General features: G+C 37.5%; 1 protein-coding gene and 1 pseudogene across 4 annotated transcripts; one reads left to right on the forward strand and one right to left on the reverse strand.

Annotated features, from left to right (window-relative positions):
* Positions 1–52,061: 52,061 nt before the first annotated feature.
* On the forward strand, positions 52,062–101,504 carry TMEM244 (transmembrane protein 244). Of its 4 annotated transcripts, XM_030928929.1 has the most exons (6): positions 52,062–52,250; positions 67,456–67,541; positions 69,678–69,751; positions 79,709–79,834; positions 81,929–81,973; positions 92,358–92,457. In XM_030928929.1, exons 1-6 carry the CDS (start codon positions 52,218–52,220, stop codon positions 92,378–92,380), a joined length of 387 nt encoding a protein of 128 aa, XP_030784789.1. In that variant the 5' UTR covers positions 52,062–52,217; the 3' UTR covers positions 92,381–92,457. The 4 variants fall into 4 exon arrangements, with proteins under 4 accessions (XP_030784789.1, XP_030784791.1, XP_030784788.1 ...); XM_030928931.1 differs by lacking the exons at positions 81,929–81,973; positions 92,358–92,457 and adding an exon at positions 101,415–101,504; XM_030928928.1 differs by lacking the exon at positions 92,358–92,457 and having other exon boundaries at positions 81,929–82,068.
* Positions 101,505–111,702: 10,198 nt separating this feature from the next.
* Positions 111,703–113,982, reverse strand: LOC104655293 (annotated as a pseudogene).
* Positions 113,983–144,179: the final 30,197 nt, after the last annotated feature.

Genomic DNA, 144,179 nt, shown 5'->3' on the forward strand with positions numbered 1-144,179 from the left:
ATAGATTGCTCCACCAGCTTCTGCAACTGCATCCCACCCAATCTCCACAATAAATCCCATATTCAGTTTTGCTTATTAGCAGTTCTGCTTCTCTGGTCAAACCCAAAAGCTTCCTAGATGTCCGGGCATTTGCTTTTAATCCAGAAACAATCTAGGATCATGCAGTATATTTAGTTTTCACATATTTTTCATCTCCTCAGACTAGAGCAGTTCTCCAGCCCCCTCCACAATCTTTTTGTTTCTTTCATGTCATTGACATTTTTTAAAAAACCTGGGCCATTGTTTTTGTAAATCTTCAACTTGAATATGTTATTGTTTTCTCATGATCCAATTTTGGTTAAGGGTTTTGGCAGGGGTTCTGTAAGAGAATTTATTTCCTGCTCAGTGCTCACCTCCAGATACTCTTAATTTCAGTTTGTTTCATTATTGCTAACGTTAAGTTTGATCTCTTTGTTAAGAGATCTGGTATCTGAAAGATTTCACCTTTGAGAATGTAACTTTTTTCTTTGAAATTAATGAGTAACTCACTGGGTGATATTATAAAATTATATGCACATCCTGCTCCCCAGTAATCTCTCACCTAGGGATTTGAGCATCCATTGATGATCAATTACTGCTACAGAGGTTGCAAAAGAGTGACTTAAGATGTTATCATCCCTTTAACATTTATTAGTTGGCATTCTTTTGTAGAGAACTTTCCATTCTCTCACCTTCCTTTTTAATGCTTTTGCTATCAGCGTGAGCTCATAAATTTTATTTTTTAATGCCATAATTTAATGCCATTATCTCATTTTTCATTCCGATGCTCAAATTGTCAAAACTTCAACCAGTGAGTGCTCCTTTAAACCAGCAAATATGTTCGGGACCGGGCGCCGAGGCTCACGCCTGTAATCCCAGCACTTCGGGAGGCCAAGACGGGCAGATCATGAGGTCAGGAGATCGAGACCATCCTGGCTAACACAGTGAAACCCCATTTCTACTGAAAATACAAAAAAAATTAGCCGGACGTGGTGGTGGGTGCCTGTAGTCCCAGCTACTCGGGAGGCTGAGGCAGGAGAATGGCGTGAACCTGGGAGGTGGAGCTTGCAGTGAGCCGAGATCGCGCCACCTGGGCGACAGAGCGAGACTCCATCTCAAAAAAAAAAACAAAAAACAAAAACCAGCAATTATATTCAATAATATTCTATAAAAGTTTCCTGCAGCTCTCTTAAACGTATTTTAATATATTCTAAATACCCATAATTTTGTTATTAAAATTACATCTTTTAATTTCACTTTAATATATTTATTGCTACATATAATTATATAACACAAAATTTTGTGTGCTTATTTTGTATTCATCAACCTTGCTATATTCTCTTATTAATTTTAATAATTTCTATTTAGATTACTTAAAAGTTTCTGTTTACTCAGTCATATCGCCAGCAATTATGGCAGTGGTGCTACTTTTTCCCCCAAAACTTATATGTTTCATTTTATTTTTGCCTAAATGTACTGGTTTAGATCGCCAATAAAAAAACTGAATATAAGTGGTGTTAACAGGCATTCTTATATTATTCCCAATATTAAATAGAAAGATATTAACATTTCACCATTAAGAATGTTTGCTGTAGGCTTTGACAGATAGCCTCTATGGGATTAACGGGTTTCACTTTTATTATTAGTTTTTAAAGAGGGTATTTTTAAAAAGTTATAGATAGATGCTGAATTTAAACACTTTTTTATTCTATTGAAATCATTGTGTAATTTTTATCCTTCAAATGGTTTTTTGTGGTAGACTATACAAATGTTGACTTGTTTGTGATCTGTTGTCCTTTTGAAGATTGCTGTAACTATATTCATCAGTGGAATTATCTTTAATTTTCCTTTCTGGTACTTGTCAGGTTTTTGTATGAGGTTAGGTTAACCTACTAAAATGATTTGAGGAATGCTGTCTTTTTCAAATGTAAAAAAAATATGGCCAGTATGGTTGCTCATGCTTGTAATCCCAGCACTTTGAGAGGCTGAGGTGGGAGGGTCCCTTGAGGCTAGGTGTTTGAGACATGACTGGGCAGCATAGTGAGACCCTATCTCTAAAACAACAACAACAACAACAACAACAACAACAAATTAGCCAGGCATAGCGGCACATGCTTGTACTTCCATCAGCTTAGGGGGCTGACATAAGAAGATTGCTGGAGCCCCGGAATTCAAGGCTGCAATGAGTTGTAATCACACCACTGCACTCCCGCCTGGACGACAGAGTGAGAGCCAGTCTCTTAAAAAAAAAAAGAAAAAAGAAAAAAGAAAAGAAAAAAGAAAAAATAACTGTAACAGTAGCATGATTTCTCTGCATTGAATAGAACTCAAAGTTGAAGTCAATTGGATGTGGAGATTTTTTTTTTACCTTATTGTGGAAAGGTCTTTACTAATTCAAACTATTTAAATGGTAAAGAATTACTTGTTTTCTTCTTCAATTTTAGGAAAATGCATTTTTTCCAGGAATTTGTCTAAAATTTCAAATATATTGGCATAAAATTGTTTATATTTTATTAACTTGTTATTGCTTCTAGTAATGTCTCTTCATTCCTGATAGTAGTAATTACTTCTTAGTTCTCATTCTACCTATACACATGTACACACACAGGTACAGACACACACACATTTAGTAGGACTAGAATTTTGTCAATTTAATTACACTTTTAGAGGAACCAAATTTTGGTTAAATTGTTCCTCTCTGTTGCATGTCTTCCATTTAATTATTTTCTGTTCTTATCTTTATTGTTTTCCTTCTTTTCTATAAATTCATTTTGCTGGTTTTTGTCTAACTTTTTGCAATGGATGCTTAGCTCACTAAATTTCAGCCCTTATATTTCTAATATACATATTGAAGATTATACATTTTCCTGTTAAAACTGCTTTACCTATCCCACAAGAGTTTGTTAGAAGTGACTCATGGGTTAGTTAGATGTACCCTTCTTAATTTATAAGTGTGGAACTATTTTACTTACATTTAAAAAAAAATAATATCTGGTTTAATTGGATGTGATAAGAAAATGTGTTTTATCTTACCCCAGCTTTTTGAAATGTGGTGAAATTTGCTATGGCTCATTTTATGGTCAATTTTTGAAGATGCTTTATCTGTGCTTAAAAAGACTGTGTATGCAGCAATGATTGAATTTGTACTTTACATCAATTGTATTAATTTTATTTTTCAAATACTATGCAGTCTTAGTAATTTCCAATCTTATATAATCTTATGAATATATTCTTACTTGTTTCTCTAGAAACTGCTGAGAAAACTATGTCAAAATTACCCACTGACGGCCGGGCACGGTGGCTCAAGCCTGTAATCCCAGCACTTTGGGAGGCCGAGACGGGCGGATCACGAGGTCAGGAGATCGAGACCATCCTGGCTAACATGGTGAAACCCCGTCTCTACTAAAAATACAAAAAACTAGCCGGGCGACCTGGCGGGCGCCTGTAGTCCCAGCTACTCGGGAGGCTGAGGCAGGAGAATGGCGTGAACCCGGGAGGCGGAGCTTGCAGTGAGCTGAGATCCAGCCACGGCACTCCAGCCTGGGCAGCAGAGCGACACTCCGTCTCAAAAAAAAAAAAAAAAATTACCCACTGTAATTGATTTTTTTTTCCCCCTGTAGAAACAGGGCCTCAAACTCCTGGCCTCAGGTGATCATTCTGCATCAACCTTTCAAAATGCTGAGATTACAGGTGTCAACTACGGCATCCAGCATACTTGATTTTTATTTATTTTTATTTTTGTTTCATTTAATTATTGTTTTGAATAATAGAGTTTGAAGCTGTAATATGTGAAGATAAATATAAAATTGTTATATTGTCCTGGTAAGTGACACCTCTTAATCAATATATAGAAATTCCCTTTTTTGTTGTTTTTTTTTTCAGTAATGCATCTTACCCAAGAATTTTTAGTGTAAGTATTTCCATGGTATTTCTTTTTGCATTCCCTCATATTTGATCTTTTGTATACACATATTTGAGTTATGTTTGTTACAAATATCATGCAGTTGTATTTTTTACCCCTTCTGACAATATTTGTTCTTTGGTTTATTTAGTCTATTTACATTTAATGTAACTTACTGCAGATAGATTTTGTGTCAATTTAGCAACATATCTGATATTTTCTATTTTTGCCAGCTATTCTACATACTGTTTCCTTTTCACTGGTTGATTGTGTATGTGTGTTATTGTTTTTAATTGCTTGTTTTAAAAATTTTATCTACTTTTTCCTCTTTTTTAGTGGTTACCCTAGACATTTTAAACTGTGTACTTAATATAAACAAAATTCCAAAATAATCACTACTTTCACTTTTTATAAGATCCTTAGAGCATTTTTAACTCAACTTACCCCCTCCTGATTCATATATTTTAGTTGTTATTTACTTTAGTTTTTAAAAAATTCCACTGTTATTATTACTATTTTATACTGTTTATGGTCATGTAGATATACTCACAATTTAACTTGTTCTGCACTCTTCATTCTTTTTGCCATCTAGTCCTATTTTTCTTCTGCCTGAAGTACATTCTTTGGGATTTTCTTTCGTGAATATCTACTGGTTGCAAGCTTACTCTGTAATTGTCTGAAAATGACCTTATCTTGGGTCTGTTTTAAAAATATGTTTTCACTAGGTTAGAAGTCACTTTCTCTCTCAGTATGTTGAAAGTAGCCTTCACTGTTTTTTAGCTTCTATTATCACTACTGAAAACCAGTCTGCTGCTGCTCTTCTGCTGGACCTGCATTGGGTTAATTGATGTTCCCCCAAAATTCATATCCATCCAGAACCTCAAAATGTGACCCTATTTGGAAATAGGGTCTTTTCAGATGTAGTTAATGTAAGATCTCAAGACAAAATCACCCTGGATTCAGAGTGAGTGCTAAACTAATGACTTTTGTCCTTATAAGAAGGGGAGAGGACAGACAGAGGCACCTGGGGTAGGATGCCATATAAAGCAGGAGGCAGAGATTTGAGAAATGCAATTTTAAGCGAGGGAATGCCCAGGATTGCCAGCAACCAATAGAAGCTAGGGAAGAGGCATGATGTAGAGCCTCCCTCATTGTCTCCAGAAAGAACAAACCCTGACAATACCATGATTTCAAACTTCAAGCCTTTAGAAATGTAAGAAAACATGCTTGTTATTTAAGTGGCACAGTTTGGGGCAATTTGTTACAGTAACCCTGGAAGCTAATACAGATTTTGTTACTGGGAAGCAAGGTACTGCTGTAACAGATACCTAAACATTTACTAAAATACTGTAAATAAGTACCTAAAAATGAAGAGTGGCTTTAGAATTGGCTAATGGGTGGAGACTGGAAGAATTTTAAGGTGCTTAATAGAAAAAAAAAGGTAGACTGCTTTGGAGAGGCCATTGGTAGAAATATGAATGTTAGAGATTCTTCTGATGAGGTCTTAGAAGGAAATGAGGATATGTTACTAGAAACTGGAGGAAAAGTAATGCTTGCTATAAAGTGCAGAAAATGTGGCTGAATTGTATTCTGTGGCTAGGTAGAAAACAGAACTTATAAGTGATGAATTTGGATATTTAGCTAAGGAGCTTTCCCAACAAAGTGTGGAAAGTGCAGCCTGAGTTTTTATTGTTGCTTACTGTAAAATGTGACATGAAAGAGGTAAATTGAAGAAAGAACTGTTAAGCAGAAAGGAACCAGAACATTGTGATTTGGAACATTCTCAGCCTATCCATATTTCAAAAAATCCCAAAGCATGTGCTAAATAGAACACCAAAGGTGTGGCTGGCAACCTTTTGCTGGAGAGATTAGGTTTATGACTCATAGATCCAGCCAACCATCTCAGCAGAAACCAGAAATAGAGATGAGGTTATCCAGGCAGAATCTGTGGAGAATACTCATGTCTCAAGGAGGTGTGGACCTCCTTGAGATATATAAGTGACCTATAAGGTTTTTGAAAATGGTATAGCAGCAAAAACAATGCCAGCTTAGACTGAGAAAGCCAGAAGACTCAATAAAATGAAGGAAAGCTGTTGGATTTCTGAGATTCTACACACAGAAAATAGGCTGATAGAACTGCTGAACTACAAACATCTGCTACCCTTTAAGAAAAGAGAATGACTCCAAAAGCAGAGCTGTGGATGCAGAGACAGAGACTAGAGAAGTGGACCCTGAGGCTTCTGCAGGCCCAGAGATTGGATTGATCCACACAGGTTCGCTCTCCGGGTTTGAAGACGAATGGAGTTTTCCCTGCTGGAAGCTTGCTCCAAACCAGTGACCCCATTTTTTTTTCACTTTCTCCCTTTTGGGATGGCAATGTTTACCCTACGCCTGTCTCATCATTGAATTTGGAAAGCAGATAATTTGTTTTCTAGTTTATAGATGCACAGATGGAGAGGAATTTTGTCCCAGGACGGATCATACCCAGCAGAACACCACGTGAAATCAAAGGCAGAGATTGGAAGGAGGTATCTACAACCTGTCTCTCTCCGATTTTTTTTTTTTTTTTTTTTTGATCTTAGACTTCCACCCTCCATAACTAAGAGAATAAGTTGCTGTTGTTTTGGGGCACCCAGTTTGTGGCCATTTGTTAGGGCAGCTCTAGGAAATGAAAACATTATCTTTTATTTTGCTGATTGCAAATTCTTTGTTTTTCATGTTCCACAGCTTCACTCTGATATATGTAACTGTGGACTTCTTTTGATTTACCTTGTTTAGAATTCATTTGGTTTCTTGGATCACTTGGGGTTCCTATTTTCTATTTGGTTTTGGCCTGGAAGTTCCTTATTCACTTTTGATTTTTCAATGCTTTAAATATATTTAAAAATTATTTTTCTAGAAGTTTTTATTGCTTTTAGTATGAGGACTGGTGTAATCAACCCAGGCTAACTTTATTAGAGAAAGAAGTCTCTGCCAGAGTTTCTTGTAATAACCAAATCAAATCATGGCAGTATTATGCTTAATACTCTCTATGGCTACTTATTATGCTTCTGATCAAATCCCAAATCATACACCTGACCCTGGTGATGATGCCTGGATAAAACCCTTCATTCACCTTCTCCTAAAGTATTGTCTCCCTGGAAGCTCCACTCCTTGCCATGTTCCTGCAATGTCTGCAGTGTTATTGCAGAGATTGTTCCCACTGTAGGGAACAATTTCTCTTCTCTCTGCTATATTTTCCCAGCTAAATCTTAGTCATATTTTATTTTTTAATATTAGGATTCTAAGAGATGCAAAAGACTCTATCAAATAAATTAAGAATGACTTTGAAAGTTAATATTTCAGGGCAAAAGAGTTTTCTAATTTTCACATCACACCCTGCAAATAGAATTGTTTCACTTCATTCTGTGGAGTTCATTTCTGTACATATTTATTGAGCACCTCTATGTATCAAGTATTGTGTAGGAGTTTTGAGGAGTGGGGGTTCAAAAATGAATATGACATGATCCTCTCACCTGAAGGACTTCATAGTGTAGTGAAAAAGACAGATAATAAGAAAATAATTTTAATGTATTCTTGTTAGATAAAGGTCTGCAGAGAGAATTATGGATGCCCAGAAGAGGGAAACTTTGCCAACCCTGAGATTTCATAAAATGCTTTCTCAGTACCTTTTCACCAGGTCCTGTACAGCTCAAAATCCCTAGAATCTAGAAAATAATTTTCTCTGATTAAACTGGGTACCAGGAAAGGTAATTTTAGAACTAAAGATGGTTCTGTCTTTTGGCAAGAACATCATCATTTGTATTAGTTAATTTAGCCAATAGCTTTCTTTTTACACACAATAACAAATGAAGAGTTGTCCTCCTGTCTTAAAAGAGTAACTTGTAAGATAATATTATTAGGTCTATTAACTGGGAAGTAGATTGTGATAAACTTGTAAAGCAAAACCCCCTTCACCCAGAAAAGAATTACTTTCCTGACAAGAGAGCTGTACCTTCAAATTGGGAGCACCAGGAACCCTTCCAAGGGCTACATAGGACCACAATTTTAAGGAAATCAACTTCCAGATCTTCACCTTTCACATGTGTACTCTCAGAAAACTACTAAAATTGTCTTCTGTGCTTTCCTAATTTCCACATCTCCATTTATAATCCCTCTTCTCAAACTTTATAAAAGAAAAGTGAACAACTCACTTTTTCCTGAATTGAATTTTACTTTATTGTATTCTCATTGTTTGAAAAAACTTCTGAGGCATCCATAAAAGGGCAGTGGGGGAAGGAGCAATTCCAAGTATTGGTAACTGTATTGAGAAAGTGAATAACACAAATGATTGGTTAGCAAATGTTTTTTGTTGAGAGTTTCTCTTTTCAATTATTTTCATCAAAATCCAATGAGGATCTAATAGATTATTAAAAACTAATTTTTGATGATAAATCACTATGGAATTTCTGTTATATGTCTCAAAAGGAGTTCAAAGAATTGAATAACAGAGCCACAACAAACTCCATCCAGTTCCCTGTACTTATTTAGGTCAGCTGTGTTTCTCAGGGCATACATTTGTAAAAACAAAAACCAGAAATGCCAGTTTTAATTTTAGTAATGAGTAATGATCATACACAGATACAACCCCATTTATTTCATTAAAAGATGCATTTCCAGTAAATTTATTTAACACATATTTATCAACTTTTTTTTTTTTTTGAGACGGAGTCTTGCCTTGTCACCCAGGCTGGAGTGCAGTGGCGAGATCTCGGCTCACTGCAAGCTCCGCCTCCCAGGTTCACGCCATTCTCCTTCCTCAGCCTCCCGAGTAGCTGGGACTACAGGGGCCTGCCACCTCGCCCGGCTAATTTTTTTTTTGCATTTTGTAATAGAGACGAGATTTCACTGTGTTAGCCAGGATGGTCCCAATCTCCTGACCTCGTGATCCACCTGTTTCAGCCTCCCAAAGTGCTGGGATTACATCAAAGTTTTAATAAATGTTTGGATCAATTGTGCACTAATAATAATGATAACTCAATCCAGATTGCATTTCTTTAATGCTTAGAGCCTTATGTTCACAAAATTTTATAATTTCAAATACTACACTGAAACTATTATAGGCTAATTAAAGACTTTTAAGCATAAAAATGTATCATGAATACATAGGTAAAATTCTCATGAAGGCATGGATTAGAAGTATGCGTAGAAAGAGTCAGAAAAGCTTGTTTATATATTTGCATTTCCATAAATAGATAAAACTATTATGGTAACAAAATGTTTGATTGGATATAATTTTAAAACTAAAGTTATTGCTTTATTTTTAAATGCTGGTGTTTTAAACATATGGATATGACATACTCTCCAGTTTTACTTTTAAATTTTATTTTATTTTATTTTTAGACAAGTCTTAGTCTGTCTCCCAGGCTAGAATCCATTGGTGTGAACACAGCTCACTGCAGCTTCAACCTCTTGGACTGAAGCAATCCTCTCTTCTCGTCCTCCCAAGTAGCTGGGTCCACAGGTGCACACCAACACATCCAGCTAGTTTTTAAGAAAATATTTTGTATAGATGGGGTGGGGGCATCTCCCTTTGTTGCCCAGGCTGATCTCAAACTCCCAGGCTCAAGTGATCCTCCAGCCTTGGCCTCCCAAACTGCTGGGATTATAGGCATGAGCCACCCACCATTGTCTGGCCAGAATTGAAGCACTTAAAACAATGCCCTATTTTTAACTGGGAGTAAGGAACTAAGGTTTATATCTTTTGATTCTATCCAAATTCCTCACCTGTGCTTACAGGCTGATCCCTAGAATCTCATAGTTGTCCAATTTTTTACGGAAAAAACATCTTTTATTTTCTCATACTGGAAATTAAGTTGTAATTTGATCTTATTTAGACCAGGTAGCCAATAAATATTTGAATGCTGTAACCAAGGCAACTAACAAACCAGCCAATTGACTAGTCAATCAATTATAGATGAATACAGATTTCCAGAAACATTTCAACTTTTATTTCTGTCATCAAAGTGCACACAATACAGCATGGCAACTGTACTTACAATTCAAAGAAGCGAGGTCTAAAAGTCATTATTTGAGTTTGAAATGCAGACAGCAATATTTACTACAATATACACTTTAACCAATAAGTATGCACAACATATATGTATATGTAATATATAAACATATGTATGTGTATGCATATATAACTGTGTGTATGTGTGTGTGTGTGTGTGTGTGTGTGTATGCGTGACCCTTGAACAACACAGGCTTAAACTACTAGGCAAGTCCGCTTATATGTGAATTTTTTCCTATAAAAGTTACATAAAGTGTGCCTGCCTCTCCTGCCTCCCCTTTCACCTCCTCCACCTCTTCTGCCTCTGCCAGTCCTGAGAAAGCAAGACCAACTCCTCCTTTTCCTTCTCCTTCTCAGCCTACTCAACATGAAGATGACAAAGATGAAGACCTTTATGATGATCCACTTCCAATTAATGAATAGTAAATGTATTTCCTCTTCCTTATGATTTTCTTAATAACTAATAACCTTTTCTTTTCTCTAGCTCACTTTGCTGTAAGAATACTGCATATAATACATATAATATGCAAAATATCTTTTAATAGACTTTATGTTGTTGCTAAGTCTTCTGGTCAAGAATAGGCTATTTGTAGTTAAATTTGTAGGGAAGTCAAAAGTTATCTCAGGGTTTTCAACTGCAGGGCATCAGTGTTCCTTGCCCCCAAGTTGTTCAGGGGTCAACTGTATGTTTTTATTAAGCCAATTATCTTCTCTAAGGCTGGCTTCAGGATATGGTTAGCCACTGGTCCTGCTAGACAGTATAGGTAGTAGAACAAATATAATTCACATCTCAGGTGATCTTCTTACAGGGTAACAACCTCCAATAGAGGAAGAACCTTACACAATGGAGGAGACCAGCATACAAATCTTTTTCTACCACTTGCTTGCTGAAACATTCAACGTGGAGCAGTTAACTCATCTCAGTCAGCAAATATAGAACAGTTTAGGTGTTCTTGAAATTACATGACGAGTTTTACATGGATTCATGCTACATGGACTCAAAGATGCCTACTAATTGTCTGCAGCAGAACTTTTACAACACAATGTCTTAAAGTTAGTTTGCCAATGATAACGCAGAAGTGTGAATCTAGAATTCATTTTCTTCATTAAGAAATAATTTGAACTTAACTGTAACTTTACAGAGTAAATTATTGAATTTGGCATCTGATAAAAATAGAAATTCTGAATATACAGCAGCATATGCTTCATTTTGGATAAAAAAATTAAAATGAATATCCTGAGATTGCTATAATTGCCTTAAAATCTTTTGTTTCATTTCCATTAACACAGCTTTGTGAGACTTGTTTTTCTACTATCAGTTGTTAAAATTAAAGTAGGCCTGGCATCGTGGCTCATGCCTGCAATTCCAGCACTTTGTGAAGTCAAGGATGGCGCATTATCTGAGGCCAGGAATTCAAGACCAGCTGAGGCAACAAAGTGAGACCCCTGTGTCTCCGAAAAAAAAAAAAAAAAGCCAGATATGGTGGCATACGCCTGTGATCCCAGCCATAAGAGACCAGAGGATAACTTGAGCCCAGGAGTTTGAGACAAACATGGGCAACATAGTGAGACCCCCGAGACCCTCATCTCTACAAAAAATAAAATATTAGTAGGGCGTGGTGGCACATGTCTGTAGTCCCAACTACCTGTGGGCTGAGGTGGGAGGATCACTTGAGCCCAGGAGGTCAAAGCTTCAGTGAGCCATGATCACATCATTGCACTCCAGTCTGGACAATAGAGTGAGACCCAGTCTCAAAAAAAAAAAAAAAAAAAGAAATTAAAGTAGATTAGATATGTTAACAAGTAAGAAGCAAGCTTACTTGTCACATTAAAAACTGTATGTGGGTAGTTTAATGTATGTAAATAGTGTTGCAGTTGGTAAGTTGCTTTTCATTCATATTTTTGTTTAGTTACAATTATGAAATGACAAAAAGTTATTGGCAAAACAGTGATTTTCTACATTAGTGGTCTACATACATATCTTCACTGAATAATGTGGACAGTTTTTGTAATTCTTTCATTTTTAACATTATATTTGTTCCAATGGCATTAATTAAAATGTAATTTTGTGTCTGGAATCTAATAATAAAAAATTGGAATTATATCTTGTATGTCTTTTAAAATTTGTTTATTCATTTTATAATAACTTAATTTTATTTGCATTTGCCAAAACTATTAGTTCATGACTGATCCAGAGCAAAAAACATACACAAAAAAACTGGAAGTTAGCCACACTGAACTAGGAACTGAAAGTCTCACTGAACTAGAAGACTTTCTGAGTCTCTGTTTTCTGCTCTATGAAACAAGTATGTCAATACTTTAGAAAGATACTGTATAATCAAATAAAATCATGAGTAACACATTCCTGGTCTCTATTAGTCATTCAATACATGTAATCTTTTATGGCATATGCATTTAGATTATTTCAATAATAATACCTAGCCTCCATAATGTTACGTACTATTCAACATTCTTCCTATGTATTAACTCATTCAATCCAAGTCCTGTGAGATGAATAATATTAGCTTCATTTGACAGGTTAATAAACTGAGGGCCATAGTCAGTTTTCACTAGGTAATGCTGTAATAAGAAACAACTTCAAAATTCTAATAGCTTATAACAATAAATACTTATTTCTCACATATATGATTTTGGTGGCTGTACCTCACTTTCCTTCGCTCTTCTCTTAGGTCTTCTCATTCCAGGCCCCAGGCTGAAGGAGTAGACAGTTCTTCTGAGGGACACATAATTTCCTTGGAAGAGGGTAAAAGCAAGAGAGATGGTAGAAACCCACTGCAGTTCTTGAAGCTGCTTGCTAGATACAGTATACATCATGATTACTCACATACCACTGGCCAGAGCATACTCATGGCCAAGCCCAAGGTCAATAGAACAAAGAAGTATCATCCCCTTACAAGAAGGAGAAATGATTATTTGGGAGCAATAATAGTCTGTCACAGTTACACTGTCTTTTTTGTCCCTTTTGTTCTGCTATAACAGAATACTTGAGATTAGGTAATCTCTACAGTACAGAGATTTATTTCTGAAAGTCCTGGAACTAGGAAGTTCAAGGTCAAAGGGCCCACATCTGGTGAGAATTGTCTTGCTGCGTCATCCTATGATGGAAGGCAGAAGGAAAAAAGGGCATGTGCATGAGAGAAAGTTGGAGAGTGGGGGAGAAGGGACTGAACTTATCATTTTATCAGGAACCTACTCCTGTAATAATGGTGTTAATCCATTCATAACTGCAGAGCCCTTGTGACATAATCACTTTATTTTGATTTATTTATGTATTTATTTTATTATTATTTTTTTTTTGAGACGGGGTCTTACTCTGTCACCCAGGTTGGAGTGCAGTGGCACAATATCGGCTCACTGCAACCTCCACCTCCCAACTTGAAGCGATTCTCCTGCCTCAGCCTTCTGAGTAGCTGGGATTACAAGTATACGCCACCATACCCGGCTAATTTTTTTATTTTTTTATTTTTAGTAGAGACAAGGTTTCACCATGTTGCTCAGGCTGGTCTCGAGCTCCTAACCTCAAGTGATCCACCTGCCTCAGCCTCTCAAAGTGCTGGGATTACAGGCATAAGCCACCACACCGAGCCCTAATCACTTTTTAAAGGCCCCACCTCTTAAGTCTGTTGCTTCCAACACATGAACTTTGGGGGACACATTTAAATCACAGCACACAACTTGTAAGAAATTATGCTAAGATTCCAACCTGGCAGTCTAGCACTGAAGTCTTTTCACATAGCATCATCTCTCCTATTCCCAAGAAGGTTGCATCAGATGGAGAAAGAAAAATCCCAGCAGTGCTTTCTCTCTCCTATATCCGACATGGTATAAAAATTGATGGCTATATAGAATCCATGAAGCCAGACAAGAAGCCCAAGGACAAGAAGTTCAAGGTCTCTCAGGGCTATAGAGTTTCATCATCAGTGTATTTTCAACCATAGAGAGATGCCTAACTTGGAGAGCACAGATAAGATAATTAATAAATGTCCATGTTCCAGTTCCAAATAATGACAAATGTTAGAATTTAAGGTCAATATCTGCTATTCTCATTCTGTTTTTTTTTTTTTTTTAAATCTTACTTAAGACAAAAGAAAGCTTAATTCCTCAAAAAAGTGCATTTGTCACTGTACTGTTAGGCTTGTTTCCAAGTAGTGATATTATTCACAATATGCAGAAGATACTGCATTAACCATCTATTTGCACTGTCTCATTTAATATGTATGTATGATATAGTGCATTTATAATTTTCTCTTTTGTTTAAGTCTATGTGTAGATTGTTTGCCACCTAGTGGCAGTTGTTTTCAACTCAAACATTAATATTCATGACCAATTCTAATTAGTTTGGCAATGTGCTTTTTTTTTTTAAGGAAAGATTCCAAAGTCATAAAATGTTTAAAAATGTTGACAATGACATTATTCTGCTCTAGCAAACTTTAAAAAATGTACCTTGCAAATTTGGTTCATATTTAATCCTTGACAATAACAAATGAGGCAGTGTATTCAGAAGTCATTTCCTGTTGCAAGAAGAATGTAGAGAATGATAAAATGAACATTTCAATTTTTAGCAAGTAACACTAGGATGTTCTTTGGATGTGGTGGTTTTCTGTTTTGCATTCACTATTGCTTGGCAAAATAGATACACATAGCTACTAAATTCGTTGACTTATCTCATGCAAATGTTGACCTATGTAACTTAAAAGAGTGAATCAGTTATTAGTGATGTTTTAATTGTTAACATTTTATTAAAAGTTATCCAGTCAGAATCTCGTAAGAGCCTGGACAGCAGGGCTGAAATAATTCCCACAAATAATATAAAAACAACATTCCACATTTTACAAAAACATGAAATCCCAAACTTCTGTATTTAATGTATTTGAATATATTAGAATGGTAGAGGAAAGAGACATGGAATCAGGAAGTGGATATAAAAAGGAACAAGTGAAGGAATGAATTGATGACTAAGCTAACAGAAAGGAGCTTAGAGACCGGGTGCTCACCTGTAATCCCAACACTTTGGGAGGCTGAGGTGGATGGCTTACCTGAGGTCAGGAGTTCAAAAAGGGGCTTAGAGGATAATGCGTCTTGAACTGAAAACTCAGTGATGATGAAGATCAACTCAATCTCTAAATGTGAGGTCCAAACAACAATGACGGTGGTTTTACATTTAGGAATCAAATTTAAAAATATTTTTTCAAAAACAAAATTTTGCCTTTTAAGCAAAGGAGGTATTTCTCACAAGTACAGGAGATACTTATTTTAGCTGCATGATTTGGGGTTTGGGATCATTGTAAACAGCCTGAGGTTATTTATATTTTGAGTCCACCAGGTCTTGAGATTTTGAATATATGGTTATTAAATGGACAACGTTTTGAACTGAAAGGCAACTGTCTGATACAAACACTTGGTAGAAATAGAATAAAAGAGAACAGAGATGTAACAACAAGAACAACAAAAACACCAGAGATATTTCAGGAGATAAATAGCTGGCCCACTTGGTTTGGGTCAGCATTTCTGAAACGTTGGCCGTTTCCCCTCTCATAAAAAAAAAAAAAAAAAAAAAGATGTCGGGTACTCCTCCATAGGAAAAGATGGTGTTGTAGGGACACCATCTACTCTCTCCATTTTGCAGACTCACAGAGAGCATGAGCACATTAAAGCCTCAGAGATGGCCTGCATTATATAAATAAACCTGCTTGACTTCACCAAACTTTGTATTTCTTAGACATATTTGACCAAATGATCTTTACTTCTGTAAAAGCCGTTAACATCCTGCATTTTGCAAACTCAGCCTTCCACGGTCGTTTTGCAAAACGCTAGTTTAGGCAGACTCCTCTCTTCTATCCTTTTGTTTTAACCTCCGTTTTTCATTTCACAGGAGTCTTTGTGATGCCTGTAACTTACATGAATTTCCTTGAAAATACTCACACACAATAGTAAAAATAGCGTATTCTTGAGGAACGGGACCAATAGGATATACCTTATGGAGAGAAAGAGACATATAGGAAGCAATTTATTATGAGAGGTTGGCTCACGTGATAATGGAGGCTGAGAAATCCCACAATCTGCGATCTGCAAGCCAGTGGTGTACTTCCAGTCCAAACCCAACAGCCCAAGAACCAGACAAGTGGAGCGAGTGTCCCAGTCTGAGTCTAGAACTGGGGTTGGGGTGCTGAGCAGGCAATGGTAGAAGTCCTGGACTGAGTCAGAGAATCAGGAGCACAGATGTTCCAAACATATATGCTTGTTGAAAAATTTTAGACCATAGAGACTTTTAAATAACACATTTTATTTGAGAAATGAGATCATAGCACATCTCCTAAGCTATACCTCCCCTTCTTCATTCAATAATACACCTTAGACACCCTCTTCGTCAGAATAGTCACATCATTTAATTTGTCCTTCCTTCCTTCCTTCTTTCTCTCTCTCTTTCTTTCTCTCTTTCTTTCTCTCTTTCTCTCTCTTTCTTTTTCTTTCTTTCTTTCTTTCTTTCTTTCTTTCTTTCTTTCTTTCTTTCTTTCTTTCTTTCTTTCTTTCTTTCTTTCTTTCTTTCTCTCTTTCTTCTTTCTTTCTTTTTCTCCTTCCTTCCTTCCTTCCTTCTTTCTTTCTTTCTTTCTTTCTTTCTTTCTTTCTTTCTTTCTTTCTTTCTTTCTTTCTTTCCTTCCTTCTTTCACCAGCCACAGAGTGTTCCAGAGTAGGGATGAACATGAGATCTGGGGGCAGGTTTAGAAGCAGGATTGAGGAACAGGACACACCCAGTCCACACAGACAGCCCATTGGAGTAGGGACCCAGGAGAATGTGGCAACAAGTGAAGGAGCCTGTGGCCCTGGGCAGTGTGAGGGAATCAAGAATCCATTTTAAACATGAGAGGAATGAGGCTAAGGCAGGAGACAAAATGAGCAACCATGTAAGTTAAGAATAGACGACACAAGGCTGGGCGCAGTGGTTCACACCTGTAATCCCAGAACTTTGGGAGACTGAGGTGGGCGGATCACCTGAGGTTGGGAGTTTGAGACCAGCCTGACCAACAGGGTGAAACCCCGTCTCCAATAAAAATACAAAATTAGCCAGGAGTGGTAGTGTTTGCCTATAATCCCAGCTACTCGGGAAGCTGAGGCAGGAGAATTGCTTGAATCCGGGAGGTAGAGGTTGCAGTAAGCTGAGATCATGCCATTACACTCCAATCTGGACAACAAGAGCAAAACTCATCTCAAAAAAAAAAAAAAAAAAAAAAAAAAAGAATAGACCAGGCAAGAAAATGAGATATGCATAAAGGAAAACAATATTATTCAGGACAATTTTTGAACATTTACTATATACCAGGCACTAGAATAAGTATTTTACTAAGTACTTTTTTAAAATTGTCACTAAAAAAAAAAAAAAAAATCTTGTGAGAGGGATATTATCATCTCCATTATACCTATGAGGAAATCAAGGATTAGGAAATTCAAGCACACTAGTAGAGATGAGAAGGCTAGCAAGCTTCAGGGCCATGTGTCTGACTTGAACAGTCAAGCCTCACTTATTACTGCAGCTCATGGTCTGGGGTACACATACACACTAGGTGGGAGAGGCTATGATGACTCATATGTAGGGACATGGTGTGACCACATGCCTCAGGACAAGCCTTTTACCCAAGATGACCAATATTTTTAGTAGCTTAGGAGGTAGGGAAGGTGTCAATGACAAGGTGGGAAAAATGCCACATGCCCTGTTCTTTTCCTGAATTTAGATGTTTTCTCATCTCTTTCCTTCTAAAGCCAGTTGAAGAATGTCCCCAAACCATGTGACTTGACATCTTTTAAACTTACATTCTCCTGGTGCCTTCGCTGCATTTTCTAACCAGCTTTCTCACACTTTGTCAAAAAGTCATCCCTGGCTCTCCCTGCTCACTCTGCATTTGGAGGAGGACTTTCCCTCCTCCAGCCTCCTCCATGTCCAAGTCAGCCTCACTGGCTCCACCACCCAAACTGAGCTTCTTCTAATTCAATTGTGAGCTCCTGGAGAGCAGAAATAGTGAATTCTTGTCTTTGTACATGCAGTGCCTTGTGTTGCTCTGCCTGGAACAGACACTGGCATGAGAACAGTTCGGACATGTTTATTGCACGGAGGGTGAGACATTTGGCCACAATTAAGGAAGAAGAGAAGACAGGTGTGTAAGATTCACTTTCTTGGTTTCCGTGGGAATGACATGAATGAGAAAGACAAAATAATGTGAGTGGACATGATGTTAAGATGATTCACCAAGAAAGTAGCTAGAAGGTGTGTGGCTCACTTTACAGAGGGAAAGAAAAGGAATTGAATTTACCTGTTTTTCAAATGTTTTACTCAATTTTCCCTGTCTATTGTTCAGGTATAAAGTAAGAGTCCAACCATATATTCTTTACATATACATATACACATATATATCTCCATCACATGTATATATATATATATATATATATACACACACACACACACACACATACACATATTTTTCTTATATGTGTGATATCTATATAAATATCTGTATACTTTATACACATGTAAGAAGCTTAGTCATCTGTACCTAAAAATCCAGCTATCATTGGGATATACACTTATAGGCATTGACATATCATGCTTTTATTTTATGAAACACTTCATCATAAATTAATTCCTTCCATATTGAGGAAAGATTTGCAGAACAAAAAGTTCTCACAATAGAGATGTTGGTGAGTCACTCCCACTTTGGTGACTCATGCCATTTTGGTTTTATAACCATTTAGTAATATGATAATAGTAATTCTTGAATTCCATGTGCCTCTACAGACCTCTAAAGATCACACAGGCAGTCTGAAGCAGCAGATAGAGGCCTTAGAATTTTAATTCTAGCTCCACTGCTTCTGAAGTGTGTGCATTGGGGTAAACTCTAAGCTTTCATCTCTCTCTGTGTAAACTATCTACCTTAGACAGCTACTTTGAGGATCAAAGGAGGTAAGCAACTGAAAAAGCTAACTCATATTATGTTCTCAAAAATGTTAAACGTATTTTTATCCTCCTGCTTCTTCTCCCAATGGCAATAAAAGTGTCAGGTAATAGGCACAACAGACATTAACATTCATTTAAGTTAAAGCATACATTTATATATTTTAGCCCATTTTTATCAATTAGCAAAGTGAGCTAAGATTAGTTGCCTGCCTAGATGGTAAGTGTTTAAGGCAAGACTTGCATTCATGTTTTTTGTCAAAGGTGTTGTGTTCTAACATTCAGCCTTTTCTGGGAAGAGAGGCAAGGGAAGGATGAAGGTAAGAAACATGAAATTGATTATTTTGAGCGTTCACTTCTCACAATCTTTCTAGGGTAGACCATATTGTGTAGTTGATAAAAGTGAAACACAGAAAAGTCGAGTAAACTTAACAAAGGTAATAGCAAAGCCAGAAACCGTGAGTGGGCAAAATTGGAAAGCTAGTATTTAATATTCCAGGGGTCTCTGTGGTCTCTTGTTACTATTGTGACTTGTTTGAGTGGCTATGGTTTGTATGCTGTAGCAATTTGCAACAATTAAAAAGATGACATATTGAAGGCCTATTTGTGCCAGCTTCCAAATATTTCAATTCAGCCAACATCTACCCAGTCTCATCTGCAAATGCTACGTTTAAATGTTTCTTCCATCCACAACGTTTCTCTTACTTGTCTTCCTAATAAGTGAAAATCTACCATTAAAAATTAAACTTCTGGATTAATGGTTTGCTTATTGTTAAAATGCAGAGTGTTTTCCCCCATAACAGTATCAGTATCAATCTTCCCCTATATCAGTAATTTGTATCTTAAAGTGAATTAGCTTGCCAGATCCTTGCCTTCTACATTTTTATAACAATGAGGAGGAATGCCATACAGCAGTAAAAGATGAAGACTGTGAATACATTGTGTAGGCTGACCTCACAGGACATGAACTTGATTCTCTGCTCCACTTGGCCCATTTAGTTCTGTTCAGAAAAGGCTGTAGTGTATGTACACAATAGAACATCATGCAGTTATTAAAATCATATTTTTGAAGAAAATGTAAGAAAATGGGAAACACCCCTAATGAATCATTAACTAAAAATAATAGAGCTGGGCATAGTGGCATGCACCTGTAATCCAGCTGCTTGAGAGGCTGAAACAGGCGATCACTTGATTCCATGAGTTCAAGGCCAGCCTGGGTGATATAATGAGACCCCATCTCAAATACTACTACTACTACTAATAGAAATAAAAGTTGTATTTACCACATGGTACTAACTTTTTAACATAGATATGTGTGTGTGAGAGACACACACACACATACACATGCACGCACACACACACAAACACAAAGAGACAGGAGACAGTATTTTGGTCAAATCAGAGACACGATGATGTGAGCCCAGGTGCTTGCAGCATGAAACCTACCATGCTGCAGAGGTCACCTGTGAGCTAAGGGTGAAACAGCCTCTCACCTGCCATGAAATCCAGGAGCTGTTGCTGCTGCTGCTGTGTCTCCTTCCACTTCCCCATGAAATAAAAATAAAAGAACTTCGAACGATACTGAAGGGTGAAAATAAAAGGGCTTTAAGATCACGTAACTCCTTGCCATATCCTAGAGGTAAACTCAACATTTCTTATTGTGGCTTCCAGAAATGTTTTATTCATATGGAAGTAGGTATCTCACCTCTATCATTTCTTTTCCATATATGGATATACTCTTCTGCCCCAGTTTACTTTCTACTTCACGTACTTTAAGTAACTTTCCATGTATTTATTATATTTCACAAAAACTTATATAGTGCTTTCTATGTGCCAGACCCTTTTCTAAGTGCCTTGCAAATACTGTATCATTTTATCTTCATAGCAACTAGTGAGTAGGTCCTATTCTTGTGTCCATTTCACAGACAAACAAAGTGAGACGTATGCGTATTACAATACTTGCTATAGATAACCTCAGCTATAAATGGTGGGGCCAAGTTTCAAACCCAGGTTTGATTCCAGAGTCTGCACTGAGCCTTCAGAATCTATTCAGTAAGCTGAGCTGCTGGTTTGCATACACAGTATATATAAATCTTGGTGGATAAATAGATATGCTTCTTAACAGCTGAGTGATATTCCCTTGTATGAATGGCCACAATCTATCAATCTAATCTATTTATAAAACAGATTGTTTTCAATTTTTTTATAATTACAAAAATTATTACTATAGACGTTATTTCATTTATCTGTCTCTGTGTAAATGCACAATACAGACTCAGGATAAATGCTTAGTAGTGGATCTGCAAAATAAAAATCACTTAAACATTTGATAAGTAATGCCAAATTATTTCACAAAAGTTTGCACCAATTTTTCTCTTATTAGCAGCCCATAAGAGTGCTTATTTATTTCACACCCAGAAACTTTTTGCTTGCCAATGTATCAACAGGGCAGGGAGGAAGCTCAGATTGGTCTCTCATTATTTCCATTTGCATTTTTTAAATTAAGAGTAAGATTGGGCATACATTTATGTGTTTATTGAACAATTATATTTTGTCTTCTAAGAGTTGCCTTTCATGCTTTTTATCCTTTGCCAATTTCTCTAGTAAGTTAAAAAAATTGATTACCAAGTGCTTTTCGTTTTTTAGGGATGTTAGCTTTCGTCTGTCATATGTCGTGCATATCTGTTTTCCCAGGTTGGAGGAAGTCTGTATCAGCCAAGTGAACATTGTGAGGCAGGATTTTCAGAAAAGGCAGCTCATGTAAGCATTTCCTTCCATCCTTCCTTCCTTCCTTCCTTCCTTCCTTCCTTCCTTCCTTCCTTCCTTCCTTCTTTGCTTCCCTCCTTCTTCCTTCCTTCCTTTTTTTCTTTTCTTTCTTTCTTGTGATGAAGTCTCTGTCACCCAGGCTGCTGCAATCATAGGTCACTACAACCCTGAACTCCTGGGCTCAAGCTGTCCTCCTATCTCAGCCTTCTGAGTAGCTGGGATTATGTGTGTATGCCACCAGGCCCACGAGGGCATTTCTTGAAAGTTCTCTCAGTGAAAAGCAAGGTAATAATAAAGCCCAGTTAAGAAAATTTCATGGGGCAACAAAACAACATGGCTCCAGTACGTAGCTTTTGGATCATCACACATGATTAGAATTAGAATATATAGTGAAATGGAGACATTGTTTTCCTTCAAAGAAACACTTTTTCATATATCTATATGCCTATATTTAGATAATGATCTACATTAAATCTAACATATAATAAAGATTTGTTTCATAGCAATGGAAAAAGAATGAACTATAAAATACATGCTATTTCTGGGGGGGAGGGGAGCGGGGGCGGAGCAAGATGGCCAAATAGGAACAGCTCCAGTCTCAAGCTCCTAGCGCCAGTGACACAGAAGATGGGTGATTTCTGCATTTTAAACTGAGGTACCGGGTTCATCACACTAGGGAGTGCCAGACAATTGGTGCTGGTCAGCTGCTGCACCCCGACCAGTGAGAGCTGAAGCAGGGTGAGGAATCGCCTCACCTGGGAAGCACAAGGGGAAGGGAATCCCTTTTCCTAGCCAGGGGAACTGAGACACACAACACCTGGAAAATCAGGTAACCCCCACCCCAATACTGCACTTTACCAAGGGTCTTAGCAAAGGGCACACCAGGAGATTATATCCCACACCTGGCTGGGAAGGTCCCACGCCCATGGAGCCTCCCTCATTGCTAGCACAGCAGTCTGCGATCTAACGGCAAGGCAGCAGCGAGGCTGGGGGAGGGGCGCCCGCCATTGCTGAGGCTTAAGTAGGTAAACAAAGCCACTGGGAAGCTGGAACTGGGTGGAGCCCACAGCAGCTCAAGGAGGCCTGCTTGTCTCTGTAGACTCCACCTCTGGGGACAGGGCACAGCTAAACAACAACAACAAAAAAAAAAGCAGCAGAAACCTCTGCAGATGCAAACGACCCTGTCTGACAGCTTTGAAGAGAGCAGTGGATCTCCCAACATGGAGGTTGAGATCTGAGAATGGACAGACTGCCTGCTCAAGTGGGTCCCTGACCCCTGAGTAGCCTAACTGGGAGACATCCCCCACTAGGGGCAGTCTGACACCCCACACCTCACAGGGTAGAGTACACCCCTGAGAGGAAGCTTCCAAAGTAAGAATCAGACAGGTACACTCACTGTTCAGCAATATTCTATCTTCTGCAGCCTCTGATGCTGATACCCAGGCAAACAGGGTCTGGAGTGGACCTCAAGCAATCTTCAACAGACCTACAGCTGAGGGTCCTGACTGTTAGAAGGAAAACTAACAAACAGGAAGGACACCCACACCAAAACCCCATCAGGACGTCACCATCATCAAAGACCAAAGGCAGATAAAACCACAAAGATGGGGAAAAAGCAGGGCAGAAAAGCAGGAAATTCAAAAAATAAGAGTGCATCTCCCCCTGCAAAGGAGCGCAGCTCATCGCCAGCAACGGATCCAAGCTGGACGGAGAATGACTTTGATGAGTTGAGAGAAGAAGGCTTCAGTCCATCAAAATTCTCAAAGCTAAAGGAGGAATTATGTACCCAGCACAAAGAAACTAAAAATCTTGAAAAAAGAATGGAAGAATGGATAACTAGAATAATCAATGCAGAGAAGGCCATAAACGAACTTACAGAGATAAAAACCATGACACGAGAAATACATGACAAAGGCAAAAGCTTCAGTAACCAACTCGATCAACTGGAAGGAAGAGTATCAGCGATTGAGGATCAAATGAATGAAATGAAGCGAGAAGAGAAACCAAAAGAAAAAAGAAGAAAAAGAAATGAACAAAGCCTGCAAGAAGTATGGGATTATGTAAAAAGACCAAATCTACGTCTGATTGGGGTGCCTGAAAGCGAGGGGGAAAACGGAATCAAGTTGGAAAACACTCTACAGGATATCATCCAGGAGAACTTCCCCAACCTAGTAAGGCAGGCCAACTTTCAAATTCAGGAAATACAAAGAACACCGCAAAGATACTCCTCGAGAAGAGCAACTCCAAGACACATAATTGCCAGATTCACCAAAGTTGAAATGAAGGAAAAAATCTTAAGGGCAGCCAGAGAGAAAGGTCAGGTTACCCACAAAGGAAGCACATCAGACTGACAGCAGATCTCTCGGCAGAAACTCTACAAGCCAGAAAAGAGTGGGGGCCAATATTCAACATTCTTAAAGAAAAGAATTTTCAACCCAGAATTTCTTATCCAGCCAAACTAAGTTTCATAAGTGAAGGAGAAATAAAATCCCTTACGGATACGCAAATGCTTAGAGATTTTGTCACCACCAGGCCTGCCTTACAAGAGACCCTGAAGGAAGCACTAAACATGGAAAGGAACAACCGGTACCAGCCATTGCAAAAACATGCCAAAATGTAAAGACCATTGATGCTAGGAAGAAACTGCATCAACTAACGAGCAAAATAACCAGTTAATATCATAATGACAGGATCAAGTTTACACATAACAATATTAACCTTAAATGTAAATGGACTAAATGGTCCAATTAAAAGACACAGACTGGCAAACTGGATAAAGAGTCAAGACCCATCAGTTTGCTGTATTTAGAAGACCCATCTCACATACAGAGACACATATAGGCTCAAAATAAAGGGATGGAGGAAGATCTATCAAGCAAATGGAGAACAAAAAAAAGCAGGGGTTGCAAAACTAGTCTCTGATAAAACAGACTTTAAACCATCAAAGATCAAAAAAGACAAAGAATGTCATTACATAATGGTAAAGGGATCAATTCAACAGGAAGAGCTAACTATCCTAAATATATATGCACCCAATACAGGAGCACCCAGATTCATAAAGCAAGTCCTTAGAGACTTACAAAGAGACTTAGACTCCCATACAATAATAATGGGAGACTTCAACACCCCACTGTCAACATTAGACAGATCAACGAGACAGAAAGTTAACAAGGATATCCAGGAATTGAACTCATCTCTGCACCAAGCGGACCTAATAGACATCTACAGAACTCTCCACCTCAAATCAACAGAATATACACTCTTCTCAGCACCACATCGCACTTATTCCAAAATTGACCACATAATTGCAAGTAAAGCAAATGTACAAGAACAGAAATTATAACAAACTGTCTGTCAGACCACAGTGCAATCAAACTAGAACTCAGTACTAAGAAACTCAACCAAAACCACTCAACTACATGGAAACTGAACAACCTGCTCCTGAATGACTACTGGGTACATAATGAAATGAAGGCAGAAATAAAGATGTTCTTTGAAACCAATGAGAACAAAGATACAACATACCAGAATCTCTGGGACACATTTAAAGCAATGTGTAGAGGGAAATTTATAGCACTAAATGCCCACAAGAGAGAGCTGGAAAGATCTAAAATTGACACTCTAACATCACAATTAAAAGAACTAGAGAAGCAAGAGCACACACATTCAAAAGCTAGCAGAAGGCAAGAAATAACTAAGATCAGAGCAGAATTGAAGGAGATAGAAACACAAAAAACCCTCCCAAAAATCAATAAATCCAGGAGTTGGTTTTTTGAAAAGATCAACAAAATTGATAGACCACTAGCAAGATTAATAAAGAAGAAAAGAGAGAAGAATCAAATAGATGCAATAAAAAGTGATAAAGGGGATATCACCACTGACCCCACAGAAATACAAACTACCATCAGAGAATACTATAAACACCTCTACGCAAATAAACTAGAAAATGTGGAAGAAATGGATAATTTCCTGGACACTTACACTCTCCCAAGACTAAACCAGGAAGAAGTTGAATCCCTGAATAGACCAATAGTAGGCTCTGAAATTGAGGCAATAATTAATTAATTAATAGCCCACCAACCAAAAAAAGTCCAGGACCAGATGGATTCACAGCTGAATTCTACCAAAGGTACAAGGAGGAGCTGGTATCATTCCTTCTGAAACAATAGAAAAAGAGGGAATCCTCCCTAACTCATTTTATGAGGCCAACATACCAAAGCCTGACAGAGACACAAGAAAAAAACAGAATTTTAGACCAATATTCCTGATGAACATCGATGCAAAAATCCTCAATAAAATACTGGCAAACCGAATCCAGCAGCACATCAAAAAGCTTATCACCATGATCAAATAGGCTTCATCCCTGGGATGCAAGGCTAGTTCAATATATGCAAATCAATAAATGTAATCCAGCATATAAACAGAACCAAAGACAAAAACCACATGATTATCTCAATAGATGCAGAAAAGGTGTTTGACAAAATTCAACAGCCTTTCAGGCTAAAAATTCTCAATAAATTCGGTATTGATGGAATGTATCTCAAAATAATAAGAGCTCTTTATGACAAACCCACAGCCAATATCATACCAAATGGGCAAAAACTGGAAGCATTTGCTTTGAAAACTGGCACAAGACAGAGATGCCCTCTGTCACCACTCCTATTCAACATAGTGTTGGAAGTTCTGGCTAGGGCAATCAGGCAAGAGAAAGAAATCAAGGGTATTCAGTTAGGAAAAGAAGAAGTCAAATTGTCCCTGTCTGCAATGACATGATTGTATATTTAGAAAATCCCATGATCTCAGCCCAACATCTCCTTAAGCTGATAAGCAATTTCAGCAAAGTCTCAGGATATAAAATTAATGTGCAAAAATCACAAGCATTCTTATACACCAGTAACAGACAAACAGAGAGCCAAATCATGAATGAACTTCCATTCACAATTGCTTCAAAGAGAATAAAATACCTAGGAATCCAACTTACAAGGGATGTCAAGGACCTCTTCAAGAAGAACTACAAACCACTGCTCAGTGAAATAAAAGAGGACACAAACAAATGGAAGAATGTACCATGCTCATGGATAGGAAGAATAAATATCATGAAAATGGCCATACTGCCCAATGTAATTTATAGATTCAATGCCATCCCCATCAAGCTACCAATGAGTTTCTTCACAGAATTGGAAAAAACTGCTTTAAAGTTCATATGGAACCAAAAGAAAGCCCACATAGCCAAGACAATCCTAAGTCAAAAGAACAAAGCTGGAGGCATCACGCTATCTGACTTCAAATAATACTACAAGGCTACAGTAACCAAAACAGCATGGTACTGGTACCAAAACAGAGATATAGACCAATGGAACAGAACAGAGTCCTCAGAAATAATACCACACATCTACAGCCATCTGATCTTTGACAAACCTGAGAAAAACAAGAAATGGGGAAAGGATTCCCTATTTAATAAATGGTGCTGGGAAAATTGGCTAGCCATAAGTAGAAAGCTGAAACTGGATCCTTTCCTTACTCCTTATATGAAAATTAATTCAAGATGGATTAGAGACTTAAATGTTAGACCTAATACCATAAAAACCCTAGAAGAAAACCTAGGTAATACCATTCAGGACATAGGCATGGGCAAGGACTTCATGTCTAAAGCATCAAAAGCAATGGCAACAAAAGCCAAAATTGACAAATGGGATCTAATTAAACTAAAGAGCTTCTGCACAGCAAAAGAAACTACCATCAGAGTGAACAGGCAACCTACAGAATGGGAGAAAATTTTTGCAATCTACTCATCTGACAAAGGGCTAATATCCAGAACCTACAAATAACTCAAACAAATTTACAAGAAAAAAACAAATAACCCCATCAAAAAGTGGGCAAGGGATATGAACAGACATTTCTCAAAAGAAGACATTCATACAGCCAACAGACACATGAAAAAATGCTCATCATCACTCGCCATCAGAGAAATGCAAATCAAAACCACAATGAGATACCATCTCACACCAGTTAGAATGGCAATCATTCAAAAGTCAGGAAACAACAGGTGCTGGAGAGGATGTGGAGAAATAGGAACACTTTTACACTGTTGGTGGGATTGTAAACTAGTTCAACCATTATGGAAAACAGTATGGCGATTCCTCAAGGATCTAGAACTAGAATTACCATATGACCCAGCCATCCCATTACTGGGTATATACCCAAAGGATTATAAATCATGCTGCTATAAAGACACATGCACACGTATGTTTATTGCAGCACTATTCACAATAGCAAAGACTTGGAATCAACCCAAATGTCCATCTGTGACAGACTGGATTAAGAACATGTGGCACATATACACCATGGAATACTATGTAGCCATAAAAAAGGATGAGTTTGTGCCCTTTGTAGGGACATGGATGCAGCTGGAAACCATCATTCTCAGCAAACTATCGCAAGAACAGAAAACCAAACACTGCATGTTCTCACTCATAGGTGGGAACTGAGCAATGAGATTACTTGGACTCATGAAGGGGAACATCACACACGGGGGCCTATTATGGGGAGGGGGGAGCAGGGAGGGATTGCATTGGGAGTTATACCTGATGTAAATGATGAGTTGATGGATGCTGACAAGTTGATGGGTGCAGTACACCGACATGGCACAAGTATATATATGTAACAAACCTGCACATTATGCACATGTACCCTAGAACTTAAAGTATAATAATAAAAAGAAAATACATGCTATTTCTGACTATTGGAACATTTGGGGAAATAAAGCCTAAACTTCTTAGTAACCCACAAATAAAAATAAGTTATCAGATTAGCACTACATTTTTTGGGATCATATCCAAAGGAAAATAGACCTTCATATATACTGAAAGTGTAAATCAGTGTAGGCCTTTTGGTAGTCTCTATCAGAGCTGGAAATCTAGGTCTCTTTATCCAATGGTTCTACTTATAGCACTCTGTCCTTTAGAAGTAGTCTTATTTGTGTAGTACACAATATGTGTTGCTTGTACTACCAAGCAAACCAACCAACCAAACAAAGCAACCCACAGAGGAAACAATCTCAATACGCACATGTAGGTGAATTACTAAACAATTTATGGTGCATTCCTGTTACTCAATAACATAGGTGCATTCCTGTTTCTCTGTTTCTCTAAAGAAATAAGATGGCTAATGTTAGTCAACATTTATTAGCACTCAGTATATGCCACATACTGAGCTAGGTGCTTTGCACATTTTTTTATTATACTTTAAGTTCTAGGGTACATGTACACAACGTGCAGATTTGTTACATAGGTATACATGTGGTATGTTGGTTTGCTGCACCCATTAGCTCATCATTTACATTAGGTATTTCTCCTAATGCTATCCCTCCCCCAGCCCTCCACCCGACGACAGGCCCACAGTAATACTTGCATCTTTCTACTCTTATTGAGACATTGGCTTAAACCATACATTTCATGTATGGATGGATTATCTTGAGAACATAGATCATATTTTCTAATTTCTATACTCACATGTGATGCATTTGGAAATTTAAATTGTACTAACTGGTTTGATCCAATGCCACAAACATATTCCTTTTCATCTTTAGCTGTCAATACAAGAATTTCAAATGCAATTTATTTTTATATTTAGTTTGGACAAAATTAGTTAGATACTTCAAATTATATAAGGCTTTATGAGAAAACATTAAAGCTAAGATCCTTTTATTGCATGGAATTCAGAAATGCTTTATGTCAAAAATTGGGGTTGAAATGCTCCTTTAACTTACATCTTCCAATCACTTTGCATATTTGGAAAACACTTCAAATTGATGAGGTGCTTTCTTCATCAGAACTCTTGATGTTAAAATCCAGTTATTGCTCTGATTTCCCTGTAATATGTGTTTTAAATCAGAAACTTAAAATAAATCCTAAGCTTACTTAGGTATGATGAAAAAGTAATTAAAGATACACAAAATCATTCCCCTTTTATATTAGGGCTACATAAGACAATAATCATAAATTTCAACTACTTCAGTAACCCATCTCAAAAATTAGCATTTCAGTATTTTAAAAATATATACTCTTCCCTAACAAAGTGTGGTCTGGAAGGACTGATTGCTTCCAAGAGTTGTCAGTTTTTTTTTTATTTTGTTTATTTAAATTCAGAAAAGACTACAACTTCCTAAAATATCACAAATTTGGGATATTGACAGGTTTATCTTTTTATCTCTGGTATAATTATATAGATCTCTTTTGCATCTACTTTGGTACTGCCACTCTTTCATCAACTCAGATGAAGAAGTCTTTTTATGCCTTGTATTGCTTTAACATATTTCCTCTTGACATGAAAGACTATTTCATTGTCAAATTATTATAACCTGTGCAGGGCCATATCTGCATTTATGTTGAAATCTTATTTAATTTTACTTTTGTCATATGGGAACTGAAGTAATTTAAGATGTGATATTAAATTTTGGATACTAATAAATTTTTTTTTACATTAATAAAAATTCTTTTTATACTAAAGCCTTGCTTATTATTCCAATTGCCCTCTGGTAACAGCTGAAGGACCTCCTTAGGGTGAATCATGTTGCACTGAGGATTTTCTGCTTTTCTGATAATTAACCTCCCTTAGCAGACCAAGACAGAGCCACACAATGCCAAATTTCAACACTGTCTTTGAATGTGTAGTCAAAATTTTTATTTAACAGAATAACTGATATGATTAAAAATAATTTTTTAAAAAGCTAATTTACAAATTTTAGGATCTCATAAAACTTGAAGCATATTTTGAACGCCAATCGAATATAATCATAACAATATTAGCAACTCTTTCAGTGTTTTTCTGAAAGCAGGTTTGAAACAAGAAGATAAAGATAAAATGAAGGCCTTTCTAAGTACAAAAAACTTATTTAGAAAAGGAAGCCAATTTCATCATGAGAATAAGTCATTACTGCCAGTGAAGATACTGAGCTAAATAGTGCTCAGATAGATTCAACGAAAACATTAATCCTAAGGTTTTCTACATTAGATAAATTGAAGGATCTCATATAATACATTTCTATTGCACTTATAATGAGTGTTATACTACTATTGGCAGCTAAGATTCAGTGGGTACTTACCATATGTCAGGCAAAACTATATTACTGAGTTCTCACATGAACTCTCTGAGGTAGTTGCAATTATTATTCATGTTTTGAAGATGGAGGGACTGATACATACAGAGAAGTTAAGCAAATCTCCCAATATGTGATTATTAAGTGGTAAGTAGCTGGGATTTGAATCTATAATCAGGCTCTAGAGTCAAATATCTTGACCACCATATCAACTCAACTGGGTCATATCTTTATTTTAATAGTAGGATTTGCTTGTCATCAAGATAAGTGATTACAGGACAAATGAAGTAACTGTATATCAGAAAGTTTAAAGAAATGATCCCAAGTCATTCAGTTAATAGGAAAGCCACGAATGAATCCTGGTTTCCCTGTCCAATGTGCCCCTCCAAACTGCTGCCTCCCAGTTATATAATATGTTAAGAAAACCAGAAAGTAAATTTAGAAATAGAGTCTGTGGCAAAATGACCACAGAATAATGAAACATGACCAAAGTGATTTAATCATTTCGATTCACATCGCCTGTCTAGGTCCCCTCCCCAACTCCCACTCAAAGTTTTCTATTCATCATGGCATTTTAAGAAGCCTCAATAAATTGATCTGACTCAATTTCTTAGACACATATAATTCTGCCAGTGTCCTGAGTTACAGCCATGGAGATGACACAGTTTTAGCTCATTTGTAAGTGATGTTATTAAAAGCATGTTATTGTTTGGATTGTAGATTAAGAAGGTAGGAGCCTTCTGAGCTATTCTCTGCCATCTTTTATTAATTTTTAATTAACCTAGAAATTAAACTGAATTACTTTTATGAGGATGAAAAATTGGTTTGGTAATTATCAGAATAGTCACTAGATTGCATTTGATTCTTAGGTCATGTCTTGAGTTGCTTATATAACCTTCAGAAAGTCAGTAAATCTCTCCGGTGATCCACGGAGAGGAAGGAAGAGCAATGTGGTTCGGCGACCCGCCTGAGAGCCACAACGGGGCAGGGGAGCCCCCACCTCCCAGCCAAGGGAGGCAGCTGGTGCTCCTCAAGGTCAGAGTTCTCAGAAGAAAAAGCAGGCACCCATCTTTGCCGTTCTCCAGCCTTCTTGAGTGACATCTCCAGGCACGAGAGCGAACCAGATGAATCCGGCCTGAAGTGAACCCCCAGCAAACTGCAGCAGCCCTACAGAAGAGGAACCTGACCACTGAAGGAAAAACAAACAGAAAGCAACAACAGCAACATCAACAACAAAAAGTCCCCACAAAAACCCCATCCAAGGATCAGCAGCCTCAAAAATGGAAACTAGACAAACACAAGAAGATTAGAAAGAATCAGCAAAAACACTGAAAACCCAAAAGGTCAGAGTGCCTCTTCTCCTCCAAATGATAGGGACGACTCTCCAGCAAGGTTGCAGAACTGGCCGGAGGATGAGATGGATGAATTGACAGAAGTAGACTTCAGAAGATGGGTAATAAAAAACTCCACTGAACGAAAGGAGCATATTCTAACACAATGCAAAGAAGCTAAGAACCTTGATAAAAGGTTAGAGTAGCTGCTAACCAGAATAACTAGTTTAGAGAGGAATATAAATGACCTGCTGGAGCTGAAAAACACAGCACGAGAACTTCATGAAGCATACACAGATTGACCAAGTGGAAGAAAAGATGTCAAAATTTGAAGACCATCTTGCTGAAATAAGGCATGCAGACAAGATTAGAGAAAAAATAATGAAAAGGAATGAACAAAGCCTCCGAGAAATATGGGACTATGTGAAAAGACTGAACATACAATTGACTGGAGTATCTGAAGGACACCGGGAGAATGGAAAAAGGCTGGAAGACACACTTCAGGATATTGTCCAGGAGAACTTCCCCAACCTAGCAAACAGGCCAGCGTGCAAATTCAGGAAATACAGAGAACACCTCTAAGATACTCCAAGAGAAGATTAACTGCAAGACACATAATCATCAGATTCTCCAAGGTTGAAATGAAGGGAAAAATGTTAAGGGCAGCCAGAGAGAAAGGCCAGGTCACCTACAAAGGGAAGCCCATCAAACTAACAGCAGACCTTTCAGCAGAAGCCCTACAAGCCAGAAGAGATTTGGGGTCAACATTCAACATTCTTAAAGAAAAGAATTTTCAACCCAGAATTTCATATCCAGTCAAACTAAGCTTCATAAGTGAAGGAGAAATAAAATTCTTTCCAGGAAAGCAAATGCTGAGGGATTTTCTTACCACCAGGCTTGCCTTGCAAGAGCTCCGGAAGGAAACACTAAAACTGGAAAGGAAAAACTGGTACCTGTCACTGCAAAAACAACCCAAAATACAAAGTCCAATGACACCATGAAGAAACTGCATCAACTAATGTGCAAAATAACCAGATAGCATCATGATGACAGGCAAGTTGGATAAAGAGTCAAGACTCATTGGTGTGCTGTATTCAGGAGACCCATCTCATGTAGAAAGACACACATAGACTCAAAACAAAGGGGTGGAGGAAAATTTACCAAGCAAATGGAAAGCAAAAAAAAAAAAAATAAAAGCAGGGGTTGCAATCCTGCTTTCCGACAAAAGACTTTAAACTAACAAAGATCAAAAAAAAAAAAAAGGGGGGGGGGCATTACGTAATGGTAAAGGGATCAATTCAACAAGAAGAGCTAACAATCCTAAATATGTATGCACCTAATACAGGAGCACCCTGATTCATAAAAGAAGCTCTTAGAGACCTACAAAGAGACTTAGACTCCCACACAATAATAGTGGGAGACTTTAACATCCCACTGTCAATATTAGACAGATCAACGAGACAGTAAATTAACAAGGATATTTAGGACTTGAACTCAGCTCTGGATCAAGTGGACCTAATAGACATCTACAGAACTGTTCACTCCAAATCAACAGAATACCCATTCTCCTCAATGCCACGTGGCACTTATTCTAAAAACAATCACATATTTGGAAGTAAAACACTCCTCAGCACATGCAAAAGAACTAAAATCATAACAAACAGTCTCTGAGACTACACTGAAGTCAAATTAGAACTCAGGATTAAGAAACTCACTCAAAACCACACAATTATATGGAAATTGAACAACCTGCTACTGAATGACTCCTGGGTGAGTAATGAAATTAAGGCAGAAATTGGGAAATTCTTTGAAACCAGTGAGAACAAAGAGACAATGTACCAGAATCTATGGAACACAGCTAAAGTGGTGTTAAGAGGGAAGTTTATAGCATGAAATGCCCACATCAGAAAGTGGGAAAGATCTAAAATTGACACCCTAACATCACAATTAAAAGAGCTATAGAAGCAAAAGCAAACTAATCCAGAAGCTAGCGGAAGAAAAGAAATAATTAAGATCAGAGCAGACTTGAAGGAGATAGAGACATGAAAAACCCTTCAAAAGATAAATGAATCCAGGAGTTGGTGTTTCAAAAAACTTAACAAAATAGACTGCTAGCTACACTAATTAAGAATAAGAGAGAGAAGAATCAAATAGACACAATAAAAAATGATACAGGGGATATCACCGATGACCCTGTCAAAACACAAACTACCACCAGAGAATGCTATAAACACCTCTACACAAATAAACTAGAAAATCTAGAAGAAATGGATAAATTCCTGGACACACCCTCTCAAGACTAAACCAGGAAGAAGTCAAATCCCTGAACAGACCAATAACAAGTTCTGAAATTGAGGCAATAATTAATAGCCTACCAACCAAAAAAGGCCCAGGAACAGACAGATTCACAGCTGAGTTCTACCAGAGCTACAAAGAGGAGCTGGTACCATTCCATCTGAAGCTATTCTAAACAATTGAAAAGTAAGAATTTCTCCCTAACTGGTTTTATGAAGCCAGCATCATCCTGATACCAAAACCTGGCAGAGACACAACAAAAAAAAGAAAACTTCAGGCCCACATCCCTGATGAACATCAATGCAAAAATCCTCAATAAAATACTGGCAAACTGAATCCAGCAGCCCAACAAAAAACAGCCACCATATGGATCACCTGAAGTCAGGAGTTCGAGAGCAGCCTGACCAACATGGTGAAACCCTGTCTCTACTAAATATACAAAAATTAGCTAGGTGTGGTGGCGCATGCCTGTAATCCCAGCTACTCAGGAGGCTGAGGCAGGATAATTGCTTGAACCCAGGAGGCAGAGGTTACAGTGAGCCAAGATTGTGCCATTGCACTCCAGACTGGGCAACAAGAGTGAAATGCCAGCACAAAACAAACAAACAAAAAACCAACTTACCTATCATGATTAAGTCAGCTTCATCCCTGGGATGCAAGGTTGGTTCAACATATGCAAATCAATAAACATAATCCATCACAAAGCAGAACCAAAGACAAAAATCACATGATTATCTCAATTGATGCAGAAAAGGCCATTGACAAAATTCAACATTCCTTCATGTTAAAAACTCTCAATAACCTAGGTATTGATAAAACATATCTCAAAATAATAAGAAGTATTTATGACAAACCCACACCCGATATCATATTAAATGGGCAAAAGTTGGACGCATTCCCTTTGAAAACCAGTATAAGACAAAGATGCCCTCTCTCACCACACCTAGTCAACACAGTATTGGAAGTTCTGGCCAGGGCAATCAGGCAAGAGAAAGAAATAAAGGGTATTCAAATAGGAAGACAGGAAGTCAAATTGTTTCTGTTTGCATAATTCTGTATTTAGAAAATCCTGTCATCTCAGCCCAAAAACTCCTTAACCTGATAACCAACTTCAGCAAAATCTCAGGATACAAAATCAATGTGCCAAAATCACCAGCATTCCTTTACACCAACAACAGACAAGTAGAGAGCCAAATCATGAGTGAACTCCCATTCACAATTGCTACAAAGAGAATAAAATACTGAGGTATACAGCAACAAGAGATATGAAGGACATGTATCCCAGAATTTAAAATGTGGCACATATACACCATGGAATACTATGCAGCCATAAAAAAGGATGAGTTTGTGTCCTTCGTAGGGACATGGATGCAGCTGGAAACCATCATTCTCAGCAAACTATCACAAGGACAGAAAACCAAACACTGCATGTTCTCACTCATAAGTGGGAGTTGAACAATGAGAACACATGGACACAAGGAGGGGAATAACATACACCAGGACCTGTTGGGGGTTGGGGGGTGAGGGAAGAGAATTTAAGAGGACCGGTCAATAGGTGCAGCAAACCACCATGGCACAGGTATACCTATGTAACAAACCTGCACTTCTGCACATGTATCCCAGAATTTAAAATAAAAACAAAAAATAAAATAAATCTCTCCTACTCTTAAGATAAAAATTATGAAGCTTGATTTTATCATGCTTTCTGTCATTTAGCACTGGCCCACAATTCTCCTATGTGTAATGTGTTCCACTTACAAGATTACATGGAATAAGCAGATGAAGTCAAAGAAGCACAGTTGCACACATGTTAGCAGGGCTTTCCCCTCTCTCTCCCAAATTCTAGGCCTCAGGCCCCATGCTTTTAAGACTTACTGAGACAAAATTGTAAGGGCTGAGATGGAAGCCTTGAAAAGAACCGCACCTTTCCTACATGGCTGGTTATCAATCAGTATAACCTTTCTAGGGGAGCATTTTCAATACACAACAAATGCCTAGAAAATGTGCAAATTACCTAGCAAATCCACTTTTGGTAATTTATTTTATTCAAATATTTATTCACAATCATAAAAGAATTCACATCACAGCATCATTTAAAATAGTAAAACAACAGCAACAATTACAACCAAGCCTGTGTATGGTAAAAGTCTGGCAATAAGAGATTTGTTAAATAAAATGATACTTCCATAGTGTGCAGTATTCATTCTACAGCCATTTTAAATATATAATAGTTATTGACACATGGAAATGTCAATTAAAAGTTAATAAAACATGATCTCTATTTTTTTAAAAAAATTTATGTTAATAGTCTAAAATTTAACAAGGATTATATCTGAGGAATGAAATTATGTGTTTATTTCTTATTCTTCTTTGTGAGTTTCCATATTCCCCTGCTTTCCCTAAACAAACTTGGCACATTTCCTGGTCTGATCTCTTTGTAAGTCCTGACTTTGGATTACCATTAGATTTGGGTATTTCTTATCTCAGTGCTCACCTGGGCCAGGTGCAGCTTCCACTATATTTATCCTCAGCAATGGTGACACATCCATCTCTTTCCCAGCATCAGTTTGACTGTTTTGTTTTGGTTTTGTTTGCCGTTGTTCCATCAATGTTCTGTTGGTAAGGTCAAGGGGAAGTCCTGATAAGAATCTTTTTTTCCTTTCAGTAATCCTTGAGCATCTGACTCATCACTGTGAGCTGAGTGATTAATTTATTCAAAGCAAAACTTTAGAGTAACTGACAAATAGGAGGAATCATTCTCTAATTAATTTTATGGATGCTATTTATGTTAGAATAAATAATGCCCTGGGGATAACTAGGCTTGCGAATGAACATTTACTTAAACATTGACAAAGGGAGTGATGTGTACGATTATAAGACTTTCTCCAAAGTCTCTATCTTACATAATAAATGTGCTCCCCAAAATAATGGGGCATGAAGAAAAAAATGCATGACCTTGCAATTGAAAAGAGAAGGAACAAAGAGCTTCTTATAAAACAAATATTCATTCTGTAATTTTCTGATTGGTAAGTTTAAATCCGACATATAAACTATGCTTAGTTAATAAACATATTAACTAAACAGTTAATGTCTTGAAAAGGGCAAGGCAAAGCTTTCTTGGAGGAAACTTTGTTTATCTGAGTAACTTCAGTTTTGTGTGGGTTTGGTTTCATGCAATTAGGTTTCACTTCCTGTAATAGATCATTTTTTTTTAACCCATGATGAAGAAAGTATGTCAGTTTATATCATAGCAATTTGAGCAAGCTAGTATAATTTAATTAATGTATCAGGTCTTATCTCACATGGGGTTTTTCTGCAAAACTTCAAAATGTCCAAGAATGCCATTATTATATGCAAACATAAATATTTTCTGTTGGCACAAAACTTTCTATGTAAATTTTTCCGTATTCAATTATGCTTAGCTGAATCGCCAGGCTCAAGAGTCATTATGATTGAGTTTCATGAGAACACTGGGCTGGAAGTGCAAATACAGAGCTTATGGACTTATTTTTGGAACACCTGTCTGCATTGTGGTGTCTGAAACAGTATTATTGAATGGGTCTTTTTATAAATGTTCAGTATGCTCAGTTCTGTAACAGTATCTTATTTTTTGATTCAAAAAGCACTTATTTCACTGTCTTAAACAAAAACATAAAAACCAGACAGGCAGGGGAAGTCTAGATGACTTATGATTGAAGCAGCTCTATACAGAAATAAAGATGGTCCAATGCTGTGACTTCAAAGAAAATGACGAAAACAAACATTCACAAACATCTTCATGTTTGTAATAATATATTAATGCACAAAATATCAAAAACACAAAGTCTGTTTTTTTCCCTATAGGTTTATGATAAGCTATCAAACTTCTATTTAACACATTTACTTTTACAAGCCTTCAGTGTTTAGAAGTATACACTATACAAGTACACACATGCTGGGATTTTACCATGAAAATTTTAGTTTCAGTTTTAGTTTTAGTCTCTTACTAGTGACTTGCCTTTTTATTCATATTTATACACATTTCACTTCCATTGTAAGACATGTAATACCTTTCTAGTGGTATATTTTAATCAACATATATTTTTAAAATCTTGATTTTTAAATGAATCATTTTAGTGCTGTGACATGATAGGTTTAGCAGTTGAAGCACAATATGGTAACTACATTGTACTGTTTAAGCTAATTCACAGTTGTAGGAAAATGTTTGGTTATTAAAATATAACCAAGATGAGGCTGGACAGTAATAAACACTGAAATACTTGAAAACAGTGAGTGAATAAGTAACATGACTTTTCATCAGTGACCATTGATTATTTTGTTTTTAGAGACCTGGAAGAAATTGTCTTGAGTTTTAAACGTTCTGGTAAATTGTAACAGTATCTATTATAAGTCCAGTGGTAGTTAAGACTCATTTATTTCCAGATACTTCTCAAATACTTCAGGTTTGTTCAAACTCAGAAGACCTTCATCTAACATCGCCTTCCTACCATCCATTTGAAACTGTTCATGCCCTGGGGGTAACTGAATTCTAGAGAAATGTGCAAAGTTAACCATCAAGTTATCATGGTGTCATTTTCTCTACCCTTTTTATTTTCTAAAAGTTGTGGAAGTTATTTCACGAACTGCTACTGCTCTTTCTCCTCCTCCTCCTTCTTTTAAACTGCTGGAAAGATGCACTCCCTAGTGCTAGGCAAAGCAAAACCCAGAAAGAGCTGGAAAATTCAGCGTATTCTAAACTTAGATTCCATGAAGTTTTGAGTGGGTCTAAATTTGGTAAAACCTGTTCTCTCATTTTTACTGTCGGCTTGTTTTAGATCATCTGGACTTGATTTTCAGAGAGAAGAACCTAAGGATCAAAATTCAGCTGCATAACTTATTGCCAAATCAGTACTTTAATGGGCATATGCATGTAGGATGTATGTGTTTGCATGTGTATGTGCGTGTGTGCTCATATATGCCTTTAAATAAAAGACAAGCTATACATTGAAACTAATGATTAATCAAATCAGGTTTTAAGGTTCCTACCCCCATCCCTGGTGCTGACCGTGGGTTTGCATTGGAAGGAAAAGTGGAAAGTTATGAAGAAATGGGTGTAAATAGTCTAAAACTTTTTTGGGGAATTTTTTAAAGGTACCAATCAGTGTAGAGAGTTGTTTTTTCTACAATTTATTGGTCAAACTACTAATGCCTTTATTGACCTATATTACATTTGAAAAGAGGATGTCAAAATTCATACTTTTTTCACAGGTTCCTTCACAAGACCCTGTATATAGCAATTATTCAATACATTTTAGTGAAACAAATGTTTGGATAAATGAGTCAGTGAACGAACCTGTCTTCAAAGGTATGCAGAACATTCAGTGATTAAAATAATTTCATGTTTTCCTATGAATATGCTATAATTATGCTTTTTTATTTAAAACTATACTCATGTTACTGATTGCTATAATCAATTCATTTCGCTTAACTTTTGTAATGTAAAAATCCTTGTCTGGTCCTCAGGCACCCTCTAATCATATTATCTACCCAAGATGTTAATATTTAATGATATTTGTGTTAGCCTCCAAAATGATCCCCAATGACCCACACCCTTATATAGCCCTCTCTGGATTTAGTAGATGAATCAAGGCTGGCCCTGTGTGACGGAGAGAGTACAAAAGTGATGTATATGGCTCTCAGGGGTGTAAAGGTATTGTATTTATCACTCTGATCTCTTAGATTGCTCTCTCTGGGGGAAGACAGCCACCATACTACGAGGGCATTAAAGTGGCTCTTTGAAGAGGAAAACTGGAGCAGCTGATCAACTTCTCACACCTATAAGGAAGGCACCTTAGAAGAGGATCCTGAAGCCCCAAAACCTTCAGATGACAGTCACCCCAATCAAAATCTGACTGTAGTCCTAAGTGAGAAATAACCAACAGTGCCCTTGAATTCCTGACCTAGAATTTATGAGAATAAAAAATCATTACTTTATGCCATCAAGTTTTCTGTAAGTAGAATGATATTTAAAGGTCTTCATAGTTAGCAAATTTATGAATTAATTTTCACTTTTAAGAGAATTGAAAATCAATAGTGATTCTGAGATCAAGTACACGCTTAATTGTCCAAGAATCATCTATCAAATTTCTCTTAGAAAAATTTCTATGTTGAGTGTATTCAGTTCTGAGTCATTAAGTTCCTTGTTGGTTTTGTTACTATTTGACACTGAAAGGCTGCAAAGCAATCAGTTCCAGGTCCAGCTTTTCTAGACTTTAACTGCTTTGGTGGATTTACTTCTTATCCCTCTCTGGAGACACGCAGACGGGGATAAGAAGTAAATTTTATAATAGATATCTGCAGCTTCTCTTGGGATTGGTGAGCTAGACCTGATGAGCGAATAAATTAAGGGATTAACAAATAATGAGTGATAAACATATAAACCAATGAACAGATTTTGGTGCCTAATATGTGCTGGGGACTGTGTTAAGTGTTTTCACACATTATGCTCTGTGTTTCCACCCACATTACCCCTTTCTATGTATACAGTGAGTTTTGCAGTACCTCGCATGCATTTGATCTTTCCAATTAGCCTGGTATTCAGAAAAACAGAAATCTCCCGGACAAAGGGAGTTTGTTAGCATTTGGTATCTTCCTGACATAATTTTCTTGTGAAGAATGTAATCAGCTTTTGATTTGTGTAAAAAAAAAATCTGAGAATTACCCATAATCGGGAGCTTCAACCTCCTCCAAGAACCACAAGACCCCTGCTCTCCAAGGTCTTCATTCTTTTAGAGAAAATGACACTAAACAAAAAGAAGAAAATTACTAAAGAACAATAAGCTCTGTGCAGAGATGTAAAATAGGATGGTATGCTAGAGTCACTGGGTGGCTGTTTCAGAGGACAGATAACCTGAGATTTGAAAGAGGTGACAAAGATGAAGGGAAGGGTATCACAGGCAGAAGGAGCAGAAAGTAAAGGCCACATGAGGTGGGAAAGAGGTTGGCATACTTGGGATGCAACAAAGGCCAATAGGTGGAAGAAAAGTGTACAAAAGTGTACAGTGGGCAGGAGAAGAGTGTACTTGTCAAATGAGGTCAGACAATTCAGCCATTCCAGGGAGGGAGACCTTTCTACAATAGAATTAAACAATTAGAATCTTTTTTTTTTTAAGCGCTAAGAAGTTAATGAAGATTTTAAGCCAGTGATTTGACTTATATTTTAAACTGATTCTGGCTGCTTTGTGGTAAATGGGTATTATATGGTGGCAAAAGTAAAAGCAGAGTTGTTAGAGTGGGCGCTAATCCAATCCAACTGATGTTCTTATAAGAAGAGGAAATTTGGACACATGAACAGCCACCAGGGATATGCACACACAGAGAAAAGACCATGTGAGGACACGGAGGACTAGTAGAGTAGTATAAGGAAGGATAACGGTGGCTTGACCATGGAGACAGTAATAGAAAATGAGAGAAGCTGATATATGCAAGGTACACTTTGGAGGAAGATCCAGAGGAGCTTGATGGATTGCATGTGGTGAAGTTGTCTGCCAAACCTCAGCTCTTTTGGCTCTGTCACCTTTCTGGCCGGCACAGCTCTGTTTATACACTCGTTTTACTCTTTACTGCCCCTTCCCTTCTTATTTTGTAAAACAATAAAAATTGGAAAAATGAAAACATTGGTATTAGCGATAAAAACCATGGATTTCATAAACGTGACATCTCAAGACAAAGATGGAGATCATTAGACATTTTGAAAAACACAGTTTTTGGCTTCAATCTGTTTGTCTGTTAAATAGATCTAAAGCAGTCAACAGTGTATTCACTGTTGAGGAATGAAAGAAAAGGAAAGGTTGTGTAAAATGAAGGAATGTATGGTTTCTTTAAGAAAAAGCACACTTTAAAATGTTTTTTAAATCTCTCTCGTCTGGAAATCTATCATGTTTAAGTCTGTTGTTGAACTTTTGCACACTTTTGCTCTTCTACTATTCATGTTTTCACAGTTTCAAATGTATACAGTCCTTTAGTAGGCACTATATTCCACTTAAAATGAAGGACCGTATATATCTGAATGTAGCCCATGATCCATTTATTTATCTGTTAATATATGTATGGATGTGTGTGTGTGTATATATATGTGTGTGTGTGTATATATGTGTGTGTGTATATGTGTATATATATGTATATATGAATGTGTGTCCATGTGTGTGTGCGTGTGTGTGTGTCTTGGGCATTTTCTATGTGCTTGCATTGTAGAAATAAACAAACCAGGTCAGACACAATACTCGCCTTAATAGGGTTTATAGTCTAGTGGGTATAAAGATAAGTAAATAGGCAATCACAATGGAAAGTGACAAGAGCTGTGATGGGCAATGTGCAAGGTGCCATAGAAACACACAGGTAGATACAGTAACTAAGGCGAATGTGTTGGGTTGGGGAAGAGTATTGGAAAACACCCTGAGGGAAGTGAGTCTCAGGCTGAGGCTCAAATTTGAGCTCTGTTTGCTGTGGAGCTCATCCATAAGAACTGGTTGCCTCACTAAGGTGACAGTGCAGTCATTCATTCATTCATTCATTCAGTAGCCACAACCTGGAGCAGCTTCTTTTCCCTCCGTAATATGGCACATGCAGTAAATCTGGTAATGAGACAAAATTGCTCTTATTTGAAAAAACAGGCCCTGGAAAGAAAGACAATTGTTAAGGCCAAAGATGGAAGTGAAGATGAAGTAACCAGTGTAATAAATTAATGGCTTTTAGCCATAAAAATAGAAATCTATGATCTATTGAATTGTTTTACAATAGTTCCACTCTATGAGGCAACTGAATTCCCTTGTGTGTTCTGTATGGAAATAAGTAAAAACAGATTGAAAAATTGATACAGCAAGTACCAGAGCCAGGAAAAATGTACTTGTAGGTGAGAGAGATCAATCACCATGTGTCTGAAGAGGTGCATAGATCTTCACTTGTGGTTTTGCTTTTGTTTTGTAGGAAAATAGTGTTTTATGGTGGCATTCACAAATTTGGAAATTCACAGAGGTCTCTGGACTTCCTTTCTGCCAACATGAAGGCCTATCCCGTGCAGATAGACATGATATTTTCTCTAAAGAAAAACTTGTAGAAATCAAGCATCCGTATCTTGGGTCTCTTAGCATCTTCTGAGTAAACCCATCCACTTTCCCATGCTTGTTTACCTTCTCCAAGTTCTCCTTCCCTGCATATGACAGGATATTGCCAGAGGTAAGAAGTCCATGAGACTGACTTTCAAATATTTTAAATGTTATTTACACAGCCAATTTAGTTTGCCCAAGTAAAAATGTGCACACCTAACAGGATCTATAAATGACTCCCCAGTTCAGCTCAGATTTCACTTAAAAACTGCTCCTATTATTAGCTTATTAGCTGGAAGTGCTTATGATAGGTTTTATGCTCAAATGAACCTTCCTTTTGAGAAGCTAGAACCCATCTGCAAAGTAAAAAACAGTGAATTCACTTACCTAGGGTCAAGAGCAAATTTGGGGTAAGTTGAGGTTTCTGATATTCTTGCTTATGTCCATGGTATGTCTAAATTTTAGATTCCTGGATTAAAACTACAAAGATTATCATACATATCCAACCCTATAAAAGCTCTCACCATGCATTCCATTCCTCTTCTCTACCTTCCTTTTCAACTAAACACTGAAAAGTGACTATTTAGAAAATCTCTTTGTAACTACTTTCTAAGCTATTACATGAATATAGTTATTGAATAGGATCCTGTATGAATAGGATGCTAGTTTTTGATCCACCAGAAAAAAGGCATGGGAAAAATCGTTAAACTAAGATCTTTGCTAGTGCTGAACAATATTTAGTACAATAAAAACAATAGAACTGAGATTTTTTTAAAAATACATGTTTTCTTCATATATCATTTTGTTAAAACCTTTTAAAAGCTTTTAAAGCAACTTGAAGCTTACTTTTACTTGCTAAAGCACCAAGATTAGTATAAACCTGGCTTTGTCTTACCTGATACTAGAAGTCCCAAAAGGCCTTGCTGTAGCGTGGTCACACCCCAAGAGTGATATGATATAGACATGCTGTGTACTAGAACAAAAAAGCCTAATAATGCATACACATAAGCGTCACTATGTGTTTTTCTTAAAGTGACATTTTAGTTATTGTTGTTTATTTTAGTTTCATTTAGGTTGAGGGGAAAAAAAACGGCCAGCCAATGAAGCATTGTCTGCACAGCATCAGGTTGTACTCCTGCTGTATCTTTGGGCATTGGGCATTTCTTTGTAGTCTGTGAAACTAATGCCAATGTTTGATTTATATTTGTGCGTAAATGCCCTCAGCCCAATCCCTTAGAAAACTAATGCTCATCTGTGAAGCTTGGTAGTTGCTATACAAGCAGTATTTCATGTCTTCATTAAATTATAATTAGGTGACTTTTATTTCTTTTTTTAGTTTAGTGCAGTTTGTAAAAATGAAAAAAAAAAATTGGCACAGTTTTGCATCCACCCAAGAACCTCAGATAATTTCTCAAACGTTTTTGGTTCAGTAAAATCCCAAATGCATCTTGCCAAGTGCCCTTTTCTCCATGACTTCCAAATCCATGCAAATTTCAGGGAAAATTTAATCCGTATGTTTCCGATTCATTCACTCTTAACTCATCATATTGTTGTCTTCAAAAAACAATTTTATGTCCAAGAAACCCTACGGGCATGTTATATATATACATATATATACATATAACCTGGCTTTAGTCAAATTTTTCCCCAGTTGGAGCCTGGAAGCTGTACATTTTCAAGTATTAAGGATTGCTTGAACTTTCCCCCAACTTCATTTTAACTTCAAATCATTCTGGTAAGAGGTAAGTTCCAATCAGGATATAGAGAATGTAAAATGGCTGAACATTTCTGCCAGCAGCGGCCTTGCCAGAACCAAGGCTGGTACAATGAGCTTGAGCCTGCTAAACAAAGTCAGGTTTGCCCCTTAATCACCTTCCGTGCTCTGGAGCCTCAGGCGAACTCCCCTCCACTGTGTCATCCTTTAAAAAATTAGGTTCAGGGATCTGAACCCGCCATTTTGTAAAAAGTGTAAGCTCAGACAGGTCTGAGCCCTTTGGGAACAATGTAGTATCACTTTGTAACCATTATTTTTGAAGGGTTGAGGGGAGCCTTTGTATAAATGGGATAGTCTGCATCTACCACAATATTGTTTGTTTAGTTTTCCAAACATCATTTTAGGGTCATCAAATCACATCACACAGGACTTTAGTTTTCATGCAAAAAAAAAAAAAAAAAAAAAAAGGCCAGAATACATCAAGATACTGAACACATTAACAAGTAAATAACAAATACATGTTTATGCATTGGCTTCTAGTTGAAGCAGTCTGGTTGGCATTATCTCAAGGGAGTTATTTAAATTTTAAATGGAACAACATCTCATTTAGATTTCTACAAATATGCTAGGGCACAGAAGTAATTTATATGTACATGAAATTCTTCACTTAAGCACCTGGGTACTTGACAATAATTAAAATACAAAATAGACTTATCAACTTTTCCTTTTAAATTTCCACCTTTTTGCATCTTTGCAGAGAGTGAGAAGAAATTTCTAGAGTAGATTGTCAAGTACCTAGTCTTTTTTCCCAATATCACATAATGCCTGATTGCAATTCCTTCCTGGTTCTCTTTCTGTTGCATTCTTCAAAAGCTATGCTCTGATCTTCCCTTATATACTCATTGTCTATTTTCAGAATGTTTTTATTTCTTAAACTTTCAGCCCCTTTTACTCCCAACTGCCAGAGAATAAACATTCATTTCACTTCAATATGAGCATATAATTAAGGAAACAGTTGATGGAAGGTATCAAAATCATAGAAAGTGCTGTAAGTCAGAAATTTCCACGACAAAATTTCAACAACAGCCTGGGTATAGATAATTCTCATACTTACGTCGTTGGCCCAGACCTCCATCCTCACCTTCAACCATCATGAATTGTCTTAGAGGACATAATTTAAATAAGTGCTTCTCAAAATTTGGTACTCAGAAGTGCAAACACTAGGTCCAGCCAAGACCTGTTGAATTAGAAACTCTGGTTTGAGGCCCTTCTATCTGTATTGTAACAAGTCCTCCAAGTGATTCTGATGCCCACTGATGTATGAACTGACCCTGAAAGTTAATGTGTTGAATCCCACAGTTTGCTTTTCATTGCCTGTTTTCATAACCTATTCTTATCAATAGCATTGTAATCCCCTTAATTTATTGGCATTAAAATCTTGACTTTATTTTTGTTCTTCTTTGTTCCCCCTTCCTCAGTTTCTCATCAAGAAGGGTGTTATTTCCAAGGTATTCTCAAAAATCTAACTATTCTCAATTATTCTAGGCCCCAAAATCAAACCTCAAGCCTTTTCAATAAGCCAATATATACCCACTTTGTAGTCTCTTCTCCTATATTGCTGTTAAAATAATTTTTTACATCTGCTGATTTTGTCTTTCGTGCTGCTGCTCAAGAACAGTGCTGTTTTATTTTGAACCAAAATACAACGCTCCTTTTGTCCTTTGAGGCCTTCACCAATCAACATTCCACCCCTGCATTAGTCTTATTTCTCATTCTCTAGCAAAGCAGATCTCATTGCCTTGTTCTCACTTCCTTTGTACTTTGTATTTCTCTTATCCGAATGCCCTCTCTCTCCTTCTCTCCACTCTATTTTCTTTTCCTATTGAAGATACAATTGATATTCTTTGAATTAGGGCTCTAACTTCATCTTTCGTATTTATTTTTACTATGTGATCACTGTATTGAATTGCTCTAACTTGTATATTTCTTTCCCAATGTGAATTCAAGTTGATACAATGTATATCTCCAGATCTTTTCTATATCCTCTTAAAGATGATCCTTTATTCCGTACTACATATGATAAGATGCAGCACATACTCAACTGGCTTAAAAGTAAGTAAAATGAGATACCAAAACTCAAGTGTCCACATTTGCAGTCATTGGTAAACCTGGTTTAGGTTTATGGGAGGCAGTATGGAGACTACTATCTATCTAATAACAGTTTGAATATTCATAACTAGTCATCCATGCCAACTCTTTTATGATGCCGTGCCATTCATTACCATACGGGGCACTCCTCTTTATTGTGCCTTTATCTTTCAAGACACAATTTACTATTTAACAAATATGAAGCAGTGAAATCAGTGTGTGCTCATGTGTATACATGTATCTTTGCCTTAACATGGGCCTAAACCTAAATTCCGTGAAGGCTGTAAACAGAAAAAAAATTACCCCACTTTTGACCATTATTTTCATGGCTCACTGAGATAAAATAGAGTCCGTTTATTCTTAATGTTTTTATGATTTAGTGATATCCTATAGAATAATTCAATTTCAAAAAGGCAGTGAACAATAGATGTGGTAGAAGGGCCTGAAGGGAAGAAATGGGTTAGAGAGAATCAGTAAAACTAAAAATATAATACCATCAGACTTCCAAAGCAAAGCCAGCTATAATGGAGCAGAAAGCATCAGGGGAAATCTCTTATTTCATTCTGGCACTGAGGGCAAAGAAATTTTACTTTTTAATTTCTTGGGGACAAATTGACTTTGTCAACACAGCATCTTTATTTTTACCACATCATTTAAAATTGTATTTACAGTTTTAAAAGAAAAACTTTAGAAAAATTAAATTTAGCAGAGTTTATTTGAGGAAAGAATTATTCATCTATTGGGCAGCCCTCAGAACCAGGAGAGGTTCAGAGAGCTTCACCCAACATGGGGAGGCAGTATTAGGAAAAGGAAATGACATACAGAAACAGCTTGATTGGCTACAGTTCAGCATTTGCCTGATATAGACACTCTCTGATTGGTTGGCAGTCTGTGATTGGCCAAAGCTCAGCTGCTGTGATTGGCCGAGGCTCAGCAACTCATTGTAAGAATATGCTCTTAAGTTAGGCTGCAGTTTATTATGTGCAGAGGCTGCTTTAGGCCAAATTTAATTTAATTTAGCAAGAGTTCTATTATCAATGCCAATCTACAGATTCTTATAATTAAATCTGTATTTGTCCACTACTCCTTTTGTGAATCCAAAAATCTAAAAATCTGTGAAAACTATTTTTATTATCCTTGGGTGACAGAATACTACCAGACCTTAATGAATTTGGTGATGAAACCAAATTGAAAAAATTATTTAATTTTCATTTATCCCACTTCTGGCAAATATTTATACATTTTGCTGCTCAAACAATGTTTGGATACAGGGGGAAGTTATAGACTGCTTGGACATGTGATATACTATATGGATCCTATTATTTGACTAAAATTCAAAATTTTCTGAAATTGGAAGCCTATCTGGCCCTAACGATTTGCAATTAGTAATTGTGGATCTGAGCTCATTTTCTCCTTTGATTTTATCAAGGAGAAATTCTAAATTATGTGCTACAATCTTGAAAATATTTCTTTAGTACCTTGAAGTTTTTGAATGCCTCTATCATGAAGGAAGTAGCTGAGTCAGATTTTAACAAACAAAGGAGAACTCTGGGTACAAATTACACAAAGGGACTGAAAATAATTTAAAACATGATGAAATACGAAGGAGCACAATTCAGAACTCAAAAATGTGAAGTTTTATGTATTTTATTCTTTATCATAAGTATGTGCTGAATGAATATATGTATACACTATATATATGCACACACATATACATATAAAATGTACACATGTAAATATTTCATCAGTCTAATGACAGACTTGGAAATCAGAATTGTAGTTGCTGAATGTGTATGCATATGCCTCATGCCTTATTCTCACAATAGATCACAGTAGCAATTCAAAAAATGATGCTTAAATCCAGTGTGATGTCTCTGATGGAAAAAAAAAAAAAAGATGCTTATTATAGATGTAAATACCCATACACACAGAATCTCTACCCATCAGACTACTGGACTTCAAATTTTTTTCCAATGTAATTATAGAAAATGAGTACTTTTCAGTATTTTATCCAGTAGAGTTGCTGGAGTATTGGTTCCCAATGTATGGTGTCAACTTCCTGAGAGGATAGTTTTTGGGTGGTTATTGTTTACCTGAGTAATTCAGAAGGCATCTGAGTTGTACACAAAGCAGCCTGTGTTGGGAGTAGAGTGAGTCAGGCACAAGTCCTCTGCTTTATGCTGTGCTCTGACTCCCAGGAAGTTCCACTTGCCCTCTTTTTTAAAAAATTTTTAAAATTTTGTTTGTTTGTTTTTTGAGACGGAATCCCTCATTGTCACCAGGGCTGGAGTGCAATGGCGTGATCTCGGCTCCCTGCAACCTCTGCCTTCCGGTTTAAACGATTCTCCTGCCTAAGCCTCCCAAGTAGCTGCGATTACAGGCACCCCTCACCATGCCCAGCTAACTTTTTTGTGTTTTTAGTAGAGACAGCATTTCACTATGTTGGCCAGGCTGGTCTCGAACTCCTGACCTTGTGATCTGCGAGCCTCGGCCTCCCAAAGTGGGAGGATTACAGGCATGAGCCACCGCGCCTGGCCTCCGCCTGCCCTCTTTAAGGAGAAAGTCTGGGTCATCACTGTTACAAACAGGGCAGGGCATGGGATTTGGACAATCAGCATTTACTTAGGGTCCACCATGTGCTGAAATCTGAAGACGACACTGGGAGCTGTTTCAATGTTACTAGCAGGCAGAAAAGTCTTTTTCTGCAAGAACTCACAATATAAGCAGAGAACAGGGCAACCCCATATTAAAGGAATTATCTAAGGTATATGAATAAAAGAGCATTGATAGTGTTATTAATATGCATTATGAATGTCAAATTCAATAACATATTCACATGAAAACTATCAAGGCCTGGACTTGCTGAAGGCACTCTTTTCACCTTTGCTTCTGGTATGCAGGTAGGTATTACAGAATCTTCTCTTTATAGAGGTTAAGAAGATGCTGTAACGGAAAAAGGATTACAGGGTACAGCTAAGTTCCCATCTAAAGTTGGTGCCACAGCAAAGGAATCAATCAACAAAGTGAAGACACCAACCTGCAGAATGGGAAAAAAAAATACTCAAACACTACCCATCCGACAAGGGGCTAAAAACCAGCTCAAACAACTCTACAGGAAAAAGATCTAATAATATGATTTAAAAATGCTCAAAATATCTGATAGACATTTATCAGAAGACATACAAATGGCAAACGGGTATGTGAGAACTGCTCAACATCACTGATCATCAGAGAAATGCAAATTGAAACTACAAAGTAATATGACTTCACCCCAGTTAAAATGGCTTTTATCCCAAAACAGGCAATAACAAGTGCTGGTGAGGAGGTGAAGAAAAGGAAACCCTCATACGCTGTTGGTGGGAATGTAAATTAGTACAGCCACTATGGAGAACAGTTTGGAAGTTCCTCAAAAGAGCAAAAATAGGACTGCCATATGATCCAGCAATCCCACTGCTGAGTATATACCCCAAAGAATGGAAATCAGTCTATCGAAGAGGTATCTGCATGTCCATGTATATTGCAGCATGTTTCACAATATCCTAGATTAAGAAACAACGGAAGTGTCCATCAACAGACAAGTGGATAAAGAAATGCGGTACAGGTGCAGAATAGAATTCAGTCAAAGGAAAGAATGAGATCCTGTCATTTGCAACAATATGGATGGAACTGGAGGTCCTTATGGTAAGTGAAATAAACCAGGCACAGAAAGACAAATTTCATATGTCCCCACTTATTTGTGGGAGCTAAAATTGCAAACATTGAACTCATGGAGATGGAAAGCAGAAGAATGGTTACCAGAGGCTGCAAAGGGCAGTGGGAGGAAAGGGGGAATGTGGGGATGGTTAATGCATACAAAAAAGAGTTAGAGAGAATGTATAAGATCTAGTATTTGATAGCACAACAGAGGGACTATAGTAAATAATAATTTAATTGTACATTTGAAAATAACTAAAAGGGTACAATTGGATTGTTTGTAACACAAAGGATAAATGCTTGAGGTGATGGAAATCCCACTGACCTTGATGCGTTCATTATATATTCAATGCCTATATCAAAATATATCATGTACCCCATAAATACTATGGGTATATTGCTGTATTTCTATGTAATCACAGCAATTAAAGATAAAAATAAAAATAATAATAGAGTTGGTGCCAGTAAAAAGATGAGAGAATGAATTGTAAATGAAGGATTGGTTCTGGAGCCTCAGGACTCAGAGAGACACAGAGCTCCAATACTGCCTCCTGGCAGTTTCTGGAAAACATTCCACCCACTGTGCTGTGGCCATTATTTTAGAGCATGGGAATCCTTTTGTTTCCTAACAAAAAGTCATAATTTTTACATTTCTTTGTCATGATGTGAAAGGCACTGATGATTTCTTTCTCAGAACTCTGTGGCCCTTGTGAGTGAAACAGAGAAGACAGGCCATGCTTCAATATGAATGCAGCGGCATCCTTTGGAAACAGTCTCAAGACCTAACTGAAAACCAATGTTTCTAATTTAAGTATGAGACAGTAATTACTCATACAGCCAGAGAGGATTCCAAGTCCCTGCCTATTTGCAGCACTATCTACAAACAATCAACTCATCTTTCAAATCTGACCAAACTACAAATGGTATGAGAACTCCGTCGTTTAATAAGGATGTTCATTTTGGCACTCAGCAGCTTACGCATGGCTCGCAGATGGCATCTGTCTCGTTTTGCGTAATCCAATCATCCTGCACTACTGCGTCTCACACTTAGTCTCCAGGAGTAATTGAAAAGCTCACGGTGACAATTGTGTCTTCTTCCAGATGTCATCGCTATAAGGAGTGGGGCTTTCATCACCTCCTTGACGTAGGATGTGTACATGGCTCTCCAGGTCAGAGTTGCTCCAAGCAAGGTAAAGAGAAATTACTTCTTTGCATTGCCTTTCAGTGGCTGCCTAGCACTTGTGTAAATGAATATGTTCTATAAATGGCCTCTCTGTCAGTGGGCAACTTGTTTCACTTTTGGCTGGGTACCATACAGAAAACATTCTGCTGCACGGCTTGCATCTTGTGGTAATAGGGCAATATAAAGGCACCCATGCCCAAGAAAGGATTCTAAAACATGTAAATAGTGGCGTTTAGAAGGCACTATTTTATTCAGAGGTAAGCTCTCTGGTATTAACACCTGCACGTCTGCTATCGTTTTCTGAAATCATGACAGTTTGTTCTCAATCTTTTTTCTTTCTTTCTTTCTTTTTTTTTTTTTTTTTTTTTTGCAGGGAGTGGTTTTTATTTTTGTAACTTCTAAAGGGTGTGCAAAATTTTAAAGGCAAAGTATTGAAACATTTCAAGCTGTAGGTTTGTTAGTTTCTTTTTCCCCCCCTGAGGCTAGTGTTAATAGTTGTGTTTTACTTCAGTGTAAAAATACCCCTTAAAAAAAAAATCAAAGAATCTAAAACAAGGAAATATGCAAAGCCTCAAAGCAGCTGTGTAAATTCACACAGGCTTTAGGCCTATAACGAGCCAGGCTTCAGGGAATGATAGTGGAAATCAGATATTTACTTAAAAATTAAATTACAATTACGAATGAGTGCTACATTCATTTTAGTAAAATATCAGCACCGTGTGTATTTCCTCAAGCTTTTTCTTTACACTGCCGTCATGACCACATATGTCATCAGTGAGTAATGCTGAGCATGACAACAGCTAAGAAAAATTTTCAAGGTCAGTAAAAACATTATTTCAGGAAAAATATTTATTAAAAACATTTTTAAGGGGTTTTTAAATTTCATAATTTATGTATAGATTTGGGATTGAACTAGGAATAATAACTTCTGCTGAAGAGATAAAAATTAAAAGATAAAATCCTTTCTCTTAAGTAGCTTACACAAAGAATGGGGGTTCTATATTTAGTCGGGGCTTACACACACACACACACACACATTGCAGGGAAAATATCCAGATAGTTGCTGCAGTTCCTCACTATCTTAGAATTATCTGAGCTTCATGTGTAGAATTACAGCCTTAGAATATTAGAATAATAGTGAATATGTTTGAAATAGGTCGTTGATTATCTGGACTCTCATAATACATCCCTATAAGTTATGAGTTAACTCTTCTTTTAAGTGCTTGTTCACTGTCAGTATTATCAGCACAATAATTACCGATATGCTCATAAATTAATAGTAATAGCAAAAGTGACCATCTAGAGATAACTCGAATACTCAACAAACATTTATTGAGTGCATGCAATGTGCCAGGCATTGGGCTAATTAAATCCCCCCTATCTCTACACTTTAAATGAGAGAAAAGCTGACTCAAGGGAAAGAGTCATGGCCAAAGGCCATTTAACTAATTTGCTGTCTGGGAAAATAGCACAAGAACTGGGAAGAAAGCCCAAGTATGAGGACTGCTAAATTGTTCAGAATACAATGTATTCTACTCCTGTAGACGACAAGCTTCCTAACTATGTTAAACTAATGTAAACTTTCCTCTGTAAAACAAATGTTGTAAAAATCTCAGAAGCACAACACATGCCTGCATATCCTCAGGGCTGTTCACCCGAACTGGAGAATTTCATTCATTCAGGCAATTTCAGAGGGAACTACTTATCAGTAGGATGGATCCTTTGCTGTGATTCTACAGGTGAGAGAGTCATATCTCATGATTTCTCCAGGAATTGTCCAGAGAACTACAATGTAGGCTTTCCCATGGGGAGAAGTAAAAGAGAAAGTATATCTATTGAGCACATACAGTACTTAATGTTAAGAATTGTACACATGTTCGGAATACAAATCCCTTATGAAACTTTACCTGTAGATGAGTAGAGCGAAACTCAGAAAGTAAGCAGCCAATGTCACATACCTGCCAGTGATTCAGATCACTGGGGGAGAAACTCCAGCATATCTGACTTAGAGTCCACATACTTTATTAATAGACTACGGTTCCAGCCAGGTGCGGTGGCTCATGCTTGTAATCCCAGCGCTTTGGGAGGCCAACCTGGACAGATCACTTTAGGTCAGGAGTTCGATACCAGCCTGGTCAACATGGTGAAACCCCATCTCTACTAAAAATACAAAAATTACCTGGCTGTGGTGGTGCACACTTGTAGTCCCAGCTACTCAGGGAGGCTGAGGCAAGAGAATTCCTTGAAGCCAGGAGGCAGAGGTTACAGTGAGCTGAGATTGTGTCACTGTACTCCAACCTGGGTGACAAAGTAAGACTCTGTTTCAAAAAGAAAAAAAAGACTATGGTTCCTACTATAGTGGTCTTGTCTTCCATTATTTCTTTCCTTCCATCCATGATTATTATTCAAAATATATTTATGGAATACCTATGAAAGCCTGACCCATATTGTAGAGGCTGAAGAATTAAATGTGATCAAATTGGTATCTGTCTTTTAGAGACTGGAGAAAGAAATGTATACCTCCAAAAGTAGGTATGCTACAATACAAGCATAATCAGATCTATAAGACAAATATAATATTATGGAAGCAATAAAATAAAATAGAGATTGAGTCTGTCCTGCAGTGAGGGGTGGAGTGAGAAGATGGTATATGAGCCAGACCTAGTGAATATAGCTACTTGCTCTGTAAACAAGAGTGAAGCTATTGTAGGCAATGGGAACATTCTGCTTTGCAAAATCACACAAGGGCTTCCAGTTTCCATAGAATAAATGGAGAAGGCTATAGCAGAAGGACTAGGCCTAGTTTTCACAAAAGAATTCTCCTAAGTCTTCAAAGATCATATACTCCCAATGCTACTTAAATCTTTTTTGAGTATAGAAAAACAAGAAAAGCCACAAGGAAGTTTTATGAAACAAGAAATATATTGTCACCTAAACCATATGAGATAGTACAAAAAAATACTATAGATCAATCTCACTTATGAATACAGAAGTAAAAATCTAAACGTATTAGCAAACAGAATCCAAAAACTCATCATAAAAATAAAACATCATGACCAAGTGACATTATTCCAAAAACATAAGGATGGTTCAATATTAGGTAATCTACTAACATAATTTAGATGTTCATAAATCTAAGCAGAAAATCATACGATCATCTTCATTCATCTTCGTAGATGCTAAAACTGCCTTTGACAAAAATTGGCAATCATTCCTGAACCATTCCTGATAAAAACTATTCCTGAATAAAATAGAACTTTTTTCATCTGATCAGATATATAACTGAAATATATATATATAACCACACATGCACACACATGTTGCACTCCTAAAGCTGGTATATTACTTAATGGAGAATACTAGAGGCATTTACAGAAAGGCCAAGAACAAGGCAAGAATGTCCACTAACTCCACTACTATCTAAACATATGTTAGGGTTGGGCGCAGTAGCTCATGTCTATAATCCCAACACTTTGGGAGGCTGAGGCGGGTGGAGCACCTGAGGTCAGCAGTTCCAGACCAGCCTGGCCAACATGACAAAACCCCATCTCTACTAAACATACAAAAAATTAGCTGGGCGTGGTGGCATGTGCCTATAATCCCAGCTACTTGGGAGGCTAAGGCAGGAGAATTGCTTAAACCTGGGATATGGAGGTTGTGGTGAGCCAAGATCTCACCACTGCACTCCAGTCTGGGTGACAGAGTGAGACTCCACCTCAAAAAAAAAAAAAAAAAAAAAAAAAAATATATATATATATATATATATATATATATATATCATGTATGTTAGAGATACTATTCCATTCAATTAGATCAGAATAAATGAAAGAGCCATGAAATCCAAAACAATAATGAAAACACTAACACAATTTTAAAAATCAGTAAGGTAATAGACTATTAAAATACAAAAATCAGAAGCCTTTCTACAAATAAACAATAGCTAGTTAGATAATGTAACGGAAGAGGAAACTTCAGTTGTATTAGTAGCAAAAAGAATTTATTTAATCATAAGCTTAACAGGAAGTGTGTAAAATCTATATGAGAAAAAAATTAACATACTCCTGAAAAATACAAAAGTGGACTTGAATAAGTTTGGAAATTTTTCTTGTTTTTGAATGGTACTTGTAAACATAATAAAGCTATCATTTATTACCATCTTAATAAGTTTGGCATAATCTCAATAAAAATAACAAAGTTGTTTTTATGGAGCTAGTCAAGTAGATTTTGAAGTTTATATGAAAAAATAAAAATAGCTATGAGAACCCTAAAGAAAAGAAAAAGGAGAGGTGACTAGCCTTACTAGATATTTTTTAAGCAGTTTTATTGAGGAATAAATTAAAATCCAAAAAGTGCACTTATTTAATGTATACAAGTTTATACATTTGAACATTTGCAACACCTGTGAAACCATCACCATAATTAAGATAATAGACATATTTATCACCTCCACAGGTTTCCTTGTAAACGTTATAAAGTTTCCTTGTGCTCCTTTGATGGTTTCCTGTGTGTGCATGCATGTGTGGTAAGAACACTTAATGCAAGCTCTATCCTTTTAACAAATGCCTTGCCAGATATTAAAACATACTATAAAGTTTCTATAATTAAAACAGTGTGGTATTGATTCATGAGTAGATAGCTCAATGGAGGCGAATAGAAAGTTCACAAATAGACAAAAGTGTATATGAAAATGTAGTAATGAAAAAGACGATATCCCATTGGAATGTCATAAAGCAAGGAAGTATAAAAATGATGGCGATATGTAAAAAGAACACAGGTGGTATCTGGTAGGTGCTCAAATTGGTCAAACTTGGGATAATTTGAGCATCAACAGAAATCATGATGTTAATTAATTATGGCACACAGAAAACAAAAAAGAACATAATAAAAAATAAATGAATAAATAATAAATACATAAATTAATAGGTAAGTTCAAGGGTAAGAAAGGAAATATCTTCACGGAAGAATATCTACTGAAATGCAGAAGAAAAAATAAAATAATAAAACCATCAGTTTACAATACCAATGTAAATAATTGATTCAGACGAAATATGTTGATGAATGGCTGAAAAGTTTTGGGGGAACCAGATATTTATATAGTCTCAAGTGTCACCCCACAGATTACTTATTAATTACAAATGATGAACAGTGCAGTGAAAATAGATCTAGTAGATATCACCTTTACCAAGTGATCAAACTGACCATCAGTAATAATGAAAGTCGTATTTTGCATCTTCTCATAAGATACAATGGGAAATGCACAATATTACCTTTGTAGAGTTCTTCCCCAAAGAATCTGGTCATGAGGAAACCATCAGACAAATTCAGAGTAGGTTACTAAAGAGACATGGCAACCAAATGTAACATGTGAAAATATGATTGATTCCAGAATTCTCAGATTTTGAGAACAATAGAGGAAATCTGAATATAAATTCCTTATCAATAGCATTTTATATCTATGTAGGATTTATTGTGTGTAGTAATAGTTTTGAATTATAGGAGAATGTCCTTTTTCCTGCCTGTGAGAATTTGGGAAAAATACTAAGTTCTTTGGAAATTTTGTCTTCACTTTCCATCATTGAGAAATAAATGTATTATAATGTCACATTAGCTTGACACTATACCCCACCATCTTTAGCAAGGCTGTCTAGAACAATATGCATTTCATCCACCAGAATAAGTAATTCATTTTTTAAAAAAGAAAAATATCTTCACTAACTTGATAGAACAATAGTGTCTATGAAGTTTGGGTGTGTGTTTCTTTATTGTTAGTGAAGTAAAATATTACATTTGCTCATTTTAATTGGAAATTTGTCTCTTGCCCATTTTGCTCAGGAACCCAGACCTGTGGCCGTCCCATGTGGAAATCCTGACTGAGGGGAAACTCTAGGACAGGTCTAGGTTTCTGTTTGTTTCCTAGACCAGTTCCTATATCCTCAGTAGTTATTTCCATTGTAATCACCTGAGAGGTTTGTTAAAATGCAGTTACCAGCGTTAAGAATAATAACCTTTGTGAACCACTTAAAGGGCATGTATGTGGGCAGATGTTGAATATGAAGAGTCTGGACCATTGTGATTGTTCCTAGGAGCCTAGATCTTCATGAAACCTAGCTTATCTCTTTTCTGTGAGGTAGCTTTGCAATTACTTTTAGCAATTATGGATGCTTCTTGATTCACAATGGGATTATGTCCCAATAAACCTGTTGTAAAGTTGGAACATTGTTAAACTGAACCATTGTAAGTCAGACACCAGCTGTAATCAGAACCACAAAGCTTTTTGTTCTGACCAGGATTCAATAAATTTTATATACAATTGTATATACAATTGTGACTCTTTAAGTGACTAGCTTTGTGAAAATCACTTAATTTCTCTGGGCCTCTGTTTTTTCATCTATAAAGAGGTGACTATAATCCTAACTCACATGTTTATTCAGATGAGTGAGCTCATCTAGACAAGCACACAGTAAAGAGTCATATAAATGTTAGGTATACTTGCTTGCTCTAATTATTTTCTGTGTGATTATTTTGTCTCTTCTTACCTCTTCCTTTTTATCCCCAGGAAGTCTGAAACAGTTTTGGGCAGAATGTCAACACCTGATAATTATCTCCTGAATGGTGACTCTCTCACTGTACAGTAAAGATTGCTTTTATCTGGGGTACTGTTCAGTGTGGCCTGGACTCTGACCAATCATAACTGATTCTACTTAAATAATCAGAATGTCTGTAGAGCCGTCCTTCTATTAATTCTAAAACTGTAACAATTCATCCAACAACTTATATTCTTTGAATACCTACTGTGTGCCAGGAACCACACCAGACACTACACATATATTAGTGAGCCAAATGGACACATCTCTTCCTCCCAGTCCCTTCTTAAATAAAATGAGGTAAGTAGCATAGAAAAAGTAGACCCTGTATCTTTTAGCAATTACTTGCAGAACCATAAAATAATATCTAGAAGACATCCCACTAGGGTGTTATTAAATGCAACAACAAGAAAAACTCGAGAGCTAAATGAAGAGAGGTGGCTCTCAGCTCCAGGAGAGTGGAATGAATGTGAGCTTTTCCTTTTTGAATTATGCCCCATCGAGCCAGTGTAGAAATCGGCAAGTCAGTTAAGTGAGTTACACTGCTGAAGTACTCAGCTCCACTTAAGCTCTGAATCCTTAGGGATGCCACCTGCACATACTCATATTCTATCCAGGTTCCAGCCTAGCCCTAGCAAAGATAGTGCTCATGGTTTTGGGAGATTCTAAATGTGCAAATCAATAGCACTTTCCTCTATCCTTTTTTACATATGTCTAGCCTTTTCTTAATTTCAACTTATTAAAACTGCTTTAGTTTTTAGGGCAGTAGAAGGAAGGCTGGTATCAAAATATTTTGATCGAAAAAGATGACAAAGATGTAAAGACCAGTTGTAGCAGACCATTTTCTGAAAGCAACTTGTAAAAACATTCTTTACATCATAAACGTGCACATTTTGCAGACTGGTGCACATTTATTTCACTTTCAGAATAGGATTGTAAAACAAAAAAAAGGTGGAAGCTTTTTAATAAAGAAGTTGCATTTATAATGATCTGTGTTTGAATATTATAAATCTTCAGACTAATGAGAGCTTTTTTGGGAGAAAAGAGAGTGTTAGGGAGCATACAGCAGAGAATAAGAAGTCAGGGGAACTTCTTGGAGGAAGTGAGGTATCAGTTTAGACCTGAAAAGATGAGTGGGAGTTAGTTTTCCAAAGAAAGGAGTCATTAATTCTAGATAGGGGGAGCAGCATTGAACTTTTCCAGATATAGGAAGTACTTAAGAATGGCTGGAGCACCAAAGAGGAGAGTGAACACAAAGGAAATAACAGGACCCACGAGTGACCTTCTTATATGCACAAGATAATTGTGAAATGTTCTTGTGTTTTCCTTTTCTACCAGTTCCTCCATTGGAGGTTATGTTGTGCCGGAGAATTAGATTTGGTGTATGGGAAAGCAATGAAGAGGAACATTCAATGCTGTGGGTGCTCGTTTGTTTTTTCAACTTCCAAAATGAGCTCCATCAATAGACTGGAAAGAGAATTCCAGAGGGAGCTTGAATAGGCTCTGCAGGGATCTGCCTGAGGAGCACCAGATCTTGAGGCAGATGGTGAGGAGGTGGCTGGAGGAGAGGCTGAGACTGGATTGCAAGTTGTGGGGCTTGTATGGAGAAGAGCTGGAGAAGGCAGGAGAAGGCTACCTAGAACGGTTTGTGGCTGGCGACAGGGCGCTAAAAGGAAGGTGAGGTACTGTTTGCAGACAAACCCCTCGTAGAGCCCTGTTAACCTGCTGTTACTGGGGGAAGGTGTGTTTCTCCTTGCCAGTAGGCATAGCTACCTGCCTCTTCATTGCCCTTGTATAGTCCAGCGGAACAACACGCCCTCTGGTCCCTGGGACTTTGCTGAGTCCATGGACTTGCTCAGTGATCCTTTTCTCTTCATGCCAGCCCCATCTCAATGGGCCAGAGTACTTGTAAACCCCCTGAAACCGTATGTCCTTGACCCCAGAGGAACAAACAAGGCGAAGTGCCAGCTTCTGTGCTCCAATGATAAAGATGGATTATACTTCCTGTCTTGCAGTGTTGTTGTGCGGATTAAAGGAGATAAGGTTTGCAAAGTGGCTAGCTTAGTGTCTCGCACATACAGGTATTAAGCAAAGGTTACCCCTTACCTTTTGAGGGATGTTCCTCAAAATTCTATTAATCAAAGCATGCTTTAAAAGTTTGTGAAGATGCTCACTGGTTGAATAAATTTATTGAAAAAAATCATATTTTTACCAAAAAAGTAATATATGCAAATTTAAATAAAATGGTATAATATATCCCATTTATCCCTCACCTAGCTTCAAAATTGTCAACTCCTATTCAATCTTGTTTCATCTTCATTTCCAGCTATTCTCTTATCTTTTTATTTGGAAACTAACCCAGACATCATATTATTTCAACTGCAAACATGTCCTTATGCACCTTCAAAGACAACAACTTAGAAAAAAACACCATACCATTATCTTACCTTAAAAATGTAACAATAATTTTTAACATTATTAAATATCCAGTCAAGTTTAAATAGCCAAATGTCTCATAAATGTCGTAATTTTTAAAAGTTTATTTGATTCAGGATCCAAATATATTTAAAAACATAATAAAAAGTTTGGCAGTAGCCAAATATCTAGACAGCTACAAATTCTGAGTCGCCCATACTGGCTTTTCCTAGAGTGCAGCAATAATACTGTATCATAATAAAATAATGCTCCCTCATTTGAACCACATTATTAAGTGCTTTTACTTTGTTAATTCAATACAATTATTTTCCTAATCTCAACTTGACCACTAAATAAAGGTGTGTCCTTGGGCTATTCACTCAACTTGTCTGAGTCACAGTTTTCATACTTTTAAAAACAGAGTGTTGAACTAAAATTGATTATTCATGCCAGGTGCAGTGACTCATACCTGCAATCCCAGCACTTTGGGAGGCTAAGACAGGCAGATCACTTGAATTCAGCAGTTTGAGACCACCCTGGCCAACATGGTAAAACCCCGTCTCTACTAAAAATACAAAAAATTTGCTGGGAGTGGTGGCGGACGCCTGTAATCCCAGCTACTCCGTAGGCTGAGGCAGGAGAATTGCTTGAGCCTGGGAGGTGGAGGTTGCAGTGAGCCAAGATCATGCCACGGCACTCCAGCCTAGGCGACAAAGCAAGACTCCTCTAAATAAAGAAATAAAGATTATTCAGCATGCTTTCATTGTGAACTTCTGGGTGGGGGCAGGACAGCACAGGGTTGAGAGGAAACATCCAGCAGATCTGGCCTGGAGCCCTGCCACATGTAGGCCACATGAGCTGGGATTAGTTCCTTAATCTCTCTTTGTCTCGGTTTCCAAGTCTGTGAAATGCAAATGAAAGCCAACCAAACCCAGAAAGTTTTTCCTGTATGCATATAGTGGTGCGGTACAGGGAAGGGTGAATTCAATGAGAAAATACAGTACAGTGATTGTCACATAGGAATCTTCAATAAATAGTCAATATAGTTAGGCTATCAACTGGGGCAGGGGATGAGGAGATGAGGCTGGAGGACAGGCAGAGGTGAGAAATGTCTTGTCCACTGTCCACACATGGAAATTTAGTACTTGAAATGTGGCTAGTCTGAATTGAGATGTCTTGCAAATAAATTACCTTTTGTACTTCTAAGATGTAGTAGGAACAAACAACATAAAATATCTCATTTTTAATGATTCATTTATGTCAAAATCGTAATATCTTGGATATATCGTGTTAAATAAATATTATTAAAATTAATTTTACCCTATCAAAATTTTTATAAATGTGGCTATTAAAAAATTTAAAATTACATATGTGGCTTGCATTGTATTTCTGCTGAACAGCACCAGGCTAGATTATGGATTACCATTCCAGCCATTTAGAACTGATAGGGCTCCCCTTATTGTCCAACCAATCAATAAAATTGGGTTGGAAAACTGGGAGATAGAGTCAACAGTTTCCTCTCCCTTAACCCCCACAAGTTATCCATTCTGTTTCCTTAATAGTTCACATACCTGTCCTCTTCTCCATTTCCATTGCAAACCCATTTAAATGCTTCCCGGACCTAATGGCCCCTCTCTAGTCTATACTACTCCTTAAATCTTTCAGTCTCCCCAGGGCCTTCAGGGATATGCAAAATTCCTCATTAAGGTGTAAACTTCCCTTCACCTCTGACTTCAGCTCTTTAAACCTCGCCTACCAAAACTCCTCTGCATCAAGTTTGGCTTCACCCAGGTCTTTGCAAGTGCTTCGTGTGCCTATGGACACCCCTGCCACTGCTCCAGCTCATCATAGGTATAATAAGGGTTGAGTCAGAGCAGCACTTGAGTCTCAGCTCCACAATTTACTGTTAAATGTTCAGAAAGTTACAAGACCTCTCTGAGCCTCATTTTTCTTCTCTCTAAAAAAGGATTCTACCACTCAGAAGTTTTATAAGGATTAAATGAGGTAATGCAGATGTGATACCATAACTCAAGAAAACCTACAATAAATGTTGTCAAAGATTTTCTGGGGAATGTTCATGCCGCCTTCGCACACGTGCATGGAAGCACACAAACACACACACATAACCTACCCATTCTCTGCTGTTGTCTTGCTGGGCTTACATAGCACTCCATACCCTCCTCAATTATACCTCTTCTCTTTGTATTGTAGCCATTTCTTCACTCATTCTTGCCTCTAGATCAGTAGTTCTCAAAGTGTGGTAATAGGTACAGCTGATCCAGCATCAGCTGGGAACTTGTTATGAACACAAATTCCTGGAACCCATCCCAGAATTACCAAATCAGAAACTCTGGGACTTGGGCCCGGTAATCTGTGTTTTAACAGGACCTTAATGTAAGTCTGATGTTTGTACATTTGAGAACAACAGCTCAACTGCATCTCTATGGCTTGGACCACATCCAATTTACCTTGCATTGCCACCCCGCCCAGTAACTATTTGTCAAATGAAAAAGATGGAGGAATAAATCCCGATAATGATGTGAGGCCATAAAAGGATATAAAGCAGAGGAAGTCATGGTCTGATTGTTTTTTAGAAAATACTTACGTTCCATAGACTCTGTAGGGTGTAGATTCAAGGAAGAACATACTAAAAGCAAATGAATTTGCTTATGAGAAAAGTATTATTTGAAAATCTAGACTTATAATTCAGGTAGAAAAATTAATTGTTTACAAAAATTATGCCTTACTTTTCCAAATATTTCTTACAAATCATTTTAAAATATATTATTTTGATATTATATTTATATTTAATGTTTTATAAATTTGTCAGGAAAAGTGTATCTCTAGGTAAAGTTTGTCAACAAATATATTGTCTCACAAATTATAATTTAATTAAAAAATTGTTCCAAATGTCTTATACAGATTTAGTATTTGTAGGTTTTCTGGGTATGTAGTACAATCCTCATGTTTGGATTATACAAGGGAAATTTTAGAGTAAGTGAATGTATTAAAACATTAAAATGTTATTTAAATTTTAATATTAACAGAGATAAGAATAGTTTCATGGTTGAAAATACATGTTAGTATAGAGACTATATATTATTCATCTTATTTTGGATTGAAATGAAATAAAGCAATCATCTAGAAAGATCTAAAGGCTATTAATGCTCAAATTAAAAGAAAAACAATTGATATATCAATACATGGTAGGAAGAATAAAGCAAACCCAAAGACACATGACTCTTAAAAAAATTATAGTGCTGAAGAAGCTCCCAGCTGCTCCGTTTTACATATCCATCTCCCAGCAGCAAATTCTTATTCCAGCAGTTGGGGAAGAATTGAGCCAGTTGATGCATGGGCCTCAACTCAGGCAATACCTCCACACTTTCTTTTGACCTTCAAAGACTCTTTGCTACAAAATGAGGGCTTTTAGCTATTTCCGTATTGATTCCTTCCAAGTGGAAGATGTAGTTTCCTGCCCAACTCCTTCTTCCCTGCTAATAGAATTCCAATTTTTCTTTTATTGAGGCAGTAGGTGCCTGTCCCCGGAAGCGCAGTCATGATGTCATAAAGCTGCCAGAGTAAACCCTTTTACTCTACCTGTGATTGTTCAGTAAGTACACATGTGGCCCTGTGGCGGACAATGAGACATAATGGGAAGGCTGTTTGCAGCTTCTAGGAAGGATTTTTATTCTCTGATAAAAGAAAGACGGAGGAATAAATCCCGATAATGATGTGAGGCCATAAAAGGATATAAAGCAGAGGAAGTCATGGTCTGATTGTTTTTTAGAAAATACTTACGTTCCATAGACTCTGTAGGGTGTAGATGGGAAGAAGGTCTCTTTTGCACACATTCCTTTTAAAAAATCACGTTGTGTCAGCTATCATGGAACCACAGGCTATGCAGGTCTTAGGGAGAGAATGAGGAGCATGGATAGGAGGGGACCAAGGGTTGAGGAAGGAGAGACTGAAGGTCATAAGGGAAGAGAGATTAAGAGACTAGGAATGTGAAGGCCAGGCGCAGGGTGGCTCATGCCTGTAATCCCAGCACTTTGGGAGGCCGAGGCAGGCGAGTTTGAGACTAGCCTGGCCAACATGGAGAAACCCCGACTCTACTAAAAGTACAAAATTAACTGGGCTTGGTGGTGCATGCCTGTAATCCCAGCTACTAGGGAGGCTGAGGCAGGAGAATTGCTTGAACCTGGGAGACTGAGGTTGCGGTGAGCCGTGATAATGCCATTGCACTCCAGCCTGGGCAACAAGAGCGAAACTCTCTCTCAAAAAAAAAAAAAAAAAAAAAAACAGAGACAAGGAATGTGAGATCCTGAGGGTGAACTGGGGATGAGAATCAGGGAAGAGAGGTGAGACTTGGTGAGCAGGGCTGGGGGTGGACACAGGCAAAGAGTAGGGGGTGTTGAGGATGGTATGGGAGCAAGGGATGGGGGAAGACTCTGAAGGTCCCAGAACCCTGGAGTCCTGTTTTCGCATGGCCCTCTCAGGCTTCACATCCTACCCATTTAAAAAGAGTTGGAAGAAGTAGGTTCTTGGTAGATCTGTAAATCTGGTCCATTCAGCCACTTGGTTGTGGTCTACTCTCTGCTAACTAGCTTCTCCTCTTGCCTCTAGCTGTGGGCTCCTTCTGTACCTAGGCAAGTGAAAATATGTGGTCAGTTTGGTGAATTGGTCATTCAAGTAAAATTAATAATAATCCTAAAGTGTTGGAGTGTGGATTAAGCAAAAATGGCTTTAAGATTCTAAAATAAAAGAATAAACTGAGTAAATTGAGCATTTCTCATGTGAAATGCTGCAACCTTTATTATAGTCATAAGGATGTCTTTGAAAAGGTTAATAGCGAAGTTTGGCACATTTTTGATTGTTTGTTGGCTTTTTAAGTATTTCTTCATGTGAATTGCCTATTTATATACTTTGTCCATTTTTCTATTGGTTCGTCTTTTTCTAACATTTGTGTGAGTTTATATATTATAGATATCAATCCTTTTCCTGTGATATATATTGCAAATATTTTCTCCCAACCTATTCCGTGGCATTTAAGCCTTTAATCCCCTTGAAATTTATTGTGGTGTCTGGTACAAGACTGGAATCTAATGGGATTTTTCTGTTTAAAAGTTAGACTATTTTCACAGGACCATTTGTCAAATAATCTTTCTGATTCTCATTAATCTGCAGTGCTTCTTTCTTAGGTCTCAGATGTGGAAGAGTCCATTTCAGGACCATCTATTGTGTTTTACCAAATTGCTCTGTAAATTCTTGTATAGAGGTTTAAGTATTGTGTTATTTATGTGGGGTTTTTAAAAATATTGTTTGGAATTTACCTGTTCTCATCTTTCTATAGGTTGATGCAAAAGTAACTGTGGTTCTTGCCATTATTATTATGATTGGTAAGATTATATTATTATCACAGCTGAGGTTTAGAGTCATTTTGTCAAGTTAAAATACAAATATTGGCATTTAGGAAGTTTGTTCCAGTGAATGGAGCGTAAGTGATATGGATTTGTATATTGCATTAATTCTTGGTGCAAATGTGTAAGATGGTAACTTCTTCAGCTAGCAACATTTTTTAAATATGTAGTGTTTTATAAATTTGTCAGGAAAAGTCAGTGTATCTCTATATAAAAGTTGTCAACAAATATATTGTCTCGCAAATTATAATTTAATTAAAAAATAGTTCCAAATGTCTTACACAGATTTAGTATTTATAGGTTTTCTGGGTATGTAGTACAATCCTCATGTTTTTGGATTACACAGGGAAAATTTTATAGTAAGTGAATGCACTAAAAAATTAAAATGTTATTTGAATTTTAATATTAACAGAAATAAGAAAAGTTTAATGGTTGAAAATACATACTAATATAGAGACTATATATTATTCATCTTATTTTGGATCGAAATGAAAGCAATCATCTAGAAATATCTAGAGGCTATTATTGTTCAAATGAAAAGAAAAACTAACTGATTTCAATACATGGTAGGAAGGATAAACCAAACCCAAGACACATGACACTTAAGAAAATTATACCGCCGAAGAAGCTCCAAGATGGACACTTTGAAGTCCTTCCCATCCCATGGGTCCTTAAGCAATACAAGGCTAGTCAACACTATCTAGTAATCATTCATCATCTTTTGCCAAACTAGTTACCAAAGACCATGTGAAAAATCCCAGGCTCTTGGACCTCACACCTGTTTTCTCCACAGGTTGTTTTGCAGAAGCTTCTTCTATGTGTCATCCTGTTCTACACTGTGTACTACGTGTCCCTGAGCATGGGCTGCGTGTTGTTTGAGTAAGTAGCACATTGTCTTCAAACATAATTAAAAAGCTAACATTGAATAGGAAAGACTTTTATAGTTAACGTTTCACATGTCTTTATGGATTAGAGGATGTGGATTTTTGTTTAAGACATAGTTTCTTATTTTTGTTTATTTTTTATTTTTTGGTAGAGATAAGGTCTCACTATGTTGCCTAGGTCTTGAACCCCTGGCCTCAAATGATCCTCCTGCCTTGGTCTCCCAAAGTGCTAGGATTACAGGCATGAGCCACTGCATCCAGCCTACTTTCATTATTTAAGTAAAAATAGGCAAATGTTCTATCTCTGAAAATGATAAAAGTAACAATCATGAAATGAAGTGGATAGAATCAGTTAGGACTGTTTCTCTTACCTCTTTGGAGGATGTTCATGGAAAGAAAGTGAACCCATTACTCCCTGGTCTGGTATTGAATCAGATAAGGCTTGAACAAGAAAGACGCTTAAAGATCATCCACATCCAATTTAAATAATTTCTGTTAGGTTGGAAATAGCTTTTGGGAGGCAAGAGACCCAAGTTCTTACTAACTTTCTGAATCATCTTGACCAAACCACAGTGTATCTCCTATTTCAGTGCCTTCGTTTGTCAAATGGAATAATCCAAAAAAGAGTTATTATGAGTACAAAATGGGATAATACATGTATTTTAATAGTATTGTTTTTATGTAAGTGTAAAACATTATTTTTTCAGGTAATTTTTTTCTTGCTATGGTTGAATTTTGTCTCTACAGATTTTGGCTGCCAATATATTGGTTGCCTTGAGATTCATTATGTGCATTTACAAATGATTTCTTAGAAATTGAGTGCTTACACAATTTAATTTTATTGTGCAAGCAAGGAATTCTCTTTCAATATGCAAATTAATACCAATATGCAACTATCAAAAAATAATGGTACCAGTGTTTGCAATGTAAAGAATGTTATTCAGCATGCTTGCAGGCAAGCCCATGGAGGAAGTATCTGGCGCTCACATGCAGCCTCAACCTTTTTGCTGGGACGGGAGATGGTGAGGCTATGCCTGGGGCAAGGAGAAGGCAAGACTGTAGGATTCTCTGAGCATTCAAGGATTTGTAGTTAACATGAGTCAGAGGTGAGGAATTTGAAGTAATTAGATCTTAAAGCTTCAGGAGGCAGCAAACTGGTTGGCCAGCTGCACAGAGCTACAAACTTGGGTATAGTATAAAGTCCAGTTGTATGCTTTATAGACTCAAATTTTAGAACAGGAAGGGAACTCAGAGATTAATCTCTTCAATTTACAGATAGGAAATTGGAGCCCAGAAAGATTAGGTGACTTGCCCAAGTTCATGGTTATAGCACCACCAGGATTAGAACCTGTATCTTGTTGTTTTTCAAGCCTCCACTGTCTCCATGGTATTACGTTCTCCTTCCATGTTTGATGGCAGGAAATACTAAGATTCTAGCTGAGACATCAAATAAAATTAAGTCCACTTGGTGGACAAAGTGGAACTTAATTGGACAAAGAAGACAATGTGGACAAAATGTTATTTGGCTGTCATCCAAGTCAGCCAGTTTTTAAAAACTCTTTCTTTTTAGCTCACTTCATTTTTTTCTGCTTAGCAAGTTTTTTTATATAAATGGTATCATATAATAGGTGTCATTTTATAACTTTTTTCAACATTACATTTCAAAAATATATCCATGATGAGATGTATTTAGCATTTAATTAATTTATTCTAACTGCTACAGTAGCTCACTTAATGTTAAAAAAATATGTTATAGCACCATTTGGGTGAACCTATTTTACATCTGTAGAACTACTGGTTTGGCCCTAAAGTGAGCTTACATTTTGTAGCTAGACATTGCCTTGTCCCTTGTTACCTTTTTTCCCTCTCACCTAATGATTGATCTGAAATTTTGCTGTAACTGTTACCACAACTTGTAATTCTAGCAAGAAGAGGGAGACGTTTGAGTCAGAAAAAAGTTCTATAGAGATTATTACCTTCACTGGTGATTTCTTCCAGTTTTGAAATGTGCCATAATGTGGGTAAATCGAATAACTTATCCTTGTATGAGAATAGTAATATGCGTCGCTTTGATGTGCAGTCATGAACTGCTTCATCCAGAGTAAACTGTTTTCATTTATAACATCTTTAGGGTGCATGAGTTGGATGTCCTGGCACCATTTGATTTCAAAACAAATCCCTCATGGCTCAACATAAACTATAAAGGTAATTGTTTTAATTTAAAATTCTTATCAATTAGTGAACAAAATGCCACTAAAAATAAATTTTTTAATAAAAAAATTTTAAATATCACGCCTATCTCACAGTCATCTATGTATTTTATCTGACTTCAAAAATTAATTAGGAAAAGTGCTATCAAAAATTTTAAAGTTGTAATTCCTTGGAGATGGAATAAGATGGGATAAGTGGAGAAAAGGAATGAGAATTCTTACATAAATTTTCTTTTCATTGTATTGGGGGTGAATTTTTATTCATTATTTTTAAAGAAAAGGAAGAATAATAACAACGTGTTGATGTAGAAAAATATTTGTGAGATATAAAATAGAAAATTAAATACGGCAAAAGAGTTCATATAATACAATTTCATTTTTGTAGCATAAAGTAAAATACATGGTGTCAGTGATAAGAAGTCTGGAGAATTATGCAACAAATTGCTATCTCCCATCTGGGATGACAGAGAACTTTCGTTTTCTACTTTGTACATTTCTGCTTGGTTTTATTTTTCTTCCCAAAATAGTATAGAACTTGTTGCAGAAGAAAAATAATAAGAAAGAATACACTAAGGCAAAATTTATCTTTTAAATTTGGCATTTTTGTTGAATAGTTATTAATTAATATCTAATATGTTCATTACCCTTATGTATATTAATAATCACACCTATGTACCTTGAATATATGTAAAATATTCTTGTTTCAGGGCTCTTCATGATGAGTTTCCTCCATCTTTAGAAAAGTAAAATTTTAATATGTTCTATCATAAAATAAAACATTAATTAATGAAAGTTTAGAAAATATCTACAAACAGAAAAGAGAAAAGTAAAATAAATCATGTACTTACATTCTATATACAGTAATTACTCTTAGTATTTTGTTAAGTTTTTCCCTATTCTTGTTTTTTAATGTTACTGTCAATTCCTTAAATCATACAATTTACTAGAAAACCATTGGAGAATCTTTTTGGGGTACAAATATGCAAATATAGAAAAATTGCTGGAGGCCAGTGATATGGGATTTCTAGTATAATTTGTATAGGAAACTTGTTCAGTTAGAGTTACTGAATTGAAATAAAAAGCTTTAGAACAGCCTCCTCAAATGAGTATCCTTTTTTGGTGCCATTATTGATTCAATTTTGGATAGCAAAGTATATGTGAGAACGAGATACTTTGATTCTGAGATACAAGAGGTCTAACACTTTATCTTAACTTTCTTTCAGGCACTTCCCTAGCTTTTACCAACACTATCCACAAATGATTAAAAAAGTATAGTCCCAGTAAAGAGTCAGGTATGGGCCATGTGTGTGTTTTGGGTAGAGGGAGAGATTGAACACTCAACTGTCATTATTTAATTCTAGTCTTTGGGTCAGTCAATAAAGAAAGGGCAATATCACAGGCTTATTGGAGAAGGCTGTGTTTTTTCATAGGGGAGACCAGTGATGATCTTTTACATAGCAGGGATTAGTGAAGATCCCCAAAATGCCTGGCAGAGTTTACAGTCGTCCTTTCCTCTCGTGGAACACAAACATTTGTACAAAGATATCAATAAACCCTCAGCCTATTAAATCTTTAATTTTGGGCTTGGGGAGATAAATGTCATAACTCTTCAAAGTTGTTGCTCTGAGAATCTATACTTGTCTAATCTCAGAGATATTAATAAAATATAAGAGTAATCTCAGAGACTTTGGCATGTATTTATTATGGTCAGGTTTGTGTAGGTTTCAATAATTTTGTCACCCAAGAGATCAGTTTGAGCAAGGACACTGGAAGGTATGAGTCCAGTTAAAAACACTCCAATTACTAGTATCTTTCCTCTGCATCGCAGAGAATAGTTTGCAAATTTCTTTCATTTTACATTAAAATCCTCCCAACAACTTTTTAAGATAAATAATATTCCATATTCCAATTTATGGAGAAGAAAACAGACTTATCTAAAAGTTAAAATCCTGCTCAACATCTTATAACTCTTTATTATTATTATATTTTAAGTTCTAGGGTACATGTGCACAATATGCAGGTTTGTTAAATAGGTATACATGTGCCATGTTGGTTTGCTGCACTCATCAACTTGTCATTTACATTAGATATTTCTCCTAATGATATTCACTCCCAGCCTCCCACCCCCCGACAGGCCCCAGTGTGATGTTCCTCGCCCTGTGTCCATGTGTTCTCATTGTTCAACCCCCACCTATGAGTGAGAACATGCAATGTTTGGTTTTCTGTTCTTGTGATAGTTTGCTTAGAATGATGGTTTCCAGCTTCATCCATGTCCCTGTAAAGAACATGAACTCATCCTTTTTAAGGATGCATAGTATTCCATGGTGTATATGTGCCATATTTTCTTAATCCAGTCTATCATTGATGGACATTTGGGTTGGTTCCAAGTCTTTGCTATGTGAATAGTGCCTCAATAAACATATACGTGCATGTGTCTTTATCATAGAAAGATTTATAATCCTTTGGGTATATGCCCAGTAATGGAATTGCTGGGTCAAATGGTATTTCTAGTTCTAGATCCTTGAGGGATTGCCACAGTCTTCCACAATGGTGGAACTAACTTGCACTCCCACCAACAATATGTAAAAGTGTTCCTATTTCTCCACATCCTCTGCAGAATCTGTTGTTTCCTGACTTTTTAATGATCGCCATTCTAATTGGCATGAGATGGTATCTCATTGTGATTTTGATTTGCATTTCTCTGATGACCAGTGATGATAACCATTTTTTCATATGTCTGTTGGCTCCATAAATGTCTTCTTTTGAGAAGTGTCTGTTCATATACTTTGCCCGCTTTTTGATGGGTTTGTTTTTTTCTTGTAAATTTGTTTAAGTTCTTTGTAGATTCTGAATATTAGCCCTTTGTCAGATGGATAGATTGCAAAAATTTTCTCCCATTCTGTAGGTTGCCTGTACACTCTGATGATAGTTTCTTTTGCTGTGCAGAAGCTCTTTAGTTTAATTAGATCCCATTTGTCTATTTTGGCTTTTTTGCCATTGCTTTTGGTGTTTTAGTCATGAAGTCTTTGCCCATGACTATGTCCTAAATTATATTGCCTAGGTTTTCTTCTAGGGTTTTTATGGTGTTAGGTATTACATTTAAGTCTTTATGCATCTTGAGTCAATTTTTGTATAAGACATAAGGAAGGGATCCAGTTTCAGCTTTCTACATATGGTTAGCTAGGTTTCCCAGCACCATTTAGTAAATAGGGAATCCTTTCCCCATCTCTTGTTTTTGTCAGGTTTGTCAAAGATCACATGGTTGTAGATGTGTGGTGTTATTTCCAAGGCCTCTGTTCTGTTCCATTGGTCTAGATATCTGTTTTGGTACCAGTACCATGCTGTTTTGGTTACTGTAGCCTTGTCATATAGTTTGAAGTCAGGTGGTGTGATGCCTCCAGCTTTGTTCTTTTTACTTAGGATTATCTTGGCTATGTGGGCTTTCTTTTGGTTCCATATGAACTTTAGAGTAGTTTTTTCCAATTCTGTGAAGAAAGTCATTGGTAGCTTGATGGGTATAGCATTGAATCTGTAAATTACTTTGGGTAGTATGGCCATTTTCACGATACTGATTCTTCCTATTCATGAGCATGAAATGTTCTTCCATTTGTTTGTGTCCTCTTTTATTTCGTTAAGCAGAGGTTTGTAGTTCTCCTTGAAGAGGTCCTTCACATCCCTTGTAAGTTGGATTCCTATGTACCTTATTGTCTTTGTAGCAATTGTGAATGGGAATTCACTCATGTTTTGGGTCTCTGTTTGTCTATTCTTGGTGTATAGGAATGCTTGTGATTTTTACATGTTGATTTTATATCCTGAGACTTTGCTGAAATTGCTTATCAGTTTAAGGAGATTTTGGGCTGAGACGATGGGGGTTTCTAAACATTCGATCATGTCATCTGCAAACAGACACAATTTGACTTTCTCTTTTCCTAATTGAATACCCTTTATTTCTTTCTCTTGCCTGATTGCTCTGGCCAGAACTTCCAACACTACGTTGAATAGGAGTGCTGAGTGTGGGCATCCTTGTCTTGTGCCAGTTTTCACAGGGAATGCTTCCATTTTTTGCCCATTCAGTATGACATTAGCTGTGGGTTTGTCATAAATAGCTCTTTTTATTTTGAGATACATTCCATCAATACCTAGTTTATTGAGAGTTTTTAGCATGAAGGGCTGTTGAATTTTGTCAAAGGCCTTTTCTGAATCTATTGAGATACTTATGTGGTTTTTGTCATTGGTTCTGTTTACATGATAGATTACGTTTATTGATTTGAGTATGTTGAACCAGCCTTGTATCTCAGGGATGAAGTTGACTTGTTCCTGGTGGATAAACTTTTTAATGTGCTGCTGGATTCGTTTTGCCAGTGTTTTATTGAGGATTTTTGTGTTGATGTTCATCAGAAATATTGGCCAAAATTTCTCTTTTTTTGTTGTGTGTCTACCAGGCTTTGGTATCAGGATGATGCTAGCCTCATGAAATGAGTTAGGGAGGATTCTCTCTTTTCTATTGATTGGAATACTTTCAGAAGGAATGATACCAGCTCCTCTTTGTACCTCTGGTAGAATTCGGCTGTGAATCCATCTGGTCCTGGACTTTTTTTGGTTGATAGGTTATTAATCATTGCCTTAATTTCAGAACCTGTTATTTGTCTATTCAGAGATTCAACTTCTTCCTGGTTTAGTCTTGGGAGGGTGTATGTGTCCAGGAATTTATCCATTTCTTCTAGATTTTCTAGTTTGTTAGGGTAGAGGTGTTTATAGTAGCCTCTGATGGTAGTTTGTATTTCTGTGCGATCAGTGGTGATATCCCCTTTATCATTTTTTATTGTGTCTATTTGATTATTCTATCTTTACTTCTTTATTAGTGTTGCTGTCAGTCTGTTTTGTTTATCTTTTCAAAAAATCAGCTCCTGGATTCACTGATTTTTTGAAGGGTTTTTCATGTCTCTATCTCCTTCAGTTCTGCTCTGATCTTAGTTATTTCTTGCCTTCTGCTAGCTTTTGAATGTGTTTGCTCTTTCTTCTTTAGTTCTTTTAATTGTGATGCTAGGGTGTCGATTTTACATCTTTCTTGCTTTTTCTTGTGGGTATTTAGTGCTATAAATTTCCCTCTACACACTGCTTTAAATGTGTCCCAGAGATTCTGATACACTGTGTCTTTGTTCTTATTGGTTTCAAAGAACATCTTTATTTCTGCCTTCATTTTGTTATGTACCCAGTAGTCATTCAGGAGCAGGTTGTTCAGTTTCCACATAGTGGTGCGGTTTTGAGTGAGTTTCTTAATCCTGAGTTCCAATTTGATTGCACTGTGGTCTGAGAGACAGTTTGTTGTGATTTCTGTTCTTTTACATTTGCTGAGGAGTGTTTTACTACCAATTATGTGGTCAATTTTAGAATAAGTGCAATGTGGTTCTGAGAAGAATGTATATTCTGTTGATTTGGGGTATAGAATTCTATCGATATCTATTAGGTCCACTTAGTGCAGAGCTGAGTTCAAATTCTTGATATCCTTGTTAACCTTCTGTCTTGTTGACCTGTCTAATACTGACAGTGGGGTGTTAAAGTCTCCCAATATTATTGTGTGGGAGTCTAAGTCTCTTTGTAGGTCTCTGAGGAGTTGCTTTATGAATCTGGGTGCTCCTGTATTGGGTGCATATGTATTTAGGATAGTTAGCTCTTCTTGTTGAATTGATCCCTTTAGCATTATATAGTGGTCTTCTTTGTCTCTTTTTATCTTTGTTGGTTTAAAGTCTGTTTTATCAGAGACTAAGATTGTAACCCCTGCTTTTTTTTTACTTTCCATTTGCTTGGTAGGTCTTCCTCCATCCCTTTATTTTCAGCCTATGTGCGTCTTTGCATGTGAGATGGGTCTCCTGAATACAGCACACCAATGGGTCTTGACTCTTTATCCAATTTGCCAGTCTGTATCTTTTAACTGGGGCATTTAGCTCATTTACATTTAAGGTTAATATTGTTATCTTTGAATTTAATCCTGTCATTATGATGTTAGCTGGTTATTTTGCCCATTAATTGATGCAGTTTCTTTATAGCGTTGATGGTCTTTACCATTTGGCATGTTTTTGCGGTGGCTAGTACTGGTTATTCCTTTCCATGTTTAGTGCTTCCTTCAGGAGCTCTTGTAAGGCAGGCCTGGTGGTGACAAAATTTCTCAGCATTTGCTTGTCTGTAAAGGATTTTATTTCTCCTTAACGTATGAAGCTTAGTTTGGCTGGATACGAAATTCTGGGTTGAAAATACTTTTCTTCAAGAATGTTGAATAGTGGCCCCCACTCTCTTTTGGTTTGTAGGGTTTCTGCCAAGATATCCGCTGTTAGTCTGATGGGCTTCCCTTTGTGGGTAATCTTACCTTTCTCTCTGGCTGCCCTTAACATTTTTTCCCTCATTTCAACCTTGGTGAACCTGGCTATTATGTGTCTTGGAGTCGCTCTTCTTGAGGAGTATCTTTGTGGTGTCTCTGTATTTTCTGAATTTGAATGTTTGTCTGCCTTGCTAGGTTAGGGAATTCTCCTGAATGATATCCTGAAGAGTGTGGTTTCTAACTTGGTTCCATTCTCCCGTCACTTTCAGGTATACCCTTCAAACGTATATCTGGTCTTTTCACATAGTCCCATATTTATTGGAGGCTTTGTTCATTTCTTTTCAGTCTTTTTTCTTGAATCTTGTCTTCTCGCTTTGTTTCATTAATTGATCTTCAGTCACTGATATCCTTTCTTCCTCTTGATCAAAGCGGCTATTGAAGCTGGTGCATGCATCACAAAGTTCTCATTCCATGTTTTTCAGCTCCTTCAGGTCATTTAACATCATCTCTACACTGTTTATTCTAGTTAGCCATTCATCTTACCTTTTTTCAAGGTTTTTAGCTTCATTGCGATGGGTTAGAACATGCTCCTTTAGCTCGGAGAAGTTTGTTATTGCCAGTCTTCTGAAGTCTACTTCTGTCAACTCGTCAAACTCATTCTCCATCCAGTTTTGTTCCCTCTCTGGCAAGGAGCTGTGATCCTCTGGAGGAGAAGAGGCACTGGGTTTTTTAAAATTTTCAGTTTTTCTGTTCTGGTTTTTCCCCATCTTTGTGGTTTTATCTACCTTTGGTCTTTGATGTTGGTGACCTACAGATGGGGTTTTGGTGTGGATGTTCTTTTTGTTGATATAGATGCCATTTTTTTCGCTTTGTTAGTTTTCCTCTAACAGACCCCTCAGCTGCAGGTCTGTTGGAGTTTGCTGGAGGTCCACTCCAGACCCTGTTTGCTTGGGTATCACCAGTGGAGGCTGCAGAATGGCAAATATTGTTGCCTGATCCTTCCTCTGGAAGCTTTGTCCCAGAGGGACCTGCCTGTTTGAGGTGTCTGTCAGCCCCTATTGGGAGGTGTTTCCCAGTCAGGCTACACAGGGGTCAGGGATCCATTTGAGGAAGCAGTCTGTCTGTTCTTGGAGCTTGAACACCATGCTGAGAGAACCACTGCTCTCTTCAGAACTGTCAGACAGGGACGTTTAAGTCTGCAGAAGCTGACTGCTGCCTTTTGTTCCACTATGCCCTGTCCACAAAGGTGGAATCTATAGAGGCAGCAGGCCTTGCTGAGCTGCAGTGGGCTCCACCCAGTTCATGCTTCCAGGCCTCTTTGTTTACACTGTGACCTACTCAAGCCTCAGCAATGGCAGACAACCCCCCCCCCCCCCATCAAGATGCAGCATCACAGATCTATCTCAGACTGCTGCACTAGCAGTGAGCAAGGCTCCATGGGTGTGGGATCCGCCAAGCCAGGCATGGGAGGGTATCTCCTGGTCTGCTGGTTGCTAAGACTGTGGGAATAGCACAGTATTTTGTCAGGAGTGTACTGTTTCTCCAGATACAGTCTGTCACGGCTTCCCTTAGCTAGGAGAGGGAAATCCCCCAACCCCTTGCACTTCTCGGGTGAGGCGATGCCCTGCCCTGCTCACCCTCCGTGGGCTGCACCCACTGTCCAACCAGTCCCAATGAGGTGAACCAGGTTCTTTAGTTGAAAATGCAGAAATCACCTGTCTTCTGCGTCAGTCTCACTGGGAGCTGCAGACAAGAGCTGTTCCTATTTGGCCATGTTGGAACCAACTCCATAACTCTTTTTTTTTTTTTTTTAAGAGAGACAGAGATTCACTCTGTCACCCAGTCTGGAGTGCAGTGCAGTGGCATGATCATAGCTTATTGTAATCTCAAACTCCTGCACTCAAGAGATCCTCCCATCTCAGCCTCCTGAGTAACTAGGACTATGGGGCAAACTATTATGCCATGCTAAGTTTTTTTCAATTTCTTTTAGAGACAGAGTCTTGCTATGTTGCCCAGGGTGGCCTTGAACTCCTAGCTTCAAGTGATGCTCCCACCTCGGCCTCCCAAAGTACTGGAATTACAGGTGTGAACCACCATGCCCAGACAAGGTCTTATGACTCTTAAGCTGTAAAAGTGAGACTAGAATGCTGTTATCTTGACTTCAAATTTTGTATTCCCTTAAGTCATGCTTTCTTTCCTATCATGAACAAAGATAAGTATTCTCTATTAAGAAACATGAATACAGCTTGTGCAAGACTAAAATCACTATCTCCAAGCAGCTGCAAGTTAACCTATAAAATCTCTAAATGCTGACAAAAGAGGCATCTCTCTTTCTCTACAATAATGTAGTGATTCTGTAAACCAGTGGGGGAGGGAGGAGTGAAATGTGATGGAAAGAGATGGTGTCAATATGACACAACAGGACAGTTCTTTCCTGGATATTAGGTGGCAGGACATGCTGAACTGATCTCCACTGATCAAAGGAATTCCTGTGCAATAGAAAAGAAGTTAGTATGAATTCTGTATTCAACTTTTGAAACCCGCTAAGTTAAATTAAATAGAATTGAAGAGGAATATGTGTGAGGCCTTTAAAAAGATTGCACCTGGGGCTTGCTTCCTTGGTACCTCGCTTACCGACTGCAATCGCTGGCTTGCTGGATAATAAATTACTTCTGCACAGTAGGACATAAGGTGATTATTTTATTTTTTGCTTTGAAAAATATTAGAGTTTGTCTGCCTAGATTTATTTATCCCTGAATTATATGAACATATCACTTATTTTCTGTGTTTTAAGAGGAAAGGTAATTTTTATGGAAAGTGATATCATTTACAAAGGGACCTTGGTGGTATACCACATATATTTGTCACTTTAAAGTTTGATGTATTTCTCTTTTGAAACCATGATAGTCTTAAAGATCCATATCAAAAACAAGAGGCAAAAGATTGACCCATCATGTGTTCAGGGCTCTTAGAGATTTGTGGTTCTTACCTGTAAATATCTAGCTCTTCATACGTGTTCAGGTAAACCACTCTGTCACAACCAGTGGATTTAGGAGCGTGTCTCCATCCATACCTGTCATCTATGAGACTTTCTTTCATTCATGGTTATCAGTTATGTTTCCCAAGTGACAATCTGAACGAACCATTTTATTATAAAGACACAAAGGAACTCATTTCCAAGTTAGGCAGTGCTAGGTATCAAACAAATGTTGTAGTTCAATAAACTCTTACATTTGGTTTATTTTTTTTTTTTTTTCATTTCTCAAAACTCAGAACTGGATTTTTTCATTAGTTTTTAATATGTCTTAAAATGAGATTTGCAATCCAATTACAGATTTGCACATATTGGTTACACTGTAACACTTCTTTGTTGTATTTCACCTTCTAAAATGTTAAATACAAAGAATGTGAAACAGAAATGATATATTGTGGTTTTCTACAAATCTAAAAATTGTTAAAAGATAAAATGCGTTAATCATTTTATCCAAATTTGAGGATTGTTAGGAAATGGAACATTTAAAAATTCTTACCAAAATTTCTTCTCAGAGTAAGCTTTCCTGGTCTTGTTACTAGTTGTATATCAGAATGTTAGTTGCTCTACTCCCCAATAAATTATATTCTTCTTTGTATCTGCAGTTCTTTTAGTTTCAACAGAGGTCACCTACTTTGTTTGTGGATTGCTTTTTGTTCCGGTTGTGGAAGAATGGGTTTGGGATTATGCTATTTCAGTAACTATTCTTCATGTTGTCATCACTTCAACTGGTAAGCAAAACGAAATAACAGAAACAAGGAAAATGTATTAAAACAGATGTTGGACGTAAACTGCTTCCTGAGTAGAACTTTGTTGTCTGCATATTCTTGTATGATAGCTAAATGATAAAAACGGAAGATGAAAGGTCTTCCTCCCTCTTTCCAGCCACATTATTTTCTACCGCTTTTCTCAGGGAGGTTTTTTAAAACTTTTAAAAAATGTTTTATTTTGAAATAATTTTAGAGTTACAGAAAAGTTACAAAAATGTAACTGAGAGTTCCCATGTACCCATCACCCAGTTTCCCCTAATGTTAGCATTTCATATAACCATAGTACAATTGTCAAAACTAATAAATTAACATTGGTATAATACTATTATTAGCTAAACTTTATTTGTATTACTCTGGTTTTCCCTGCATCATTTTTCTGTTTCAAGATCCAATCTGATTCAGAACTAAACTGAAATAGAGATCTTTCCCTTTCACATTCAACTTATCACCAGCTTGGCAAGGTTTGCCCTGTAAGACATATTTTTCCTCCAAAACCCTTCCCTGAGGGCAGAAACTGATCAAAGACTGGGAACTGGGATTCATGGACACCTGTCCAACAACAGTTATTTTAAAACAAATACCAGTTCTTAGATTAAGTGGTTTTTATTTCTACCTGTGATTTTTGGAGTCAGAAGAAAATAGATACAAATTCCAGTCCTACATTTTACTAGGTGGGTAGTTGTGGCCAAGTCACATCTCTCACATCAGTTTCCTTCTCTACAAAATGGGGGAAACCTGATGCGGTTACAATTAGATAATAAGAAATTGTCTGACTTGTGTCTAGCATATAATAATTACTCAGTAAATGACTATTTCATCCATTTGTTCATCTATCCACTCAAAATTTACTCATCCACTGTATTTTCTTCTCCCTTACTATACTGCCTTATTTTTTAAAAGCATATCAGTCAAAACATGAGTGTTAACCAACCACAGGTTATAATTCAAAGTTTATTCTTACTTATGACCAACTTAAATCACTGTCATATTTTCAGTGCCCTGATCTGTTGATAGTATAATCTGTCTCTTCCAGGTGCAGTGGCTCACGCCTGTAATCCCAGCACTTTGGGAGGCTGAGGTGGACAGATCACCTGAGGTCAGGAGTTCTAGACCAGCCTGACCAACATGGTGAAACCCCATCTCTACTAAAAATACAAAAATTAGCCAGGCGTGGTGGCGGACACCTGTAATCCCAGCTACTTGGGAGGCTGAGGCAGGGAGAATCCCTTGAACCCAGGAGGCAGAGGTTGCAGTGAGCCGAGACTACACCATTGCACTCCAGCCTGGGTGACAGAGTGAGACTCTATCTCAAAAAACAAAAAACAAACAAACAAACAAAAAACAGTACAATCTGTCTCCAACTGAAGAACACACAATTTCCAAATGAACTACAACTTCCCAGCTTCACTGCTACTAGAGAATGCCAGTATATTCATGGCCTAGTATTAGTTTCCACAGGAACAAGCCCTCCCTCAGTAACTCAAAGAGTCACTGGAGGCCCTGCCCCCACCACTCTGCTTCTGAAGTGCTCTATTTTACTTTGAGGCTTAATTTTTTCTGCAAGACAACCACCAATATTTGTAAAAGGACTTCGAGTATAGGTGGTTCAATCCTCAGGGTTGAGATGAGCTATAGGTTCTGGACCTAGAAAAGTTATGAGTTAATGATCTAACACATGGCACTTAGAAAATGTTAACAAATGACTACTGGACAGAAGTGACTTACTTCAGCGTGAAGTGGTTTGGAATTCCTGAGGGAACTAGGCGTTGAGGATTCAGGATGGCCTTAGGATGATCACTTAAAATCAACTTTGGGAGCTGACCTGAGAACCTCACAATTCATAGCATTATTTCTAGAAGAAGAGTTGTAAAGGTTTGACTTAACAAGTGACCTTTTAGACCACAACTGAAGTACAACTGGGGGCCACCTGATTTCATGAACATGGATAAACCTTTTCTTGCTGGGTGGATATATTTTGACCAAACAGGATTATTTCTTCTTGAGTAAAAGATAAAAATGCATGTTTTGAAATTAAACATTTTTTTTCTATTGCAGTTATGTTGGAATTCCCCTTGACATCACATTGGTGGGCTGCTTTAGGTATAATGAAATTGTTTGTTTAGATTCTTTAATGCACAGAAACAATGTTAAATAGAACAACTGTGGAAATATATTTTATTTTCTCATAGATTTTATAATCATTACCTTTCTAAGATAATAATATCCAAGATAATTTTTTTAAAAACACAGTTTTACTGAAGATGGACTCCACTGATTGTCTCTTTTGGCCCAAATATACTCTCAGGCCAACCCAGATACCATCCACTGGAGAGAAGGTGCCGTCTTAACATGTATTTAGAAACAAAAATACATCCGGTAAATAGACATATAAGAAGTATAGTGGCCGAGTGCAGTGGCTCATGCCTGTAATCCCAGCACTTTGGGAGGCCAACGCGGGCAGATCACTTGAGGTCAGGAGTTTGAGACCAGCCTGGTCAACATGGTGAAACTCCATCTCTACTAAAAATACAAAAATTAGCCATGGCATGGTGGTGGGCACCTGTAATCCCAGCTACTCAGGAGGCTGAGGCAGGAGAATTGCTTGAACCTGGGAGGTAGAGGTTGCATTGAGTCGAGATTGCACCCCCACACGTCAGCCTAGGAGAGACAGAGCAGACTATGTCTCAAAAAAAAAAAAAAAAAAAGGAAAAGAAAAGAAAAGAAAAAGGCAAAAAAGTATAGCATACTCTACTTCTGCTTCTGGTAAAATTTGAATTTACAGAGGAATGACAGATGTTGATGTCAATAATGAAGGCGCTGGAGTGAAAGTCAGTAAAGACTATATTCTGGCACAGTCTTCAATAAGCCATGGATTTTCTTAGCTTGCCTCCAAGACTGATCTGCACCAGTTTTTTCTCCCTTTCTTCTCCTCTCATTTTTCCTTTGTAGTAGGAAATAAGGACTGAGTTTCCATGAGGAGCAAAACTTGAGCAGATAGATATAACTTTCTTTAAAAAGTGTTTTAGGAACCACTTTTGCACTTGTAATGGAATCTACATACACACTTGATTATATGCTCATGGGTGCATCAAACATTCTACTGTAAAAACAGGCCGACTGGGTAGACTCAGAAACAGTATGAGTTACAGGTACACGAAAGAACGAATGCCAAACAATACAGTTCCTCTTCTTTCCTTCTCTGACATTTCCTCATCTATTCACAAAGCTTCATGCTCTCACATCTTATTACGGGACTATATTTTATTTATTCCTATGTCCCAAGACACAGTTTTCTCTAACTTTTTATTGTACACAACTTGTCTAAATAAGCCCTCTCATAACATTTATGGATCCTCAAAAGGTTGAATTTTTAGTAGGACAAAGAGGTTGAAACCTGATTTATAGATCGCTAGAGAGAACTGCCCTCTATAGAAGAATTCAAGTGAAATAGTCAAGACTCAAGCTATACTTCGGTGAAGACAAAATTATGATGAAGGAAGTGGAAACAACAACAAAAATGAGTGTGTATTGAAACCAGCAAAGTATGAAAAGAGCTTTCAGGTAAACAACTAGGAACATAAGAATATACAAAGATAAATTAGCCTCCACTCTTTTTTTCCCATATTAATACAAAGAGCCTAGAAGTATATCTCAGAGCAGAATTTCTCAATTTGTAATGTACATAATGCATGCAAATCACCTAAAGATCTTGCAAAAAGGTAGTGAGTCTGGGTAGGGCCCAGGTTTTGCTGGCACTGCTAGTCCAGAGACCATAGTTGGAGCAGCAATAGTACAGACATTGTTCTGAGTCTTTTTATTCCCTTATGCAATGCATAAGTTGAAATAAAGTCAATAAATTTTATGTCTTTATAGTATTTTCAAGTTCTTAACAATTGAGAAGTTCTTCAAGGTGTCTAACTTTAATCTCCCCTGTTGTTTTTCAAAATCATTTTCTAGAATTCAAGTAGCCAACCACATCTAGCTCAGTCTTACTTTTAAGAAATCCAATCTAAATTGGATTATGTTTTCCACAGAATTCTAGTTTATGAAATAGGAAAATCAAGACACAAAACAGCGAACATACAGGAGACGAGATTACACATGCTTTTACTGATTTTCTTCCTTAACCATAGTATGTAACAGTAATTAGAAATTTAGGAGAGAAACAGAACATTACAATATTGACAGTTACTTGTGTTAATAAACTGCTACACGGGCCTGGCATGGTGGCTCATGCCAGTAATCCGAGCTACCTGGGAGGCTGAGGTGGGAGGATCTCTTGAGCCCAGGAGTTTGAGGCTACAGTGAGCTATGATGACACCACTGCACTCCAGCCTGGGCAACACAGTGAGACCCCATCTCTAAAAAATAAAAAAGTAAATAAAAGTAAATGTAAAGCAAAGTTGGATGCTTCTATGTTTCTCAACAGATTTCAATATTTGTCAAATATGAAAATCATTTAGTTCTAAATCTGTTGCATCTGGCTTTCAAATATAAAGGTCATAAAATCTTTTTTTAATCACTCTTACTGATTTGGCAATAATCTTGTATAATATCTTCAATCTGTTCTGACAACAGCATGCATACCCAAACATGCTCTAGAATTGCCACTCAGTTTTAATGGCCTACACAGTATTAATAGTACTTACCATTCATTGATATGCATAATATAAGCCAGGGACATTGCATTTATCTCATTAACCTTTACTACAGTCCTGTGAGATAAGTATTATATTCCAATTTGGCAAATGTAAAAACCGAAGCTTATAGAATTGGATAATTTAGGAGCATTTTCACAGTCACTAAGGTGTGTCCTCTAACTAGCCTTTCCCTCAACATAGATGGCCACCCAGAGACACTTCTACATAGAATCCTGAAGCTACTGCTGCACAGATGTGACGGTTGCTACCTCTGTAGTGGGTACGCACTCTAAGATAAAGAATACACAGGGTTAAGAGCAGAGCTTACAGAAATTGAGAACACCATTTAGACAATGTGAAGAGTAAAAAGAAACTGAAAAGAAGATGGATTGATCAGTTGGTATCACAAGCCATAGTAGGACTTCCCTGTTGCTTTCTAGTTCTGTGACTATTGCTTTCAAAGCACACAGAGGCAAGCATACAAGACATGACTTGGGAGAGAACATACAAATGGTCAAAGGAGTTGTTTCTATACTCAACTGGAAAATAGCAAATGCTGCTTAACCTTTGAAAGGAAAATTATGGAATGGCTTAATTTTCATTTTTAAGTGTTAAAAAAATCTTTTAAGAGCTAAAATATCCATAATAAAATATTCAGTCCTCAGTGCCGTGCCTGGCACATAGTAGAGCATTAATAAATATTTGCTGTGTAAGTATGGAGTGAATTAAATGAGATAAAATTAAGGAGCAGAGATTTTCCTGGCATGTATTGTGTGTGTTATATAATTATATTTAGCATTATAAATATATGCATATTACATAATAGTTATATAATATAAATATATATTTATATATAAAAATGGAGGAAATATTTTTATGTGGGTCATGTAATTAAACCAAAAAACTTCAAAAACATTATCATTCAAAAATTACAGATAATAACACACTGGTTATATTTGTGACACCTTCACTTTTCTTCATGTATGACATCACTGTCTTTATGGTAGTAGTACAAGAAGAAATTACATTTTTTTCTCACAAATTGAACTGAATTCATCAACCACATACCTAGTAAGGAAATTAACCAAGTGAAAATGAACTTTCCTAAAGCTTTTTGTTTCGCTTAAGCCAGGTATTGACCACAATGATCACAACATCTAGTCACATTATCTATTTAGAGTACTAGTATTATTCATGTTACTTACTGGCTCCTTCACTAGAGTTTATTCTCCACTTACCTTGCATGTCTGTTAAGTCTTAGATGTGTAATTTCCTCCAGTATTATTTAGTATGTACAGAAAACACATGTAGAAAGTACTGAGGTTTTATATTGTATGTCTTTCAAAGATGTAAATTTCTAATAAATCAGAAAAGGTATTGTAAGAAATTCTATAAGCATAAGTGAAATGACTTTTTCTCTCCAAAAACAAGAACTTACAACTTTTGGGTTTTATTTTTAATACCACAGAATTTACGTGCTTTAGCCAGCTCAGTTACATGGTATATACCACCTTGATGCCAAGAAGAGTCAAGTTAGGTATAATGGAATGGCCAATTCAATTTGCTAAAAGAGTTGGATGACTATTTTTCTTCAATAATCATGGTTGGATTACTCAGAAAACAGTTGCTGCAGCCGGGCATTGTGGCTCTCGCCTGTAATCCCAGCACTTTAGGAGGCCTAGGCAGGTGGATCACTTGAGGTCAGGAGTTCAAGAACTGCCTGGGCAACATAGTGAAATCCGTCTCTACTAAAAATATAAAAATTAGTCAGGCATGGTGGCACACACCTGTAATCCTAGCTACTCAGGGGGCTGAGGCAGGAGAATCACTTGAACCCGGGAGGCGGAGGTTGCAGTGAGCCGAGATCACACCACTGCACTCCAGCCTGGGCAACAGAGCAATACTCCATCTAAAAAAAAAAAAAAAAAAAAAAAAAAAAAAAAAACTTGCAGTGTAACATTTGAGCTAGCCTTTTTTTTTTTCTTTGAGTGACAAATTTAAATGTAAGAGAACAGTGGCTACACATTTGGGAAATTGTATCTCATAGTCTCATTCTGGACATGTGTCTTTGTGCAAGGAAGTCGTGCAGTCCTGTCAGAGTTCTTAACTCAGGAAACTTTACCTTTTATGGGAGTTATACTATTACTGCCACACAGAGAACAGCAGATTTGTGAAAATTGTGTAAGACCAGATCAATATTTTAAAACAAACAAGAATCACTGGGCCAATGAAATCAGAACTAAAGACATTTTCATAAAACCAAACAGTTGAGAATCTCAGGGAGGTGAGATTCTGCTTTTTAAAATATATTTTTTATACTTGAAATATTTCCCAAGTTAGTGGACATGCTTTCCTTTTATAATTAGAGGGAAAGCACTTTAGAAAAAAAATATATCCTAAACAACCACAACACAAACAAAAGGCAGATTGAAGAGTTAAAAGAATCGAGAATCGTGAATTCCTTGGCATGTGCTTTGACTCCATTGCCTTTGATTTCTGAGTTTTAAGAACTCCTTAATATCATTTGACAGAACCATGCACCTATTCCCTGAAGGAAGTTTTAAATTGCAACGATTTACCATCCTCAGACTACATACCTACCTCTTTTAGCTGAATCTATAAACTATTCTGTTTCAAACGCTATGTCAGTTTCAGAAACATTATTTTAGTCATGACAATTGTTCTTATTCATAATCTCACTAATGAATTATTCACTATTGATAGTTAACCAAAACTTCCCTTTCATTTACTTGCAGGATCCGGCTTAATTTCAATGATATGTGGAGGCCAGACTTTAGCATACTATTTGTTCAAAGACAACTTTATCTATCCAGATCTGGATAATTTTTAACAGAACAGTTGAATTAATTTGCCTCAGAATTTCTATAATATTACATACATTGTGTTAGAGCTAAATTTTACTTTTTGTTCAAACTTATATTCAAGGTTAAACATATTCAGTATAAAAAGAAAAAAAAAGAAGCTAATGGAGTACAGAACAACTCTAGTAAAATACTTCATAAGCAAAACGTTGCAAACTCATAACATGCAGTGTTTCTCAAAGCGTGTTCCATGTCTATTTGTGGAATCCTGGGTTTAAGTAAGATAGATTTATTTATTTCAGGATTTCTCCAAATGTTTGTTTGTTTATTCTGAAACAAGATCTCACTTATTCACCCAGGTTGGAGTGCAGTAGTATAATCAAAGCTCAACTGCAGCCTCCAACTCCTGGGCTCATGCAATCCTCCTGCCTCAGCCTCTTGAGTAACCGGGACAACAGGCACCTGCCACGATGCCTGGCTAAAATCTTTAACATACTATTATGAACAAGCCATCTCTAAACTATGGTATACATTATGCACTGTTTCTCGAATGTATTTGACTAGAGGCACGCTTTAGAAGCTGCTGATGTATCTTGTGGAAAGTGTAATGTAGCAAGGGGCAGATTCAAAACTACTGTGAATCCCTGCAACCAGAATTGCATTCTTTGATTGGCCTCTGGTATTTGTTCTCTGTTAGAGCATTTCTTATGAAATTACTTCCCTTTTTTAGACTGTGGTCTTCTAACACAGTGCTTTTCAAAATTTAACGTGTATTTGATTTATGTGAGGATCTTGTTACATTGCAGATTTTGGTTCAGAGGGCAGGAATTAGGGCCTAAGATTCCATATTTCTAACAATTCCCAAGAAATCCCAGTGCTTGGACCATACTTTGAGTAGCAAGGGTCTAAGTGATTGGGATCATATTTTGGTAAGTTGGTATAGCTCTGTATAACCAGTCCTATGTTTTTAAAAATATCCTTATTATTCAATAAAGGTTTGTTGAATTGGATGTAAACTGAGATGAGTTAAGTTTTTATAACTGTATTAAATATTTACCACATTTTAATATAGTTAAAGTATCTCCTTATATAAAATAAGTGCCTACTATGGTTACAACTAAAATATAAGCATAAGAAAAGGGACAGGAAAGTAACACTCCCTCAAACACACATCCACACAAATGAGAAACTAAACTAAGTCATTGCCTAGATTTTTCTCCTGAGTCTTTTTGCCTTAAAAATGCACTTCTTCCACAAAGGCTTTCCATTCTCCCAATAAGAAATGTCATGGTGATTTTATGTATTTTATGTGTCCATCCAAAAACTGTGATGTATTGATCAGTTACTAGTTTAGAAAATGTAAACTTACCATGTACATGTAAGCATGAAAATATGGCACTGGCTCCTTTGCTTCTTTCTCACATTACTTACCACACAAACTCTTGTATCTCATCCATTATTCCCATTTTTCCAGTTAATTTCTTCCAAAATGATTGGCCGTGGAAGTGACAAAACCTGGAGCTCACCTAATCAGTCAAGGTACTATGAATTCCAATTACTAACGAAGATTTTATATCTTTTTTTTTTTTTTTTTTTTTTTTTTTTGAGACAGAGTCTTCCTCTGTCGCCCAGGCTGGAGTGCAGTGGCGCGATCTCGGCTCACTGCAAGCTCCGCCTCCCCAGTTCACGCCATTCTCCTGCCTCAGCCTACTGAGTAGCTGGGACTACAGGCACCCGCCACCACGCCTGGCTAACTTTTTTTTTTTTTTTTTTTCAGTACAGACAGGGTTTCACCGTATTAGCCAGGATGCTCTCCATCTCCTGACCTCGTGATCCACCCGCGTCGGGCTCCCAAAGTGTTGGGATTACAGGCGTAAGCCGCCGCGCCTGGCAGATTTTTTATCTTTTAAGGAAGGCAGCATAGGGTGGCTATGAAAGTGCCAGCAATGTGAGCTTTGATTCTGCAATTAAAACCCCCATTGACAGCACACAGGAAAAAGTGCCTTGTTAGAGAGACAACAAAACTCATTTCTGCTCTGTGCAAAGTACAGACAGTAAACAAACCATGAATACACTGATGAGGAAGTGTGCCCCTGTAAAACTAACACCCTTGGAAGAAATTTACAGAAACACTAAAACTGCCTAAATACATTGGTTAATTAAAAAAGATTTGGTTGATTAAGTACTTTTTAATATAATGAAAATTAAGTTCTACTGGTAAATTAGAATAACAATCTCTCCAGACTCAGAAGACCTTAATATCTTGTCATTCTGTAGTGTAGTTTAATTAGCATGTTTATTCCTAGGATTAGAAATCCATCTGCTCAGGTAATTACTATTGTGCTACTCCTTCATTTTATTTCTTCTGATGGTAGGAATAATCTGTGGTTTTCCTCTTTTACTCATTAAAATGATTACCATTGTCTATTTGATGACATCTCCTGACACAAAAAAATTAAAAATTCAATTAGAATGCATATTTTAGCACAAAAATATTATATATCAAACATATCAACTAAATATCCACTTTAGTTTTTATTGCCTTAAATGATAAATAAAACCTTTCCAACGGCCAAGAGTTATGTTTATTTAACTAACTTTTCCAGTGTCCCATATAAAAGCATAAGTTGGTAGAATCCTACCCAGTATTTTGATGCATAGTTTTAGGATTAATATTTTCATATTTTCAAGAAGGATAATACTCGTATGTTATGCATAACTACTTCACAAACATGCTTTAAAGTTATGATACCATTGTGTTATTTTATATTTAAATCCATTTACATACTCCTTTAATAACGTTTTACTTAAAAAAATTATGTCCCAAATGAATGAACAGTATATTTTCTTTGGCCGATAATAATCCCAAATATATATGAGAACTATTTTCACATTTGCAGTATAAAGATCAGATTCCTATCTCAAATTTTATGGGTTTTGTTCAACCAATTTACCTTAATAGCTGAACTGATAAATTCTAAGGTTGTTTAGTATCACTAAAGCTGTAGAGCTTATCCTATAAAATTGCAAACATATGTATTATGAGATAGAGAAGTTTGTTTATGACAAATATCTAACAGAAGAACAAAAGCACTTCCTAATGTTGTTGCTTTATACACTTTAGAAACATGAATTGCTAGGTAAGTAAATGCATAGCAAAGCATCCATAGATATAGCTTTGGTAAAAATTGTCAAAAAAGGAAGAAAATACAATATGGTTCGTATGAACATAATGTAATTCTTCTATAGAAAATTTCAACTGTATAAACAGTTCTCACAAAATATGAAAAAATGTGGGAACATTTCACATTTTTAATAGGGGACAATAAAATTACAACTTTTCCATTTATTATTTCTTACTTAGCTGTTTCTTTCACATTTTTTTTATTCTACAAATGTTTTTGGTGGTTCAGTGATATAAGGCTCAAATACATCCTAAAAAACAGTTAATTACCACTTGACCTTCTTCTTAGTGAAAAATATTCATCACCACCATTCCCCCTTACCCAATAATTTAAACAAACCAAAAATATTATTTCAACTAAGTATTTTAAATTACACCTTTTTAAAATATCAAACTGTTAATCTAACCAATATTTTAAAAGTTGATATAACATTTCTTTATCTAAAACTGAGTTTGTATTTCTTTATTATGCCTGTGTATTTCTTGTACATTAACACTCTTAGAGATTACCACAGTATTGTGTTCTTTATTGTTTAAAAAAATACAAAAAGTGTGAAGAAGAAAACCAAGATAACTCATAATCTTACAATTCAGTCAAGATAATCTCAGCCAACATTTGTGTATGTGTATGTATATGTGTATGTATGTGTGCATTATTTGAATAGTTTGGATTATACTATAATTTTAAATTCTGCTTCTCTAAAACTTTATGTTATATTCTAAACAGGTTATTAAAGATATTTCAAATGGCTGTACATTTTTCTATAATATAAATATTATAATTTATTTAATCCTTAATACTGATGCTTGAATTTTTTGGGTTTTTTTCCTCACATTAAGTAGATAGACCTTAGATAGGTCTTCATTTGCATTCCTGGATAGTTCTTTTAAATGGATCACTAGAAGTAGAATTATTAGGTCATACAGTGTGACAATTTTTTAATTATTGAAAAATATTTTCAAATTGGTTTTCAGAAATGTTGTATTATTCTCCCCTCAGAAGTTTGAGCACACCCACTTTATTATATCACTTCAACATTAAGAATTATTATTTTACACTATTAATATGCATCTAAAAATTATATTTTTGTGAAAAAAATACCAACTCCTCAGTTGTTGCAAAAAACTGGTTTGTATAATTGAAACCTAAATGAAGGTGGTTAGGAAGCCAAATCTAATTCAGAAGAATTTAATTTTATCCTACTTCTGGAGTAACCTTTAACAACAAATATGGATTGAATGCCTACACTGCACACGATGCCAGTTACCCATCCATTTATGTAGCTATTTATTTAACCAGCCAACAAATATTTATTGAATGCCTCCTACACGTCAGACAATTTTGCTAGTTTCTGGGATATCATGCTAGGCATTATGGGAAATATAAAAGCAAAGGACACATCTGATTTTTCTCCTACCTCCCATTTTTGGTTCACCGAAGCACATAATGTCTCAAGAGAAGGAAAAAGGAAGAGAGAAAGGGGAAAGTTTGTGTTGGAACCCTACCCCTATCTCTTATTAACTGTGTGATCCAGATGAATCTTTTTACCTTACCTTACAAATGAATGGTAATCTTCAAATTACATCATGTTTAGCATGGTCAAGTGTAACAGGTAAAGCAGTGTATCTAGTAATTGTCATATCTGTAACTAGCTGTTTTTGGGTAGATGATAGGGCATAAAAGGAGAAGAGATGTAAGCTATTTGAGGGCAGGAATATGATTTTGTTCATTGCTATATAACCAGCTTCTAAAACACTGTCTGTTACATATCAAGTGTGCAATACACATTTGTTAAATAAGAGAAAAAACAAATTAATTTTTCCTTGCTTCAAAGCAGTCAGCTACAATCCATCAAATTAGTTGCAAACTGGAAGACTCCAGGAAGTGTCAAACACTGGCACACCTGGGAAGGGATTGATCCTTGAGCTGATTCCGCCAATCAAAAGTCTTTAATGTCCTAAGGAAAAGACATGCACAGATTGCCTTGGAGAAAGAAGATAACAAGTAGCAAGGGAGTAAAATGTTTAAACCCAATGTAATTGGACACATTGTATATTCCCAATACTCCTGTTGAGAGCAGACTCAGCAAAAACTACATTTAAAATTTTCAACTCATTAGTAAGTAAAGCATATTTTACACAAGGTTTTTTGGGGGAGCTGGAGGAGGGATTGCATTGCACTTGACAAAGCACACTGCTTTATCCCTTCATTAGACATCCTGGCTCTCTCCCCTAGCTACTGCTAATTGCCAGATCTCTTTTCCCTTTCTTGCCTTCTCTCTACACAGCCTCTAAAAACACCTGTATGTTTCAAGCCAATCAGATTCAGACCACAGCTAATTTATACAGGCAATCAAAGCAAAATTCTTAGCTAACAACTATCCTTTGTTCTCCAATCTTGTTCCTTCAGGGTATCATTTTGCCCCATCCCAAAGGACCTTCTAAGATAATCACTGTATCCAAAGATATCAAGTCTCTTCTCAGCGCCAAATTTTGCTGCTGAAATGGAAATATTCTATGTATGTTGTAGAACAGTTCTATCCAACAGCACTTTCTGCAATGATAAAAATGTTCTGTATACATGCTGTGTTACTCAGTAGCCACTAGCTACATGTGGCTATGGAGCTCTTGAAATGTGGCTACTGTGATCGAGGAACTGAATTTTTTATTTAATTCAAATTTAAACCAGTGGCAACTGCATTTGCCAGTGCAGATCTAGAGGATCTCCTTGTCATTTTACAAGGAAAAGATAGTAGCATCTGCAGATGTTAGAATTCCCAATCAGGCTGAGCTTGAGGCTGAGATTTTAAGGGCAGAAAGATCCACCCTGGAGAATAAGCTTCAGTGGCAATCAATGTGCTTCCTTCCATGGTCAAAACTAGATCTGATCTCCCTCTTCTCTGGGCACCTACTTACTGTTTGTGATTGCAGTGGAAAATGAAGAGGGGAAAAAAATCCATCAGTTGCACAGTGACAGAAAAAAATCCAGATGGAGATGTACAGACTGGACCCTACCTTGGTGTGGAGGCAGAGTCCATTCCATAGCATGGGGTAGCACGGACACACAAGCACCTGAGCTATCTCAAAGTGGCTTGTAAAAAGTCATTGTCTGCCATGGATAACATTCATCAGAGGACAATCAAATGGGCAAAAACCCAAGTGGGATTAGGAATGAACAGCATTCCAACTTTCCAGAACTCAAGACATTCCAAAAGAAAAAGTACACAAATCTCAGAGACATCGTGCATAAAGACTGTGTGTACATTGTGCAGTAATGTACAATGTGTTGGTGCCTTTATTTCCTTTCATATTAAAAAAAAAATTGTGGCTGGGCGTGGTGGCTCACGCCTGTAATCACAACACTTTGGGAGGCTGAAGTCGGCAGATCATTTGAGGTCAGGAGTTTGAGACCATCCTGGCCAACATGGTGAAACCCTATCTCTATTAAAAATACAAAAATTAGCCGGACATGGTAGCACACACCTGCAATCCCAGCTACTTGGGAGGCTGAGGCAGGAGAATTGCTTGAACCTGGGAGGTGGAGGTTGCAGTGAGCCAAGATCAAGCCACTGCACTCCAGCCTGGGTAACAGAGCAAAACCCTGTCTCAAAAAAATAAGTAACATTTTTTAAAAAAATTAACTTCTACTTTGGAGCTAGGACTGAAAGTTGTTTTTTTTTTTTTTTTTTTCCTCTTTCATGAGTGTTTAGTATCAGTGGGTCTTAAATGTGAAAATGTGCTGGCCATGCTTTAAAAACAAACAAGAAACAGTCTCAGAAATATGTAATCTTACAATCCATCTCCTCTTTCCCTTTCCTTTATAGGCCTCCCGGTTGTCTCCTGGAACTAATACTATCTGTACAGTCTAAGTGGAGTATTAAATGGCAATGTGTTCCAAACCATCTGCATCCAGTTGGGTTAATGGCATCAAGGAAAAAGAATAAATGGGAATTGGATGTAGTGATGCCTACTATGTTATATGACTATTTTTATGGTCACAATGCCTTTCACCATCGAGCACCATTCTTTATCTTGAATGGTTTGAGAACATGAAAATAACTTAAGATTTTCAGTAATGCTGAGAATGAATTAGGTTTTAAATGGTCATTTCCAGAAGATAATGTCAAATATATTTAATCCTATAATAGCTACCCCTTGTCCTTCCCCACAAAATGTTTTATAATCTTTTCTTAATTTGCTGCACTTTTATTCTCTGAAGATTACAGGTTTTCATTCTTTTATTCAACCCTGAAAAAAATGTAGTAAATTAAGATGTATATAGGAGTTATCCAGTGAGACTTGCAGTTAATTTTCTATCAAATTTAAAGTAGTCAGCAAGTCTTCTAATGAGTGTATCAGTGGTACCTAGTTATGAATCATCAGCATCTCTTTCTAGGAAACTACTGTCACAAAATGACTAGGATGCAGATAAAATGAGAGGTTGGCATTAGGCAGAAAAATTACTATTTGGTGCCCTCTGAAGAACTTAGAAGTTTTTTGATAACCATGCTATGGTACAATATGGTAAGCACTGAGTAAGTGTAACATGCCATTATACAACTGAGTAATTGAGACACAAGTATTTGTTTATAGACTGGCACCAAGAACCACGGTGAGTTTTCTGCCCCTACTGTTAATATCCTTTCACTACGGAATTGTTCTAATCCTTTGGCTACTGCTCTCACCTCCTTTTCCTCCACCCTTGTGTGCCAAGTGTTCAGGAAAGATTATTCCTTGGAAGGTAGTATGATGCCTGCTTTTGGTCTTACCAAAGGCCAGGAAGCTTTGTGCTAAAGCTAGCAGCAGATCTCAGCCACCTGGAAGCTATCACTCACGAAAGAGAATATTATTGCCAGGAGTAGAGCTTTAAGCAAACTCCCCTCAGACCAAAGGTCTCAGGCAAAGGTCACAGGAAGATTTCATATATATCCAATTGCATCTCATCTCAGCAACATCACTTTATCTAGAATGTGGGGTCTTCCTAGGTGCCGCTGGAGGCAGAGAGTCTCTGAATGGCCTTGACCTACCTCCCTGCCTCAGTCCTGTGGAGGGGATGATCTACCTCCTCCCATTCCCATCACCCCAGATCCCAGCCCTTGGTGTTATCTGAGAATTCCCCAAGGACCTAAAGTGAATAAAGGGCTTTCCATTTTCAAGGAGCCACATACTTTGGAAGGAAATAAGAGTCTACAGGAAATACTGAGATCTCAGACGTGGCCTCCTGGGAAAGGAGTCCCTAAGGGCTGTCGCCTTGCCTCTCTCTGATCCGATACCACCCCCATCCCTCTCAACAAAGAAGAGCCATCCCAAAAAGCTCTAATGAAAGACTTGGTCTGACCTATGTAACACAGAGATATGGTCCAAGGAAAACACAAACCCACAAATCAGAGCACAACATGCACAAAAGTGTTTTTACACAATATAGTTCTTCCAAAAATGGCAAATCAACTGAGCAAATATACCTCTATGGAAGATAGCATATTCAAGATACGGAAGAATTTCCACCACAGAGAGAAAAAGAAGGCAGCAATTTTAAAACAAATATATACATATTCCATATTTTCCCTCAAACAGAAAAATAGGAAACATCATTTCTTCAGCGAGAACAGTTGGTAATCATACAAAAGCAACAGATTTAGAAATCATGGAAATGAAAAATATAGTCATTGCTATAAAAAGCTAAGTAGACAAGATAATTAGTCGTCTAAATACGGCTGAAGAAAAAGATTAATGACATGAAAAAAGAATTGAGAAACTCAGAATTCACTACAGAAAAAGAGATGGAAAATATGGAAAAGCTGAAACATGGAAGCTAGATTGAGAAGCTTCAACACCCATTTAATCAACACCTACAAGTATATGCCAGTAAAAATAAAGAAGAGAAAATATGTGGATGTTATAGCTGAAGGGCTTCTGAAACTGCAGAGGCATATGTGTTTCCCGGTGAAAGGGCGTACCAAATGTCAAGTCAGATAAATGTAAGAACCCAAACCTGATCAACACATACAGAAACTGAAGAAGAATGATGATGAAGATAAAAATCTTTAAAAACAACCAGATATAAAAAGGTATCCAATGGAGGAAAAGGTGCTATTCAGAATGCTGGTCAACTTGAGGCAAATATGTTGTCCAAAAATATCTGGGGACTGACTCTGCTTCCTCCTGACCCTCTGCGTCCCAACCTCTCCATGATCAGGTGAGAATTTGGCCTTGCTGACACTGAATGTGGTTAATGAAACAGAAAGGATGGTGTTTATAATCATTTCCTTAAAGCAAGCAAATAGACTTAGTGTAAATTTATAGTGAATAAACCAAAATCTCTTAATAAGAAAGTAAAGTGGCATTAAAATAAATTGATCTTTCCAGACCTGTCAAGCCCCTACCTTGTGTGGAAAGTGCTACTGCTGACCAAGAAAAAGAGAAAATGTAAATAAACAATGTTTGGAATAAAATACTAGATATAATTCAGATGAAGTAGAGGATTTTAGAGTCATATAATTAAAAATTGAGATTTTGATAAAATAGACACCTTTTAAATAATAGAAGATATAGAAAGATTAAGTAATTAATAATTATTAGGGGAACTTAATTTGGTAGTAAAAATAAAATATCTTTTCCCTAAAGCACATCTGGTTCAGATTGTAAATTGTATGACATGATTAAGGACCATGTAATCTCTATCATAATAGAAAAAGAGAAAAAGCTGTCTAATTAGTTTTCAAGTCTGGCCTGACATTGATACCAAAACTTGACAAATGTAAGTGAGAATAAAATAATAGACCAATCTAACTTACAGTGATATATTTAAAAATATAAAAAATGAAATATTTCCAAATGAATCCAAACTGTGTACTTCTAAAATGTTAAAAATAGTTTAACATTTGACAATCTGTCAATGTAAGTCAACATATATCAGATTAAAGGAGAAAACTGTGATCATTATAAAAATAAGAAAATAACAGACTCCTCAAGATTCATTTTTTTTAAAAAAAAAAATTTCATTGTAAACACAAAACAAAATCTATCTGGTATAAAATCCTAATGTAAACTATATATTTAATGGTCAGACACTGATTTGTAAATAATAGTGTCAATAACAAAACAAGTAAAGTTAACATCCCTTGCCCATGATTCAATATTCTATTGAAATTCTTAACCAATTGAATAAGAGATAAAATAACAAATAAAGGGTTAATAGGCTATTAGTGAAAGAGTCTATGATGACATGACATATAAAATAAAAATAAATAACTATTTAATTAAAATCAATGAAAGAATATAGAAAAGTTGTAGGAAGTAAGATAAACGTACAAAATTTAATAGTGTCCCTTTTAAATAAATAATTAGAAAATATCCCAAACAAATAAAGATCTTACTTAAATTAGCAACGAAATCTTAAATTACCATGATAAAACTAAGCAATTATATGTGGAAAACTTGTTAAACTATGTTGAAATATGTTAAAAAGTCACTGAATAATTGCAGATGTCCATAGACTAGGAGATGTAATGTTGTGAAGTCAATTCTCTCTGAATTAATTTCTTAAATCAATATTTTTTCAATGAAAAAAATCTACCAAACTAATTCTAAAATTGATATTTGAGTAGAAGTCCAAGAATAGTCCAGGTAATTTTCAAAGGAGTTCAGGGGAAGGATTTGCTATATGTGATGTCAAGATTTAGTATTAAGCTATAGTAATTAAAATATTGTGGTCTTGGTTTTGGAACAGATAAATAGATCAATGGAACAGAATCAAGTATGCACAAACCCAAGCAGGTTCTGGAACTTAGTGTAAAGACAGCAGTAACATTAAAAATTGGTAGAGAAAATATATATCATTCAATAAATGACTTTCCATATGGAAGATATAAATTAGGGTTCTTTATATCATAAAAAATTACAAGTGGCCAGGCAAGGTGGCTCACACCTGTAATCCCAGCACTTTGGGAGGCTGAAGCAGGCAGATCATGAGGTCAGAAGATCGAGACCATCCTGGCCAACATGGTGAAATTCCGTCTCTACTAAAAATACAAACAATTAGCCGGGCGTGGTGGCCTGCACCTGTAGTCCCGGCTACTCGGGAGGCTGAGGCAGGGGAATCACTTGAATCCAGGAGGTGGAGGTTGCAGTGAGCCAAGACTGGGCCACTGCACTGTAGCCTGGACACAGAGGAAGACTCCATCTCAAAAATAAAATAAAATTACGAGTGGATTAGGAACATAAAGCTTTTAAAAGATTAAGCAATATTTTAGAAGAAGAAGAAAGTTTCAGACCAAAAAGAACAAAGACATCATAACCAAAGTTCAAAGACAAGCAATATAGCATGAAGTTACTTGCAATTTATATAAATACACAAAAACTTATATGAAATAATAGTATCCTGAATATAGAAAGTACTGTTACACATGAATAAGGAAATACAAACAGCTTAACAGAAAAATGAACAAAGGATACAAACTAGAAATGATATTAAAATAAGAAATACAAAATGCCAATATGACTGTGAAGAAAAGTTAATTTTCCATAATTATGAAATACTACTTTTTACCAAATGAATTTAGCTGAAATAAAAACTCAATACAATCAACGTGTATTTTTTGTTTTACTGGATGTGGTCGATGGTACACCAAAGCTCATATAGCAATCAATTTGTACTCCCATCACAAATATGTAAAAGTGATTGTGTTCCCACATCCTGGCCAATACTCATTCCTCTTCATTATTCTGTTAATCGTACTCCATGGAGAATGATGTTTGGGGGCTTACACAAAAGGTAGGACATGCCTAATTAAAGTTCTGTAGTGACTAGATTTATGATATTGGACTGAAAGTAGTTGCCAAAATTTGGTGATGGGATTCTGAGAGGAAGTTTAGCAGTATATGGAATTAGAATCTTTACTTCATTAAAATTGACTGTGTGTCATGAAGGTGTCTTGTAGCAGAGAGTTTCAGTAGAAATCAGCCAAACACCACTGAGGCATCTAGTGGCACATCAAGTTATATTGCAGACATTTTGGGGACTTGTCAAAGGTAGCTTGAGATTAAGGAATTTCAAGTTGAAAATGCAGATAAACTAATAAATGTCAAGAATGTGAAGAAAAGAGAATGTTCAAACACTGATAAACTGGCCTGTCTTTGGAAAGCAGTATCTAGTAACTGTGCCTCTGTGATATCCCATAACCAGCAAGTCAACTTATAGGTGAATACCCCAGAGAAACATATGCACAAGGACACTTGTACAAAAATATACATTACAGCATTGTTTCTAATAGAGATAAATGAGAGCGAAATAAATGTCCATTGATATGATGTAGATTTTAAAAATTTATTAATAGGTGAAATACTACATATCCCGTAAAAGAAATTAATAAGAAGTTGTAAGTGAACATGATACATCTCAAAAATATGTTGGTGAAAAAATCAAAACACATGTTTATCTCTTTGTGGATATTTTTAACATGCACACAAATGTTACTACATATTATATATGGGTGCACAGATGTATGGCAGGACTGATATAGTGATGTGCATCAAATTCATGATACCAATGACCTGGGGTGCAAGGTGAGAATGGCTGGGAATGGAACAGAGAAAGATTAAGCACTGGGCATGCTGCTTTTGAGCTGACAGTAGGATTTTCAAGTGGAAATATCCATTTATGGCAGTGGAACATACAAATCGAAGAATCAGGCAGCCTGTTTTTCACTTTATTTTACTTTATTTTTTGACAGGGTCTTGCTCTGTCACTCAGGCTGTAGTGCAGTGGTGCGATTATGGCTCACTGCAGCCTCAATCTCCCGGGCTCAAGCGATTTTCCCACCTTAGCCTGCCTAGTAGCTGGGACTACAGGCATTCCACGATTCCTGGCTAATTTTTAAACATATTTTGTAAAGATAGAGTCTCATTATGTTGCCTAGGCTGGTCTCAAACTCCTGGGCTCGAGTGATCATCCCGCCTCAGCCTCCCAAAGTCCTGGATTCAAGCAGCCTATTTTAAAGAACATTTCTTTTTTTTTTTTTTTTTTTTTTTTTTGAGACGGAGTCTCGCTCTGTGGCCCAGGCTTGAGTGCAGTGGCCGGATCTCAGCTCACTACAAACTGCACCTTCCGGGTTTACGCCATTCTCCTGCCTCAGCCTCCCCAGTAGCTGGGACTACAGGCACCCGCCACCTCGTCTGGCTAGGTTTTAGTAGAGACAGGGTTTCACCGTGTTAGCCAGGATGGTCTCGATCTCCTGACCTCGTGATCTGCCCGTCTCAGCCTCCCAAAGTGCTGGGATTACAGGCTTGAGCCACCGCACCTGGCCCTTAAAGAACATTTCTAATGCTGCTTGTGAACCTAAAGTTAATGACTGATCAAGCTATTGTAACAAAAAACAATTTGTGGGTATCTATTATAATTTGAAGAGCTAACTAAACTTATAAGCTCACTGAAGAATCTCATCTTTAGAAATTTCAGTTCCAAATGTAGCTTCAAAATGTTGCAGTACAAATAAGATGTGTTATATATCATACTATATAAAGTAAACATGGGTGAGATTCATTTTCTGAAGCTCAGTCAATATTGCATAATTCTTTTGTGCTGTGAGGGCAAATGCTCTGTTGACCAATATACTTGATCTTATGAAGTCAGGCTTAAATATACTTCAATTTTTACAGGGTATATTTGTATAATAAAGGAATATAATGATGTTTAAAGAATTGGCTATTTTTCTTACCACTTAACAAAATCCAAACTAAATCTAATTTGATAAATATATAAAAACTTGATATGTTCATTTTTCTTTTCTTAGTTCTATTAATATAGTAAACAAGATTGGGTTAGCGGTACAAAGTTCTGGTTTTGTAATTTGGTAATGTGAGTTAATTTTCATAGTCATTAACATGCTTTTCTACAGATGAGTTCTGCTAATCACAAGGGGAAGCATCTCTGAGAAATATTGGACTAGCACATGGTAAGTGCTCAAAATATTTTTGTTGAATTGAGTGAATGAATGAATAAATTATCATTTGTAGAAAGCTCCAAAAATCTTAAAACACTAACGGCAAATTTATTTTACATTAATAAAAATATTAATGGTAGTTCACATATATTTTTCTGCATGAAAACCTATCAACCAGTGGCATTGTAGTAAGTGTGCATTGAATGAAGAAATGAATGGCTACACTGTACTACATTTATATTCTCACAAAAACTCAGTAAATGATTTTTTGCCTGCTTCCTTACTATTAATGAGATATATCAGATATATACAGCACTGTCTATTTTATTGTATTAGTTATACCCTTTGGTTGAAAATGGTAGAAACTGATTTTGAGAATAAAGGCATTTATTGGCTTCTGTGCTTGAAAAGTAAGTCTGCTGGCTTCAGGTGCAGCTTAAAATGGTGGCTCAAGATGTGGTTTATGTCTAAAGTGAGAAGAAAAGATTAGGGAAAGAGGGGTAGAAAGAAATGAACAAAGCCTCCAAGAAATATGGGACGATGTGAAAAGACCTAATCTACATTTGATGGGTGTCCCTGAAAGTGATGGGGAGAATGGAACCAAGTTAGAAAACAATCTTCAGGATATTATCCAGGAAAACTTCCCCAACCTAGCAAGGCAGGCCAACATGCAAATTCAGGAAATACAGAGAACACCACAAAGATGCTCCTTGAGAAGAGCAACCCCAAGACACATAATTGTCAGATTCACCAAGGTTGAAATGAAGGAAAAATGTTAAGGGCAGCCAGAAAGGTCAGGTTACCCACAAAGGAAACCCATCAGACTAACAGCAGATCTCTTGGCAGAAACCCTACAAACCAGAAGAGAGTGGGGGCCAATATTCAACATTCTTAAAGAAAAGAATTTTCAACCCAGAATTTCATATCCAACCAAAGTAAGCTTCATAAGTGAAAGAGAAATAACATCCTTTACAGACAAGAAAATGCTGAGAAATTTTGTTACCACCAGGCCTGCCTTACAAGAGGTCCTGAAGGAAACACTAAACATGGAAAGTGAAAACTGGTACCAGCCACTGCAAAACCATGCCAAATTGTAAAGACCATTGATGCTATGAAGAAACTGCATCAATTAATGGGCAAAATAACCAGCTAACATCATAATGACAGGATCAAATTCACACATAACAATAGTAACCTTAAATGTAAATGGGCTAAACACCCCAATTAAAAGACACAGACTGGCAAATTGGATAAAGAGTCGAGACTCATCAGTGTGCTGTATTCAGGAGACCAATTCTCATGTGCACAGACACACATAGGGTCAAACTAAAGGGATGGAGGAAGATATACCAAGCAATTAGAGAGAGAAAAAAAAAAAAAAAAAAAAGCAGGGGTTGCAATCCTAGTCTCTGATAACACAGACTTTAAACCAACACAGGTCAAAACAGACAAAGAAGGCCATTACATAATGGTAAAGGGATCAATTCAATAAGAAGAGCTAAGTATCCTAAATATATATGCACCCAGATGCATAAAGCAAGTTCTTAGAGGCCTACAAGGAGACTTAGACTCCCACACAATAATAATGGGAGACTTTAACACCCCACCGTCAATGTTAGATCAACAAGACAGAAGGTTGACAAGGATATCCAGAATTTGAATTCAGCTCTGCACCAAGCAGACCTAATAGACATCTACAGAATTCTACACCCCAAATCAACAGAACATACATTCTTCTCAGCACCACATCGCACTTATTCCAAAATTGACCACATAATTGGTAGTAAAACATTCCTCAGCAAATGTAAAAGAACAGAAATCACAACAAACTGTCTCTCAGACCACAGTGCAATCAAATTAGAACTCAGGATTAAGAAACTCACTCAAAACCACATAACTATGTGGAAACTGAACAACCTGCTCCTGAATGACTACTGGGTACATAACAAAATGAAGGCAGAAATAAAGATGTTCTTTGAAACCAATGAGAACAAAGACACAACGTATCAGAATCTCTGGGACACATTTAAAGCAGTGTGTAGAGGGAAATTTATAGCACTAAATGCCCACAAGAGAAAGCAAGAAAGACGTAAAATCGACACCCTAACATCACAATTAAAACAACTAGAGAAGTAAGAGCAAACGCATTCAAAAGCTAGCAGAAGGCAAGAAATAACTAAGATCAGAGCAGAACTGAAGGAGATAGAGACATGAAAAACCCTTCAAAAAATCAATGAATCCAGGAGCTGGTTTTTTGAAAAGATCAACAGAATAGATAGACCTCTAGCAAGATCAATAAGGCCGAGCGCGGTGGCTCAAGCCTATAATCCCAGCACTGTGGGAGGCCGAGACAGGCGGATCACGAGGTCAGCAGATCGAGACCATCCTGGCTAACACAGTGAAATCCTGTCTCTACTAAAAATACAAAAAACTAGCCAGGCGAGGTGGCGGGCGCCTGTAGTCCCAGCTACTGGGGAGGCTGAGGCAGGAGAATGGCGTAACCCCGGGAGGCAGAGCTTGTGGTGAGCTGAGATCTGGCCACTGCACTCCAGCCTAGGGGACAGAGCAAGACTCTGTCTCAAAAAAAAAAAAAAAAAAAAAAAAAAAAAAGATCAATAAAGAAGAAAAGAGGGAAGAATCAAATAGACACAATAAAAAAATACAAACTACCATCAGAGAATACTATAGACAACTCTATGCAAACAAACTAGAAAATCTAGAAGAAATGGATAAATTCCTGGACACATACAGCCTCCCAAGACTAAACCAGGAAGCAGTTGTATCTCCGAATACACCAATAACAGGTTCTGAAATTGAGGCCATAATTAATAGCATACCAACCAAAAAAAGTCCAGGACCAGATGGATCCACAGCCAAATTCTAGCACAGGTAAAAATTAGAGCTGGTACCATTCCTTCTGAAAGTATTCCAATCAATAGAAAAATAGGGAACCCTCCCTAACTCATTCTATGAGGCCAGCATCATCCTGATACCAAAGCCTGGCAGAGACACAATAAAAAAAGAGAATTTTAGACCAATATCACTGATGAACATCGATGCAAAAATTCTCAATAAAATACAGGCAAACCAAATCCAGCATCACATCAAAAAGCTTATCCACCACAATCGAGTCAACTTCCTCCCTGGGATGCAAGGCTGGTTCACCACACTCAAATCAATAAACATATTCAAACACATAAACAGAACCAATGACAAAAACCACATGATTATCTCAATAGAAGCAGAAAAGGCCTTCAACAAAATTCAACAGCCCTTCATGCTAAAAACTCTCAATAAACTAGGTATTGATGGAGCATATCTCAAAATAATAAGAGCTATTTATGTCAAAACCACAGCCAATATCTTACTGAATGGGCAAAAACTGAAAGCATTCCCTCTGAAAACTGGCACAAGACAAGGATGTTCTCTCTCACCACTCCTATCCAACATAGTGTTGGAAGTACTGGCCAGGGCAATCAGGTAAGAGAAAGAAATAAAGGGTATTCAGTTAGGAAAAGAGGAAATCAAATTGTCCCTGTTTGCAGATGACATGATTGTATACTCAGAAAACCCCATCGTCTAAGCCCAAAATCTCCTTAAGCTGATAAGCAATTTCAGCAAAGTCTCGGGATATAAAATCAACATGCAAAAATCACAAGCATTCCTATACACCAATAACAGACAAACAGAGAGCCAAATCATGAGTTAACTCCCATTCACAATTGCTACAAACAGAATAAAACACCTCGGAATCCCTTACAAGGGATGTGAAGGACCTCTTCAAGGAGAACTACAGACCTCTGCTTAACGAAATAAAAGAAAAAAACTACTCTAAAGTTCATACGGAACCAAAAAAGAGTTCACATAGCCAAGAAAATCCTAAGCAAAATGAACAAAGCTGGAGGCATCATACTACCTGACTTCAAACTATACTACAAGGCTACGGTAACCAAAACAGCATGGTACTGGTACCAAAACAGATGGACCAGTGATGGAACAGAACAGAGGCCTCAGGAATAACGCCACACATCTACAACCATGTGATCGTTGACAAGTCTGACAAAAACAAGAGATGGGGAAAGGAGTCCCTATTTAATAAACGGTGCTGGGAAAACTGGCTAGCCATATGCAGAAAGAAACTGGATCCCTTCCTTACACCTTATGCAAAAATTAACTCAAGATGGATTAAAGACTTGAATGTAAGACCTAACACCATAAAAACCCCGGAAGAAAACCTAGGCAATACCTTTCAGGACCTAGGCATGGGCAAAGACTTCATGGCTTAAACACCAAAAGCAATGGCAACAAAAGTCAAAATAGACAAATGGGATCTAATTAAACTAAAGAGCTTCTGCACAGCAAAAGAAACTATCATCAGAGTGAACAGGCAATCTACAGAATGGGAGAAAATTTTTGCAATCTATCCATCTGACAAAGGGCTGATATTCAGAATCTACAAAGAACTTACACAAATTTACAAGAAAAAAAACCAAAACATTAAAAAGTTGGCAAAGGATATGAACAGACACTTCTCAAAAGAAGACATTTATGCAGCCAACAGACACACGAAAAAATGCTCATCATCACTGGTCATCAGAGAAATGCAAATGAAAACCACAATGAGATACCATCTCATGCCAGTTAGAATGGCAATCATTAAAAAGTTAGGAAACAACAGTTGCTGGAGAGGATGTGGAAAAATAGGAACACTTTTACATGGTTGGTGGGAGTGTAAATTAGTTCAACCATTGTGGAAGACAGTGTGGTGAATCCTCAAGGATCTAGAGGTAGAAATACTATTTAACCCAGTGATCCCCTTACTAGGTATATACCCAAAGGATTATAAAACATGCTACTATAAAGACACGTGCACATGTATGTTTATTGCGGCACTGTTCACAATAGCAAAGACTTGGAACCAACCCAAATGTCCATCAATGATAGACTGGATTAAGAAAATGTGGCACCTATACAACATGAAACACTATGCAACCATAAAAAAGGATGAGTTCATGTCCTTTGCAGGGACATGGATGAAGTTAGAAACCATCATTCTCAGCAAACTATCACAAGGACAGAAAACCACACACTGCATGTTCTCACTCACAGGTGGGAATTGAACAATAAGAACACATGGACACACAGTGGGGAACATCACACACACACCGGGGCCTGTCTGGGAGTGGGGGGCTGGGGGAGGGATAGCATTAGGAGAAATACCTAATGTAAATGGCAAGTCGATGGGTGCAGCAAGCCAACATGGCGCATGTATACCCATGTAACAAACCTGCACGTTGTGCACATGTACCCTAGAACTTAAAGTATAATAATAATAATAATAATAATAATAATAAAAGATTTGGTTCATGTCTCTCTATTTTTCAATCTGCTCCCCTGTAGGAGCTCCATTTGGGGACGGTTTCACCTCTTATATTTCCTATCTGGTTCCTCATGCTTCTTGTTAGAGCCAGTGAAAAAAGGGCAAGGATGTCTCTCCCAAAAATTCTGTTTTTACTGGCTCACACTGGATCCTCTGCCAATCGCCATCCCAGAGCAGTGGAATGAGTTGTTTAGTGTTGAGACAATCTGAGCTCACCTGTGACTAGAGAGTGGAAGGGTGGAAGACAGTGTCAGCTTCCCTTGAAACCCATGAGCTATTTGAAGAAGCAGAATACGAGAGTAAAAATTAGGTCCGTGTCAACAAGGAGTTTGAGCAACAAATGTCTACTTTATCTATCAAATAGTATCACAAGTTTACCTATAGTTTAGTTGTGAAGATAAAAGATACATAAATGAAGTAATGAATGGCCAGTATGTTAATGGCCAGTATGTTATCATGCAAAACAACAGTAAACATTGGTAATAAATGTTTAATTGCATAATACACAAAAATAAGAGCTGAACAGAAGGAAGGGTGAATGAAACAAAATCGGTTGTGGTTTTGTATCAATAGAAAATGTTCCAAATATTTATCAAGCACCTACTCTCTGTGTCTGTACTAGGATCTGTTACTTACCTGTGAAGTCATTGCCCTCTCTGACCTTAAGATGGGGATAGTATCTATCCTACTGTATTAGTCTGTTTTCTTGCTGCTGATAAAGACCTACCTGATACTGGGCAATCTATAATAGAAAGAGGTTTAATGGACTTACAGTTCCACATGACTGGGCAGGCCTCACAACTATGGTGGAATGCAATGAGGAGCAAGTCACATCTTACATGAATGGCAGCAGGCAAAGAGAGAGACTGTGCAGGGAAACTGTCATTTTTAAAACCATCAGATCTTGTGAGACTCATTCATTATCATGAGAACAGCGCATGAAAGACCCACACTCATAACTCAATCACCTCCCACTGGGTTCCTCCCATGACAGGTGGGAATTCTGGGAGTTACGATTCAAGATGAGATTTGGATGGGGATACCACCAAACCATATCACCTACCATCCTCAAAGAATCAAAGAGATAAATGTATATCAAAGTATCAACTAGACATCACTACATGGATGTGGTAAATTTTGCAGTCATAAGCTTAAATATCTCCACTTATGCTCTTTCCTTTGTCTGGAATATTTACTTCTTGGGTCAGTAAAATCCTACTCCTCATTCAAAATTGAACTAAAAGATAATTTCTATGAAACCTTCTCAGTGTCTATCGTTTTCCCAATTGAGAGTGATTTAATTACCCATTCTGCACTCCATTTTGTTCTTGCCTCTGTTACAGTAATCAACACATGACAAGAGATGTGCTGTTTGTAAAGCACTTCCAAGTCCATCAGTTCAATTGTTCTGACAACTCCCTGAAAGGAAATATTATAATTGTTCCCATTTTGTGCTAGAGAGACTGAAAATCACTACCAAATCTTCAGAGATCAGATAGTCCCAATGCTCTGTTGTTACATGTTACAGACAATTGAAAATGAAGGAAAACATCCTCATTTTTCATGAAGCAAGTATAAAATTAACACTTAACCCTGGTATAGACAGTACAAAAAGAGAAAATTGCAGCCCAGTATCACTTATGAATAATTGTTGGAAAAATTCTAAATATTAGCAAAAAGAATCAAACTTCACATTTTAAAAAATACAGCATGACCAAGTAGAATTTATCTCAGGAATGCAAGGTTGTTTCAAAAATAGAAAATTCATTAGTATAATATGCCATGTTGAGATTTTAAAGAAGAAAAATAGTATGATTACCTCCATAGATGCTGAAAAAATCTGTGAAAAAAATCAATACCCTCTTCTGATTTAAAAAAAACTCAAGAAAATAAGAATTGTTACATACATTTTTAACATGATAAAATATACATATTCCTTAGTCTTGAAGCCAGTGCCTTACTTAATGAGAAAACACAATAAGAGGCACAATGCATGGATGGCCACTACTTTCACTATTCTCAACATTCTACCGGCAATGTCAGCCAATGCAATCAGACAAAAGAAATCAAAAGACATCAGACAAAAGAGATCAAAAGAAATAAGACAAAAGAAAGCCAGGAGAATTGCAAAGAAGGAATAAATTTTTTCTATTTGCAGATGTACCATATACCTGGAGAATCTTAGGGAATCAATGGCAACCTCAATCAAAAAACTTCATAATGTTGCAGGCTATTAAATTAACACACAGAAATCAATGGCAATTTCTTTATTTTTAGAAATATTTTTTCTTTTATAAAATAATTTAGTGTTTTTCAAATCATCTTCAAATATATACATAAAAACTTTTCTTGTGCAACAGAATCAGTTGATTTTTAAAAAGGAAATTTGCACAAACATTAAGAAATACATTGATTCCAGGTGAAAGTGCCAGTCTAGAACTCTCCTGAAAGACCACAAATCTATTGCTAAACCTTGGGCTTCCTTAGACTTATACTTGAATTATCATTTGCTCATTGTATTAGTCCGTTTTCATGCTGCTGAGAAAGACATATCTGAGACTGGGCAATTTACAAAAGAAAGAAGTTTAATGGACTTACAGTTCCATGTGGCTGGGGAAGCCTCACAGTCATGGTGGAAGGCAAGGGGGAACAAGCCACATCTGACAAGGATGGCAGCAAGCAATGAAAGAGAGAGCTTGTGCAGGGAAACTCCTGTTTTTAAAACCATCAGATCTTGTGAGACTTATTCACTGTCATGAGAACAGCGTGGGAAAGACCTGTCCCCATGATTCAATTACTTCCTACCAGGTTCCTCCCACAACCTGTGGGAATTGAGGGAGTTACAATAATTCAAGATAAGATTTGGGTGAGGACACAGCCAAACCATATCCACTATCACTCTGCCCCTGACCCCTCCAAAATCTCATGTCCTTTTTACATTTCAAAACCAATCATGCCTTCCCAACAGACCCCCAAAGTCTTAACTCATTTCAGCATTAACTCGAAAGTCCACATTCCAATATCTCATCTGAGACAAGGCAAGTCCTTTCCACCTATGGGCCTGTAAAATCAAAGACAAGTTAGTTACTTCCTAGATACAATGGGGGTAGAGGAATTGGGTAAATACAGCCATTCCAATTGGGAGAAATTGGCCAGAACAAAGGGGCTACAGGCCCCATGCAAGTCCGAAATCCAATGGGGCAGTCACATCTTAAAGCTCCAAAATGATCTCCTTTGGCTCCATGTCTCACATCCACCTCTTGCTGATGCAAGAGGTGGGCTACTATGGCCCTAGGCAGCTCCACACCTGTGGCTTTGCAGAGTATAGCCCTTCTGCTGGCTGCTTTCATGGGTTGACATTGAGTGTCTGTAGCTTTTCCAGGTGCATGATGCAAGCTGTCAGTGGATCTGCCATTCTGGGGTCTGGAGGATGGTGGCCCTCTTCTCGCAGCTCCACTAGACAGTGCCCCAGTAGGGACTCTATGTCAGGGCTCTGACCCCACATTTCCCTTCTGCACTGCCCTAGCAGAGGTTCTCCATTAGGGCCCCACCCCTGCAGCAAACTTCTGCCTGGGCATCCAGGCATTTCCATACATCCTCTGAAATCTAGGCAGAGCTGCCCAAACCTGTTCTTGACTTCTGTATACCTGCAGGCTCCACACCACATGGAAGCTTCCAAGGTTTGGGGCTAGCAGCCTCTGAAGCCACAGCCCGAGCCATGTCTTGGCCCCTTTTAGTCATGGCTGGAGCAGCTGGGACACAGGGCACCAAGTCCCTAGACTGCACACAGCACAGGGACCCTGGGCTTGGCCACAAAACAATTTTTACCTCTTAGGCCTCCTGGCTAGTGATGGGAAGGGCTGCCATAAAGACCTCTGGCATGCCCTGGAGACATTTTCCCCATTGTCTTGGGGATTAACATTCAGCTCCTCATTACTTATACAAATTTCTGCAGCTGGCTTGAGTTTCTCCTCAGAAAATGGGATTTTCTCTTCTATCACATTGTCAGGCTGCAAATTTTTTGAACTTTTATGCTTTGCTTCCTTTATACAACTGAATGTCTTCAAGAGCACCCAAATCACATCTTGAATGCTTTGCTGCTTAGAAATTTTTTCCACCACTTACCCTAAACCATCTCTGTCAAGTTTCCACAAATCTGTAGTGCAGGGACAAAATGCCACCAGTTTCTTTTCTAAAACATAACAAGAGTCACCTTTGTTCCACCTCCCAACAAGTTCCCCATCTTCATCCAGGACCACCTCAGCCTGGATTTCATTGTCCACATTATTATCAGCATTTTTGTCAAAGCCATTCAACAAGTCTCTAGGGAGTTCCAAACTTTCCTACATTTTCCTATCTTCTTCTAAGTGCTCCAAACTGTTCCAACCTCTGCCTGTTACCCAGTTACAAAGTTGCTTCCACAGTCTCAGGTATCTTTTCAACAGCACCCCATTCTACTGGTACCAATTGACTGCTGATAAAAACACACCCAAGACCTGGCATTTTACAAAAGGAAGAGGTTTAATAGACTTACAGCTCCATGTTGCTTGACAAGCCTCACAATCATGGTGGATGGCAAGGAGGAGCAAGCCATGTCTTACATGGATGACAGCAGACAAAGACAGAGAGAGAGCTTATGCAGGGAAGCTTCCATTTTTAAAACCATCAGATCTTGTGAGACTTATTCACTATCACGAGAACAGCATGGGAAAGACCTGCCCCTATGATCTGATTACCTCCCACCAGGCTCCTACCACGACATGTGAGAAATGTGGGAGTTACAATTCAAGATGAGATTTGGGTGGGGATACAGCCAAACCATATCACCTACCCTGAGTTTAGACACTGCTAATTCAAATCCTGTTATCTTGCTTCAGATTGATGAGGATCACCACAGAATTCCTTCAGTTTCCACAGTTCTGTCAGCTCCTGTGGAGAATACTGTGGAGAAGACAACATTCCTGTCCAACAAGTCTTCTCACACAGCCACATGCTGTGCTAGTATCTGTTAGGTTCTGTGGCTGCCATCCAAGTGCCCATGCATACATCTTCACCCTGACAGGTCTGTAACCTCCTGGAGTTGCCTGCCAGTCAGTTGATGATGTCCCTGAAGATCACACACTCTGGTCCACATGCAAAAGCAGGGTAAGCATGACCAGGGTGCTCCAACTCCTGCCACTTCCTGGTTCTGTCAACCGCCCAATTCAGTCTGAAATACCCCTACCAAAATTAGACCTATTCAGATTCTTTTGAGAAATTCTATTAAATACAGCTTTCAAGCCTATGTAACAGTCATCATCTGTCTTTAGTAATAAATCAAAGTTGGTTGTTTCCACAGTCCATCTATAAAGTTCAATAATTTTGCAGGTATATTTCAATGAGTATTGACAACATCCGCAAAAACAGTATCATCATAGATGCTGTTTTCCTCCTTCACTAAGGCATCTGAAACCACTCCAACTGCCTCCATACCTTCCAATAATTCATGAGGCAATCCACCCTCCCCAGCTGTAATGACTCCAAGAATCCCCCTCCATATTCACTGTCATTTTGTGAAGACTTCTTAACACAAAGCTTTGGAGGTCTTGGCTCTCACATGAGATTGTACCTTCAAAGCTCTCTGGTAAGATGAATTGTTCCATGTGCTTGTACACAACGCGTTCACCTGCACACCATGGCTTGGAGGACTCTAGTGAACAATGAAGAGGGCCTCTTCCTGTTCTGCCTGAGAAAGCTTGACAGCGACGTTCCTCTGGAAACCCACATCACTGGCATTGTAGTACACACCCCAAGACTGGTAATAATGATCATGTAGAGAACTTGGAAACTCATACTGACAACTTGGTCCTCAGTGAGCCCTGATGAAGTGTCTTCAGAGAGACTAAATGCCTCAATTTCCTAATTTAAAGCTGGGTTTGTGATATTGAGTAGTAGGGATCCTCTTGGTCTTCCACAGGCAATTAGCAGCCATGGGCACCTATTATGAACTTGATAAGCAGATGTTGACTTAATGCGGGATGTTGTATCCAATGATTCAGCCAGGTGCTTATCACATTTTGAAATTCACGGTTACAGCAAGGTGACAACACACCTACTACCACATCATAGTGACTAGGTTTCCACTGAAGAAATAAGGTCAACTGATCCACAGGGCCAGCCTTGGAGGTGTCGGCAAGTTGCAATCATTTACATAAAGGATAATCAGTTGGAGAACACAAGAGCAGAGAAAGCCCCATTAACATTAGCAACAAAGCAGAGAAAAGTACTTAGAAATAAATTTGACAATTAATGTACAAAATCTATAGTGCAAAACTTTAAACACTCTTGAAAGATGTAAAAATCGTCTTGAAAAAACAGAAAAACATCCTTACTTTTGGGTTGGAAGACTCAACATCATAAAAATGAGGATAAGTCTTTCCTTTAAGCAAATTTATAAATTTAGTGCAATATCACTAAAAAATTTCACAAACTTCATATGGAAAAATAAACATTCAAGAATATCCAGAAAAATGCTTTTAAAAAAGCTTGAGGGAATACTAGCTTTACTAGATATTAAAATATACTTGCCTCATTCTAGTCTAAAAAAAAAACCAAGAAAGAAAACATATTATAAAACCTCTAAAATTAAAAAAGCATGTTACTAGTAGACTTTGACAGATAACGTTGAATAGAACAAAAGTCCAGAAAGAAATCCAAGCATATTTGAAACTTTAGTAGATGATAAAGGGAGCATCTTACATCAAAAAGGCAAAGAGTGAATTTTAATAAATGTTTCTGCGACAACTGGTAGCCATTTGAAAAAAAAGATAATATCAGATCCATAACTCATATGAGAGAAAAGAATAAACCTCAAACAGATAAAGAACCTAATGGTAAAAATAAAAAAAAAGAGGCCGGGCGCGGTGGCTCAAGCCTGTAATCCCAGCACTTTGGGAGGCCGAGACGGGCGGATCACGAGGTCAGGAGATCGAGACCATCCTGGCTAACACGGTGAAACCCCGTCTCTACTAAAAATACAAAAACTAGCCGGGCGAGGTGGCAGGCGCCTGTAGTCCCAGCTACTCGGGAGGCTGAGGCAGGAGAATGGCGTAAACCCGGGAGGCGGAGCTTGCAGTGAGCTGAGATCTGGCCACTGCACTCCAGCCTGGGCGACAGAGCGAGACTCCGTCTCAAAAAAAAAAAAAAAGAAAGAAAAAGAAAGAAAAAGAAACCATCAAGTACAATAAGAAAATCTGAATGAATTTCTATTTAAGCTGGAAAAGGCCTAACGGATTCTCCAAATCTGGATGTAATTAAAAAGAAATAAAAAAGATGATTTTTAACTATGTAAAAATGAAAAAGAAAATCTAGACAGCAAAAAGCATCATAAACAAAGGAAGAAAAAAAACACTGACATAATGGATGAAAACACTTCTATCATGCAGAAAAAGGATGAGCTTCTGTAATGTATAGAATGTTCTTCAAAATCGAGAGTGAAAAGATTTTAAAAATCCAAGTGAAAAAGGAAGGAAATATAGAAACAATTTGCAAAAGGGTATAAAAATGTATGAAAGGCCGGGCGCGGTGGCTCAAGCCTGTAATCCCAGCACTTTGGGAGGCCGAGACGGGCGGATCACGATGTCAGGAGATCGAGACCATCCTGGCTAACACAGTGAAACCCCGTCTCTACTAAAAAATACAAAAAACTAGCCGGGCGAGGTGGCGGGCGCCTGTAGTCCCAGCTACTCGGGAGGCTGAGGCAGGAGAATGGCTAAACCCGGGAGGCGGAGCTTGCAGTGAGCTGAGATCCGGCCACTGCACTCCAGCCTGGGCGACAGAGCGAGACTCCGTCTCAAAAAAAAAAAAAAAAAAAAAGTATGAAAAAAGGTTGAACTTCATTCATGATAAGAAAAATGCAAATTAAAACTACACTGATATATCGTTTATTATTAGATTAGGAAACATTTAAAAATATATAACACACTCTATTTGTTAGGCTATGGAAAAACAGGAACTCTCATATGTTGCTAAAGGGAATGCAGCCTTCTTGAGGGGAATTTCACAATACCTAAAAAACTACACATGTATTTACCTTTTGATCAAAGAATCCCACTTTTAGAAATCAACTGTAAAGATATACCCTCGCCAATACAAAAATATAAATGCACAAGGTTATTCATTTCTGCATTGTTTGCATTGAAAATGCCTAAATGCCCACATATAGAATAGTTGAAGCAACTATTCTTCAAAATGGACACGTCTACACACAAAATGGATTTCCCCACAATGTACACAAAAATGGCATATCTACAAAATGGACTACTATGCAGCTATACAAAAGAATGAATAAGATCTGTGGGAAGTAATATAGAGTGATTTCCAGAGAAAGTGAAAACATACATTTAACTATTAGCTTGAATGAAAAGAAACACAACAAGAAAAAATCAGAGACTACGATAAAGATATTGGTTGCTACTGGGCATGGTGAGAGTTGGGTAGAAAGTAAAGGGTCATTTCTCTGAATACACCTTCTTTTTATAGACCTGACTTCTGGAACTATATTAATTGTATTAGGTTTTTAGGGCTGTCATAACAAAGTACCACAAACTTAGCAGTGTAAACAGCAGAAATTTGTGGCCTCACAGTTCTGGAGCCTAGAAGTCTGCATCCAGGCACCGACAGGGCCATGCTTCCTCTGAAGGCACTAGGAAGAATGTGTTCCGGGCCTCTGTCTTAGCTTCTGGTAGTTTCCTGGCTCATAGCAGCGCAACTCCAGTTCACATAATGTTCTCCCTGTATGGATGTCTCTGAGCCCAAAGTCTCCCTTTTTATAAGAACACCAGTCACATTGGTGTCCCACCAGTCACACTGGTGTCCCACCAGTCATACTGACCCACCTACTCCAGTATGACCTCATCTTAACTTATTTTATTACAACAGCAGTGACCCTATTTTCAAATAAGGGTGAATCCTGAGATACTGTGGCTTAGGAATTCAATAATGAATTAGGGGATAGGAGGTGGGACGCAATTCAACCCATAATATTACTGTTTCCCACATTCAAATAAATAAATAAATAAAAATGCAAAAACCCACAAAGAAAAGGGGGAATAGCCTAAAACTGAATGCAATTGGAAACAAATAAATTGCCCCACATAAATCAAATGAATACAATAATCACACTCAAGAAGGGAGAGAAAATTAACTCAGGCAAATGTTGAACAAAATATCTAGATTACTTGCCTTCAGGCTAAAGGCAAAAATACCTCTAAACAAATTTTGAACTCTAATTAGTAGACCTCTTTTTTTCCCCAGAAATATAGGTTAGTAATTCCGGAACTACTTGTATATTCTAGAATTGAACAAATAAATAAATACACACAATGGTGATATTGGGATCCAGAGTTCTCACTGTTGGAGAAGATAGTGATAAATCTGAAAAGGGGAGTAGAATTGTCGATATCAGTGTGACTCATGGCGACATAGACAAATTGGCACAAATGGATATACATATGTATAGGTCTGTATATGTGTGTGTGTGCCTCTGTGCATGAAACTGCACAGCATATATGGAGACAGAATATGTACAAACAGTAGAGAGACAGAATATATACATATATATATGCATATCTGTGTGTATATATATACAAAGTAGATAGAATATGTACATACAAATATATCTGTGTATATATATACACAGTATATAGAATATATATTCATACACATGTATGTACAGAATATATACATATATGTATGTACATAGACAGAATATATACATATATACACATATATGTACAGAATATATGTATGTATATGTATGTACATATTGCCTCTATATATACTGTGCACAAAGATGCACACACAAATACAGACCTACCCATGTATGTACATACATATATATGTATGTATATATGTATGTATGTATATATTCTGTCTCTCTCTTCCCCAACTCCATTGACTCCCCCTTTTCCTTCCCACTCAGGTCTGTCCTCTGAGAGTACCTAGAAAAAATGAAATCCCACTAACAATGGGGTTCACCTCTTAGCACTACATCTTGTTTTCCAAATACCATTCTTCACTAAAACAGCCAGGTTTCTCTGAAAAAAAAAAAAAAAAGGCTAAGCAGGGGTAGTTTACGGAAAGAATAAAATAAACCTGGGACGTTTCATCATACCAAAGGATAATGAGGACATACCAAAAAGATAAAAGAGCCAGCTCAAAGGGGCTCCCATTGGCAAAACTAGGGACAATTTGAGTATCAAAATAAAGATAGTAAATTAAAGGATTTTACACTATTAGTAAAATAAACTTCATGAGTCTCGAGTAAAACAAGCAAATTGGGGGACAAGGTAAACTCTTTCTTACAAGGGACTGCCAACTCATACATCTAGAAAGAATGTTGGAATTGTACAAATCAACATTTGCTAGCCAGTATAATCATTGATTCATCTTGTTTAAGGAGTAATGGGCATCCCCACAAGATTTTTCTTTAAATACAAAGGGTAAAATATAGCAGTTGAGAAAACTGCAGAACGCCACATTAGAAAATGGTCAAAGTTAACATTACTAGCAGTGGGACTGAACAGCAGCATATACCTTGATATGGTTTGGCTCTGTGTCCCAACCCAAACCTCATCTCGAATTGCAATCCCTGTAATCCCCATGTGTCAAGGGAGCCACCAGGTGGGAGGTGATTAGGTCATGGAGGCCGTTACCTCCATGCTGTTCTCATGATAGTGAGTGAGTTCTCACGAGACGGGATGGTTTTATAAGTGTTTGGAAGTTCTTCCTTCACTCTTCTCTCTCCTGCTGCTTTGTGAAGAAGGTGCTTGCTTCTCCTTCACCTTCTGCCATGATTGTAAGTTTCCTGAGGTCTCCCCAGCCATGTGGAACCACAGTCAATTAAACTTCTTTCCTTTATAAATTACTGAGTCTTGGGTATTTCTTTATAGCAGTGTGAAAACGAACTAATACATACCTCTTACACGATGCACTCAGAAGAGCTCAGCATCACTTCTGCGTCATTCTGCCAAAAGTGAATAATCTGAATCTATTCTTTTTTGGGGGGACAGAGTCTCCCATTGTCTCCTGGGCTGGAGTGCAGTGATGTGATCTCGACTTGCTGCAACTTCTGCCTCCCAGGTTCAAGTCATTCTCCTGCCTCAGCCTCCCAAGTAGCTGGGATTACAGGCGCCTGCCACCACGCCTGGCTAATTTTTTTGTATTTTTAGTAGAAACAGGGTTTCACTATGTTGGCCAGGATGGTCTCAAACTCCCGACCTCATGATCCATCCACCACAGCCTCCCAAAGTGCTGGGATTTTAGGCGTGAGCCACCACGCCTAGCCTCTGAATCTATTCTTGACGGTACATCAGACAAACTCAAACTTAGAGGCATTCTACAAAATCACTGTGCTATACTTTATAAAAATGCCAATATCATGAAATTCAAAGAAAGACTCAGAAAATGTTCCAGATTCAAGAAATCTTTAAAAACATGACAACTTTCTCTTTCAGCAGAAGAGTGCGGGGGTGGGGGGGGGGGGGAAGAACATGACAACTGAATGAAATGCATGATCTGGGATTTTTATTGCTGTAAGAGACATTTTTGAAACATTGACAAAACCTTAACAGGTCTGTAGATTAAATAATAGTATTTGTTTCAACGTTTCAATGTTATTTCAAATAGTATTTGTTTCCATTTTGAAAACTGTACTCTGGTTACTTGAGGAATTCCTTGTTTTTAGAAATACACATTAAAGTATTTAGGGGAAAGAGGCTGTCTGCAACTTATTCTTAAGTGGTTCAGAAAAAAATTGAGATGCATGGTATACGTGCACACAAGCACCCACAGATAGTGACTGAGGAAAGGATGAAGCAATTGCAGAAACAGTTGCCATTTTGGGAATCTGGATGAAGGGCTTCTGGGAATTCTTTTTACTATTCTTGCAACTTTTCTGTATGCTTGATATGTCAAAATAGGGAAAAATAAAAAGAAGGGAGAGAAGGGAGAGATGGGGAACCAGACAATTAAGGTGACTTGCCCAAAGTCACACAAAGGAGGCAAAGAAGCTGTCTGGGTCTCAAGCTCACGCTCCTTCCACCACGTCCCTCCCTCTTTATGATGACACTTCAGTGTTCCTAGTAACATGTGCTGGAAAGCAAATGAGCTGGGCTAGTGGCTGGATTGTTAATTCCTAGAGAACTCGCTTGAACATCCTGTGAATCATACTGGGACTCTAAGGCAGGCAGCACAGGGGCAGGAGTGTGGCTGGTGCTAGAGGCATTCTCCTGGCAATGTGCCTTGCCCTCTAAGAGCTCGGCCAGCTGTCCAAGATACAATGTCTAATAAGTTGCAATTGAGGCTGGCATTCATCTCTCTAAGGACTCTGACCTGGTAGGTGTGACCTGTCCTGGTAGATGTGAGTGCCTACCTCTGGTCAGGAGCAACATCCACACGTGGTCATGATGGTGGCAGTGCCTCAATGGCAGAGGGGTCCTAAGGGACCCAAGAGGAGTGCCTTGACTGAAGCTAGTGGTTTAGAGTAGAGTGACGTGGTTCTGCTTTATGGGCAGACAAGTGTGGCAAAGGCTGGCAAGTCAGCAGGCAGATTTTGATTCAGGTTTGTGCTCCAATGCTAGTTGGGCACCAAAATACCAAAAAAATCCCCAGGCTAAGGAAGGTATTCCCCTTCTGTGCTTCCTATGAGCTTCCATAATAGTACTTGCCATATTATACTGCAGTTGTCAGTATATATGCTTGTCCTGTACACTGGATTCAAGAAGACAGTCTGTGGCATTCATTGAAAAAATATTTATCAAGACTTGCATTGTACCAGGCACTGTTTTAGGTGCTGGGGATACATCAGTGAACTGTTTTTGGGCGAAAATCTGTACCCTCATGGAACGTACTTTCATCATCATATATTTAGCATTTAGCACAGCATCTGGAACATAGCAAGTGCCCAAGAATAAGGGAGACAATGCCACTTGGAATGGGCACTTGTGGTGATTTAGAGGAAAGCTGTGGGCATCCAGGGAGTCCCAAGGCTCAACTCGGACACTCCAGAAACTAAGCATAGGTCAGAGGCCTAATTCCAGTCCCCACCCTGGAGACAATGCAGTTTTTAGGTCTGAAATATTTGGGACTGCTTCTGGATCTGAAGGCTGGGTCTGCAGGATGAAATATTTACCACCAGCCAAAAGGAATCAAGAGGGAGGAGACTCAATACATAACATGCTTGCTATAGTTTGCAGGGTTGAATGTCAAGGACAGGAAGGGACATTAGAAAGCATGTGGTTAATTCTCTGTTTTCCAACCCCCAACCCTGCCATCCCCACTTTATTCTTTACTCTTTTTTGAAGAAGCTACTGCCTCTATTTCAACCATACCAGTGATAGGGAACTCACAATTTGCTAACACAAGCATTCCGTTTTTAGTAGCTATAATCATTAATAAGTTTCTCCTTAGGTAAAGCCAAAATAAATCTTTGTCTGTCCTGTCTCTGTCATATAAGGCAACTCAAGAATTTGAATTGCTCCAGCCCGGACAACATGGCAAAACCCCATCTTTACCAAAAATACAAAAAATTAGCTAGGCGTGGTGGCATGCACCTGTCATGCCAGCTAATCAGAAGGCTGAGGTGGGAGGATCGCTTCAGCCTGGGAGGTGGAGGCTGCAGTAGGCTGAGATCACACCACTGTACTCCAGTCTGCAAGAGACAGTGAGACCCCATCTCAACAAAATAAAAATAAAAAAGAATGCAAATTGCACTTTCTTATAATTTGGATATCAGAGGGTCATTCTCTCATATTTGAAGCCTTGTCAAAATCTTGCCTTAAGGAAAATATAAATGCACCTATCTTGTCCTCTTTTTCCTTCTGTTACAGTTGAACGTGTTTCCCTTCCTTCATCTGAGGTTAGTGCTTCCACCTGTGCTCTGAATTGCATCCCTTATCACCAGACCTCAGTTCCCAGTCATTTTCAAATCTTGTGGTCACCCTTCTGCCCCCATCACACTATTGGAACTATTTGAGTGAAGATCAAGACCTCCTTCACTACTAAATTCAAGAGATGTTTTCCGTGATCATTGTATTTAACCCTCCACTGCACCGCATCTGGCTCTGCTAACCACTTCCTCACGCTTGACTGCCTTTCCTCCTCCTCCCTGGCAGCTACTCCTCTTCAGCCTCATGGTGGCTTCGCTTCCTTTAGTCATTTATTCTTTGGTTTCCCCAGAATTCTGTCCTAAACTCTCTTCCCATTCTACACCCTCTCCCTAGGTAATTTAATTCACTGTCTTTGCTTTTGCTGTTGTTGTTTCGAGACAGGGTGTTGCTCTGTCACCCCAGCTGGAGTACAGTGGCAAGATCATGGCTCATTGCAGCCTCAACCTCCTGGGCTCAAGTGAGCCTCCTGCCTCAGCTTTCCCAGTAGCTGGGGCCGCTGGGGTGCAGCTAATATTTTTTGGTAGATAGGGGGTCTCACTATGTTGCCCATGATGGTCTCAAACCCCTGGGCTCAAGTGATCTTCCTTCCTTGGCCTCCCAAAGTACTGAGATTATAGGCATGAGCCGCCATGCTTTGCTTAACACCAAGCATAACTTGTTACATTACGCTTCTTATGCTTGTAACAAGTATAACAGGTATGAATTATAATTCATAAGTCTCTAGCTCCATCCCAAATTTATTTCTGGGGCTCCAGATCTATTTATGTATCAATTTACTAGACCTCTCTGAGAGAATACCTCCTCCAGGTTCTCAAACTCAAAACTTCTAGGATAGAAGCTTCCTAGGTTCCCTGACAAGAATCTGGGTGTCTTTTTGGAATTTCTCTCTTTCTGCCACATTCCCTATATATCCACTCATCACCAGGCCCTGCCAAGCATGTGACCTAAGCAACTTTTCTTGTCGTTCCCTTGGGTCTAGATCCACTGAGATGAGCTTTGGATTCCTGTAGTAGCCCCCTCACTGCTCATCCCGCTTCTGGTGCTGCTCCTTCTCATCTGGCCTCCTCATTCTGGCCAGAGTAATTATTCAAAATGCAAAGGTGGCTCCACCCCAGACCTACAGGGGCGGCTCTGCCTGGACAAGATGATAAATTGGAAGTACCTTTATAGAAACAGCAAGGCCCTCAAAAGCTTCAGCCTCACTTTCTTCCTTTTTACCATGGCATTCTGTGCTTCAGCCATGCCAAACTACTTCTGGTTTTCCACATTTACCCAACTCTCACTTCTAAGTCTTTGGAAATGCTGTTCTTTCAGTGGGAATAATTATCTACATTCCACCCACTTTCTCTTACCCAGTCCCTTCCTCTATGACTAGGCTGGGTCACTCTGCTTGTTCTCAGCTTGGACATCTTCAGGAAGATCTCTGTTAACCTGCTCCTCATATGAGACCATGGACAGTACCCCTTCTGTTCATCCGCACAGCTCCCTACTCTTTCCCTATCAATCAAAACATTTGTCTGTTACACTGGAATTGGCTACATTCCTTACTGCACTTTAACCTGTGTGGGTGGGGTTGAGGGTTGGGGGAGGGAGAGTAAGTGTGTCTTGTACACTGCTGTGTCCCAGAGCCTAGCACAGTATAGCGTCCCTGAAAATAGAAAAGAAAAAAAAAAAGTACTTACCAAGTTGAAAAAACAAAAGATACTTACCAAGGTTGGGCATGGTGGCTCATGCCTGTAATCCCAGTACTTCAGGAGGCTGACACAAGAGAATTGCTTGAGCCTGGGAGTTTGAGACCAGCCTGGACAACACAGCAAGACCTCACCTCTACTAAAAAATATACATATATAAAAAATTAGACGAGTGTGGTGGCATGCACCCATAGTTGCAGCTACTGAGGAGGCTAAGATGGGAGGATCACCTGAGCACAGGAGATCCAGGCTGCAGTGAGCTATGATTTCGCTGCTGCACTCTAGCCTTGGTGACAGAATGAGACTGTCTCAAAAAACAAAAACAAAAACAAACTTACCAAGTGAAAATAAATGTTTTTTTTTTTTTAAGATCAGATTTATGAATACATACTCAAATTTTAAAGGAAAGCTTGTTTCATTTACTAAAGGAATAGTTTTCAATCTGCTTCTTGGAACACTGGGCACTCCATGGAGACACTTGGAGTCTAGGGCAGTAGAGGATGGGGAGGTGGAGTGGCCTGCTCAACACTTTTTAAATCACTTTATTAATGTATGATTGACATAACAAAAAGTTGTAGATTTTTTTCTTTTTTCTTTTGGAAACAAACTTACTTTGTTGACCAGGCTGGAGTGCAGTGGCGCTATCATAGCTTACTGCAGCCTTGAACTCTTGGGCTCAAGTGATCCTTCTGTCTCAGCCTCCTGCATAACTGGGACTACAGGCAAAAAGTTGTGGATTATTTTTCTTTTTCTTAAGTGTAGACAGTCTTGCTTTGTTGCCAGGCTGGAGAGCAGTGGCGCTATCATAGTTTACTGAAGCCTTGAACTCTTGGGCTCAAGAGATCCTTCTGCCTCAGCCTCCTCAGTAACTGGGACAACAAGCAAAAAGTTGTAGATTTTTAATGTATATAACTTGATGTGTTTGGAGATAAGGATATAACCATGAAACCATTACCAATAATCAATGCAACAAAATTATTTACTTCCAACAAAATTTCCTCCTGTTCGTTTTACTTTTTGTTAGTTTGTTGTTCCTTTTGTGGTAAGAGAATTTCATATGAGATCTATCCTCCTAGAACATTTTTAAGTATACAATGTAATATTGTCAGTCATAGACCCTATGTTGTACAGAAGAGCTCCAGAACTTATCTATCTTGCATAGCTGAAACTTTGTACCCTTTGACCAACACCTCCCGTTTACCCCTTCTTACCTTCAGCCCCTGGGAACCATCCAGTCTCCGCTTCTATGGGTTTGACTATTTTAGATTCTACATATAAGTGAAATCATACAGTATTTGTCTTTCCATGTCTGGCTTATTTTGCTTAGTATCCTGACCTCCAGGTCCGCCCATATTGCTCTAAATGTGACCGGTTCAATGCTTTTCTGCTTTGTGTACTAAAGATTTTTAGTTTTCTGGGTTTTGTTGTTGTTGTTTGTTTTTTGAGATGCCGTCAAGCTTGGTCATGCAGGCTGGAGTGCAGTGGCACCAACTTGGCTTACTGCACCTCCTAGGTTCAAATGATTCTCCTGCCACAGCTGCCTGAGTAGCGGGGATTACAGGCATGCACCTCCATGCCCAGCTAATATTTGTATTTTTGGTAGAGACGGGGTTTCGCCATATTGGCCTGGCTGGTCTCGAACTCCTGGCCTCAAGTCATCCTCCTGCCTCAGCTTCCCAAAGTACCAGGATTACAGGCATGAGTCATTGCACCTGGCTAGCTTTTGGTTTTCTAAAGCTGTGCTCTCATACATTCTTATGGAGGGCATGTGCTCACAGAGCTGAATCTTCATCTGAGATACATGAATGGTTTCTCCTACTGCTGCTGTAGCAAATTACCATAAACTTAGTGATTTTAAACAACACACATTTATAATCTTAGCTCTGGAGGTCAGAAGTCTGGTGTGAGTTTCACTGGACTGAAATCAAAGGATTGGGTTGTGAGTATTATTGGCTGGCCATTGTTCAGTCTCCCAAAGACATGCTTCCTTTAAAACGTGTACCCCTGAGCACTTTCTTGAATGCACATCATCAGAAAGATGAGAATCTACATCTTTCAAAAATTATCGCAAAGGGTCATGAACCCTGCTAAAGCAAATAATATCCCTAGTGAATTTAATGTAAAAATCTATTTCAAACAGATTATTTACATGCATCTTTTCAGGGCCATACCCAAATTCATTAAATACCACTGAAGGAAATTAATGCAAACTTTTTGGGAGAGTAATTCAGCAAAATATACCAAAGTAGAAAATACACAGTTTAATCCAGAAATTCTACCACACTAGGACATTTCCTAACGGACATAATTGCCAAAAAAAAAAAAAAAAAAAAACTGCAAAAGAATGTTTATATAAATTGTAGTACGTGTACACAATGGAATATGATACAGCTATTATAAAGAATGAGAGCGATGTAGATGTGTGGATAGAGAAAGCCATTCAAGATAAAATGTTCAGTGACAAAGCCTGCATGAAGCTTCAGAAAGGATCGTATATAAGCTGGTTCCTAAAATAATTTGAGAGACGATACATAAGAAGCCATTAACAGAGAGGCGGGTGGTAGCAGTCAGAAGAAGACTCTTTATTTTGTGCTTCTCTGCAATCTACATTTTTCTATTGTAGGCACTGTATTCGTCTGTTTTCACACTGCTGATAAAGACATACCCAAGACTGGGTAATTTATAAAGAAATTTAATGGACTCACAGTTCCACATGACTGGGGAGGTCTCACGATTATGGCGGAAGGTAAGGGAAGAGCAAAGGTACATCTTACATGATGGCAGGCAAGAGAGAATGAGAGCCAAGCAAAAGAGGAAATCCCCTATAAAATCATCAGATCTTATGAGACTCTTTCACCACCACAAAGAGTATGGGGGAAACTGCCCTCATCACTCAGTTATCTCCCACCGGGTCCCTCCGACAACACACGGGATTTATGGGAGCTATAGATGATATTTGGGTGGGGACACAGCCAAGCCATATCGGGTACGTATTATTTTATTTTATAAAAGTAAATCAGAGTCACTTAAAAATAATGAATAATAACAGTGGGATCAGTAATAATGTCCACAAGCTTGTCTGTGTGCCTCACACAATTCCAAGGATTTCACACAGATTATTTTATTCTCACATCTCTAGGAGATAGGAGCTACTATTATGCCCATTTGGCAGATGAGGACATTTAGACGAGTGAAGGTTAAGCCAGTTGCTTTATGTCACACAGCTGGCAAAGGAGCTCACATTAAATTGAGGTCTGTTTGACCTAAGCCAGTGCTCTTCACTGTTGCTATTTGTGTTTTCTTGCTGATATTTTTTTGTGTGTGTTCAAATAAGAATCCTAATGAAGACTATAACATATGTTTTAATACAGGTAAAAACTTTCTCAAATGTCAAAACTAAAAATATCTTCTTCCCTAATATGTCACAAATCTAAAGAATTATATCACAAAGGCCACACATTTTTGATGCTTCATATGTTCAAAAATGTGAAAATATTTTTTAAATTTTTAACGAGAAGCATTACTCGAAATGTCAACATGGGGAAACACTTATAAGGGGGACAATTAAAGAAATAAAGAGGAGAGGAAATACAGACAGGGAGAAGAATAAAACAGGAACGAAAAGGAAATTTACGCAATTGTGCTAACACTGGTGATTTGCAGATAAGATGAGGTTAGGGTATTTTTTCAATGAGAAGATGATGCCACTAAGTCATATCTATTGTACTTTATTGCAATTGCTTCCTCGCATTAGAATCACTATTTTTTAAGAAAAAATAACAAAAGTAAACAAGCAACTCATTACCACTCCAGATTTGCAAATAGTCTGGAAACTATTTGGTTAAACCTTTTATGGGTGAAAATTTTTATTAGCCCTGTCTACTCTATTCAATGTTTCATTAAGGTGATTCTGATGTGAACCAGTGATTTAGAGACCATCTTCCTTTCATGCGTCCTTTTTCTCTATTTCTTTTGCCCTGGCTGAATCTCTTCAGGTTAATTTGCTTGCATTATTGCTTGCCAAATGATTCCAGTGAAGTATTAAAGGTGGTTATCAGGTCTACAGAATCCTCCAGTTAAGTTAATGAGTCCTCACCTGGTTAAGTTAATTAACCAGGTGAGGACTCAGGGTTCTGATTTAACAACTGTTGACCAGTCTCTAGTCCACTGATAACTCTAGATGGTCTGTGAGAGAGTACAAATGGAAACCAAAATGCCATCTAATAACTAAACACTTAAAAATTTAAAAAATACTACTTATGTTAAAATTAGGATTTTCTCATGATTTGTATTCTATTAACATTAATGTCAAATTAGGTCAGTGTAGTTCTTAGACTATTTTTAATTAATCTACATTTGGCGAAGCTGCTTAGCTGAGGAATAGTAAATGAAATTGTTAATAAAAGTCACAATATGTGGCCAGGTGCAGTGGCTCACGCCTGTAATCCCAGCAATTTGGGAGGGTGAGGCTGGAGGATTGCTTGAGTCCAGGAGTTTGAGACAAGCTTGGGCAACTTAGTAAGACCTGTTGCTACAAAAAATAAACTAAATTAGCTGGGAATAGTGACATGTGCCTGTAGTCCCGGCTAGTCGATAGGTTGAGGTGGGAGGATTGATTGAGCCTTGAGGGGGTTGAGGTTGCAGTGAGCTGTGATTGTGCCACTGCACTCCAGCATGGGCAGAGTGAGACCCTGTCTCAAAAAAAAAAAAAAAAAAAAAAAAGCCACTGTAATCATATTTAGAAGTGAAACAATAATTGGACAAATTTAAACATAGTTATAGCATATTTTTTATTTTCAGCATATGTCTATCACTTATATTGTAATTTTGACCATCTCTTACAGTAATATCTTCATGAAATATTTATATAAAATTGCAGGGATTTCACTTGACTTGTTTAAGTTGTGGACTTGATAAAAGTATTTTTTTCATTTTCATTATTTTGGTCAGTAATTAAATCTTCATTTATTATAATAAAGAATATGTAATATCTTGTTTACGATTTTGTGGGGGTTTCTTGAGAGAGGGTCTAACTCTGTCATCCTAGCTAGAGTGCAGTGGCATTGCCATGGCTCACTGCAGCCTTGACCTCCTGAGCTCAAGCGATCCTCCCATCTCAGCCTCCCAAGTAGCTGGGACCACAGGCTTGCATCATCATGCCCAGCTAATTTTTAAAATTTTTTTTCTAGAGGCAAGGTCTCACTTTGTTGCCCAGGCTGGTCTGGAACTCCTGGGCTCAAGCAATCCTCCTGCCTCAGCCTCCCAAAGTGCTGGGATTACAAGTGTGACCCACCATGCCCAGGCCGGTTTACAATTTTTATGTGGGTCATGCTCAATATAAATTTTATTTTTGTTGTTTCCAGTTTTTAATAACTTAAGCAGACTGCACCACTGAACATTTCTTATTTCCTTATGCTTTTTAGTTTTCCCCTAAGCTCTACTTTTATATTTTCTATTTCTCAATTTGAACTCATTCTTACTAAGGGATTAAGATATAAAATGCAATTATATTCAAAGTGAGCTTAACTACATTGAATATGAAATGACTATATTTTCATTAAATATGTAAATAAAATTTTGTTTATATATTTTCAAAAAAGTTATATTCTAAAATATCCAAAATGACATATGTGTTAAAATGCAAAATAAATTATAATTATTAATATAAATTTTAATATAACATTATTTAAAGGAATCTATTTGGGGGAGAATTAATAAAATCTCACTAAATACTTTTGTAACAATAAAATCATTTGCAATAACAGCAGTTGTAGAGCCTCTGATGTTAGTATTTTTAGGACATTTCCCCTGAGCTGAAAATGTTCTTTAAAGGAGATCATTCTACATTCCTGCCTTATGAATGAAAGCTTGACTTTTAGCTGTCTCAGAGTGGAGAATTAAGTTGCCAGGTCTCAGTACTGGTCTGTTGACAACATCTATGTTACTCCTTCTTCTTGGCTATGCCTAGGTATCCTCTAGTCCAGAAACCTCCTTTCCAGAGAATAAGCCTTCAGTCTTTCCCCAGGGTGGGTGAAACACAGTAGCCCAGCTACATGGAACAGAGATTGACCGCTTCTTAAACAGAGTGCCCCTGTTAGGCCAGTGCCCCTGACTCTGGTGCTTTCCTTGGTCCCTGTCATGTCTACATTTAGAAGCAGCTGGTGGCACTAGCTGCTGAGCTTTGGGGGATTCTATTGTATAAATCAGGTTGGTTCTCTGCTTTTCCACTGTTGGTTTGGTTTTCTTGGGCCTGCTAAATCCTTTACTACTTGGCCATCTGCTTTTCAGCTTCCAAAATTTTATTGATGGGATCATTTTTACTCTTCTCCTTGTCATTTAGGGTTTCTGCTTTCTTAAAAAATACCTTTACTGTTATTTTGAAAGGACTGGGGGAGCAGTTAGAGGTGTATGTGTTCCATCTGCCATATTTGAACAAAAGTCCCCTATTCTGCTTATTTTATCCACTGTGTTAGGTTAGGAATGTAAATCTAATCATGTTACTCCACCTGCTTAAAATTCTTTAAATTCTTTAAAGATTCTCTTGTTTTTCAAGATTTAAATTCTTAACAAGACCGCAGAAGCTCCCAGTTCAGTATCAAGCTTACCTTTCTACCTGTTTACCACCCCACCACCCATTATCCCTGTTCCAGACCACCACCTCCATCCACCCTCAGTTCACCCAGTATTCCAAGCTCTTTCTTAATTCTGAGTCATTGTGAGTTCTATTTCTTCCGCCTGGAATCATCTTCCCTCACTCTTCACTAGGGTAAGTGCCCTTCATTTCAACCTACAAGATTTGCATCACCCACTAATTCAATGTCCATGTGCCTTACTAAAGTGTATATGCCAGTAAGGTCTAGATCTTGTCCACCTTATTCACCACCATACTCCCATTCCCGGCTTCTGCCTAGATGCTCAATAGATTTTTTTTTTATATTTTTTAATATTTTTTTGAGACGGAGTCTCGCTCTGTCGCCCAGGCTGGAGTGCAGTGGCCAGATCTCAGCTCACTGCAAGCTCCACCTCCCGGGTTCACGCCATTCTCCTGCCTCAGCCTCCCGAGTAGCTGGGACTACAGGCGCCGCCACCTCGCCCGGCTAGTTTTTGTATTTTTTTAGTAGAGACGGGGTTTCACCGTGTTAGCCAGGATGGTCTCGATCTCCTGACCTCGTGATCCGCCCGTCTCGGCCAAGTTAGAATTTAACCAAAGCATATGCTCAAATCAGCTGTCACTGAAGTCATCTGCCTCACTTAGGCTATTCTGCTTCATCTTTTCTTGCTTACTTAAGGTGAAGGAGTTAATCGAGCTCACTAATAGCCTTTGGCTTTGGCCAGAGGAGAAGCACTTGTTCTGAAATGTTATAAGCACTGTACTGTCCATAGACCTACTTTTCTCACTGCTGAGTTAGAACTCTATGGGGGCTTAATGGATGTTTACTGAATGAACAAATGCCTCTTGCAGTCAGAAAAAAATATAGCAAAGGGCTAGTCTGACCTGGGAGGGGCAATATTAAGGAGTATCTATGAATAAGTCAAGACAAAATACTAACATCAAAATATAAAGATGTGCCATACTTCTGAGTCAGGAGAAATGAAACTGAGAAACACAGGAACAAAATCATAGAATGAACAGCAAGTCAATTAGATAGGGAGAGAGAATAATAAGACTATTGGTGCAGAGGGATTAAGTATTTGCATTCTGCTGCAAGGAAGATCATAATATTAACTTTGTAGAGTTGTTATAATTACAGATTGTGTATATGGCCTGTTTTACATTTTAGATTTTTAACAAATAGTATTATCTTATTTTTAGTTAAGGGGCTACCCCATTCTCACTTTATGTTTTTATTTTTTATTTTTTTGGAAAATGGCATGTTTTTAGACTACAAGAGGAACATACCTGGAAAGTACCCAATGAAGAGAGCCTACATACTCCTTGGAACAGGTACCAGTAGTACATTTTAGTGGGAAGTCATGCACACCTATATCTGAAATGACTCACTCTACTTCCTTTCCTACCTATTGTGTCTCCACAGCAGATTCAAACACCCAGCACAAACAGATTCATTAGCTTAGGTTGGGTCTTGGTGCCCACCTAAAAAGGGTATTTTCCTGATTGTACTGTGAGGAATACAGATGGATTTGTAAACTCTGGAGCAAGGTTCCGCGTATCCTAGGCTGGTACCTACTGTTCAGAGGAGACCACTGGGTGAAGCCGCCATCACCTTGTCTGACCAGGAGACAAATCCTTTAACTGAGGAGTTGGGGAATAAGAAGGAAGGAGAATACATTAAAACCAGATAGCTGTAAGATTCACTTCAAAGTGGAAATGGCAACACATCTCAGGAAACTCGGAGAAGCACACTGTCAACATTGGGAGTTCCAGTGAATTCACTCAAATTTCTCTTTGAAGGTCAGAGAATTGCTGATAATCATATCCCAAAAGACCTGAGAATGTATGTTCACAAAAGAGTTGATTGAACTTTATCAAGAACAAATGGGGATTGGTTAATGGGTACAAAAATACGGTTAGACAGAAGGATTAAGTTGTAGTGTTCAATAGTACAATAGGGTGACTATAGTCAATAATAATTCATTGTATATTTCAAAATAGCTCAAAGAGAAGATTGGAAATGTTCCCAACACAAAGAAATGATACATGTTTCAGGTGATGGTTATCTCAATTACTCTGATTTGAACATTACACGTTGTATCCATGTATCAAACTATCACATGCACCCCATAAGTACATACAACTATTATGTATCAAAAACAATTTGAAGAAAAAATGAAGCGCTCAATGAATGGGTTGACATTCTTTTTTCTTTTTCCCTCACTTTTCATTTTAAAAAATAGTTTATTTGTAATGTGTTGTTCAGAACATAATGAAAACTGGTACCCCATCTCTTTGATTTCCAGGGCTCATTATTCATCGTTTTCATTGTGCTGATTTTTGTTGCACATTTCAGCCCTCTTTGTGCTGACTGTTCCCTTTTCTATTGCCCTCCTTTTTAGTTTTAATTTTTATTTCTCTAGAGTCTTGCTTTATTGTCCAGACTGGTCTTGAACTCCTGGCTTCAAGTGATCCTCCTGCTCCAGCCTCACAAAGTGCCTTCTCCTTTTTAAAAATTATATATGTTCACGGGGAGGCCACTTTTTCTAGAGCTGTGTGTTTTCAAGCTTGTGATAATAAGATCAACTAATGCAAGTGTTCAGACTGACTTTACTGAAGTCTTGTATGTGATGGCTTCACTCTTAAGACTACAACTTGTGGGAGATGGAAGTTTTTCAGAGACCTGAACTGTGGAAGAATGACCTTCATTTTTGAAACCTATTTTCACTGAGTAAAAATTCTAGTCAGTAGTATAATTTTTCCTCTGCATTTAAATTAAGCTTTTAGTGATTTTGTTTTTCTGTCTGCTTTCTTCTTTCTGGGACTCTCATGATATGTTTAGCCTGATTCATACTGTTCCACATGTCACTGTGCTCTATTTATTATTTTCTGTCTTTTGTTTCTGTACTTTATTTTGAATAGATTCTGTTGTTAGGTTTTCATGTTCAACCTTTTATTTTTGCAGTGTCTAATATTCTGTTCACCCCCTCTAGTATCTTTTTCATTTCAGATTTTGTGTTTTTCAGCTTTAGGAGCCACATTCCATTTTTTTTTACACTTTCAATTTCTCTCCTCATCATGATTCTACTATCTCTCATATATTTGAGCATATGTACCATATTTATAATAGATATTTTTACATCATTTTCTGCAAATTTCATCATCTGTTATTTCTTTTGTTTCTGATTTCTTTTGTAACTGATGTTTTCTCATGATTGTGAGTTACATTTCCCTTCTTCATATCTAGTGAGCTTTGATGGGATGCTAAATGTTGTGAATTTTACGTTGTCGACTGCTGGATTTTTCATTTTAAAATACTTTGGTTATTTTCTGGACAGCAATCAAGTTTCTTTTGATTAGTTTATTGCCTTTGAGATTTGTTTTTAAGCTTTTTTTTTTTTTTTAAATGGAGTTTGCCTCTTGTTGCCCAGACTGGAGTGCAATGGCACAAGCTCAGGCGCGGTGGCTCATGCCTATAATCTCCATGTTGGTCAGGCTGGTCTCGAACCCCAGACCTTAGGTGATCTGCCCGCCTCAGCCTCCCAAAGTGCTGGGATTATAGGTGTGAGCCACTATGGCTGGTCCTTTAAGCTCTTTTAAGTTGTGTCTAGAGTTGTCACTATTGAAAGTTTTAAATGAAGCCCCTTCAAGCCTCATGTCTTCAATGAGACCTCTCTACTTGGATTGTGAGTGCTTAATTCCTGGTTCTGTGAATTCTGGAAATTTGTCTTACAACTCGTAATTATTCATTTCTTGAAAGCTGTTTTTGTCTGGGCTTATGGAGTATTCACTCTATGTAAAAACACTTTCATATTCAGGTAAAAATTCAGGGTTCCATATTTAGATTTCTGGACATTTTATCTATGTACCTATGATTTTTTAGTAATCTACCCCATGAATTCTAGTTGGTTAATCTTTTTATACCTTCAACTTTGGTCTATTCAACTCAGAATAATTGTCAGACTGTTTAGGTTTTCCTATCTATACTATAAAGAATTGCCTCTGGGCAGAAAGTATAGGTGATGGGAGGTCTAATATCAATACTTTCACTTCAGAATTCACAGTCCTGTGTGGCATATTCTCCAATGTTGAAAAATAGTTTTTCCCCTATTGTCCAACATGGTGACTACAGTTAATAACAATGTGTTACATTCTTGAAAATTGCTAAGGGAGTAGATTTAAAGTGTTCTCACCATTAAAAAAAGATAGTTTGCTAATTAGCTTGATTTAGCCATTCCACAAAATATACATATTCAAAACATCATGTTATACTCAATGAACATACATGTTTAAATAAAAAATAAATAATAAAAGATACTTTTTCTTCATAGTTTTCCATTATTTAGATATCTATAGCTAGAGGTTAATTGTGGACTATATTACTCCCTCATGGAAGAAGTAGATTGACATATATTCACTATTCATGTTACCATTATATTTCTTTGTATTAATATTTAAGGAGCTTATGTGAAACAAATGGCCATAATAAACTATCAAGTTTTAAAAGATATTTGTAGATAATGCATGTCTTTGAGGAGTAGGGTGGGAGTGTGAAAGTAGGAGGAGAAATGAGTTACACAATTAGGTCTGTGGTTTCTCAAGGGAAAGAAGTGTGTCTGAATTATCTTTTTATCCACAGAATAATTATAAGACTTGACATACAATCACCTTCCTAAATACTGTTGGTCAGTGAACAAAGGAAGAAAAAAACAGATGAATAGAAAGGAAAGCTGTATACACAAAAGCAGAATTCTTTCTGTCAAATGATACAAATATATTTTCAAGATCTTGTTACATACTGCCTTTTTGCTTTTTAGAAAAATGGCACCAATTTATATTACTATCAGCCATAAAAGCATTTACTCATTTCCATGCAGGCCTGCCAACATTATGCTAAATCATTTTTCTGTCTCTAAGAATTGATGAACAGCAAACATCCAAAACCAATAATTTGTACACTAGATGTTCAAAATTCCATGTCAATTTTCTTGCTAGAATTAGGATCTATTAGTAAGAGATTTGCCTGCGAAGAAAAGTTACTTACACAATTATCCCAAGAAAAGTTATTTATGAAATTATCCCATTAACCATTTCTGTATTCAGTGTTTTACTCAAATTGGTTGTAAAAATTCTAGAAGACTACATTGGTTATTAACCTGTGATTAGGCTTTTAGTCTTTTAACATGAACCATTTATTGGCCATGTTATGTAACTTTTGTCCTTATCTGATGCCATTAAAATGACTTCAAAATTAATATCAAAATATTTTGTGTCTATAAAAATGTACGCAAATTAATATTTTTAAATATAATATATAAAGGAAATCAAAGGTTTTCTGAAAATAGGGCAGTCTACATAAACTAAAAATCTTTCATATACAAATACATAGAAATGATGGATAAAAGATAGTAAATTTAATTTAAAAATACATACTTATCCTAACAAAAAGGTGAGGGAAATCTCCAGAAGACAAATATGTAAAGAGAACTGTACACAACAAGATTAAGTGTGAGTTGATATTTCAGTCTTCTGAGAGGGGCATGTGAATCTCAATAAACTAGAGGCTTGGAAATTAACTGAACATAATTTCATGCTGAAATAGCATGTAAGGAACTGGGTCTATAGAAAGATAAGCAATTGAAATTATATACACACATAGAGAAAAGTAGCCTAAAATTTTTCTGTCCCTGGTACAGGTAGGTGATGAGGAAAACTTTTAGTCTTAGCCAGGGCTGTAGTTGAAAAAAATGAAGAAACAAAAACATTTCTTATAAATTTATAATCATGAACCCAATCACACAGGTTTCAGGTTTGAATTTTTATCATCTCTGTAGTCTGGTAACTGCATCTCTGTAGTCTAGTAACTGTATACATTAACATAAATTTTATTGCTGGATTAATTATAATCCTGTGGTATGTCAAATCAGATCACATAGGATTCTCACTACAAAGTCCTGGGAAGATAAGTTTACAATCTACAATTCTAAAACACACAGGAAATGATGCACCACAAAAAGAGTCAGCAGAGAAAAAAAAAAGATATGATTAAACCCCAAGAATAACATCAAGAATAAGATTATCAGGCACAAACTATAAAATGATTATGTTTAAATAATTAAAGCAGTGCAAACTAAACAAACAAGAATATGAGAAAGGTATAAATCACTATGAAAGTTACCAGGTAATTTTAAGAACAATAAATCTATATTTAAGAAAATAAATCTATAGTCACTAGAATTTTTAAAACATTGAATAGATTAAACATATGATTATATTTAGAAATAGAACTAGTGAATTGGTAAATTGTACTGAGAAGATGATCCAGAAAGCAACACATTATAAAAAATAGAAAATGTGAAAGAAAAATGAACAGACATGAAAGATAGAATGAGAAAGTTCAACATACATATAACTGGTTTTACATAAGAAGACATTAGAGAAAATAGAAAAGAGGCAAATTTTATAAATGATGTAAAATAGAAGTTTTCAGAATTTAATAAAGATAGAATCCAAGATTCATAAGTCAAATCAAGTAATCAGCAGGATAGCAAAACTAAATACACACTCAGATAAATGACTGAATATCAAAGAGAAGATGTTAAGCAATGTGGCAAAATAATGACTTCTAAACAGCATCAATACCAGTGAAATATTACCAGTGAAATCTTCTCAGACAGTGAAATAATATATTCAAAATATTCAGAGGAAATAACTGAGAAACTAGATTTTATACCCAGATAAACTATCATTCAAATGTCAGGTCAAAATGAATTGCTATTAAGATAAACAAAACATGAGGGAAATTACAAATGATGCTGAGTGAATTATTAAGAAAGGCACTTCAGGGAGGAGAACATTAATTTCAGGAGGAAATGAGATGCAAGAAGTAGAAAAGAACTTTTTACATCTTAATAAATCTTAAAAACAAAAGATTAAATGTATAAAATAATACTACATGTGATGACTGGTTTGTAGCTATAAAAACAAGGGAATACGAAAATGCTGCCACAATATTAATATGTAAGGTGGGAGATGCATCAATAGAGTTCAATCATTCTTCAGAAGCATGAGAGTAATTTTTTTAAAAATTCTTAATATTTCTTTTTAAATTTACATAAAGTAAATTCACTCTATTTGTTATAAACTCTAAGTTTTAAAAATTATTATGTTATTTCTTAGAGACAGAGTCTCACTCTGTCACCACGAGTGCAGTGATGTGATCATAGCTCAATGCAACCTCAAACACCTGGGCTCCAGCGATTCTCCCATCTCAGCCTCCCAAACAGCTGGGACTACAGGCATGCGCTGCCACACCTGGCTTGTTGTACATTCTGAGTTTTGACAAATGCATGTAGTCATGTAATCACACCACCATCAAGATACTTTCCATTGCCCCCCAGATTCCACTGTGACTCTTACTGTAGTCTGTCCCTCCCCTCATGCCTAACCGTAAGCATCCACTGACTTAACAGATCACCATCTTTGTAGTTTTGTCTTTTCTGGAATACCATATAAGTGGAATCATACAAAATGTACCCTTCTTAGTCTAGCTTATTTCACTTAACACATGCAGCTGAGATTTAGCCACTCTGTTGAGTACATCAACACTTCAGTCTATTTGATTCCTGAATAGTAGCCTTTGTCCAGTTATTCCAGCATCTGGTCATCTCAGAGCTGGCATCTGTAGATGAACTTTTCCTTTAATTGGTTAGATTTTTGTGACACTTTTCATACATTTGTATTTTATCACAGGCATTTTGAATATTATATTGTGAGACTCTGGGTCCTGTTAAACTCCTGTGGAGAATGTTAACTGCCGTCAGCAATCAGTCAACGTTCAGACTAAAAGATCCATCTTAGACTATGGTTCCACTGTCAGTTCATTTCCCAAAGCTGTGCTACGCTGTATGAATCCACCCTGTGCATAGGCCAGTTTGTGAATCTGTCCCTGTTTTATATCATAGTTCCATTCCCAAAGCCTTTGCTGTGCTTCTTTGGGTATGTTCTGTACACGCAGGGATTAAAATGGGGGCTTGTGTCAGATTTGTTTGTATAGAGAGTTCTCTTGCCCAGCTGTCTCATTTCAGGGATTCCCCCCACATTCTCAGACTCCTAAAGTTCCCTTTTCTCAACTCCTCTGGCCAGAAAAATGGTTCTGCTAAGCTTCTGCTATGATAATTACATGTTCAGTTTCCTTTTAATCTTTCAATCTATGTAGGGGTTTAAACATATTTCCTAACATTTACCTAATTTTTCATTCATCCAATGAACTCCACTTGGTCATAATATTTTATACCAGTAATGCTTTGTTAAATTCTATATGTTAACATTTCCTTTATGATTTCTACATGATATGATTTGAATTTTTATCCCTGCCCAAATCTCATGTCTAATTGTAATCCCCAATTTTGGAGGAGGGGCCTGGTGGAAGGTGATTGGATCAAGGGGGTGGACTTCCCCCTTGCTATTCTTGTGATAGTGAGTTCTCATGAGAGCTGGGTGTTTAAAAGTGTTTAGCACCTCCCCCTTCACTCTCTTCCTCCTTCTTCAGCCTTGTAAGATGTACCTGCTTCCCCTTTGCCTCCCGCCATAATTGTAAGTTTCCTGAGGCCTACCTATAGCCATACTTCCTGTAAAGTCTGCAGAACTGTGAGTCAATTAAACCTCTTTTCTTTATAAATTACATGGTCTCATGGAGTTCTTTATAGCAACATGAGAACAGACTAATACACTGTGCTAATAGTTTCTCTCTCTGTCTCAGTTATCTTACATCTTGATAAATCTAAAAGATTACATGTATACAATAATAATGCATGTGATGACTGGTGAGGATTTCCAATCAGTCAACCCTAACTGAAATTCCTAGTGACTTTAAAAAATCCCACTTTTAGAAAATAGTGACTCGGCAGGTGTGCTATGTGTCAATCAGCACTGCTGCCATTTTCTTTCTGTGTACAAACAATGAAAACAACAGCTTCTCTTTATGCCACCTAAGTTTGTACAGACCTAGTGCTCTCAGACCAAGTGAATCTTTTAGCACAGGATACAATATTTATGTATTCGGTACAACATTTTCACACATTTTTGGTGTTATCATTGCTAAGGTGATTTTGTAAATGAAGTTAGATGCTGTGATGATTAATTTTATGTGTCAGATTGGCTAGGTTATGGTCCCTAGACAGTCAGTCAAATATCAATCTAGATTTTTCTTTTCAGATATGATTAACATTTAAACCATAGACTCTGAGTAAAGCAGATTACCTTTCTATAATGTGAGTGGGCTTCATCCAATCAGTTGAAGGCCTTATGGAAAAAACACTGGCTGTGCACAGTAACTCACTCCTGTAACCCCAGCACTTTGGGAAGCCGAGGTAGAAGGATCACTCAAGCCCTGGAGTTGGAGACCAACCTCGGCAACATAGTGAAATCTCGTCTCTACAAAAAATAAGCAAAATTAGCTGTGTGTAGTGGTACACACCTGTGGTACCAGCTACTGGAGGGGGCTGAGGTGGGAGGTTCACTTGGGCCCAGGGGGTTTGAGACCGTAGTGAGCCAAGATTGCGCCACTGCACTCCAGCCTGGGCCACAGAGCAAGACCCTATCTCAAAAAAGAAACAAAGAAAAACAACAACACTGAAGTCTTCCAAGGGAGAAGGAATTCTGCCTCCAAATGGAGATATTAGGTATGTATGAGTCTCTGACCTGCAAGCCTGCCCTGCAAAATTCAGACTTGTCATCCCCCACAATTGTGTGAGCCAATTCCTTAAAGTAAATCTGTCTTTCTCTTTTATTCTTATTCTAGCTACTTGAGGCATTTATTTGATGCTTGATATTGACAAAATAATTTCATCTCTCTATTCTTCAGCTCCCAAACTCATTCAAGTAATTCAACCTTCAACATAAATTCAGTCCTTAAATCAAAATGTTGAAGAAATGAGTCTTGTTGATATATACTTAAGCACAATAAACCTTTGTCGTATATTCCAGTAGTTTTTATTTCATTTTTCCATGTTATTAAAGTTTGTGTGAAATGGACATCATTCAGCTTACTAGTATAACTGCTTTTGTCGCAGTACATTTCTGAGTAGAATGTACTGCTGCTCAAAAAAAGGAGATTTTTTTTCCCTAGAGATTTATGGAGGATTTTCAATCAGTCAACCCTAACTGAAATTCCTAGTGACTTAAAAAAATTCCACTTTTAGAAAATAGTGACTCTACAGGTGTGCTATGTATCAATCAGCACTGCCGCCATTTTCCTTCTGTGTACAAACAATGAAAACAACAGCTTCCCTTTATGCCACCTAAATTTGTACAGACCTAGTGCTCTCAGACCAAGTGAATCTTTTAGCACAGGATGCAATATTTACATATTCAGTACAATATTTTCACAAATGTTTGGTAAATACATGTGTCAGGAGCTGTGCTACACATGAAATATAAAAATTATCCTTACTTTTGAAACACATATCATCTACTAATGGAAGAGACAAGTGAGTAAAGAGGGCATTTGAATACAAAGTTGTGATTTTGACAAAAGGACTGCGTCAGTTATCAATTTATTACCTCTCAGCTCCAAATCCATTCTTTTATCGCCTGACACTGAAGAAGCATTTCTCTTGCCAGCAGGCATGATGCTAGGCATTGTCAGTAGAGGGCGCTAGAGGGACACTGAGGGAGGATGGGATGTCTCTTCCTGGTTCCAGTGTTTTTTTTTCCCCCCCAACATTCTTGCTTCTGCAGCGCTGGACTGGCATTCAGGACATCCAGTGGCGCTCACTTCCAGGGATTTTCAGCAGTACCGCTGTAGAAGTGTTGCAGTGGTTCCAAAAGTGCTCCAGGAGGCTTTCCAGTAGTGAGTGAGATACAGCAGTACTTCCCAAAGCAGTTTCCAGGGGAGGGCTGCAGTCATCTTAGCAGGCTCTCCAGGCATCTCATTCTCCTAGCAGCGCTTTTGGATGAACTCTGTAGTCACCCCAGCTAGCTTCACATCAGTATGTTCAGTGGCACACTGCTGCAGGTAGATTCTGGTGAGTTCTGTGGGTGCCCAGAGAGTTCAACAAAACCTCTTGCTGGTGACTCTGGTTTTCTGGTGATTTCAGTCAGTACCCAGCCAGCTTCTTCCCAGCCAGTTCTACAGCAGCCCAGCAGGTAGCTCCCCAGAAAATCTCATCAGCATCCCAAAAGGCAGTGTCCTGCCTACCAGCTTAGCCCATGAGCACCTCAGCAGGAGAATTACAGCTTGTGAGTATCAGCCTGCAGATTGTGGACCAGCTCCAGCCTGGGCAACCCAGTGAACTTCTCCACCATCCGGGGGACAGCAACCACTCCAAAGAGCTCTGAGTCCCAGTGTTGGAGAGGGCCTCCTTCCTTGGGTAAACTCACTCAGTCTTGGGGTATTCTTTGAATTTATTTTTATTTCCTTTTTGTAATTTTCTCTGTAAATAGTTAATGATTCTCTATATTAAACAGTCTCTTTTCAAATTACTATGTGGTTTCTGTCTCCTTATTGGACCATAACTGATACAAGCACTATTTATTATATCCTAACCATAGATAAATTGATTGACCCTAAATTGATAGTACCTAGAACATTACAAAGTATAATGAAGTGCCAAAATACCTGTATTTACATGCTTTTCCTCCTTGCTTAATAATGCATATTATACCTTAAATAATCACAGATTTTTCTAATCTCTTTTATTCTTCAGTGACCACTATTAATCTTCCTTTTATCTGAAAAAACTGTATCTGAATGATCCATTTTCATGTCACCTAAAAATGAATGTTGAAGAAATAGTAGAGTGTATCATACCAGTCTGAAATAGTTTTCTCCAGCCCAAACTAAAGTGCATTATAAATTTAACTCCAAGTTTAATCATCCACTTGCCTTGGGGATTAAATTTGTGAAAAATTGCGTATTAATCAGCAAATGCTCCACTTCACTACCTCATCAATGCTGAAATTTCAGAATCAAACTTCTTTGTGGAGACACATTGATCTGCAGGAGAAGACAGGTGAGTATGACAGAATTAAACTTTTTAAAAATATTAATCATGGAACAATATCTTACATCTTATGAAAGCAAGTTCTCATTGACTTTAGGGGGTGTATTATTCCTATTATTTTAAGGAATTGCAGATATAGAAGTCTGAGGCAATATATTCTAGAATGCAGTTCAGTAACACAGCAGCAGTCTACTGGAATCATACTATGGAAAACACACAATGGGACAAAAAGATGAATCCAGGTCCTGTCCTTAAGGAGTTTATATCCAGCAGGGAAGAGATTCATGTAAATAACTTGTAGAATTTAGGACATACTGAATGAGTAATAAATAAAGAGTATGGCAGTCATGAGCAAGTACCTTCCTACCCTCCAGCTGCAGGGAGTATAAAGCTGCAGGGAGTGAACAAGGTCCCCTTATGACAGGCATCACAGCTTTTATACTGAAACCAAGCTTCCTGTAGGCTGCTCCCAGCCAACGACTGAGAGTGGCAGCCATACTAGGGCAGACTGTTTCTGGAAGAAGTCAGACTCCTCTGATGAAAGGCTGGCTTGAGGATTTACCACCACCCTTGCTGAACTTTCTTGATAACTATACTGCACCCAGCTTCCTTCCCTTTTCTCTCTTCTTCACTCAGGGTCATACCTGCATCATAGTCTGATAGTTCCCCCAACCTCCCTTGGCTCTCTTCATGTTCTCTCCCACACATTTCCTCAGACGTCATTGTTGCAGTTTAATTCATCCTGGCTGCTCTGCCTCCTGGAGGACCCAGATATACACACACAGGTACAAGCAACATATATGAAGATATAAAAAGAAGAAATACTAATTTTGCAAATCTGTCTCGGAGGGAAGTATCTTGTACTCTGGATCTTGAAGAGCTGAATTTCAGTAGGAGAAAATGCAGTACAAAGGCAGGGGCCTGTGGGATAGCAAGTGACATGGTGAAAGCAAGCAACCAAGCATGTCCAGAGTGTCAAGTGCATAGCAGAATATAATGGGAGACAAGTTTCCAAGACAGAAGGGGCCAGGAACAAACTCTCAAATGCTATACCACAAAACTTAGTTTATTCCTAATCATTTCAGCATTTTGAATAGGAAAGAAAAAAATGCATATCTCAGACGTTTTTTGACTGTAAGTAGAAAAGCAAGAAATTAAAGCAAGAAATTAAAAGAAATTAATTAAGAAGAGCAAGAAATTAAAACAGGGTGACTAGTTAGACAGAAATGCAGAAGTCACAAGAAGTGATAACTATTGTTACAAGTAGCAACAATGAGATGAATGAATGAATGGGAAAGAAGCCTTAACTTTTCTGGAAAAATAAGAAAGGCATAGAATTAGAAAACTGTGATGTCAAGGAATTCAAAAGAGGAAATAATTTTGTAGAGGAGTGGGACAGAATAGTAGAGTTTAAGCCCAGGATTTGGCATTATAGGGGCCAAGAGAAAACAGCCCCTTTGCTCATGAAGTTTCACTAAAAAAAAAAAGAAAAAAAAAATCAACTCAAGGAAACAGATTAGTTGGAGATGAGGCATCCAAAATTTATTAATATGTACACAGGAGAACCACAGTGTGATTACGTACCGTCCAATGGGTTTCAAAGCTTATATACCACCTGACAAAACTGGTTATGGGAACAGGATGAAGAGGAATTCTGTTAAGAGGCAATAGGATTACTAGGGTGTATTAGTCAGTTCTCACACTGCTATAAAGGTACTACCGAAGACTGGGTAATTTATAAAGAAAAGAGGCTTGACCCTCAGTTCCACATGGCTGGGGTGGCCTCCGGAAACTTACAATCATGGTAGAAGGTGAAGGAGAAGCAAGGGCCTTCTTCACATGGTGGCAGAAAAGAGAAGTGCAAGCAGGGAAATGCCAGACGCTTATAAAACCATCAGATCTATCACGAGAAAGCATGGGGGGAAACAAAACAGCCCCCATGATCCAATCACTTCCCTCCCTTGACATGTGGGGATTATAATTCAAGATGAGATTTGGATGAGGACACAGAGCCAAGCCATGTCAGAGGGAGAATGAATGACTCTGTGAACAGAAATTAACTTGTAAATAGTTCACTTTGGGATCTGAATGATCTTGGGAGGCAGACGATATCTTGTGAAGGGTCTGTTCAGGTGTGTTTACATTTTTGGTATTACCGGGGGTGGGGGGGGGGGGGACAAAACACTCTTGTCCTTGATGGATCTGGATCTTAAACAGATAAAGGAACTTCAGATCCATCCTGTGCTTTTGGAGAGATGCTTAGAGGTGGGATGGGAAAGGTCAGACCTTGAGGTTCCTTGGGTTCAGCATGTTGAAGTGCTATATTTTGAGGTATTGGTTTCTGAGCCCCAGTGGCATCAAGTCAACTTGGAATTGGCCCCTGCCTTCAACTTTAGCCATATTTTCTTGGAAAAGGTACTATTGTGGAGCGAGGCTATAATTTAGACTGGTTAAGGACTGTTGAACTTTGGCACTAAATAGGATGGAATTCACACTGTGCTCTACCTATTAGTTATCTTACCTTGGGCTCTCAAAGCCTTGGTTTTGTCAGCAGTTAAAGATAATATTCTCTGTCCTTATCCATCACCAATTATTGTTTGTGTGTCTGTATGGTTTGGATATTAGCAAACACATTATTATATACTATAAATTCAAAATGTAAGATTGTTATTAAATGCTGCTAAAAAAATGCTTCATGTGGTAATTAAATGTGATAGTTGTAAAGATTTTAGTGGTGCTTGGCAGAGAATAAGGTGCAAATAAGTGATAATTATGATTTTTGTCATCAAAACTGAGAAATTCTTCACTTTGGTGATTAGAACACCTTGGGCAACCCTTGAGAACCAGGTTCATTGCAATATAATAAAGAGCAAGAAAAAAAATGGTAGATGGTAAATGAGGTAGATGGAATAAGGAATCTCTGCTATGAATTTGAATGAGTCCATGGGGCCCATAGCAGGGAGCAGTTGTGTCTCCCCACTTGTTTCTATTTTTGTTCAGGACAGAGAAGTAGGGATTAAAAGCTATAAAACAGCCCCACCCTAGTTATCTGTTCTTAGCAGGTCTGCATCTTCCTTTCCAGTTATGAAATCTTTGATTTCGT

Source organism: Rhinopithecus roxellana, chromosome 4 (assembly GCF_007565055.1).
Source record: "Rhinopithecus roxellana isolate Shanxi Qingling chromosome 4, ASM756505v1, whole genome shotgun sequence".
NCBI classification, from domain to species: Eukaryota; Metazoa; Chordata; class Mammalia; order Primates; family Cercopithecidae; genus Rhinopithecus; species Rhinopithecus roxellana.

Excerpts from the sequence above, each read along its gene's own strand:
- TMEM244 (XM_030928929.1), top strand. The coding sequence starts at position 52,218 with ATGGCTCTCCAGGTCAGAGTTGCTCCAAGCAAG. Across the intron at positions 52,251-67,455 it reads TCAGAGTTGCTCCAAGCAAG|GTTGTTTTGCAGAAGCTTCT; the intron begins GTAAAGAGAAAT and ends TTTTCTCCACAG. Across the intron at positions 69,752-79,708 it reads GCTCAACATAAACTATAAAG|TTCTTTTAGTTTCAACAGAG; the intron begins GTAATTGTTTTA and ends TTGTATCTGCAG.